The sequence below is a fragment of the Leopardus geoffroyi genome, chromosome C2, assembly GCF_018350155.1.
Source record: "Leopardus geoffroyi isolate Oge1 chromosome C2, O.geoffroyi_Oge1_pat1.0, whole genome shotgun sequence".
In the NCBI taxonomy this organism is placed as follows: Eukaryota; Metazoa; Chordata; class Mammalia; order Carnivora; family Felidae; genus Leopardus; species Leopardus geoffroyi.
In genome coordinates this window covers 22,501-132,866 of record NC_059333.1, presented here as the reverse complement: position 1 = coordinate 132,866, position 110,366 = coordinate 22,501, and the positions used below count along the sequence as shown (strand labels likewise).

General features: G+C 43.2%; 2 protein-coding genes, 1 long non-coding RNA gene and 1 pseudogene across 4 annotated transcripts; 1 reads left to right on the top strand and 3 right to left on the bottom strand.

The window, feature by feature from the left end:
* Positions 1 to 21,524: 21,524 nt before the first annotated feature.
* Positions 21,525 to 22,214, bottom strand: LOC123575980 (annotated as a pseudogene).
* Positions 22,215 to 24,091: 1,877 nt separating this feature from the next.
* LOC123610433 (aryl hydrocarbon receptor-like) lies at positions 24,092 to 91,021 on the bottom strand. 2 transcript variants are annotated; one of them, XM_045501019.1, is made up of 11 exons: positions 90,562 to 91,021; positions 80,136 to 80,323; positions 76,663 to 76,784; positions 47,216 to 47,305; positions 42,268 to 42,394; positions 39,202 to 39,344; positions 38,372 to 38,574; positions 37,364 to 37,473; positions 37,068 to 37,209; positions 26,124 to 27,867; positions 24,092 to 25,086 (listed from the first exon to the last, which is right to left on the bottom strand). In XM_045501019.1, the coding sequence occupies exons 1-11, from the start codon at positions 90,618 to 90,620 to the stop codon at positions 25,006 to 25,008; spliced, it is 3,009 nt and encodes a 1,002-aa protein (XP_045356975.1). In that variant the 5' UTR covers positions 90,621 to 91,021; the 3' UTR covers positions 24,092 to 25,005. The 2 variants fall into 2 exon arrangements, with proteins under 2 accessions (XP_045356975.1, XP_045356974.1); XM_045501018.1 differs by lacking the exon at positions 24,092 to 25,086 and having other exon boundaries at positions 25,190 to 27,867.
* A 37-nt stretch (positions 91,022 to 91,058) lies between these two features.
* LOC123610432 lies at positions 91,059 to 102,619 on the top strand. The gene is made up of 2 exons (XR_006718124.1): positions 91,059 to 91,328; positions 102,049 to 102,619. It is a non-coding gene; the product is annotated as an uncharacterized LOC123610432 (long non-coding RNA).
* Positions 102,620 to 107,132: 4,513 nt separating this feature from the next.
* LOC123610431 (microtubule-associated protein 1S-like) lies at positions 107,133 to 110,150 on the bottom strand. Its single transcript, XM_045501017.1, has 2 exons — positions 108,712 to 110,150; positions 107,133 to 107,629 (listed from the first exon to the last, which is right to left on the bottom strand). The coding sequence occupies exon 1, from the start codon at positions 110,022 to 110,024 to the stop codon at positions 109,371 to 109,373; it is 654 nt and encodes a 217-aa protein (XP_045356973.1). The 5' UTR covers positions 110,025 to 110,150; the 3' UTR covers positions 107,133 to 107,629; positions 108,712 to 109,370.
* Between the last annotated feature and the right edge of the window lie 216 nt (positions 110,151 to 110,366).

The following is a 110,366-nucleotide window of genomic DNA, read 5'->3' as shown; positions in this document are numbered from 1 at the left end:
CTCTCCCCATGGGCTGGAGACCAGAACAGGTCAGTTCAGGTCTGCAGGTGGTCTGCTGTCAGAAGCCTCTCTTTCTCCAGGGAGATCAGTCTTCGCTTTATTAAGACCTTCAACTGATTGGATGAGGCTCCTCAGACTAGAGAGGGTTAACTGCTTTACTCAAAGTCTAATGATTTAAGGGTTAATCACATCTAAAATATAACTTCATAGAAAAACCTAGAACAATGTTTGACTAAATAGGCTTAACCAAGTTGGCACAAAATTAACCATCACAAGTACCATTCATTTTTTAAAGAACATATTTAGTTACTTAAATATTCTTTTAAAAAAAGGGTCTTGGGGCGCCTGGGTGGCTCAGTCGGTTGAGCGTCCGACTTCAGCTCAGGTCACGATCTCGCGGTCCGTGAGTTCGAGCCCCGCGTCGGTTCTGGGCTGATGGCTCAGAGCCTGGAGCCTGCTTCCGATTCTGTGTCTCCCTCTCTCTCTGCCCCTCCCCCGTTCATGCTCTGTCTCTCTCTGTCTCAAAAATAAATAAGTGTTAAAAAAAAAAAAAAAGGGTCTTGCATCTAGTCAAACATTTAGAGCTAACTTCTACTCTACAGGAAACACAGATGGCAGAAGGACTAGTGAAATAGCATCTGCAGAAGCCAGGTCTGGATTTAGGAATTCTGGGGGATGCATGACTCAGCCACCTGACATGGCAGTGACAGGACAGATCCTGTCCGCACTCACACTAGGGGGTGGGGGTGGGGTGGGCTGGGAGGGAGCTGTGGCAGGAAGAGGGTTAGGAGACACAGGAACAAAATACAGTGTGCGTGCCACTGTCCTGATCATAATAAAGCCAATGAATAAAACCGAAAGAACGTTTTCTTTCTTGGACAATATGGGAAGTTTAAATGTGAAATAGGCACAAACTGACATTAAGAAATTATGGTGAGTTTTCATAGGTGTGAAAATGCCATTGTGGTCAGGTAAGAAAATGTCTTTTTTATTTGAGATGCAACTGATGGTTTTGCAGGTGGAACGACATGATGTTTGGGGTTTACTTTGAAATTACTCCAGCAAAAAGAAAGGTGAAGATTGGTGAAACAAGTATGGCAAAATGCTGGTGATTGTCTAAGCCGCTGATGTGTATGAGGCCCATTGCACTATTTTTGTGTATGTTTAGATATTTTCATCAACAAAAGTATAAAACAAGTAAACCTATTAAATATTAAAAACTTGCATGTTTACATATACGTATAAGTAGATATAAATAATTCTATTAACATATTGTACTGACTTTCCATATCAAAAATCTTACAGGGCGCCTGGGTGGCTCAGTCAATTAAGCATCTGACTTCGGCTCAGGTCGTGATCTCGTGGTTCCCCAGTTTGAGCCCCACATTGGGCTCTGTGCTGACAGCTCAGAGCCGGGAGCCTGCTTCAGATACTGTGTTTCCCTCTCTCTGTGCCCTTCCCTGCTTGTGCTCTGTCTCTCTCTCAAAAAGAAATACAAGTTTAAAAAAGTTTAAAAAAATCTTTTAACAGTTTGAATTTGTGTTGGTAAAATTGTATTTGTTGAAATTCTTTTAGGCATCTTTCAAGTGCACCTCATACTCCCTTTGTGTACAAGACAAAAGTCACACGCTTCCAAGTTTGTTCCTTAATAAACCCAACTATTCTTTCTACATTCCCATCTCTGCACTAGGACATAAATTTCATTAGGGCAAAATGTTTGTTCACTGATGTATCCTAGCTCTTGTAATACTTATATGTGTTGAATGAATAACTGTTTTTTTTTTTTTTCCAGAAAATACTTGGAATTGTGAATAAACATTCCACAAATTTGAACAGTGTTTCCATTCAATGCAAACTGATGAGCTAATCCAACTTTTCAGGAATTAGTGAATGCATATAGCATCAGTTCTGCATTTTCCTTTCAGAGTTTCTTTTTAAAAATAATTTATACTCTTTATTTTTTTTAAATTACTTATTTAACTATTTTTGAAAAAATTTTTAATGTTAATTTTTGAGAGAGAGAGACAAAGTGCAATCAGGGCAGGGGAAGAGAGAGAGGGAGACACAGAATCAAAACCATGTTCCAGGCTCTGACCCGTCAGCACAGAGCCTGACACTTGACTTGAACCCACGAACTGCCAGATCCTGGCCTGAGCTGAAGCCGGACACTCAACTGACTGAGCCACCCAGGCACCCCAAATGTTTGTTTATTTTTGAGAGAGAGAGAGAAAATGCGCAAGGAAGAGGGCAGAAAGAGAGGGAGTCAGAGGATCCAAATCCAGCTCCTTCGCTGACAGCAGATGGCCTGATATGGGGCTTGAACCCATGAACCGCCAGACCATGACCTGAGCCGAAGCTGGATGTCCAACCAATTGGGCCACCAATAAAATAAAAAATTTATTTTTTAAAAAACAGCCCAATATGAAGCTCTAACTCACAACCCCAAATCAAGAGTCACATGCTCCACCAACAGAGCCAGCCAGGTGACCTTGTAATCTAAACATTTTACAAACCTCATAATATAGTGTGATCACATATTGAGATCAATGGTAGATTACATAAGATTCACATTAAATTGTTCCAAAAGCATATTTATGAAACTCAGCAGAAAACATTTAAAAACATCTTACACTTTTCTCAGATGCAACCTGACAGACAAGACATCTCAATAAAGGGAAGCCAATTTGGTGACCAGGTGGGTTTCCTCCCAGGTTGTTCTTATAACATATTTCACGCTTCCTGGGTTTCATGTCTTGTCTGGAAACCCAGGAAGTGGGTTGGTTATATAGCACTGCAAAGCCCAAAGCAACATCAAACAAAAATAGGCTTAGGAGCAAATAAGAAATGTTTTTTGAAGGGCAAAATTCCTTATTGGTTGCTTCTTAAGGCCATGTAGCCAGCAAAAACAAACAAAACGACGGATCTTAGTGCCTTATGACACTGTTGACACTGTTAACTGCTGATTCAGTGTACGCCACCAAATAAACAGATGAGAGACAAAACTGAAGACCTCAAGCTGGCTTCTCTACTTTTCATGCAGGGCTGGATGATTCACAGCCTGGAAAGTGTTGGCCTTAAAAGATAATATAGTGGCTTATTTCACCAGCAAAATGGGTTTACCCGGGAGCAACAGGGGAACCGCAAAAGGGGGAAACGAAGCAGTGGAGAGGCACATGCAAATCTGGGCAACGACCCCGGGGAGGCTCTTTTATAGAGAAGGGGGTGGGCGGGGCTGCTTTGGAACGAAAGCCCATTGGAGGGTGGTGGCTGCTTCTCATTGGCTGCAGGCGAGGGCCGCTTGCTTTGGCCCCTGAGAGGAGATCTTCCCGCTTCTGCTGAGCTGCGCAGTGGTGAGGCTGTCTTTCCCCTTCAGGGGTTCCTGACTTTGTTTGAAGTGAGGTTTGTTTATTTTCGGAAAAGTAGTAGGGGGAGGGGAGGAGGAGGCCTGTCTACAGTCCCGGCCTCAAGGACCGCCACCCCATCCCGTCCTCCAGCAGCTCATGGGATTCACCGGCAGGGGCAGGCAGGCAGGAGCTGGGATGGATGGGTGCAGGCTCCGGGTCCGCCTGGTCCTCTGAGCTTTGTGGAGGAAGGTGGGCGGCTGCTGGGGAAACAGCCTCGGGGGCTTCTCTGCACAGTGGCCAGGCCTGCCATGGTCCCAGGGCACGTGGCCTGGTCAGTCAGGTGGCACCAGCTCCCTCCCACCTGTCCTCCTCACCGTGACCTTGTCGGGCCTGAACGTGGGCCCTAACCCTGCGACTGCTGCAGAAGTAAGGGGTCGCCTGACCCAGCCGCCAGCGGGCTGACTGGCTCTCCCTCTCCCAGCAACCTCTGCTCCCGCCTCCCGAAACCCCCCTGGGTGGGAGGGAGAGGCTGTGTGTCACCACTCACCCCCGGTGAGCCCCCAGGTGATGTAGTCCTAGTGACACTGACTCAGCTGCAGAGTGAACCCACCAAACAGCCAAGACCCAGCTGAGAACCACACAGGGCTGTTTTTAAAGGGACAGACCCATCCAGGCCACCCCAGCCTCTGCTCCCAAGTACACAGCGTGACAGAGCCCTTGGGGAGGCCTGCGAAGAAGGTGCGGCTGGCTCACAGTTCCAGGACGCGGGGCGGGGGTTGGGGGGGGGGGTGTCCAGGCACAATACTGCTTCTCACATACTCTTACTGGATTTGGTAGTGTAGAGAAGGTCCAGGAAGAATTTATAGCCCCCCGCCCCAAGTAAGAAAAAACCACTCAAAATGCTCAATGGCACACAGTCCTGTCACTCCTCGGTGACCAAGGACTTTCCCTGGGTTGATCCCTTAACTGCTGCAGTTTATTTGTTTGATGAATGTTGAGCTGCTTTGCCCTCGGTGCTGGGGACATAACTGTGAAGAAGATGGGAAGCATGCCTCCTCCTGGAGCCTGCAGTCTGGCAAGGGAGGCACTCAGATGCAGCGCAGCAAAGCTCGGATGAGGCCAGCCCAGCCAGTGGGGGGTTGTGGGTGCACAGGCACAGCCCCTGGATGGCCAGGGCTGCTTTTCCACAGGCACCATCTGAACACATGCAAGAATGACAGAGGCCGAGCCCTGGGAAGATCCAGGGGATGCTGAGATCAGAGGCATGGTATGAGCAAAGGTCCTGAGGTGGGAATGACTGTGGAATGTAGGGGCAGGGATAAGACCTCCATGGGGAGCAGGGGCATAGTTCCCAGAAGTTTTTGTTGTTTATAAACCATCCAGTCCATGCTATTTTGTTCCAGCAGCAAATGGATGAAGATAGAAATAGGTACAGAGGAGTGAGGGGCTGCTGTAACCAACACCTGAAAGATGAGGAAGTGGCTTTGGAATGGGGTGATGGGCAGAGGCTGCAAGTGTTCTGAGGAGCTAGAAAAAGCCACTGCTGTGCATGGACTTTTAGTGGTGATTCTGTTGAGGGCTCGGAAGGGAAAGAGGAGGGCTGTAGAGAGAGCTTTAATCCAGAGGAATTGCTGAGTAATCCTGACCAGAATGTTGGTGGCAATGTGGGGGGTGAGGGTTATTCTGATGAGGCCTGCAACAGAAACCAGGAGGAGCACGTAATGGGAAGCTTGGGGGAAAGGCCATCCTTGTTACAAAGTGGCAAGAACTAGGTTCAGTTGGGTTCATATCCTAGGGTTTTGTTGAAGGTGGGACTTGCGAGTGATGAAATTGGGTACTTGGCTCTTTCTAAGCAAAGTGTTGAAGGTGTGGGTTGGCTGCTCCTGACTGCTTATAACAAAATGTGAGAAGACAGAAATGACTTAAAGATGAAACTATTAAGCAAAAAGAAAGCAGAACTTAAAGATTTGGAAAAGTCTTAGCTTATCCACATTACAAAAAGTGAGAACACTAGAGTGTGGCCAAGTGACTGATGAGGTCAGTAAAGTCATCTGTCTCCGCAGAAGCCAGGAGCTACTCTCTGTGACGGTAGCAGAAACAGTTCAGAAATGGTCAGAGCTGCCATTCCCATCAAAGGAGGGGCCACTGTGCCTGTGGGACCTCGGTGTGTGCTGTCCGGCACCACCTTGCATCCCTGGCCCTGCTCCTCTGCCACCCCAGGTGTGGCTCTGTTGGGCCCTGGTGTGGTACAGGCTGTGGTGGCCACTACTCCAAAGATGCGGGCAGCAAACTTGGGTGATGTCTGCGTGGTGCCATCTCCACTGGGTGCAGAGCGAATGGGCTCAGGGAGCTGCCCGGAGCCCTGGGCACAGGACCCCAGCCCCAGAGAGCTGCCGTGGGCCATCCCGTGGAGCCGTAAGGGTGATGTTACCACCCCAGTGTGCTCATGAGCCAGAGCACTGCGCTCTGGAAAATTGTTCCAAGAAGGAGAAAGAGTCCCTGAGGGCACTGGAGGCACTGGAAGGTGGGACTGTAGTGTTGGAAGTCTGTTTGACTTGCTTTTGGAGACGAAGGAGCTGATATGTGGCAGATTTCAGAGCAGTTACCAATTCCACGCCCCCCCCCCCCCCCGCCCCCGTAAGTGTGCCCCTTTGCCATGTGACTTTGCCTCTGTAAAATCTGTTCCTCTCCAGCCATGGATTCTGGGCTGGTCCACAGGACTTCTCTGGCCAAGAAGACAGTGGCTTGAAAAGTGCTTTTACACTGGGCCTGCCATCCTCTGCTGCCCACCTCTGTGTGAATAAGCCCAGGCCATTTGCTGGAGACACCAGGCCCAGTGAGAGCTAGCATGAACTGCGAGTCAGAAGTGAGGTCCCTATGGCTGCTGTAACTAATTGCCACAAACTTGTTTGTTGAAAACCAGAAATGTATCCTCTTACGCTTCTAGAGGTCAGAAGTCCAAAATCAGTCACATTGGACTAACCCATCGTGTCGACAGGGCTATGCATCCTCTGTGGAGGCTCAGCTGGGGTACAGGTGGGGAGGGTGTGGAGTGGGGCTCAGCCTCCTGGCCTTTCCCGGCTTCTAGAGCAACATAGCATGGCTCTATTCCTCCTCCATCTTCAACTCCTCCTCTGCTCTGTCTGGAGCCTCTCTCCAGGACCCTCCCTATGAGGACCCTCATTTAGGGCCCACCTGGAAAATGCTTTCCAGGACAGTCCCCATCTGAAGACTCTCAATTTAATCATCCACAAAGATCACTTTTCCATATAGGGCAACATTTATAGGGATTAGGACTTGATATTTTGGGGGGTCATTCTTCAGCCTGCCAACCCTGTTGTGGAGTGCCAACTGACTGTTGATGTGGGAGTGAGCCTGATACTACTAGCCAGAGAATTTCAGCTGACTCAGAGGGATCGCTGACCACAGTCCTGAACTCATAAGTGATCCTTGTTTCAAACCATTAATTTTTGGTGGCACGTGGGTGGCTCAGTTGGCTGAGTGTCTGACTCTTGATTTCAACTCAGGTCATGATCCCAGGGTTGTGAGATCGTGCCCCACGTTGGGCTCCATGCTCTCAGCTCAGCTTAAGATTCTCTGTCTCCCTCTGCTGCTCTCCCTGGCTCTCCCTCTCAAATAAAAAACCCCACAAACCATTAATTTTTGGAGAAGTTTGTTGTGCAACAAGAACTAATGGAGACATGATGATTTTGGTTGACTGAGTACCCCACCCTACCCCTCTGGATTTGGCTTATTTTCTCAACATGCCTTGTGAAAATACTAGTATAGTAATTTCCTTAGTGGTTAGAAGGATCCCTTTCCACATTTGCCTTTGTTGCTCATCACTAAAACCATGAACCAAACTTTGTAAAATAAAAATCAGTCTCATACAGGTAAGATAAGAAAGCAGCAAACACCTTCAGACGTTATTTCTATAATTTATGTATTTACATGTGTAGGTATGTACGTACCTTTTTCTAGTCATTATTGTATAAATATGACTGTTTTGAGACACAGGTATACTATGACAGTAGGTAGCAACTTGGTTTTACAAAAGGTTACTTTCTAGATCTGTTCATACTAATACCATTGAGTGCACTGTCCAATCTGCACACATGTGTGTGAGTGTGTGCAGTCTGTGGTGTGAGTGTGTCTGCTCCTGAGATCCACGCTGATCATTCTGTCAGGTGCCCCAGCTCCCACCTTGTACCAGACACCTGCTGACTCGAACCTGGGCCACTTCACCTTTTGTTCCATTCTGTGTGCTCTCGGGCTATGGTTTTCCCTCCTTCAATGCAAGTTCCACTTACTTTTTGTGTTTTGGGTCTTTGGTTTGTGGAGGTGCTATGGACAACCTATTTAGTGAAAGCATGTCTTTTCTGCCACCTGCAGGGTTTGGGCAGGTGGGCAGCTCCATGCTGGCTCAGGAGGGCTTATGTTGAGCAGAGCATCATTTTAGTTACTAGGTTGCAAAATGCAGCACAGACAAGCCACTTTTTTGTAGTTTGGGAGCCTGGGTCCACCCTTGGGGTGCAGTTGGGGGCACAACAGTGGCAGCTTCTGGACCCCACTGCTCCTGCGGCTGAGCGCCCCCCCCCCGCCTCCCCTCCCCCTTAGCGCTTCATCATTCTGAGGGTCCCACATGTTTCATGGACACTGAACAGTCTGCTCGTCTGTCTTCCTGCTGAGACCCCTGCTGAAGCCTCTGCCTGGGAGTCCTGTGCTCTGGTGAGCAGCAGTGTCTAATGTCCATTCTGACCCCTCACCCTGTAAGATGCTGTGAGTCCCCCAAACATCTTCTGAAGCATAGACATGATATTGCATTGTTGGATGGGATAATTTTTAGGATATGAACAAAATGTAGCTTATGCAAAGTGGGCATAAGTAATTTTTCTGTTGGAATACAGATGGGAGCTGAAGCCACCCTATTCTTTGATATTTACATGGCTTTTACTCAGTGTGTGTGGTGGGCATCTCTGAGGTCGGCAGGGGGTGCTGTGAGAGCACCTGAGAGCAGTGTTTACAATACTTACAGTTGTGCCTCTGGCTACCATGTTTCTAGAAGCCCAAACCTCCACTGAACTCTTCGTGCTTTTCTCTTGGTCCTACCTGGTTCTGCCATGTGTCCTCTCCCACCTCAGGATTGTGTGTCTTTCTTAGACAAAGCCACTTGCATCTTTGTTTCTTTGATTCCCTCCAAGCCTTGGGAGCCATGCTTTTCACACCCAGAGCAGACTATCAAGGTTTGTTCATTTGTTCGTTTTCAACAGATAAGACCGTTTATTGCAGAGACATCAAGCCACCCTTCCAGGGGGAGTCACACATCACATTTTCTTCCTTCCTCGTACACACACACAGGGTTTCAGACAACATCCACACCCCAGTAGTTAAAGTTAACATTTGAGGCTGCACCTGCACAAACGTGCAGTAGTAATATGTATAAAGCTTTTCACTGAGGTAGTACTTGGTAATAGCAAAGGGCTGGAATATCCTTCACCCATAAGAGACTGGCTGAATTAATTCTCATATATCCGTAGAATGGAATACCATGTAGCTGTCAAGAAACGAAAGTTTCTATGGACTGATTTGGTTTGATTCCCAGGATATATTGTTAAGTGAAAATAACAAGGTACAAAAGAGTGTATTAGTATGCCACTTTTTGTATGAGAAAATATAAACACACACATACATATATTTATTTTTCCAAAAGACACCCATTAAAAGTAAACCAGAAATCAAGGAAAATGATTATCTCCAGGAGATGGTGGGGACAGGGTGCCCTTGGAGCTATGCCAACATAGCAGCTGGTGCAGCAGTGGGATCTGGTGACCTGTGGAACATGCAGCGTGGAGAAAAGGTGGCAGCTATATATCCTATTTATGCAAGAATGTACATGTGACCCTAATTAATAAATTTGCATCTTTGAAGACATTATCCTAAGCAGGCAAGCAAATCTGTTACCTGTAAGGATCAGGAAAATTGGAAGAGCTCCTTTAAATTTTGAAGTCTGCCACTGTTTTCTTCTCAACAGCTCCCCGGATCACCTGCTGAGTAACAAGAGTGTCACTTTATGTACAAGCAGAGGGAGGTAGATTGCACAGAATATACAACAACAACAACCATAAAAATGGACAGGGTTATCGGACCTCTTTCAGATTTCATTTTCTTCACTAGACTTCCCCTGAATGCAGCAACAAAATTTGAGTCATGGAGCTTAACGGGGAGCAGCAGGGGTGTGGAGCAATTCTCTGAGGGTTCCTATCGTGTGAAAACTCTTTGCCAAAAGCACATACGCTGCTGGAGCCGGAAGCTGGGCCGAGTGAGCCGGTGAAGGCGGGGACGGGAAGGTGGCCAGAGCTCTGCGGAGCACTACTTTATTATTTTGGCTTGTTTTGATTTAAAAAAAAATTTTTTTTCCATTGCACAATCAAGACATTCCTTGTACAGACCACTTGCAGTGATGTCAGAGAAGAAAGAAAATCCCCACTCTTGCCTCCTAGAGACAGTTGCTTTCCACTCAACCTTTCTCTAGAGGAATGGCCACCTCATTTTGGGACCCGTGGCCTTTCAGACATCTGCGTGCAGGTCTGCACCTTCACAGTGGGCTGGGTCCCCTCCCAACAAACCAGATGCTCTCAGGCTGCCCCCCTTCCTTCCTCCTGCCCTGTAGAGAATCTTGAGGTTTCTCCAAGTTCTGCCTGCCCACCAGCTCTCGCAGACTAACTCCACACTGACTGATGACCCCAAGGGCCTCAGGCCTCTCTCCTAAGCTCCAGACCAGTGAATCTGATGGTCCCAGGACTCACAACCCAAGTCCCTTCTTGATCACCCCAGACTTTATGGCTTCAAGACCTAACTCTGCCTCCACCTCACCATGCCTCAGATTCCCCATGTGTAAGGATAATAATGTATGTTCTTCAGAGGGTCATTAGGCAGATACAGTAAAATACCGAGAATATCCGCAATAATTGTCACCTCCATTGCTCCTGAGACAGATGCAAGCCTTCACTCACTGCCTGTCACTGTGAGCTTCCCTGGCCCTCATCCCCATGTCTGGCCAGCAGCACCTCTGGGGTCCCCACTCCATCCTTGCCCACTCCACCTTTCTCAGTGATGCTGGAACCCAAAGAGGAGGTGGCCACACAACGGCACCCTGTGGTAATGGAAATGTTTTGTACCTTGACTGGATGGGGCTGCAGGGAGGTGCGTAGGGCCAGATCCTGGAGGGCTGCTGAGGCTGGCTCAGAAATGCCACCTCCATCCTGAGGCCTGGGCGAGAAGCCTTGATGGCTCCAGGAAGTAGCTGTGGTTGCTGCTGGGTGGCAATCAGGTTCAGGATCTGGAGCACTGGGGGTGAGTCCTGAGCTCAGAGGCTGGCCGTACACCCGGTGCTGCTCTCACGTGCCGGTGCTTGGCCAAGCCAGCTCCGTCTGCTCTTGCCCACCCTCCCCTGTGTGGTGCAGGAAGGGTGACCCACTTGCACCTCTAGGCAAATCCTGACTGCTGAGGCCAACTTGGTGCCTCATCTGTTCCCAGTGATGGCTCAGGTTGGGCATGTGGCTCTGGCCTGTTGGGGGAGGTCCAGGGGGGAGGCCCACCCTTTTCTGCTGTTGTGAGGTGCACCCGGGTGGCTGTGCTTACCTTGCTAAGGGCACAGGTTGAAGTTTATATGAAAGAGAGAGGCTGAGGGAGCAGCAGGAGACAGAGCCTACAGCCATAAGCCCTCCTCTCCTTGGCCTTGAGCCTGACCCTGATAGCGCAGGAAGCCCTGTCATTTCCTCTTGTACTCTTCTGGGACCTGGTAAGAGCTGGGTTTATGGAATGGTGGGCAGATCTGTCTCCACAGGAGATGCAGCAACCCCCCTGGATGAACAGGATCATGGTCTATGCTCACTTGGGCCCACCAAGGCCAGTGGATGCCCAGCTGCCCATCACAGTCCCCCTCCCTGGGTGCAGCTCTCTGGGCTAGGTGACTCATTTTCCTACATCCTGAGCCCAGAGTTGTTGCGGCAGCATCTCAGGGTGGCTCTGAGAGCAGGGTGCACCAGTAGCCTGGCTGTGCTTTTGTTTCAGCAGATCAAGTGGGACTCAGATATTCCCTGCCCGTTTCAAAGCATTGTCTGGGAAATAAAGTGGCACGTGAGTGTTTTGTCAGGGGTCAGATGAAGGGCACACATGGTAGCCCACAGGCTTGGGCTGTGTTCCTGCTAGATAGACAAGGCTGTGGAGACAAGTGCCAGCCCCACAGGAAAACAAGGGGCCACGGGTTCCCAGGAAACCACTGGTGGGAGAGGTCGTGGGTTTGGGAGAAGGCATAGCCCTGGGTGGGGACGGGGCAGGTCACAGGCTGATTAGCACAGGCGCCCAGAAGCCTGCATCCTATCCCTGCTCTGAAGACAAGCCAGTGGGATCAGGGGCCCGTGGTGCTCTCTTCCCAGTGCAGGACAGGCTCCAGCCCCACTCCTCATCTCCTGCTGAGGAGACCTTCAAGAGGCAGCCTGGGACAGACCCCTTCCATGGGGGCATGCTGCACCCACTGATCATGGGGATCATGGTGCACAGGGTGCTTGGGGCCTGGGATGCGGGGCTTCCTTGCTCCATGTTTCCAGGTTTCTTGGTTGGAGCATCAGGAGAAGACAAGATCTGCAGAATGGAGTATGCTTGGTAGCCAGGAGTTTCCCAAGCTGGACCTAGCCCCTTGGAAGGCCTCTCTTTCATGCTGGGTGTAAACCTGCCCTTCAGATGTCAAAGCTAGCAAACCCCAGAACCCTTAAAAATTAGACCCCAATCTATGTACTTGTGTGTATGCACAAAACAGCAGTAACTAGTATGTACCTCTTTCCCATATGGTTGTAATTTTAAAATGAGTTCCTTTCTTGGTTTATATAAGATTCTCACTTCCAGCCCAAGATCGTTGGTTTCCACAAGTCAGTCAGCAAAGCTTTGGGATCACACAGGTCACCATGGGCCCCCCCAACCAAAACCTGAGGGGTTTCCAAGGACAATAAGGGAAACAGGATGGGGAGGTGGGCAGATGCCCTCCTGCAATGCACTTTGTGTTTTCCATCTTCCTTGGATGTACTCTGTGTGTGTGGGGGGGGGGGGGGAGGGAGAGTCATCCAGAGGGTGATGACGTAGCATCCCTTTCACACTTGAGTCCCTTCCCCAGACTGTCTCATGTGCTGCATGCAAAGTGTCCAAGTGTTTGGAGATTTTCCTGTTATCTTTCCTTTACTGATTTCTAGTTTGATTCTGCTGTGGAGGAGAACACCCTAGTCATGATTTCAATTATGTTAGATTCATGAGGTTTGTTTCATGACTCAGGATGTGGTCTATTTTACTCTATGTCCCCTGCACACTGGCAAAGAATGTGCATTCTGCCATTGTTGGGTGGAGCATTCTATGAATGTCAAGTAGCTGTTGTTGATTGATGGTGTTGCTGAGTTCTTTTATAGCCCTGCTGATTCCCTGTTTAATCAGTTCAGCAACCATCCGGAGAGGAGTGATAGAAACTCCAGCTATGTTTCTGAATTTGCCTAGCTCTCCTCTCAGCTCTATAAGGTTTTGCTTCTTGTATTTTGTAGCTCTGTTGTTTGGTGCACGAACATTTAGGATTACCATGTCTTGTTAGTGGATTGACCCTTTTGTCATGATATAATGTTTCTGAAGACAAGCCAGTGGGATCAGGGGTCCGTGGTGCTCTCTTCCCAGTGTAGGACAGGCTCCAGCCCCACTCCTCATCTCCTGCTGAGGAGACCTTAAAGAGGCAGCCTGGGACAGACCCCTTCCATGGGGGCATGCTGCACCCACTGACCGTGGGGACCATGATTTTCTTTGCTGCGAAGTCTACTTTATCTGATACTAATATGGCCACTCTTATTTTCTTATGTTGATATTTTCATGATGCATTTTTCTATCCTTTTACTTTCAACCTGCCTATATTATTATATTTGAAGTGAGTTTCCTGTAGACAGCACAGTTGAATCATGTTTTCTAATCCAGTCTACCAGTCTGTCTTTTCATTCATTTATTCGGACCATTTATATTTCGTGTAGTTATTTATATATTAGTGCTTATGTCTACTATTTTATTTTTGTTTTGTTTCCTCTGTTTTCATGCCTTCATGTGGATTACTTGAACAATTTTTAAAATTCCAGTTTGATTTACCTACAGTGTTCTTCATATAAACTTGACTGTGGGGTACTCAGATATTTAGTTCAACATTATTCTAGGTGTGTCTGTGAGGGTGATTCTGAATGATATTAACATTTGATTTGGTAGACAGAGTAAAGCAGATTGCTCTCCCCAATATGAGTAAGCCTCATCCAATTCATTGAAGACCAGAATAGAAGAAAAAGGCTGAGAAAGGGAAGGGAGAATCTGTTCTCTGCCTGCTTATGAGGCAGGGCATTGGTCCTCTCCTGCCTGCAGACTCAAATTCAGAATCAAGCTACACCATTGGTTCTCTTGGTTCTCAGGCCTTCAGGAAAGAACCATTTGTTCTTCTGGGTCTCTGGTTTTTCTCTCTGTCTTGTATATAATATTTATGTTAATATATCTTCTGTTTATAGGTATCCATATTTTACCAGGCTAGTAAAATGTGGAAAGCATACATTTTTTTAAATGTTTATTTATCTTTGAGAGAGAGAGAGAGAGAGAACAAGTCGGGGAGGGGCAGAGAGAGAGGGAGACACAGAATCCAAAGCAGACTCCAGGCTCCAAGCTGTCAGCACAGAGCCCAATGTGTGGCTTGAACCCATGAACTGTGAGATCATGACCTGAGCTGAAGTTGGACACTTAACTGCCTGAGCCACTCAGTCTCCCTGAAAACTTACATTTCTTTATGTTCTTTTATACTCCCTTATTTATAATATAGTTATCTTGAATATTTCCTCCACATTAATTAAGGTAGAAAGCATTTCAGATAGTGTTATACTTTTGCTTCAACTGTCAGACCTAATTTAGATGATTCATGATGAGAATATCTATTTAATTTACCCTTACTTTTTGCCATGTTCTTTCTTCCTTCTGGTGTTACAGTTTCCTTTGTTATTGTGTCCTTTCTCTTTAGAGCATGATTTTCAGCCAGTTAAATTTTTTTCTTCAGTTTTAAAATTTGTTATTATTTTAGAGAGAGAGAGAGTGAGAGCATGAGCAGGGGAGAGGGGTAGAGGGAAAGAGAGAATTTTTAATTTGTTTTTTTCACAAATTTATTGTTAAGTTAGCTAACATACAGTGTATACAATGTGCTCTTGGTCTTGGGGGTAGATTCCTGTGATTTATCGCTTGCATACAACACCCAGTGCTCATCCCAAGAAGTGCCCTCCTCAATGCCCGTCACCATCTCCCCCCAAACTGCCCCCATCAACCCTAAGTTTGTTCTGTGTATTTAAGGGTCTCCTATGGTTTGCTTCCTTCTCTGTTGGAAACTATTTTTACCCCTTCCCTTCCCCCATGGTCTTCTGTTAAGTTTCTCAATTCCACTTATGAGTGAAAACATGATATCTGTCTTTGACTGACTTATTTCACTTAGCATAATACCTTCCAGTTCCATCCATGTTGTTGCACATGGCAGGATTTCATTGGAAAGAAAGAGAATCTTAAGCAGGCTCTATGCTCAGCGTGGGGCTTGATCCCATGACCCTGGGATCATGAACTGAGCCAAAATCAAGAATCTGACGCTCAACTGACTGAACCACCCAGGTGCCCCTCAGCCAATTTTATAAAGGGTAGTTCTGTTGGTGACAAATTCTCTTAATTTCCCTTCATTTGAAAATGTCTTGATTTCTTCTTTATTTCTGAATGATATTTTTTGCTGGACAGGGATTTGGACTGACAATTCTTTTCTTTCCACCATTGGAAAGGCAGTGCTACCTTGTTCTTACCTCCATGATTTCTGACAAGAAATCACTGTCATTCATAGTGATCCCTCCCACAGGTAGGTGCCATCTCTCAGCTGATGCTTCGAGACTTCTTTTTTTTTTTAATTTTCAGAAATTTTGCCATGATGTATCTTGGTGGAGATTTCTTTGAGTTTATCACTTTTGGTTTTTCTCTGCTCTTGAGTCTACAGGTTTATGTGTTTTGCCAAATTTGGGCAGTTTTCAGCCAGTACTTTTTCAGCCTTCCCCTCCTCCTTTGTTGAACTCTGATGGCACACGTGCTAGAGCTTTTATTATAGTTCCCTAAGTCCCTGAGGTTCTGCTCCCCCCCCCTTTTTTTCCCAATCTATTTTCTCTCTGCTGTTTATTTTATTATTTTTTTATTTTATTTTATTTTTTTCAACGTTTATTTATTTTTGGGACAGAGAGAGACAGAGCATGAACGGGGGGAGGGGCAGAGAGAGAGGGAGACACAGAATTGGAAACAGGCTCCAGGCTCTGAGCCATCAGCCCAGAGCCTGACGCGGGGCTCGAACTCCTGGACCGCGAGATCGTGACCTGGCTGAAGTCGGACACTTAACCGACTGCGCCACCCAGGCGCCCCTCTCTCTGCTGTTTAGATTGGGTACTTTCTCTTGTTCTATCTTCCAGTTCATTGATGCTTGTTTTTTTCACTCCCTTGTTGTTGAGTCCATCCATGGAATTTATTGCAGTAATGTATTATATTTTCTTGTTCTAAAATTTTTTATTTTTCTTTATTTTTTGTTTCTTTGCTGAGACTTTCTATTTTTTTTATTTGTTTCATGTGTTTTGGTAATTGTTCACTGAAGCATTTTTTTTTTTTTTTTTTTTTTTTTTTTTGCTGGTTCCTGTAAAATCTTTGCAGGCAATTAATTCCGCCCCCCCCCCCCCCAAACTTAAAAAATATTTAGATTCAAGTTAGTTAACATATGGTGTAGTATTGGTTTCAGGAGTAGAATATAGTGATTCATCACTTACATATAACACCCTGTGCTCATCCCAACAAGTGCCTTCCTTAATGTCTTCACCCATTTAGCCCACCCCCTCACCAACCTCCCCTCCAGCAACCCTCAGTTTGTTCTCTATGTTTAAGAGTCTCTTACTGTTTAAGAGTCTCTTACAGGGGTGCCGCATGGCTCAGTTGGTTAAGCATCCAACTCTTGATTTTGGTGCAGGTCCCATTCTCACGGTTCATGAGTTCAAGTCCTGCATGCAGCTCTGTGCTGGCAGCATGGAGCCTCCTTGGGATTCTCTCTCTCCCTCTCTCTGCCCCTTCCCAGATAGCACAATCTCTCAAAATAAATAAACATTGTTTAAAAAGAGTCTCTTACGGTTTGCCTCTTTTTATCTTATTTTTCCTTCCATTCCCCTATGTTCATCTGTTTTGTTTTAAATTCCTCATAGGAGTGAAATCATATTACATTTGTCTTTCTCTGATTGACTTATTTGCTTAGCATAATATATTCTAGTTCCATCCATGTTGTTGCAGTGGCAAGATTTCATTCTTTTTGATTGCTGCATAATATTTCACTATATATATATATATATATATATATATATGCATGCCACTATATATATATATATATATATATATATATATATATATGCCACATCCTCTTTATCCATTCAGCAGTTGATGGACATTTGGACAATGTATTCAGCATTTTTGTATCCTTTGGATAAATACCCAGTAGTTCTTTGCAGGTGACTCTAACATGTCTGTCACCTTGTGTTGGCATCTATTGATCATCTTTTTTCATTCATGTTGGGCTCTCCTTGGTTCTTGGTATGACAATTTATTTTCAACTGAAACTTGGATATTTGGGGTATTATGTTATGAGACTCTGGATCTTAATTTAGATCTTCTATTTTAGCTGGCTTCTCCTGACACTGCTCTAGCAGGGGAAGTGGGAACACTGCCTTGTTACAGCCAGGTGGGTGTAGAGGTCTAGGTTCCACACTTGGCCACCATTGACACTGAGGAAGAGGCTCTTGCTGTCAGGGCAAGGATGAGAGTTCTGGCTCCCCTCAAAGCCTCTACTAATACCTCTGGCTGAGTGGGGTTGGAGTGGCTTGTCACTGCTCCCCATCTGGTCTCCACTGACACTGCTGGGTCTTGGGTCTTGTTAGTGCCCACTGGAGCAAAAGTCCTGGCTCCCTACTTGGAATTCTGTGACTGCACCCTGGCGGAGGGTTTGTACTGCCTGGAGACGGTGAAAGTCTTGTTCTTTGCTCATATGATTGACTACGGGTCACAGTATTTTCTGTGGTGTTTGGGTGGAGTACAGAAATCATATCTAAAGGTTTTCTGTTTTGCTAGGTGGTCCCCCTTCTGGTTACTTGATTAGAGAGAGCCAGTTTTTATTGGACCTCTCTTAGTCTGTGCTCATTGGTGTTTTCAGTTGGCTTCTTCAGCTCCAAGTCTGGGATACATTAAACAAGCAAGCAAACAAACAAACAAACAAAAACAACAAACCCAACCCAACCAACAACCAAACAAAACAGGTAACTCAGTGCTGTGTTATCCCTTGGGGTCTAATGTTTCTAGTTGTTCTATCTTATTCTCTCCACTTCAGCCTTTTTAAAAATGTGTGTCTTATACATAATGTTTAGGGCTTTCAGTTGTACTTAGTAAAAGAATAAGGGGAAAAGTCAACGTTTTCCTGGGGGTAGAATTCTTTTTTTTTTTTTTTCAACGTTTATTTATTTTTTTGGGGGACAGAGAGAGACAGAGCATGAACGGGGGAGGGGCAGAGAGAGAGGGAGACACAGAATCGGAAACAGGCTCCAGGCTCTGAGCCATCAGCCCAGAGCCCGACGCGGGGCTCGAACTCACGGACTGCGAGATCGTGACCTGGCTGAAGTCGGACGCTTAACCGACTGCGCCACCCAGGCGCCCCAGAATTGTTTTTTTAAAATGGAAAAAATATATGCCTTGCCATGAATAGATAAGCAAGACCTCCTAAATAATGTAAAAATAAAATAATGCTGTTCCATCTAGGTACTATTACTGGGAAAGTACCCAGCTGAGCCCTAGTTTCTGCTTAAAAGAATAGATGTTTATGGCATTATGGACTTCACAGAACCACACTGGGGGATTATCCTGGATATTAACAAGACCACCTACATCACATCCTGAGGATCCCACACTTTGGGAAGTGCCATTTTATGTAACTGGTCCCTTTCACAATAGAAGCATAGGGAGAATTTTAAAAAGTATTTTTAATGTTATGGAGCATCATACATACCCACTAATAATAAAAGGACACCCATGAGCCCACCACTGGTGAGAGAAACAGAACATTACCAATATTGGGAACACCCTGCTTGCCCCTCCCAATCGCATCCTATTTTTTGCTTTTTGTTTTCACCCCCTGCCCCCAGTTTTGATATTTAGGCTTTATCATTCTTTAATACATGTGTGTGTATTGTTAATAAAATAGTTTCATTTTAATTATTTTAAACTTTATATAAATGGTATCATGCTATGTGTATTCTTCTACAATTTACATCTTTTATCTGACATTATGTCTCTGAAATTCACCCATGTTAATGCATGCATTAGTTTCCATTGATGAATGCAGTATCCCATCATATGGCTATTACAGAATTTGCTTGCCTTGTTGGTGTCTCAAGGATTTTGCAGCCACCACAATATCTGTAAATATCTCACAATATATCTGTGCAATCATTAATCTTCTTTTGTGTATCTAGGAAGAGTAGTGTGCACTTGTTCAACTTCACTGATAATTATTTTCCAAATTTGAATTCTTTTCCAAATTTATAACAATGTAAACTCTCACCAGTAGAGTCTAATATATTCCACCCCTTTGGGTTCATCCTCTTTTCAGCTCTTTGTACTTCCTCGACCTGGGCAGTGGAATTACTGGATCATAGGGTAGATCTATTTTTAATTTTTTTTTAATTTTTTTTTAACATTTATTTATTATTGAGAGACAGAGACAGAGCATGAGCATGGGAGGGGCAGAGAGAGGAGGAGACACAGAATATAAAGCAGGCTCCAGGCTCTGAGCACAGAGCCCGACGCGGGGCTCAAACTCACGAACCGCGAGATCATGACCTGAGCCGAAGTCGGACGCCCAACCGACTGAGCCACCCAGGTGCCCCTATTTTTAATTTTTTTGAGGAATCTCCACACTGTTTTCCACAGTGGCTGCACCGGTTTGCATTCCCAGCTGCTGTTGGAAATCATAAACAGAAAACCCAACTCTGTTTACCAACAAGGGTTTCCTTTTCTCCATATCCTGGCCAACATCCTTATTTCTTGTCTTTTTGATTCTAGCCATTCTGACTGGTGTGAGGTGATATCTAGTTGTGGTTTTGATTTGCATTTCCCTGATGACGAGTGACGTTGATCATCTTTTCATGTGTCTGTTAGTCATCTGTATGTCTTCTTTGGAGAAAAGTCTGTCCAGGTCCTCTGCCCATTTCTTTTTTTTTTTTTTTTTTTTTTTTTTTAATTTTTTTTTCAACGTTTATTTATTTTTGGGACAGAGAGAGACAGAGCATGAACGGGGGAGGGGCAGAGAGAGAGGGAGACACAGAATCGGAAACAGGCTCCAGGCTCTGAGCCATCAGCCCAGAGCCCGACGCGGGGCTCGAACTCACGGACCGCGAGATCGTGACCTGGCTGAAGTCGGACGCTTAACCGACTGCGCCACCCAGGCGCCCCCCTCTGCCCATTTCTAAGTTGGATTTTTTTTGGTGGTGAATTGTATGGAGTTCTTTATATATTTTGGATATTAACCTCTTATTGGCGATATCATTTGCAACTATCTTCTTCCATTCAGTAGGTTGCCTTTTGTTGATAGTTTTTTCTTCTGTGCAAAAGCTTTTAATTTTGGTGTAGTCCCAATAGTTTGTTTTTATTTGTCTTTCCATTTCAAGTGGGATATTTTATGAATAAAAGTTACTAATTTTTAACGTATTTAAAAAGTATTTACCAATTCTTTCCTTTTTTTTTTTTTTTTTTGCTTTTGCTCTTTTTCTTTTTTTTTTTTTAATTTTTTTTTTTTTTTTTCAACGCTCATCCATCTTTGGGACAGAGAGAGAGACAGAGCATGAACAGGGGAGGGGCAGAGAGAGAGGGAGACACAGAATCGGAAACAGGCTCCAGGCTCTGAGCCATCAGCCCAGAGCCCGACGCGGGGCTCGAACTCACGGACCGCGAGATCGTGACCTGGCTGAAGTCGGACGCTTAACCGACTGCGCCACCCAGGCGCCCCCCTCTGCCCATTTCTAAGTTGGATTTTTTTTGGTGGTGAATTGTATGGAGTTCTTTATATATTTTGGATATTAACCTCTTATTGGCGATATCATTTGCAACTATCTTCTTCCATTCAGTAGGTTGCCTTTTGTTGATAGTTTTTTCTTCTGTGCAAAAGCTTTTAATTTTGGTGTAGTCCCAATAGTTTGTTTTTATTTGTCTTTCCATTTCAAGTGGGATATTTTATGAATAAAAGTTACTAATTTTTAACGTATTTAAAAAGTATTTACCAATTCTTTCCTTTTTTTTTTTTTTTTTTGCTTTTGCTCTTTTTCTTTTTTTTTTTTTTAATTTTTTTTTTTTTTTTCAACGCTCATCCATCTTTGGGACAGAGAGAGAGACAGAGCATGAACAGGGGAGGGGCAGAGAGAGAGGGAGACACAGAATCGGAAACAGGCTCCAGGCTCTGAGCTGTCAGCACAGAGCCCGATGCGGGGCTCGAACTCCCGGACCGCGAGATCGTGACCTGGCTGAAGTCGGACGCTTAACCGACTGCGCCACTCAGGCGCCCCTAGCTTTTGCTCTTTATGTCTTGTTTTAGAAATTCTTTCCTATCCTGAGGTCATAAATATAATCTCTTATAGTTTTTTCTAAAATGCTGAAACTTTTGGGTTGCCTGGGTGGCTCAAGTGGTTACGTGTCCAACTTCAGCTCAGGTCATGATCTCGTGGTTCGTGAGTTCAAGCCCTGCATCCGGCTCTGTGCTGACAGCTCGGAGCCTGGAGCCTGCTTTGGATTCAGTGTCTCCCTCTTTCTCTGTCCCTCCCCCCATATGTTAGTGCTCTCTTTCTCTCTCTCAAAAGTAAATGTCTAAAAAAATAAAATGCTGAAACTTTTGCTTTTCCTAATGATCTGCTCCATTTAGACTTTATTAATTATCTGCTCCATAAGACTAAGACCCGATTTTATTATCTTCCATATGGATAACCAATCATTTTAGCTTCATTGCTGAATGACCTATCTGTCCCCTATAGCTTTTTTTTTTTTTTTCCCCTGCAAAAAGCTTTATTGTTTTATTGCTTCCATTTGGTCTGTGACTTGGTAGAGCATTCCAGGGTGGTTAAAAAATTGACTAGTAGTTGCATAGAGAAGCTCAAGCAGAAGCCCTGGCACCAGAGGATTACCAGAGGGGCCCCTCAAAGGCGGTGGGGCTCCAGAGGCTGCTAGTCATGCTTGATGGTGAGGCTTTTGAAGAGATCCTTGCCCAACCCAGCCTGGGGCCAGCCAGCCTGCTAGAAGTGAGTCAGGTGGTCTCCATCCTCTTGATAAGTTTTACCTCCTCATTCAGGAAGTGGCTTTCCAGGAAGTCACAGAGACAGGGGTCTGCATGGGCAGAATCCAGGGGATGTAGACCCAAAAGGGTCTGGTTCAGGTTCTTCTCCAGAGCCAGGGCAGCTTCCATGGTATCCAGGGTTTTACTCCACTCATCTTGGGACAGCTCATATGTCCTAGAAGAGGATGCAGCTGCCATGCTGGTTTTGCATCTTCCAGAGATGCTCAGTATCTTTGGGCTTCTCCTCAGCCAACTTGCAGAAGTGGCCCATGCCCTCCAGAGCCATGTCTTCATAGTAGAAATAGAAGCCTAGAGAGAGATAGGTGCTGGAGGGCCACAGATGCATGTTGGTGAGGTGGTTGACACCCCACCATGGGGGAATAATTCTGACAAACCTAGGAGCTCATGGTTTACTGGTAATAAGGAGCTAGCTCAAAGTAGGGTGCTGACTGGTCCTGGAGGCAGAGAGTGCTGAGAAGATGGCTCTGAAGGTTGCCACTGGAAAAGAGTTTGGAGGGTGGGTGGAGACTGGAAGAAGGGAAGTTCCAGGGTCTGCTCCATCCAAATACTGTTGAAGCAGGAGTCAGATCTGTGAGACTTCCAGGTGCACTAGAATAAACCAGTTCTATTCAGAACCGTAGTTCTGATCCCTTCCGGCATATGAGTTCCTGGATGTGTGGTCTATTTCTGGGCTCTAATCTATTCCTCTGTTCTGTGTGACTGCACACCAATACCGTAGTCTCTTCATTGTTGTGCTTTATGAAAGCCTTGACAGGCAATATGGCAACTATAGCCTTTTGTTCTTCTTTATGACTAGATATCTTGATTAATCTTGGTCCTTCATCCGCCTTATACATTTTAAAGATTTTTAAAGTTTATTTTTATTTATTTTGAGAGAGAGCTAAAGAGCAAGCAGGGAAGGGGCAGAGAGAGAGAGAGAGAGACAGAGAGAGAGGGAATCCCAAGCAGGCTCGGCGGTGTCAATGCAGAGCCCAATGTGGGCCTTGAAGTCACAGACCATGAGATCATGACCTGAGCCGAAGTCAAGAGTCAGATGCTTAACCAACTGAGCCACCCAGGCACCCCTGCCTTATATATTTTTGAATCAATTTTTCAAGTTTTATGAGAAACCTGGCAAGTTTGACTGGAATTTCACTGAGTCCTTAGGCCAACTATAAATACCAATACTTTGTGATATTGGGTTTTCCAGTCAGAGCTGGGTGAGAGCTGCCCTGGACATTCGTAGGCCTTCATGCTTAGAGTTGGGTCTGTCTAGACTCCAGCCCCTGTGTTACTGTGTTTCCTGTGGCCACCTGTGGGCCTAGCTCAGCTGCAGGAATCAGAGATCATTAGATGGCAAAGACAGAGAGCCCACCAAGCCTTCAGAAGATTCATGAATTGCCTATGTACCGAAAGCCTCTCCACCCATGGTACAGTCACCTCTCCTCTACTGAGTAGCAACTCGGGAATGAGAGATGATCCCAGGTCCAGTGCTGTGCTCTGGGCCTCCCAAATCTACCTGGGAAATCCCAGAAACCCCAGGCATCCCCATCCTCCCTGTGTTCTTCTTCCATGATTAGTTCACACAAAGGCACATGATTCATCTTAGGTTAGTAAAGTTATTGCTGGGAACTTCTGGGGAAATTTCACCTGTTCTTGAAAGAGAGACACAGAAAGGAAGGACAGACTCCTGTGTGGCACATTGTGGCTGTGGTTTGGGCTCTGGAACTGCCACATGTCCAGAGTGAAGCAAACACACTACACAGGGAAGCACCAAGAACCAGAGAGAAACATCAGCAACACTGGAGTATCCCAAAGACTCTCTTCTGCACTGGGCTTCTATCTGGGGAGCAACCCCTGATCTGTTTAAATCAGACAGAATTGGATTTTCTGTTTATGGCTTCTATAGCATCTTCTCTGATAATCCCTGAAGAGAACCCTAAATTCCCTCTACGAAACTCCCTACCCCACTGTCAGCCCATGTGCTTGGTGGGACCCCTCCCCCAGCTCCAAGAGTGGTTTCCATGACCTTGGCTAATGAGGGGGCATATTCCTGATCCGTGAAGGTCCTGGACAGGAACCTAGTGCAGCCCCTCCCTGTCTGAACTTACAAACTCTGCAGCAGTGGAGGCCCCTCTGGTCATTTTTATGCCAGAGTCTCTGGGCCTTCCCTCGAGTTGTAATAGAAGAAGCTCCCTTGGTTCCTTGAGCTGGTTGGAGCCCTGTACCCTAGAGGGTAGTGTGTGCCACACCCCACAAAAGAGTGAACCAGTATAGCCAGCCCCTCTGGCCACTCCTGACTACTTGTTTATTACCATTCATTAAGCACCCACTGTGTGCCTGGTTCTGGGTGACAGTGGTGAACAAGTCCAATGGCGGTTGTACTTGATGATGTTTCATCCATTCAGCTCCTGAACAATGAGTTCTGTGGTTGAAGCCTCACAAGTCAGTGGAAGTGCTACTGTGAGTCTCGACCGTTCTGAGTCCTTTATGGCAGGAGAAGTAGTGGCTGCCAGTGTTTCTGTTTGCTCTGCTGGGAGACTGAGGTCCATGCACTCTGTGCCTCAAGGGTGCACCACTGTCTGGATCTTCCATCTACAGCATCCCCATGCCTTCCTCTCAGGCAGGACACGATTCTTTCTGCACATGGGCTCCACAGAGGACCCTCTTCTCCCGTGTCCTAGATACTGGGTGAAGGCCAAACCCTTTTCAGGGGTCTAGGCCAAAGGGCTCACATCCCTTCTCCACGTGTGGCTCTCAGCATGTCATTGTGCTGTAAGAACCATGTGTCTGGGTGGCCCTGATTGTAAATAGGTTGTCTGATGCTGAGCCTCAGCTCTGAGCTTGGAAATGTCATTGTGAAGGCAAATGTTGGAATGTGTCTAGGGGGTTGGATGCCCATTATGTCTCTTTCCTATGAACATTTTTGTGGATCAAAAGTTACTTTTCTAACAAGGATGAGGATTCTGTGTGTGTCTTGAGTATAAAGTGCACATAATGAAATGAGGAAAAAAAACCCACATATCTTTGGGATACAGAGAATAAGGTTTCAGATATGTGTAATTACACATAGAAAACAGTTAACTATTGACCCAGAAATATGAAAATTTAAGATACTTCAATTCAAGGGAAAATGTTAATAGTTAAGGCTCCAAATCACGTTCACAGACAGGGGCAAAGAGCACAATATGGCCTAAGTCAGAATTTGGAGGAAAACGTGCTTCCTTTGAGGCTTGCAATCCCAGGTGCTCTGGTGCTGTGCACTTTGTTTTGATAACACTGCCATGGGGAAATGAGAAACATTTAGAACAGTTAGAACAAAATTATAGAACACGAGGGTTAATCCAAGGACTCTAAAATTGATACTTGATTACAAAAGATGTAAATTTGAGGCTTTAATTAGGAATTATTTTGGTTTCAGATATAAGTCTAACAAATTTGGTCTTTTGATTTTCTAACTTATGGCAGATGGAAAATAAAAAATTGAAAAGGGGTGTGAGCTGAAGGAGCCTGAAGACCCCAGAAATGAGAGGTGGCAGAGTGACACGAGACTGGGCAGAATATCCAGAGAAGTGAGGGGAGCTCCTACTGAAGTCATATGGGGCTACCTGGGGTTCAGGGACACCACATTCCTTCTTAGCCCTAAGGGCCTCCCTGTGTCACCAGAAAGGCACATCTGCTCCTCTGTGTGAGGCGGAGGGGCCACAACACCGCTGGTGTGACTTCCATCCAAAGCTGCTTTGGGGGGTGTATGCTACAGTTATTTGAAGAATCTGTGTGTGGAGGTCCTGCTTCCCTGGTAGCACCAGACGATGAATAGCACTCCTGTGGTAACCTGCTTTTGGGTATTGGAAATGGTGCCAGGAGGGGAGCACAGCAGAAAAGGGCATCAAATTCAAAATTCTTACAACCAACCCAACTCTGGGTGTCCAAAACTGGGCTAAATTACATGCAGGTGTCCAGGTGGCTCAGTGATGGCCCAAGAGACACCAGAGTGGGAGCAGACTACAGCTGGAGGGCCTACCAGGTCATAACCAGGCTACTCCCAGGGGTAAAGCTGCTCCTGCCACCATCACTGGCCTCAGTTGACCAACACTGACAGTGACCTGCTATGTTTGCAGAATCCCTCCATGTGTGCCTGCTCTGCAGCCTCACAGCAATGCTGTGCCTAGGCCCAGCTGGGCTGGGGGATCTTCCAACAATACTGGCTAGCTGGGCTGATGCCTCCTCATATTCAGATCTGCCAGCAGCTCTGCACTTGGAGCACCCCTTCCTGCTACCCCCAAATTCCCATGGTCCTGCTTGCCAACACCTACCTGGAGCTGGAGGTCATGGCTGCCCTGCGTAGACGTAGATGGGCAGGCAGGGTCAGGATGGCAGGGAGGCAGAACAGGGCTGGACTGCACCTGGGATTTTACCACAGCACCTGGGGCTAGGATGACCGGTCTGTCCTTGCTCCGCCTTGTGGGTTCAGCTGGGCTCTTGCATTGGCTGCTGCCTATACCTGGGGAGCTGCTTTTGGAGGACAGGAAGGGGCTCGGCTGCAGGGCGGGGGGAACGGCATCTCTTGAGCAGCCACCCAGGTGCTGGACACTTGGAAATCCTTCTCTCACTGGCCCGTATGCCTCCTGGGTCTGCAGCCACTGCTGCTGCTTGGCAGCTGGGCAGGGGCAGTCCATGCTGTAAGAGTCCTGCATAGCCAAGGGTCTGTGCAGGAGCTCCTGGGAAGGACAGGCAGGGCTCCCCGAGAGCTGGCTCACCACCAAGGAGTGGGGTGGGTGCTCTTGACTCCCAAGTGTGTCCTTTGGGGTACCTAGTGCCCCCTGCACAGATGGGGGCAAACCACAGCACAATTCAGGAGGAATGTCACTGGCTGGCCCTGCCCATGGAGGGCATGAGTTGGCCATGGTTGACTTCAGGTGGTGGAAGGGGTCAGGCTGGGCCTGCCTTGCCTCCACTTCCACAGGGACCATTACTGGCTGGCCTTGGATGGGGGAATCCCAAATGCTCTCTGAGGGATGGGTGCCCCAGGAGGTAGGGTCTGAGGAGATGAAGGGCCCTTGACACTGACCACTGTGTGAGGCTGTCCAGAGCATAGGTTCTTTGCAAAAATCAAGAAAACCAGGGTCTGGCTGATCCAGGTGTCCAGGGACAACATTTTCTCCTAAAGGGAGCAAAGATGTGTGGTTTGGCTGAAACACCTGAGCAGGCTGTCTGGGGCTGGAGGCCTCGGGGAGGGGGCTGAAGTCAAATATTGTTGGTTTGTGGCATATCCCAAAATTTAAAGGTGCTGCCTGGGTGTGCTGAGGCTGCCACTGTGGAGGGCTCTGGAATGTAGGGCCAGTGGTGAAAAAATGCTGGGTGTGTGTGTGAAGGCAGCTGGGCACTGTGCCCATGTTCTGAGGTGGAGTTACTTCCCTAGTTAGCTGGCCCGAGCCCAGAGAAGGCTGTGGCTTTAGGGTCTGTGGAACAGTTGTGCTGGCTGGTGGGGGCAATGCCACATTTCCACTGTCATGAAAAAGTACTTCCTTTTCCCTGTGGGAGCCCCCTCCCTGACTGGAGGGCAGTGGGTGGAAGTTCTGAGACCCTGCAGGGCCTGAGTCAGCCCTGAGAAGGCTCTCTTCCCACAAACACTGCTTGAGGTCAGTGACCCCCAGGTGCTGGAGAGTGGAGCAGAGATCAGGCTGTTCTTCTGTGTCCTTCTCCAGCAGGGTCTCAATGAGGGACAGGAAGGAGTGGTCTTCCTCCTTCTCTTTCTCTTCCTCGTCCTCATGTCTGCCATTGGACCCCTGCCTCTCCAAGGGTGAGCCTTGGGTGGTTGGGACCATGCAGGACAAATACATGGATTCATCTTGCCGCATCATGGCTCCCAGAAGAGAGCCTGGGTGCACAGGGCCCTGACCAGTGGGGGTGCCCTTCCTTGCCCGGATCCTCTTCCTGGCTGGGAGGGAAGTCAGAGGGCTCAGGGGGCTGCTATCATACAGGATGGCTTCCCCTGTGGTGAAGGTGAACGGCAGTTGCAGGGCCCTCTTGCGCAGGTGATCTTCCCCCTCTGCATTCCTATGGTTAACGAAACAAAAGACCACATCTGAAAATTGATATGAGAATGAAAACGGGGCTCTCCTGGTCAGGGGACAATAGTGGCCAAGTAACTGAGCAAAGGGCAGGACATCATCTGTTCTGGCTTGTCCATACAAGGGAGAAGCCACAATATCGAACTTGCTCCTCTCTTACATTCTTGGTAAGCACTTTCTGTCTTGGATTCTGAAGTAGTCTGAGGAAACTGCTTATTTGTGGGAGTAGTCCAAAAATCCATGTAGAAATTCCCTAAACTTTAAGTTTACTTTGAAAAGAATAAGTTATTATGCAAATATGACATACACATCTGTTTTTCATTGGGAAGAATAGTTTTCTCTTCCTTCCTCCTCTCCCTTCCAAAAGACTCATGGGATATGGCTGCTATAGGGCTGCCCCAACAGTCATGTAACATCATGCTTAGCAAAGGGGAAAACCTTCAGCTGGGCTGACTCCATTTGATTTGTAGCTCTACAAAGGAAAACTGACCTAAAAGGAGTGCCTTTGGCAGAAGCTGACCAGGATGCTATGGGCATAGGAATCCCCATCACTGGAGGGGCCTTTAGAGAAGCCGGTATCTCACCTGAAGATCACTGGTCATAGCCTTTGTCTTTAAGTCTACTTTGCATGAATACAGCCATTCTTGCTTTCTTGTGCTTACTGTTTTTATCACATATGTTTTATTTTACATCTGATTCCTTCCAACTTATTTGTGACACTATTTAAAAACATATCTCTTGTAGAAGACATATAGTTGAGTGCACTTTTTAAAATGCATTTTGATAATCTTTGTGTTTTAATTGGAGTGTTTTATCCATTAACATTTAATGGAATTATTGACATATCTGGATTGGGGTCTTTTATATTACTATTTACTTTCTTTTTGTCCCTTTTTCCCCTACCCCCATCCACCCCTTTCCTGCCTAGATATATTACTTTTTTAAGAAATTAATTTTCATTTATATAATGGATTTTGGCTCTATCTTTTGCATTATATTTATAATGGCTGCTAGAATTTATGAAATACGCCTTCAACATTTCACTGTCTACTTACAATTAGTACTGTGTCACTTACATAAAACATGCACCTTTCCATGGTATAGTCCATGTGCTTCTAAAACCAATCTTTTATGCTAGTGATGTCACATATATGGCATCTACATATGTTATAAATCACATATTATATTCTATTTTTGGCTGTAAGCAGTCGTATGTATTCTTTAAAAAGTAAAAAAAAATAATATTTAATATTTATCCACATGTTTACCATTCTCATCCTCTCCACTCCTTTTTTTGAGGTTTAAGGTCTTAGTGGATATTATTTCCCTTCAGCCTGACATATTTCTTTTAGCATTTATTAAACTGTAGGTCTACTGGCAATAAATTGTTAGGGTTTTTTTTGGTGTTGTTTTTTAATAGAAATGTCTTTATTTGCTATTATTTTTGAAGGATATGTTCACTGGTCACAGAATACAGAGTTGACAAATTTTAAAAGGATTTCATAGATATTGTTCTAATGTCTTATGATCACCATTGTTTCTGATGAGAAGTCCACAATAATTGGAATCATTGTTTCTTATATGTTATGTCCTTTTTATCTTAAATTGCCTTTAAAGTTTTCTCTTTATCTTTGGTGTTCAACATCTGACAAGACTATGCCTTGGTGTGGTTTTCTTTGTATTTATCCTGATTGGAATTCACTGAGGTTCTTGAATCTGCAGTTACAATTTTCATCAAATTGGGGAAGTTTTTGGTCATTATTTCTTCAAACATATGGACACATGCTTGCACACACACACACACACACACACACACACAGATGGATGGACAGATAGACAGATAGATATAGATATATTGCCCACTCTGTTCTTTTTCAGCATTCCATTTACCTACATGTTAGACCTTTTGATACTGTCCCATAGATCCCTCAGGCTGTTTATTTCTTTTTTCAATCTTCTCTCCCCTCTTTGTTCTATTGATTGGATGATTCTATTCATTTAGCTTCAGGTCATAAACTCTCCTGTCATCTCCAATCTGTTGTTAAATCCACCCAGTGAGCTTTCTATTTTAGATACTATCTCAAATTTTCTGTTTCTTATAAAAAAAAAAAAATACATGGAAGCCCCAAAGAAAATGAAAACACAACAGTCCAAAACCTTTGGGATGCAGCAAAGGCAGGCCTAAGAGGGAAGTATATTGCAATACAGGTCTACCTCAAGATGCAAGAAAAGTCTCAAATACAAAACCTAACCTTACACCTTAAGGAGCTAGCAAAGGAACAGCAAATAAAGCCTAAAGTTATCAGAAAAAGGAAATTAATAAAGATTGGAGCAGAAATAAACAATATAGAAACAATAACAAGTAGTAGAAAAGATCAATGAAATGAAGAGCTGGATTTTTGAAAGAATTAATAAATTGATAACCTCCTAGCTAGACTTATCAAAAAGAAAAGAGAAAGGACCCAAATGAAGTCACAAATGAGGAGGAGAAATCACAAGGAACACCACAGAAATACAATTATAAGAGAATATTATGGGGACACCTGGGTGGTTCGGGCAGTTAAGCATCTGACTCTTGGTTTTAGCTCAGGTCATGATCTCACGGTTCGTGGGTTCAAGCCTCACACTAGGCTCTGTGCTGACAGTACAGAGCCTGCTTTGGAGTCTCTGTCTCCCTCTCTCTCTGCCCCTACCCTGCATGCTCTCTCTCTCTCTCAAAAAAATTTTAAGAAGAGAATATTATGAAAAATTATATGCCAACAAACTGAGCAATCTGGAAAGAATGGATAAATTCCTAGAAACGTGTGAACTACCAAAACTGAAATAAGAAGAAATAGAAAACTTGAACATACTCATAACCAGCAAAGAAATTGGATCAGTAATGAAAAAATCTCCCAACAAAAGTCCAGGGCCAGATGGTTTCAGAGGGGAATTCTACCAAACATTTAAAGAAGAATTAATACCTATTCTTCTCAAACTGTTCAAGAAAGAAAGAAAGAAAGAAAGAAAGAAAGAAAGAAAGAAAGAAAGAAAGAAAAATGGAAGGAAAACTTCCAGACTCATTCTACAAGGCCAGCATTACCTTGATTCCAAAACCAGACAAAGACCCCACTAAAAAAGAGAATTACAGGTCAATATTCCTGATGAACACGGATGCAAAAATTCTCAACAAGATACTAGCAAATTGAATCCAACAGTACATTAAAATAGTCATTCACCATGATCAAGTGGGATTTATTCCTGGGCTGCAGTGTGGTTCAATATTCACAAATCAATCAATGTGATATACCACATTAATAAAAGAAAGGATAAGAACCATATGATCCTCTCAATAGATGTGGCAAAAACATTTGACAAAATAAAGCATCCATTCTTGATAAAAACTCTCAACAAAGTAGGTATAGAAGGAACATACCTCAACATCATAAAGCCATATATGAAAGACTCACAGCTAATATAATCCTCAATGGGGAAAAAATGAGAGCTTTACCTCACGGAAAAACAGTCCTTTTTCCTCAGGAACAGGACAGCGATGTCCACTCTCACCATTAATATTTAACATATAGTACTGACGGTCTTGGCCTCAGTAACCAGACAATAAAAATAAATGAAAGGCACCCAAGTCAGCAAGGCAGAAATCAGACTTTCACTATTTTCAGACGACATGATACTCTATGTAGAAAACCCCAAAGACTCCACACAAAAAAATTGCTAGAACTGAAACATGCATCTAGCAAAGTCATAGGATATAAAATCAATGTACAGAAATCTGTTGCATTTCTATACACCAATAATGAAGCATCAGAAAAAGATATCAAGAAATTAATCCTATTTATAACTGTACCAAAACCAATAAGATATCTAGTAATAAAACTAACCAAAGAGGTAAAAGATCTGTACTCTGAAAACTATAGAACACTTATGAAAAAAAATTGAAGACACAAAGAAATAGGAAGACATTCCATGCTCATGGATTGGAAGAAGAAATATTGTTAAAATGTCTATACCACCCAAAGCAATCTACACATTTAATGCAATCCCTATTAAAATACCAACTGGGGCACGTGGGTGGCTCAGTCGGTTAAGCATCCGACTTCGCTCCGGGTCATGATCTCACAGTTTGTGGATTTGAGCCCTGCGTAGGGCTCTGTGCTGACAGCTCGGAGCCTGGAGCCTGCTTCAGATTCTGTGTCTCCCTCTCTCTCTCTCTGCCCTCCCCCACTTGCACCTTCTCTCTCTCTCAAAAAATAAACAAAACAAAATAAATAAAATAAAATAAAATAAAATAAAATAAAATAAAATGCCAACAGCATTTTTCACAGTGCTAGTACAGACAATTCTAAAATTGGTATGGAACCACAAAAGACTCTGAATAGCCAAAGCAATCCTGGAAAAGAAAAACAAATTTGGAGGCATCATGATTCCAGACTTCAAGCTATATTACAAAGTTTAGCCATCAAGACAGTATGGTACTGGCACAAAAACAGAACACATAGAACAGAATAGAAAACCCAGAAATGGATCCACAACTATATGGTAAAGTAATCTTTGATAAAGCTGGAAAGAATATCCAATGGAAAAAAGACAGTCTCTTCAACGAATGGTGTTGGGAATCCTGGACAGCAACGTGCAAAAGAATGAAACTGGACCACTTTCTTACACCAGACACAAAAAAGAAATTCAAAATGGATGAAAAATCTAAACGTTAGGATACCATCAAAATCCAAGAGAAGAGCACAGGGAGCAACCCCTTTGACCTCAGCCAGAGCAACTTCTTACTAGATATGGCTCTAGAAGCAAGGGAAACAAAAGCAAAAAATAACTATTGGGACTTCATCAAGATAACAAGCTTCTGCACAGTGAAGGAAACAATCAACAAAATGAAAAAGCAGCCTACAGAATGGGAGAAGATATTTGCACATGACATATCTGATAAAGGGTCAGCATCCAAAATCTATAAAGAGCTTATCATACTCAACACCCAAAAAACAAATAATCCAGTGAAGAAATGGGCAGAAGGCATGAATAGACATTTCTCCAAAGAAGACATCCAGATAGCTAACAGACACATGAAAGGATGCTCTACATCACTCATCAGGGAAATAGGAATCAAAACCATGATGAGATACTACCTCACATCTGTCAGAATGGCTAAATTAATAACACAGGAAACAACAAGTGTTGGTGATGATGTGGAGAAAGGGGAATTCTCTTACACTGGAATGCAAACAGATTCAGCCACTCTGGAAAACAGTATGGAGATTCCTCAGAATGTTAGAAATAGAACTTCCCTATACTCCAGAAATTGCACTGCTAGGTATTTACCCAAAGGACACAAAAATACTGATTTGAAGGGGCACATGCACCCCAATATTTATGGCAGCATTATCAACAATAGCCAAACTGTGAAAGGAGCCCAAGTGTGCACTGATTAACGGATGAAGAATACACACACACACACACACACACACACACACACACACGGAATATTACTCTGCCATCAAGAAGAAAGAAATCTTGCCATTGGCAACAACATGGATGGAGGTAGAATGTATTATGCCAAGCAAAATAAGTCCATCAGAGAAAGACAAATACCATATGACTTCACTCATATGTGTAATTTAGAAAACAAAATGGATGAATAAATGCAAAGGGGAAAAAAGAGAAAGAGGGAAACAAACCAAAGGAGATTCTTTACAATAGAGAACAAAGAGGGTTGATGGAGGGAGGTGGGTAGGAGATGGGCTAAATGGGTTATGGGCATTACTTGTTGGGATAAGCACTGGGTGTTATATGTAAGTGATGAATCACTAAATTCTACTCCTGAGAACAACATTACACTATATGTTAACTAATGAGAATTTAAATAAAACTTTGGAGATGAAAAAAATTTGTTTGTTATAGTTTCTATTTTTCTGTTCTGAATTCATCATAGCAGTCATCACAGGCATATTTTCTTTCATGTCCATAAGCATAATTATAATAGTTGCTATAAAATTCTTATCTAGTGTTTGGGCCTTCTTAGAGCTGGTCTCCAGGGACTGCCTTTAGTTTTGAAACTTTCTTTCCTGTTTCTTCATATATCTGGTAATTTTGGGTTGCATCCTTGACCAAACAACAAGTAAATTTGGATTTAATCCTGGACATTGTGATGATATACTGTAGATTCTTATTCTGTCACGTTCCTCCAAAGACCATTGACGTTTTTGCTTTGTTGAACTTGACCGAAAATGCAAATTCTGTTTCCCTTGTGATGGGCAACGGCTGGAATCTGTTTGGTTTCTTTAGGCCTCAGGTTGGCTATCCATCCCACACATACATGGTTCAGGGGTGAGCGGATTTGGGCTAAGTTTATTCACAGAATTTGAGGGCTCTTTCTCTTCAGCTCTCTCTCTAGAAGAGAGAAGTTAAAAACTAGAAATTATTATTTCATTTTGCAGCTGCTGCGGTCACTGCACTCTCTGTTGTCTAGTTCTCATGTCATTGAGACCATAAATTTTCTATTTGGGTGTTAACCTGCCCAGCCCCCAGGGCAATCTTCCTTCAGACTAAAAGCAGTAAAACCCAGGAAACTCACCCAGTGCCATTCCCTTCTTTCAAGTGTTGATTCTCCAGTGACTGGTTAGTTGTTGTTGTTTTATAATATTTTGTCCAGAAGTTTTAGTTATAGCGGTTACTATAGCTGTTACTTATGGGAGGGCTGATGCAAAAATTACCAGCAGCAGAACTGTTCCATGAAAGTTTCACAAAAAGAGAATCAAATGTGGATAAAGTTTCATTGTAAAAGGTATGAAGGTAAATACGTTTCATTGTAAAAAGGTATGATTTAACTTTCCCTATCCTTCAAATGGTTACTCTGTTGCCCCAACCTCACTTACTTTGTCCTGTTCTGTGGATTTAAAACACTTCTTATTTGAGCAATTAATTTTTCATATGTTAACGTAGTTTTGTTTCTTGACACCTTGCTTCTTCATTGCTCTATCTGGTGCTAGGACAATCTGTGCTAAAGTCGGTGTTGCAGTAAGACTGGCCAGAGAATAATTTGGTACAACCTTTCTTGAAAGCCATTTGATAATAGTATCAAGGGCCTTTGAAATGTTTTAACCCTTTGACCTAAATATTCCACTCCTGAGAATTCTCCTAAGGAAATCAGAATAGCAGCCAGATATTTATATACAAAAGTGTTCATCACAATGCCTTCATAATAATGGAAAAACCCCTCCCTAATTCCAATATTTAATAAAAGGGTATGATGTATCCAAAGAGGAGTATACTGTACTGTCATAAAGATATTTATGGATACTTTTGATATGAGAACTTGCTTTCAACTTATTCTTAGGTGGAAACACCAGAATATAACTATATATAGAATATAGTTTCAAGTATAAAACTTAAATATGAGCCAAAACATACCTGAAGGAAATACATCAATATATTGACAACAATTTCTCTGAGTAGTAGGATAACAGCTGATTCTCATTTCACTTTTGCAATGTTTTTCATTTTCTAAATTTTCAAGAATGGGAATGTATTACTTTTATACTTAATGAAATCAACATTACTCAACAAAACTACTGGGTTCTGAACATCTGGCTTAGTGACGCCAAGGAGTAATAGAGCTGCTAAGAGCCATAGAAAACGCATACTGAAGCTCTCTTATTTTTGCAAGGCAGCAAACTGAGGCACATTTACGAGGTGCTTTATCTGAGACCAGGGTGAAATCAAGCTCAGAATCCAAGTGATTTGATGCAGTTCTATAATTTCCTGTGATCTCAGCATTATTCAGGAAGGCTGTAGGCTCAGAAAGCAGGAACGTTTTGTTATGTGTGGCATATTTTGGCATTATTGGCTTTCTGGTCACTGTTCAAAATATGACACTAATTAGACCTGGGCCAGATAACTTATCTAGGCTCTTTCATCATTCCCTACATTTCCAATTGTGACCATCTATGTTATACATGTATGCCATAGACCCAAATGGGGTCTGGCCGTGTAAGTTCACATGCTGAAAGAGAACACTTCGTGGTCTTAACATGTTGGTAACAGTTAGACTCCTCTTGTTTGTATGCATATTACAGCTCACAAAGTATGCTGCAGATAGACGAGAAAGTGGCCATGAAACCCGGGTCTTCTGGACGTGAGTGGCAGATTTGTGTTACCCAGAACGTGTACCCTACTGAGGAGAGCCTACAGAGTGATAGCTTTGATTCTCTTCTTCCCTAAAAACCACGTTACCAATGCAGAAAAGTGGCAAAAAAGTGGGGAAGTCAGGCTGAAGGAATGGCATTTCTGAGGAGAGACACATGGTCAGATTTTTGCAGAGTGCAATGGGAAGCAGTGACTTCCTTTGAATATAGCTGACGAAAGATTCTATGTTCAGAATTTGAACTCTGGGTAAATAGGAACCTGGGAATTCTCTGTAAGCAGTTTTCAGGGCCTTGATATGAGCAGCCATTTTGGTATAGGCCCAAGGAGCCACGAATATGAGAATCGATGACCCAGGCAAATACGAGAATTTGACATAAAGCCCCGTCTGTGGTTCTTTTAGGGGAAAAAGGTGTGCATGTACATGCCTGCACTAATTGTTCAGCAGAAGCAGGCGAGTCCATTACAAAAGCCAAAGGCACACACGGATACTTGCGCGCGTCTCTTTCTCCTAGACTCCGCCAGCCTCGCTGGGACGAGGCCGACTGAATCCGTGGAACTGAACCCACGTGCTCACAAAGCGCCTCCCCTCCCCCTCGTGGAGTGCTCCGCCTACCCTACTGTTGGCCGAGATTGAGGCCCACGGGAATTGAGCGTCCTGTCTACGGCCAAACAACTATAGATGAGCTGCAGCTTTACTTGGCCCCTGAAAGCTGGGTGGCCTTCAGAGGCTGCCAACTCGAGGCTAGAGGAAACCTCGCTCCCAAGGCAGGGTTTCAGACCCTCCCTTCCGGTTCTCATTTGCATTGGGTCCTCTGCACAAGGATCTCGTTGTACCGTAGGGGCTTTTAGTTACGTCTTGTTGCACGATTACACTTACGTCGGGACCTTGCTTTTACGACAGGGTCCTCACAGGGGGACCTCAAGGACTTCATTTCTGTCGGGTTTCGCACTGCCGCTGGGCCCCAGCGGACGTCGCGCCCTCACTTACGACAGGTCCCTCCCCCCCCCGCGCCCGCCGTCCCCCGGGGCCGCACTTACGTCAGGGCCCGCTGCCGGGCGACGATGCAGTCGGGCTGGCCGCCACGGAACACCAGGCGGGCGTTGGACTGCACCCACAGCCAGCCGGCCTGCTTGGTGAGCAGCCGGAACACCGTGAGGCCGCTCTCGCCCGTCCTCATCACTGCAGAGAGAGCCTGCGCTCGCATGGGAGCTCGGACGCGCACCTGCCCTCCCTCGGAGCCCTCTGCAGGGGGGGGGGGGGCAGCAGGCGGGGGGAGGATTTGCCCCAGCCCCGCGGGGCGGGGTTGGGCCCTGAGGGCGCCTCCCGAACTCACTCCGCACGTGATTCTCGGCGCAGTGCATCATGTCGGCCGCGTGGATGAACTGGTAGCCAGATCCTTTCCTGCAGAGTTCGCTGTCTGTGTAACCCAGGACCACCTTGCCTCTGTGCAGAGGAGACACCGCACTTCCTTATGTTACGGCCTTGCTGTTCATCCCTCAAACTCCTAACAGTTCTCCGTTGCAGCCTTTTCTGCTTTGTGCCCACCCACCGAAGCGCCCAGGAGGGGTCTTCCCCAGGACACTCCAGGTCCGGCAAGGGTACCTCTCCTGCCACAGGGTTGGAGCAGGACCTTTAAGAGGCCTCCGCACTGACAGGATCGTCTCGGACACTTCTACCACACTTGTAATCCAAAACGCTGTTTAAGCCTGTGCTTACTTGCCTGCGCTGTGGAACAGGGGTCTGTCTGTACCTACAGTTACTCATGTGGGTGAACAAGTGAACTTTGGTTAAGGAGAAGTCCCACAGCTTTCATCAAAGGGCTCTGTGACTCCCCAGCATGCTAAGGAGCAGTCTTTGAGTAAGAAATAAAACGTGCATATTATAGTTGTAACAACACATTGAATCACTTGCTTTCTGGACTGTGTTCTAAGGGGCATGTTAGTTGATTTCCCCAAGAAAGGTTCAGTGGTCAAATAAAATTTGGGAAAAGTTGGGTCAAACCCAACTAAATTAGATTTTTTATAGTGGGACTTCTTGGGGGTTCACGATGATTAGTTAGTTACTAGAAGTCTTTAAGAGGGAGAAAAGTATCACTAAGGATTTGTTCTCTGCATCACACTAACCTAAACCCCATATTCCTACATGGAAGGTTTGCGACACCGCCCCCATAAGCAGCATCTTTTAAACTAACATTACAGGACCTGTTTGGACAGGATTGGCCAATTGTTCTTGCCTTGCCTTTGGTTCTAGATTCAGGATTTGGGCTAACTAGTAACTAGTAACTAGTGTCCAAGCACTCTTGGTTCCCTAGGAGTCACGATTTCTGGTCAGAGCGTTGTACCTGGAATCACAGGCTATAGGTGTGAAATCCAATTTGTGTTTTGTTTGGAAAATAAATGTTTTGTTTTGGAGCTCCAGGATGGTGAGTGGCTGGCGAGGTGTTGCAATGGCAAACAGGGTGAGTTGAGGAGACATGAGGATGCCATCTTCTGATGTATTGTTCTGCCCAGGGAGGAGTTTAAGATGGCCATGGAAATTCAGCTCCTAGAAAAAGCAGACCCCAAATGTAATGAGAAGACAAAGGAGAAGAGGATGTGAAGTAGCTAAAACAGTTGATACAACTTTCCCTTTATGGAACTCAGAGGGTCCAGTATCTTCCTTGTAGTTGAACAGGTAGGACTCCTCAGTATAGGTGTGTGCAGGCTTGGAGCCTTTTCATTCTGCTCTGCCCATCTGGCCCTGATCATTTTTCATGGCTTCTCCATCCTCCCTTAGGTCCTTGACCCACACAGCCTTTTTCATAGAGCCACAGAGTTGATTGAGCTGTGAGAGGGTGTACGATTCCAGGAATTGATAGGCACTTTTAGCTGATTTGGGGGATGGTGAAGAAGGTGTATATTAACATCCTGAGTTCACCAGGGATCTCCACTTAGGACTGTACTGTAGGTAACAGGTGTAACTAAATATCAAGTAAACATGTCCCATATCTTAACCAGGCAGAGGAAGGTTCAAAAGACAACCTGGGATTCTGAAATGGCAGTGAGCTGAAGGCCAGATGGCCCTTCCTGGGATGGTGAGGAAGCCTGGCTCACCCCTTGAGCAGTGTTCCATCTGAGCAGAGCCATGCTCTGTTGTAGGAAGTTCCTGAGCCTGTAAGGATAGCGTGATTACCAGAAACCCAGAAGAGTTGTCCAGCAGGCAGCGGAACCGACAGACAAAACTTCTTTCCAGATAGGAGGGGTCCTCCAAGGGCTGATGCTGAAGGCTGTCAGTGGGGGTGCCACTAAGTGAGAGACAGTTCTCTCCAGGCAGAGCTGGGAAGACAGAAAAGTGAGGAAGCTCTACTAGAACACTCTTCACCACAGAGCCAAAATATTTGTAGCTCTGAAAGAAGCTGGTGGGTGGAGAGAATGTGGGATCATAAGCCCTGTGGCCCAGTGAACCTTGGCCTTGCCTGACAGGATGACCTTGATTAGCCACTCAAGCTGGCTTTACAGTGTCATGAGGATCAAGTTAAAAATGAGATGATGTACATAACATACATATCCAGGAACCCTATTTGCTCTACTGTTGAGCTACACCTTGGAACTAACCACTTGTCATCACTTATACCTCTATTGTGCTGGCCAGTCTCTCATCAGCTGGGCAGACCGTCTAGGTCGAGAACAGCACAGACCCTGAACCCAGACCTGTTGTATGAATCTGGGCAAGTTATTTCACAACTCTATCGGCCCAAATTTTCTTCTCTCTCTTTAAAGAAAGTTATTATGAGAACTACATTTATATATGTAAAGCACTTGGAATAGTGCCTGGCACATTGTAACCTTTATACATTGACTGTTACTCTTGTCATTTTTTTCTTTTCTTGTTTTAACTTTGCCATAGCCTTCTAACTGGTGTCCCTGCTTCTCCCCCTGCCCCTATAGTCTGTTCTCCATTCAGTAGCCAGAGTAACTTTAAAATATAGGTCAGATCATGTCAACTATCTGTTTAGAACTCTCCAGTGGCTTCCTACCTCAAAGTCTATAGTGGCCTGCACCCCTGAACCCCTTTCCCACTCAGTCACCTGCCAGTTTCCCATTCACTCTCTGTGCCCTTCTCAGTGTCCTCCTTGCCATTCCTCATCTATGCCAAGTCCACTTCTGCCTCAGGGACTTTGCACCCATGCTATTTCTTGCACCTGCACTGCCCTCCTCCATTTATCCATAAAAAAGGATGCCACTTTGACTCGTTTTGGAGTGCTGGTTTAGCTTGCTCTCTTCCCTGTCCTAGGGGTTTGTATCCTTTGCAAAGGATAATAAAGGAAAAAACAAACTTTTGGGTTAAATACAAAAGTACCATTGAAGATTCATTAGAAAGTCAAAGAGGCAAAAACCAAATTTGTTATCTTTTGCTATAATTCTCAACCTGACAAGTATGATTATAGTTGTGCTAATGGTTTTGCCTTTGTCACATGAAAATTGATTTGTCTGGACTTTATTCTTCTGCAGAAGAATAAAGTGTAGCAGGCTAGGGAGGAACAAAGGCAGGTTTATGATCTGATAAATTTTACTACTTTTGTAATCTCCTTTAATAAAACCCCTAGCACATGGTAAACCATCAATAAATGTTAGAACATATACACACATGTGTAAAGCATGGCACATGGTACACCATCAATAAATGTTAGAACATATACACACATGTATAAAGCACACATCAACTTGAATTTGGATTAGTTGGGTGGTCTTCAGATATCTTTCTTCCATGTTTATAGCACTGCATTAAAATTTTGCTTGTATTTTGAAAAAATTATGCATATATTTATAAATACGTAGGTAGACTTCTGTATGGTTTCTGCTACTACAGAGGTATAAGGGTATAAAAAGTATTTAAAAACATGAAATTAGATGCAAAATTCCAGGCTATCCATTGTTAAGGAAATAATTCAAACTTGGCAGTGTCAGGCAGTGTACAAAAGTCTGAGCTTCACACTTATGTTCCCTTCTCTTTTGACCTTAGCCAGTCAACACGGACATGGGTGGAGACACGGAAACAGCCTGCACAGAGGTCCAAGCTCAGTGCTGAGGACAAAGTTCCTCCCTCCAATGAGCTGATAATCTTATGGGAAAGAAAAAAAGTGAAGTCCTATTTTGTGATAAGTAACTTTACTCTGCTGGATTTATGGCTAGTTAAGACAGAATCTTACGCCGAATGTCTGAGGTAGGAGCAGGCTTTGAAGAGAGATGGACTAAAATCACAGCAGCCAAAGCTGAATTGAGTTAAAGCTGTATCTTACGAATTTACACAACCATGTATTATAGTCAGCCTTGTAAGTTTATTCTTGCTTAATATTTTTGGTTATCTACCACAAAAAGGATGTCGTTAGTGTGCAAATATTGGCACATGGATTCACTTTTTTTTTCTAATTGAAGCCTCTGTTTGAGTATTTGATTTTTTTCTAACCATCCGTCACAACAAAGCACAGAAGAGCCTTTCTCTGCATCCTCTGTGGATGCATTAAGTGTACTCTAAATCCTTGGAGAGGGGTCCTGTATCTGGATTTACAAAATGGCATTTACTTGTAAAGGACAGTATTGCCTTTTGCCTATGGTATCCCACCAGTTGGCAGAATAACACGTTATGGCCATAATGGCCACCTAACTTGTATACTCACTAGATACACAAATATGAGTCCATGCCAGCTTGATCATTGTTCAGAGGATGCACCTCCCTGGGCAAGTAGGATATTTCCTCCAGCATGAGTCTTATCACTCACCAACTGGGTCCATCTGGGCAAGCATCACTCTCTTCATCTGAACATTCATTTGTTCAAGCAGCTAATGTTTACTTTGTCTCAGACACTGTTCCAGGCGCTGGGAATACATCAGTGAACAAGATCATCAAAAATCCCTCCCTGCATCCTACTGGTAGTAAAATCAACAGGTACTCATGCCTCATGCATAGTTTCCAGTTCCTAGGAGGACCAGATGAGGTCACAGATATGAGATGTAGAGTCCTGTGCCAACGCACACTACCTGATTCGTGATTGCAGTCCTTCCTCCTCTCTTTCCCTCATATTCGTGGGACTTAGTGAGTGCTCGATCAGTGCTTAATGAAATCTACATCTGAGTGAGAAAGCCTGACTTCCTCATCTGATTTCTTCCTCATGGAAGAAACAAATGTATACCGTGTTGAAACACATGTAGAGGATTGATTTTGTATTTGCCCTTTTCCCCCCAAGCCTTCCTGACTTACGGTGGTTGTCCTGCTCTCCCTCTCTGCTGATAGGTGCTGCATCTGGAGGCCAGAGAAATTGGCTCTGGAACATGGCTCTATCCTCCTTGTGGATCAGCTCGAACACACTCTGATAGATGACATCTGACTGCAAAGACCAAGGGGCAGTGTCACACTCCAGGGGATGCTTCTTTCCTTCCTGAGGCCAGGTATGACCTGTTCACCTCCAATGAACCTAAGTCATGTCTAGCACCTCTGATCCTTCCAGGCATCGTGTACTCACCTGTCTTTGTCCCTCCCCATCCTGGGTCTGGTTGGTGCACTGTGTCTGTTTTCCTTCTCTGGTTTTGTACAGCCATCTTATCAGGCTGCTGCTGTCCCCAGACCCAGAAAACATCCATGAGGTGGGCACTACCATGGTGTTGGAGGCCATGTCTGTATCCTCTCTTGAAAAGGGTGGCAGTGCTTGGGGCCAAGGGAAGAATGACTGTCTAGCAGACAAGTCACAGGTCATTAGCAGGGAGATGTCTGAGGTGGGGACACCCTTTGGAAGCTACTGAATAGCCCTGGAGAGTTGGCTTAAAGTTCTATGGAAGGAGAATGTTGAGCTCTTCTGGATAACAAAATTAAACTGGATTATAACAAAAATCTCATTTCCAGGGAGAGCCAAGTTTGTTCTGTCATTTGTTGAAGGAGATGAGTGAATATAAATGCTAATGTATTTATACATTATATAATGTATTCACTCTAAAGAAATGGGCTCAGGGGCACTGCGGGCAGGGGGCTCAGTCGGTTGAGTGTCTGACTCTTGATTTCAGCTCAGGGCATGATCTCATAGTCGTGGGTTGGAGCCCCGTGCTGGGCTGAATGTGAAGCCTGCTTGGGATTCTCTCTCTCTCTTTCTCTACCCCTCTGCTGCTTGTTCTCTATCTCAAAATAACTAAGTAAACATAAAAAAAAAAAAAAAAAGGAAATGGGTTTGGCAATGTAGTGACTTGAATGTGAACAAAATTTAAGGTATCCTATCCCCATACAGATTTTGCAAATATTTTACACATAAGGAGAATGTTAAATTGTTTTCAAGCCAGTTTGCCTTGAGAAGTCTTACTGTATTCCTTGTAAATCAAGCAGGTTTAATTTTAAAAATGTAGTAAGTCAGAGCGCCTGGGTGGCTCAGTCGGTTAAGCATCCAGCTTCAGCTTGGGTCATGATCTCATGGTTCATGGGTTTGAGCCCCATGTCGGGCTCTGTGCTGACAGCACTGAGCCTGGAGCCTGCTTCAGATTCTGTGTCGATGTCTCTCTCTGCCCCTGTCCCACTCATTTTCTCTCTGTCTCTCTCTCTCTCTGACAAAAATAAACATTAAAAAAGTAAGAAATGTAATGAGTGTCTCTACTGTTGCTTGTAGTGAATAACTTATTAAGTTATGTTTTATTTGAGTATAGTTTGGGATTATTCTTGATCTTCTGAGAGGAATTAAGTGCAGCTGAAAGTTTTCTGTCAGCAATAAAAAGTTTTTCTGGCCCAAATTCTACCTCAGATAAGTTATTCTTCTTCACTCTTCCCCTGCATCTCTGAACCCACACAAAGCATGATCTTTAGAAACCTGTTGTATATAACCATTTTCTGCACTAAATTCAGGGAAAATGAACTTTTCAGGAGCATATCCATCCCAGCACATGGCATGGTGATAAATATTTACAAGCGTCTGGCTTAGCTGATGAAAGGACAGAGACATTGTATGGGCCTCCAGGCTGGAAGGAGGTGAAAGGCCAATGGCATGAAGATTGGAGGGGAAATAACAGAGATGGCAGCATGGGGGCTGAGGCCAAGGGAGGTGGGCTTTCAGGGGACCACCAGGGCAAAACAGAACAGACAGCATGGAGGAATGCAACAGTGCTCTGACAGTGCCCAGCACCCGACACATCCGTGCTCCCTGCTTCTACCTGGTCGAACTCTAAAAGCCATACACAGCACTGGTGTGGGAGAGCTGTGCACAGAGGCAGAGGCCACAGGCAGTGACCCTGACTTCTCTCCTGTTCACCCACATTGCTGTCATTCTGTCTGCAGCTCTTTTCACTGCCCCTGGAGGTTCTGAACTGGAAAGGCATCACAGCAGGGCGGCCCTGCCTCCCCTAACCACACTGCACAGAGAAACCCATTGCATTTCTTGGATATGAAGGGCTTTAGCCAAGTTTATTTTTTTCTTTCTTTTGTAAAGTCTTCTTATAAGGGTCCCTATCTCTGAACCCTCCCTCACATCACGTTTGTCCTCAGCAAGGGCAAGGAGGCAGAAAGTTCGATGCTGACAGTGTGGGTGTGGCAAGCGCTCAGGCCTCAGGTCTGTCTTTGACAAATAAAACTCCTTCTCAGATTCTCAGCTGAAAACCAGATACAGCATAATGGTACTGACTGACATTTTTTCTAAAGGAAAGGTGAAAAGACCGTAAAACTTCTCAGCAAGTGTCTTTTCATCACAAGTGAGGCGTAAGTCCAGAGCTGGTGTGGGGTATGCTGCGCACATCCATGAGTGCAAGGTGGGCATGGGAATATGTGAGGAGTGGAGATGGAGGGATTTTGAGTCTTCCTATTGCCTTGATTTCAGAAAACCTTCTGTTGCTATGGCATTTTATGAACCCCTTACACTGCATGGTATTCTTGGTGAGCAATGCACTTGCACAAGCATTGCTGTTTTTCAGTCTGCACGGCAGTTGTGTGGAGCATGGAATGTCTTCCCTCAGCATCAGCAATGAAAATGCCCTTCAGGTCTCCAGCTGCAGGGAGTATAACTGAGACACGTCCCAGCTGCTGCCCACTAAAATCCACTGTGGCGGCAACTGTAAGGCAAGCCTGCTCCTGGGAGATGGGACTTCTCTGATGGGCAACTTGGCCATGAGGGCTCCCCTTTGGCCTGTTCAGCTTCCTGAGAGCTGTACAGTTGGCTAACTCTCCTTGCCAGGGTCAGGTCAGAATTTTTAGGACATACAATTTTTACACCCTTGCAGGAACTTCAGAAAATGGGACAAACTGAATGCTGGGATGGCTCTTAGAGGCTGGAAAAAGCCAGTGGTCAGTGAGAGGGTAATACCGGAGTTGTCCTGGCAGATGGCAGAGAAAGGGACAAAAAGGCTGAGTGAAATGGGTGTGGTGGAATGAATGCAATTCATCAGTTCAGAAGACCCACCAGAGATTGCATACCATGTGAGGGCCCAGGGACATACCACACACCAAGGCCTACAGGAGTGCACTACTGGAGGGGCCCCATCATAAGAAATTTGGTATTAAGGTGACTGTTCTTTTCAGGTCAGGGCTGATGGTAGGAGAGGAAGACACTGGGGTGGGCTCATGAATGTCCATTGGGATGATGGAGCCCTGAAGTAAGAGAGGTCAGATGGCAGCAATTACTGACCAAGCCTGTAGGCTTCAATTACAGTGGTGGCCAGCAAGGCAGAAGAAATAATCAAGGGGGCTTGGACCATAGGGAGTTGTGGAGATGGTTAATAGAGCATGGCATCCCAAGGGGCAAAAGGGATGGGCAGCCAACAACGATGCTGCTTAACATCTACAATTAAAGGCAACAAAGGAGGGTCAGTAGGCTGGGGGCTGTTACCTTGATGAAAAATGACAATCCTTTGCTCAGTTTCTGGACCTGAGACAAATTTCAGATCTGAAATCCACTGGCTGAAGAGGGGGCATGGTCCCTAGGAGGAAGGGCCCTACAATGCCATGGTAAGATATTGACCATACCTTCTATCCAACAGCACCACTGTCCATGACCTCCTTGAGATATGATATTGCATGTGATTTACTATCTTGACTGGAGTCAGTTTGGGGGTAGGTTCAGGTAGTTTCAGGTAGTTTCAGGGGTTTCCCCTTGGCCTTTTATGTTTTGATATATCTCACTCCATGGGCCAAGGACCCAGTCTGGGGGTTACACCAGCTGTCAACTAGATTGATTCCAATTACATGCTTATGGAATGGGTAAATGACCACTGGGTGGGTCCTGACACTTTGTGGGTTTTCTGTGAGCCAGACTTTAGCTGGCACTTCAGGTATTATCTGGCCCCCATGGGCCTTCACCCTGATGTGAGGACCATGACGGCACTGGATACCGGGACTCAGACCCTTCAGTAGTGAAGGTTTGCATCACACCTCTAGCTAAGCCATCAAGGTGTGCTGAGGTGATGGCTGAGGATGAGAAGAATTCAGAATGGAGAGCAGAGGAGTTCCAGGTGCTACCCTGAGACCAGCTGGAGTTTGTCCCACTCACCTCTCTTTTTTGAGGTTCCCCCAGGGAGAGAGGCTCATAGGAACCAAGGAGGATTTGCTCCGCAAACCCTGGTGGAGGAGTAGACTTGTGAAGCACAAGAAGTGAGTGTGATGGCCATGATAATGTGCCTCTTAGGTTTATGACTGAGGTTATTGTAAGGTTGCCTCTCTTTGATGTACTACTTGTTTGTGCTGGGGCCACAATTCCTATGGATTGCCCCCAGCCAGTGACTAAGCATGGTAGGGACACCAAGGCAGGCCTGTTCCTGGGAGAAGAGGAGCTTGCCTGCCGCATGACTTTGGATTGAGGATGTCCCACTGGCCCTGCACTGCAGTAGAAGACTCTTCCACCCACCCCCGTTCCTTCCTGGTCTCTTGCCCAAGGGACAGACCTGGTTTCCCCAACCCCTGCTCCCTCTTGGGTCCTCCCAGGATTTTCTCCTGAGAAATCTCTTGTTCATCTCATCCTACCTTGGCATCTGCTTCTCAGAGGATATGGGTTACCATGCCCTCCACTGGATGAAAGAAGCCAGTGCTCTAGGAAGGCTCAGTCAAAGACATATGACGTACATGTGTGGGACTGAGATGGAGACCCAGGTCTTCAAAATTCCATTACAGCCCCATGTAGACAAGCATTACATGGCCCTGCCTCACCCCCTAGATTTGCCAAACTCTTCAACTGAAAAATAAAACCACTCACTTGATGAAATCCCAAGTAGTCCTGGACCGTGGGAGAGACGTATAAAACATAGCCATCCTCTGTAACTGCCATGAGGAAGCCGTTGAGGGCCTGGGGAGAGGCAGAGAAGAGTTAGTTCAGATTTTTCCTCATTTCTGTCTTGTGGAGCTCCCGAGGGCTGGGATCAGGGTTGTTAGGTGTTTCTGTGAGCTTTCTTTTGGTGCCACTCATACCCTGAATGGTCACTTTTAAAGCAGGGCCTGGGATATCTGGTTACTCATATCTGCTGACTCATGCCAGCTCCCAAAAGAAGGCACAGTGTGTGTGTGTGTGTGTGTGTGTGTGTGTGTGTGGCATCAAAGTACAGCAAAATTCCAGCTTCAGTCTATTGAGAACACTGCAAACTGAGTTAAACAAATACACATGCACATGGGCTGTTTTCCCCTCTGCATCTCTGTTGTGGGTCCCACCCTTTGGTTACACAAATCCATTGAAGTCTTCTCATCTGTAGTGGACGACAAAACTGCTCCTTGTTGTCTATCAGCTGAAGCTGCATGTTGGTCTCACCCCAACAGGTGGCTAAAAAAAGTGCTTATTGATCCTCCAACCCCTTCTGGGAGCCACCCTATTAGAAACTTGCAAAGTATACATTTTTAACCATTTCCTCAGCAGATCCTAAGGAGGCATCCAATCTTAGGACATGGTTTTGGTTGTGACTGAGATGCATTTTAATTTTAAGCTTTCAGTTGGAAGCATTTTTCTATACTTATGTCAGGGAAACATATACCTGTAGTTTAAAGCCACTCCCCATTCCCAACATTTCCAGGTACAAATTACAAACAAATGCTCATTAGGAAAACTGTATTTATTCAGCGGTATTTATTGAACACACATGTTCCCAAATCTAAGCCCAAGCCAAATGTGACAAACAGCCATTGACCTCCAGGAGAAAGGAATTTACATGGGAGACAGGCTCAGTGGGGAGCACAGAGAACAAACAACACAATGCAGCCTGTTGTGCGTTTCACAGCAAGATGTAGGGGCTTTGGGGGTCTAGAGTTCACAGAGGAAGGTGGGATCTGGGCCCTGGCAAGAAGCCAGAGCTTGGCCTCAAGACTGCAGGTGGTTTAGCTTGAAGGAAAAGAGCATTCCTGGGATGGGGTGTTGGGGGGGGGGCGCGGCAGGACGTATGTGCCAAGTTTAAGGTGCTGAGTGACTTCCATGTACTGACCATAGAAGAAAGTGTAAGAAGGTGAGTATCAAAATTTTTTCAGAAGTTATTTATGGTGGTGTGATTTTTGCCTATCTTTATAATTTTCAAATATGAATAAGCTCATTTTTTTAAAGAATATGAACACATGAGCTTGTGGATGGGAAGAGATGTGCCTGGAAAAGGCACTAACCTTGTGTGGTGGGAATGGACAGGACTTCACAACATTTCATCTCAAAATATCCCATTTTTCCTGCTGTCTGGTCCCCATGGTGGGGACTCTGAGAACGCTGCATGCCTTGGGAAGAGGTGATTTAACCAAAAAATGGAGGACTCTTCCTGACATTTTTGTTTCAAAGGCCAAGTTCTCAGGCATCAACAAAGGAAAGACTTAATGGGTCAGTCAAGACAAGAGCCTGGCCAGTGCTGGATGACAGGACATCAGCACAGCTCCCTGCCCATGAGACTTGAGAGGGCCTCCAGTCTATGTGAGTAAAGATTCAAGAGAGAAGTGAAGAGAGCTTATATGCTGGGAGGTCCTGAGAAAGCTCAGGAGGGTGGGCATGAGGGCTGTTCTCCCCCATGGAGGATGGCAGAAACCCCAGATAGATTTGAGGTTTGAGGGGCTTTAGAGAAGATATTTTTTATGTTTCTGCTCACTTAGGGGTTCTGACGAAACCTTACTGAGACCTGGGAACATGGGGTCATCCTGGGTTGTAAAAACGTAGACAATGGTCTTATTGTTACCATAGAAAAGTGTATTTACATTGCAAATGGTTAGAGTAAGAACTCATGAGCCTTTCCAAGGCTTTTATCCTTCTTTTCAGGAGGGGAGGGTAACAGCTTGTGTTTAATTTTTTTTTCTATTTTTTAAAAATTTGATTTAATTAGTTTATATCCAAGTTAGTTAGCATATAGTGTAACAGTGATTTCAGGAGTATATTCCTTAATGCCCCTTACCCATTTAGTCCATATCCCCCTCCCACAACCCCTCCTGCAACCCTGTGTTCATTCTCCATATTTAAGAGTCTCTTATGTTTTGTCCCCCTCCCTGTTTTTATATTATTTTTGCTTCCCTTCCCTTCCCTTATAAAGTCCTCATATGAGTGAAATCATATGATATTTGTCTTTCTCTAACTGACTAATTTCATTTAGTATAATACCCTCCAGTTCCATCCATGTACTTGCAAATGGCAAGATTTCATTCTTTTTGATTGCTGAGTACTACTCCATTGTATATATATACCACATCTTCTTTATCCATTCATCCATTGATGGACATTTGGGCTCTTTCCGTACTTTGTCTATTGTTGATAGTGCTGCTATAAACATTGGGGTGCATGTGTCCCTTCGAAACAGCATACCTGTATCCCTTGGATAAATACCTAGTAGTGCAATTGCTGGGCTGTAGGGTAGTTCTATTTTTAATTTTTTGCATTCCCACAAGCAGTGCAAACATCTTTGCCAACATCTGTTGTTGCTGGAGTTAATGTTAGCCATTCTGACAGGTGTGAGGCAGTATCTCTTTGTGGTTTTGATTTTTATTTTCTTGGTGGTGAATGATGTTGATCATTTTTTCATCGTCGGTTGGCATTCTGGATGTCTTCTTTGGAGAAGTGTCTATTCATGCCTTTTGCCCATTTCTCCACTGGATTATTTGTTTTTTGGGTGTTGAGTTTGTTAAGTTCTTTATAGATTTTGGACACTAACCGTTTATCTGATATGTTGTTTGCAAATATCTTTTCCCATTCCGTCGGTTGCTTTTAGTTTTGTTGATTGTTTCCTTCACTGTGCAGAAGCTTTTTATTTTGATGAGGTCCCAATAGTTCATTTTTGCTTTTGTTTGCTTTTGTAAGAAGTTGCTGCGGCCAAGATAAAAGAGGTTTTTGCCTGCTTTCTCCTCAAGGATTGTGATGGCCTCCTGTCTTACATTTAGGTCTTTCATTCATTTTGAGTTTATTTCTGTGTATGGTATAAGAAAGTGGTTCAGGTTCATTTTTCTGCATGTCACAGTCCAGTTTCCCCAGCACCACTTGCTGAAGAGACTGTCTTTATTCCATTGGATATTCTGTCCTGCTTAGTCAAAGATTAGTTGGCCATATGTTTGTGGGTCCGTTTCTGGGCTCTCTATTCTGTTCCATTGATCTGAGTGTCTTTTGTGCCAGTACCATACTGTCTTGATGATTACAACTGTGTAGTATACGTCGAAGTCCAGTATTGTGATGCCTCCTGCTTTGGTTTTCTTTTTCAAGATTGCTTTGGCTATTTGGGGTCTTTTCTGGTTCCATACAAATTTTAGGATTGTTTGTTGTAGCTCTGTGAACAATGCTGGTGTTATTTTGATAGGGATTGCATTGAATATGTAGATTGCTTTGGGTAGTATTGACATTTTAACAATATTTGTTCTTCCTATCCAGGAGCATGGAATATTTTTCCATTTTTTTTGTGTCTTCTTCAATGTCTTTCATAAGTTTTCTATAGTTTTCAGTGTATAGGTTTTTCACCTCTTTGGTTAGATTTATTCCTAGATATTTTATGGTTTTTGGTACAATTGTAAATGGGATCGATTCCTTGATTTCTCTTTCTGTTGCTTCATTGTTGGTGTATAGGAATGCAACCGATTTGTGTACATTGATTTTATATCCTGAAACTTTGCTGAATTCATGGATCAGTTCTAGCAATTTTTTGGTGGAATCTTTTGGGTTTTCCATGCAGAGTATCATGTCATCTGTGAAGAGTGAAAGTTTTACCTCCTCCTGGCTGATTTGGATGCCTTTTATTTCTTTGTGTTGTCTGGTTGCAGAGGCTAAGACTTCCAATACTATGTTGAATAACAGTGGTGAGAATGGACATCCTTGTCTTGTTCCTGACCTTAGGGGGAAAGCTCTCGGTTTTTCCCCATTGAGGATGATATTAGTGTTGGGTCATTCATATATGGCTTTTATGATCTCCAGGTATGATCCTTCTATCCCTACTTTCTTGAGGGTTTTTATCAAGAAACGATGCTGTATTTTGTCAAATGCTTTCTCTGCATCTATTGAGAGGATCATGTGGTTCTTGTCCTTTCTTTATTGATGTGATGAATCACACTGATTGTTTTGTGGATATTGAACCAGCCCTGCATCCCAGGTATAAATCCCACTTGGTCATGGTGCATACTTTTTAAAATGTATTGTTGGATCTGGTTGGCTAATATCTTGTTGAGGATTTTTGCATCCATGTTCATCAGGGAAATTGGTCTGTAGTTGTCCTTTTAGTGGGGTCTCTGTCTGGTTTTGGAATCAAGGTAATGTTGGCTTTATAGAAAGAGTTTGGAAGTTTTCCTTCCATTTCTACTTTTTGGAACACCTTCAAGAGAATAGGTGTTAACTCTCCCTTAAATGTTTGGTAGAATTCCCCTTGAAAGCCATCTGGCCCTGGACTCTTGTTTTGGGGAGATTTTTGATTATTAATTCGATTTCCTTACTGGTTATGGGTCTGTTCAAATTTTCTATTTCTTCCTGTTTCAGTTTTGGTAGTGTATATGTTTCTAGAAATTTGTCCATTTCTTCCAGATTGCCCAACTTATTGGCGTATAATTGCTCTTAATATTCTCTTATTATTGTTTTTATTTCTGCTGTGTTGGTTGTGATCTCTCCTCTTTAATTCTTGATTCTATTTACTTGGGTCCTTTCCTTTGTCTTTTTGATCAAACTGGCTAGTGGTTTACCAATTTTGTTAATTCTTTCAAAGAACCAGCTTCTGGTTTCATTGATCTGTTCTTCTGTGTTTTTGGTTTTGATAGCATTAATTTCTGCTCTGATCTTTATTATTTCCTGTCTGCTGCTGGTTTTGGGTGTTATTTGCTGTTCATTTTCCAGCTCTTTAAGGTGTAAGGTTAGGTTGTGTATCTGAGGCCTTTCTTCCTTCTTTAGGAAGGTGTGGATTGCTATATAGTTTCCTCTTATGACTGCCTTTGCTGCATCCCAGAGGTTTTGGGCTGTGGTGTTATCATTTTCATCAGCTTCCATGTACTTTTTAATTTCCTCTTTAACTTCTTGGTTAGCCCATTCGTTCTTTAGTAGGATGTTCTTCAGTCTCCAAGTATTTGTTACCTTTCCAAATTTTTTCTTGTGGTTGATTTCGAGGTTCATAGCGTTGTGGTCTGAAAATATGCACGGTATGATCTCAATCTTTTTGTACTTACTTAGGGCTGATTTGTGTCCCAGTATGTGGTCTATTCTGGAGAATGTTCCATGTGCACTGGAGAAGAATGTATATTCTGCTGCTTTAGGATGAAATGTTCTGAATATATCTGTTAAGTCCATCTGGTCCAGTGTGTCACTCAAAGCCATTGTTTCCTTGTTGATTTTCTAATTAGATGATCTGTCCATTGCTGTTAGTGGGGTGTTGAAGTCCCCTAGTATTATGGTATTATTATCAATGAGTTTATGTTTGTGATTAATTGATTTATATATTTGAGGGCTTCCACATTATAGCATAAATGTTTATAATTGTTAGTTCTTCTTCGTGGATAAACCCCTAATTATGATATAATGCCCTTTTCATCTCTTGTTACAGTCTTTATCTTAAAGTCTAGATTGTCTGATATAAGTATGGCTACTCTGGCTTTCTTTTGTTGACAATTAGCGTGATAGATGGTTCTCCATCCCCTTACTTTCAATCTGAAGGTGTCTTTAGGTCTGAAGTGGGTCTCTTGTAAACAGTATATAGATGGATCTTGTTTTCTTATCCATTTGGTTACCATATGTAATGATTTTGATTAGAGAGTTAGTCCATTGATGTTTAGAGTGAGTACTGAAAGATTTGAATTTATTACCATTATGTTGTTTGTATGGTTGGAGTCTGGGGTGTTAGCTGGTCCTTTCTAGTGTTTGTTGTTTTCGGTATGTATGTATGTATGTATGTATGTATGTATGTATGTATTTTTTCCTCTTTTCTCCCCTCAGAGAGTCCCCCTTAAAATTTCTTGTAAGTCTCGTTTACTGGTTATAAACTCCTTAAATTTTGTTTGTCTGGGAAACTTTTAATCTCTCCTTCTATTTTGAATGACAGTCTTGCTGGATAAAGAATTCTTGGCTGCATATTTTTCTGATTCAGCATGTTGAATATATCCTGCCACTCCCTTCTGGCCTGCCAAGTGTCTGTGGATAGGTCTGCTGCAAACCTGATCTGTTTTCCCTTGTAGGTTAAGGGAAAAAAGAACTTTTTTTTTCCCTTGCTGCTTTCATGATTCTTTCCTTGCCTGAGTATTTTGTGAATTTGACTATGATATGCCTTGTTGATGGTCGGTTTTTGTTTAATCTCATAGGAGTCCCCTGTGCTTCCTGGATTTTGATGTCTGTGTCTTTTCCCAGGTTAGGAAAGTTTTCCACTGTGATTTGCCCACATAACACTTCTACCCCTTTTTCTCTCTCTTCATCTTCTGGAACCCTATGATTCTGATGTTGTTCCTTTTAAATGAGTCACTGATTTCTCTAATTCTTAAATCGTGCTCTTTTGCTCTAGTCTCCCTCTTTTATTCTGTGTCATTATTCTCCATAAGTTTGTCCTCTATATCGCTGATTCTCTGCTCTGCCTCATCTATCCTTGCCGCCATGGCATCCATTCGAGATTGCAGCTCAGTTATAGCATTTATTTCATCTTGACTAGCGTTTACTTCTTTTATCTCCTCAGAGAGGGATTCTAATCCATTTTCGACTCCAGCTAGTGTTCTTATTATGTGATTCTAAATTCTGGTTCAGGGGCAACTGCGTGGCTCAGTTGGTTAAGCATCTGACTTCAGTTCAGGTCATGATCTTGCCATCTGTGAGTTCGGGCCCCACGTCGGGCTCTGTGCTGACAGCTCAGAGCCTGGAGCCTGTTTCAGAATCTGTGTCTCCCTCTCTCTCTGCCCCTCTCCTGCTCATGCTCTGTCTCTCTGTTTGTGAAAAATGAATAAACCTTAAAAACAATTTAAATTCTGGTTTAGACATCTTGCTTGTATCTGTGTTAGTTAAGTCCCTGGCTGTCATTTCTTCCTGCTCTTTCTTTTGGGGTGAATTCCTTCATTTCATCATCTTGAAGGAAGAAAAGGAATTAATGAGGTAAAAAATAAAAAAAATTAAAATAAAAAAATTAACAACAACAACAACACACACACACAAATCAAATAAATGATCCTAGATCCTAGGTGTGTTTTGGTCTGGGTGTTGAAGGGGGCTTGATAGATTAGAGAAAAAAGGGGAAGAAAAAAAAAGGAAATTGTCTGAAAATTTGAAAAAATGAATACACTGAAATAGAATAAAATGAAATGATGGAAGTAAAATAGAATTTGAAAAATTTACATAAAATAAAGTTGGAAAACATTAAAAATATTTTAATAAAAATTGAAAATAAAGACAGATTATTTCTTTCTGTATTCAAGAAAAAGAAAAGAAACAAAAAAGAGAGGAAAAAAAAGAAAATTGAATAGGTGGACCAGCAAACAGACTGAAATACGATTGAAATTACTTGGTTTTCCATAGAAGTCAAACCATGAAGCGCATTATAGTCTGTAAACTAAGCAGGTGGAGAGACTTGTGTTCCTGAAGAGCAAGGTTGGCCCAGTTAGGCAGGGCTTAGTGTAATGGCTCCATCCTCCATTAGTTTTTGCTGCTTAGCTTACTGGGGTGGATTGTTGTGGTGTTTGTAGGTGGTGTATGCACATGTGCAGGAACGGTGAAAATGGCGTTACCCAGCTACCAGGTCTCTAGTATTGGAATTCTGTTCTCTCCGATCAGCAATTGTGCACCTGTCCTTTGTCTCCGGCTTCTGTCCACTCCCCACTTTTACACTGTCTGTGACCAAGCCCCAGGCAGCACCTCCCTCCTGGATTTTATCTCAAATGTAGCTATGTTTGCTGACCCCTCACTTCTGAGGGACTGTGGCTTTGACCTGTTCTGACCCTCTATGGAGTGTCTCACCAAGCAATGGCCGGGTGCTGGCTGCACCCAGGAATGTTCGCAGGACCATGCTGCTGCCGATGCCCAGAGACTGCGGCTGGGTGCCAGCCTGCCCCAGAAAAAGTTCACGCGATCATGTATCAGCAGCGTGTCAGGGATTATGGAAAATCACAACACACATCTGGCACCAGGCTTCACCCTTAATGACCTTGTTCCAGCACCAGCAAATGTGGTTGTTCTCCTGGGTCCACTTGGGTCTTTGCCTGTGTGGGGGCCACACAGCCTCTACCAGATGTCCTCCCCACAGGGGAACTGCCTTTCCCCTTGTGGCCTGAAGACCCCTGGACTCCACTCTGCTCCTGGGGGTTCGTCCTTCTCACCAGAGCACCTCCAGGTATTGAGCTATGGAGTTTCAGACTGCACCCTCCGTTTATAGAGTCTTAAAGGAATTTAAACACTCTCCTTTCTCCTTTCTCCTTCATTAGTTCAGTCCCTGCGGCTGTTTACACTTTTCCACTTTCTCTCCAACTGCTTTTGCATTGGGGGGGTGCTTTTCCCATATTCTCCCCCACTGTTTCCATTCTCTCTCCACAAGCAAAAATAGCTCCCTGCCTCTGTGGCTTCTCTCTTCCCCAGTTCACCTCTCCACACCATGTACCTGCTGAGTTCTGTGGTTCTGGTTGTGCAGATTGTTGTGTTAATCCTCAAATCAGTTTTCTAGTGTGCAGGATGGTTTAGTGTTGGTCTGGCTGTATTTCATGGATGCAAGATGCAAAAAAACCTTCCATGCTCTTCCGCCATCTTGGCTCCTCCCAACGGCTTGTGTTTAAATGCCTAAATTAGTATTTTTGCATTCCTTGCCCATAATACAGGCTCAAAAGAGTAGAGTAAACTCCACTTTTATCTCATTGCCTAAGAGCAAGGAATGGGGGCTCAGGAGAACCACATGATTATTGTTTGCTTGTAAGTAAATAATAGTTAATCTGTTCTGCTCTAGAAATCTCATGTATGCATTCAGGATTGTGGAAATAAAGGAACACCAACCAAATGAGAAAAGCAGAGGCTATTTATTCAGAGCTTGCTGCAGCAAGGGAGTCAGCCATGGTCACTTGAGTTTTAGCAGAGACTCAAAGGCAGAGAGAGGAGTAGGAAAGCTTCCTAGTGGAGAAAAGGGATGGCCTTAGATGGGGCTTGTTTGGAGGCTGTTCACATGGGGAAGCTGGAGATGCCTAACTAGAGGCAGGGCCTACTATGTGACTGGTCAGGGGAGCATGTTGGCTTTCTTTCATTGGTTGTAAGTTAGAAGGAGGGAGAACAATTAGGGAAGCTGTCAGTTATTCATCAAGTCCTGGCCATTCTGGGCTGATTGTTACAGAAATCATTGTCCTGCTTCCTGAATGCTACTAGAGATAGCAGTCTGATTTTCTATAAGTCTTACTGAAAGTAGGCTTGCTTCTGGGATAAATGTTTATTTTAGACAAGGGTTTGGTTTCCTGGGAAGGCTGCTGTAGGTTGTGAGTCAAAGTTCTATTTTTACATATGTCCTGAGCATTGTCTGTTTGTATATTCAGTCTCCTAGGATAAGTGTAATAGGGTTAATGAAAGAGTAATAGTCTCTCTTCCAGGGTAAGATCTAAGAAGTGATTATTTGGTGAGTCTAGCCAGAGGATTCCTGTGACCTGTCACAGTGTTTTCTCAGTCCAGAGAGGGTAGGAGAGCATAAATTATGCTGAACCTTGAGGAGACTAGTGGTCAGGAATAAGGAAGCCAGAAGGGACTGCATGGATGCATGTCCAGAGAACAGGAGGGAACAGGAGCCCCTCAGAAGTTGCCGGCATAGACAACTCTGATGAGATACCTTCTGCCCCTCAAACTTTAATGCTATGCATGTCCCCATGCACTTAGATCAACTTCAAGAAAGAGAATAGGGAATTCATGAACTGACAGAGGCTTCAAGTATTAAGTTTTAGAAAAACAGAGGGAGCTATGGTTCTTGCACACCTCAGTTTGTGACCTGAGATAGTCATTCACACTCATAATGATGATGATGATGATGATGATGATGATGACGACAATGGTAATAGCAATGCTGCTGGAGAACATCACATTCTCCTTTCTCCTTATTACAGTGTTACTATATAATTATATCTATCATTGTTTTGGTTACTTTCCATCTACTCTCAAACTCTTTACTCTTCTCACGATTCATGGAGTTCAAGTGGGCAAATTATAAACCTCTTAACAGTCAACTTTCTGCCTCCTCTATGTCTGTGCCCTCACTTTTTCCCACTTTACATTCATGACCATGGATCTTAAGTGACCTCTGATGCTACTTAAAAGTCCTGTTAGGTTCTCTATTCCATTCACTCTTTCATTCTCTTAGGTGACTATTTCACACCTTTCCTCTCTTCTCAAATCTCCAATACCTCTTTTCCTGTCTCACTCTCTGTCTTGCTTCCTGTTGCACTGAAAATAAAAAGCAATCAGAATAAAATGACAAGATTCCCCCCCCCCTTCCTGTCTACTTTTATTTGGGTCTATATTCTTTGCATTCCCCCTTGTTACAGTGGGAAAACTCTTCATCTTCCAAGCCAAGCCCAACCTTTCCACACACTGGTACACTAGATCCTACCCACACTTTCTCAGGCAGTTCTAAATAATACAAAAATATGTCTTAATACTCTGTTATTTCTATGGAATGGGAAAAGGGAAATTCAAACAATTGAGCAGTTCTTATATAGGAGATGTGAGAACAATGCAGATTATAAATGTGGTATTTAAAAATAACTCTAGACATTTTTCAAGTAAATAAAGGATGACAGTTTAGGAAAAATAAAATAACATACTTCTGTCCTGTCTTACAGGATCAAGATATAATATCCAGCAGAGGGCTGCCTTAATTTATGAACTTAAAAAATCTCTGACTATCCTATTTCTCCTTGGAAGTAGTATTAAGTGGCACCAATCTGCGTGCAACCCTTTTGTTTTTAAATTGATGTATAAACACACAGAGAAATGCACACACATTAAGTGTATAGTTTGATGAGTTTTTGGCAAATGCATTCATTTTCCTTACCCAGATATAGAATATTTCCACAATCCCAGAAAGTTCACTCGTGACTCTTTTCTAGTCAGTCTCTACCTCTCTTCATTCCTAATGAGGTGCCCACTATTGTGATTTCTATCAACATATATTAGTGTTGCATGTTTTCTAATTTCATATAAATGGGTATAGTATATGTTCTTATGCCTGCTTTTTTCATTCGACATAAGGTTTTTGGAGGCTTATGCATGTTGAATGTATCAGTGATTCCTTCTTATTGTTGAGTAGTATTCCATTACACACAAACATTCCATAATTTGTTTTTCCATTCTCCTGGTTTATAAGAATTTGATTATGATGATTTGATTATGATTGATTATAATTTGGGTTCTTTTGTATTTATCTTGCTTCAATTTAATTGTGTCCTTATGGCTCTGTGGGTTGATATTTTTCATCAAAGTTGGAAAAATTTCAACCATTATTTATTCAAATATTTTTTCTACACAATCTTTTCCTGTCTTCATTTCTTTTGTAACTCCAATTGCATGTATACTAGAAGGCTTGTTAGTGTTCCAGAAGTTACTGAGACAATTTTAATTTTCTTCTATATTTTTTATGATTCAATGAGGATGCTTGCCATTGACTTGTCTTAAAATTCACTTACCTTTCTTCTGCTGAATATAATCTGTTGTGAGTCCATCAACTCATTTTCTATTTAGATATGCTATGTTTTCAGTTCTAGAATTTCTATCTGGTTCTTTTTTATAGTTTCTATTTTTTTTTTTATTTTCTTATGTTAATTTTTATGTCCATCTTTCCTTTTAAATCACTGAGCATATTTACAATAGCTATTTCAAAGTGTTCATCTGTGAATTGCAGCTTTGGTGTCATATCTAGATTTGTGTCTTATTTTTTATTCTTAATTATGGGTCATATTTCTGTTTCCTTGTATGTCTAGCAGTTGTTGATTCCATGCTGGAAATTATGATGCTACTTTAAAAAATGTTGATTCCAGGGGCGCCTGGGTGGCGCAGTCGGTTAAGCGTCCGACTTCAGCTAGGTCACGATCTCACGGTCTGTGAGTTCGAGCCCCGCGTCGGGCTCTAGGCTGATGGCTCAGAGCCTGGAGCCTGTTTCCAATTCTGTGTCTCCCTCTCTCTCTGCCCCTCCCCCATTCATGCTGTCTCTCTCTGTCCCCCCCCAAAAAAAATAAATAAATAAACGTTGAAAAAAAAAATAAAAAATGTTGATTCCAGACCTTCTGAAAGGTGTGAAGTGATATCTCATGGTAGTTTTGATTTGTATTTCCTTGATTATGAGCGGTGTTGAATGTATCTGTTGGCCATCTGCTTGTCTTCTTTGGAAAAATGTCTATTCATGTCTTCTGTCCATTTCTTAAATGGATTAGTCATTTTTTGGGTCTTGACTTTGATAAATCTTTATATATTTTGGACACTTGCTAACCTTTTATCAGATAGGTCATTTGCAGTGATCTCATAACATTCCATAGGTTGCCTTTCAGTTTTGTTGGTTGTTTTTCTTCACTGTGCAGAAGCTTTTATATTGATGAACTCCCAATAGTTTATGTTTTCTTTTGTTTACCTTGCCTCAGGATACATATCTAGAAAAAAAATTGCCAAAGATGTCAAAGAAGTTACTGCCTGTGCTTTCTTCTAGGATTTTTATGGTTTCAGGTCTCAGGTCTCACATTTAGGTCTTTCATCCATTTTGAATTTATTTTTGTGTATGGCGTAAGAAAGTGGTCCTGTTTCATTCTTTTGCATGTTGCTATCCTGTTTTCCCAACATCATTTGTTGAAGAGCCTACCTCTTTTCCCATTGGATATTCTTTCGTGAACTGTCAAAGATTAATTGACTGTATAGTTGTGGGCTCATTTCTGGGTTTCTGTTCTGTTCTATTGATCTATGTGTCTATTTTTGTGCCAGTAACATACTGTTTCATACTATAACGTGAAGTCTAGAATTATACCTCCAGCTTTGCTTTTCTTTTTCAAGACTGCTTTGGCTATTCAAGGTCTTTTGTGGTTCCATACAAGTTTTTGGATTGCTTGTTCTAGCTTTGTGAAACATGCTGTTAGTATTTTGATAGGAATTGCATTAAATGTGTAGATTGCTTTGGGTAGTATAGACATTTTAGTGATAATTGTTCTTCCAATCCATGAGCATGGAGTGTCTTTCCATATCTTTGTGTCTTCTTCAATTTCTTTCATAAGTGTTTATAGTTTTCAGAGTACAGGTCCTTTACACCTTGGTTAGGTTTATTTGTAGGTATCTTATTACTTGGGGGTGGAATTGTAAATGGGATTGTTTTTTTAATTTCTTTCTGCTCTTTCATTATTGGTGTATAGAATTGCAACGGATTTCTTCACATTGATTTTGTATCCTATGACTTTACTGAATTTGTGTATCAGTTCTAGCAATGTTTTGTGGAATCTTTTGGGTTTTCTATATAGAATATCATGACATCTGCAAGAAGTGAAAGTTTGACTTCTTCCTTGCTGATTTGGATGCCTATTGTTTATTTTTATTGTCTGATTGCTGAGGCTAGGACCTCCAGTACTATGTTAAATAACAGTGGTGAGAGTGGATATCCCTATCTTGTTCCTGACTATAGAGGAAAATCTCTCAGTTTTTTCCTATTGAGGATGATATTAGCTGTGGGTTTTTCATACATGGCCTTTATGATGTTGAGGTATGTTCCATTTATTCCTACTTTGTTGAGGGATTTTATCATGAATGGATGTTGTATTTTATCAAATGCCTTTTCTGCATCTATTGAGAGGATCATATGATTCTTATCCTTTCTTTTATTAATGTGGTATATCACATTAATTGATTTGTGAATATTGAACCATACTTCAGCCCAGGAATAAATCCCACTTGATTATGGTGAATAATTATTTTAATGTACTGCTGGATTCAATTTTCTAGTATCTTGTTGAGAATTTTTGCATCCATGTTCATCAGGAATATTGGCTTATAGTTCTCTTTTTTAGTGTAGTCTTTGTCTGGTTTTGGGATCAGGTAATACTGGCCTCATAGAATGAGTTTGGAAGTTTTCCTTCCATTTCTTTTTTCTTTTTTTTTTTTTAGCATTTTGAGAAGAATAGGTATTAACTCTTCTTTAAATGTGTGGTAGAATTCCCCAGTGAAACCATCTGGCCCTGGACTTTTGTTGGAAGATTTTTGATTACTGATTCAATTTCTATGCTGGTTATCAGTCTGTTCAAGTTTTCGATTTCTTCTTGTTTCAGTTTTGGTAGCTTACATGTTTCTAGGAATTTATCCATTTCTTCCAGATTGCCCAGTTTGTTGGCATATAATGTTTCATAATATTCTCTTATAATTATTTGTATTTATGGTGGGAATTTTGTTATTTTTCCTCCCATGTTTGTAATTTTTAATCCTTTCTTCTTTTTGATCAGGCTAGCTAGGGTTTATCAATTTTATTTAATTTATCAAAGAACCAGCTGTTGGTTTCATTGATCTGTTCTATTTTTTTGTTTCTATATCAATTATTTCAGATCTAATCTTTACTATTTCCTCTGTTTTTCTGATTTTAGGCTTCATTTGTTGTTATTTTTCTAGCTCCTTCAGGTGTAAGGTTAGGTTGTTTATTTGAGATTTTTCTTGCTTCTTGAGATAAGCATGCATTGCTATATACTTCCTTCTTATGACTACCTTTGCTGCACTCTAAAGGTTTTGGACCATTTTGTTTTCATTTTCATTTGTTTCCATGTATTTTTTAAAAAATTTCTTCTTTAATGTCTGGTTGACCCATTCATTCTTTAATAGGATGATCTTTAGCCTCCATGTATTTGTGGTCTTTCTAAATTTTTTCTTGTGGTTGAACTCAAGTTTCATAGTGTTGTGGCCAGAAAATATGCATGGTAGGATCTGAATCTTTTTGTACTTGTTGAGGCCTGATTTGTAGCTTAGTATGTGATCTATTCTGGAGAATGTCTCATGTGCACTTGAAAAGAATATGTATTCTACTGCTTTAGGTTGAAATATTCTGAATATATCTGTTAAGTCCATCTGGTCCAGTATGTCATTCAAAGCCATTGAATCCTGGGGCGCCTGGGTGGCGCAGTCGGTTAAGCGTCCGACTTCAGCCAGGTCACGATCTCGCGGTCCGTGAGTTCGAGCCCCGCGTCGGGCTCTGGGCTGATGGCTCAGAGCCTGGAGCCTGTTTCCGATTCTGTGTCTCCCTCTCTCTCTGCCCCTCCCCCGTTCATGCTCTGTCTCTCTCTGTCCCAAAAATAAATAAACGTTGAAAACAAACAAAAAAACAAAACAAAACAAACAAACAAAAAAAGCCATTGAATCCTTGTTGATTTTCTGTTTAGATGATCTGTCCATTGCTGTACATGGGGTGTTAAACTCTCCTACTATTATTGTATTATTATAAACTAGTTCTTTATATTTGTTATTAATTGCTGTATATATTTGGGTTCCTTCAAGTTGGGGGCATAAATATTTAGAATTGTTACATCTTCTTGGATAGTTAGTTCCCCTGTATTATGATATAGTCGCCTTCTTCACTCTTGTTACAGTCTTTGGTTTAAAATCTAGTTTTCCTGATAAAAGTATTGTTACTCTGGATTCTTTTGATGTATATTTGTATGATAAATGTTTCTCCATCCGCTCACTTTCAATCTGTTGGTGTCTTTTTTTTTTTTTTTTTTTATAATATATGAAATTTATTGTCAAATTGGTTTCCATAAAACACCCAGTGCTCATCCCAAAAGGTGCCCTCCTCAATACCCATCACCCACCCTCTCCTCCCTCCCACCCCCCATCAACCCTCATTTTGTTCTCAGTTTTTTTTTTTTTAAATTTTTTTTTTTTTTCAACGTTTATTTATTTTTGGGACAGAGAGAGACAGAGCATGAACGGGGGAGGGGCAGAGAGAGAGGGAGACACAGAATCGGAAACAGGCTCCAGGCTCTGAGCCATCAGCCCAGAGCCCGACGCGGGGCTCGAACTCACGGACCGCGAGATCGTGACCTGGCTGAAGTCGGACGCTTAACCGACTGCGCCACCCAGGCGCCCCTGTTCTCAGTTTTTAACAGTCTCTTATGCTTTGGCTCTCTCCCACTCTAACCTCTTTTTTTTTTTTTTTTTTCTTTTTTCCTCCCCCTCCCCCATGGGTTCCTGTTAGGTTTCTCAGGATCCACATAAGAGTGAAACCATATGGTATCTGTCTTTCTCTGTATGGGTTATTTCACTTAGCATCACACTCTCCAGTTCCATCCACGTTGCTACAAAAGGCCATATTTCATTTTTTCTCATTGCCACGTAGTATTCCATTGTGTATATAAACCACAATTTCTTTATCCATTCATCAGTTGATGGACATTTAGGCTCTTTCCATAATTTGGCTATTGTTGAGAGTGCTGCTATGAACATTGGGGTACAAGTGCCCCTATGCATCAGTACTCCTGTATCCCTTGGATAAATTCCTAGCAGTGCTATTGCTGGGTCATAGGGTAGGTCTATTTTTAATTTTCTGAGGAACCTCCACACTGCTTTCCAGAGCGGCTGCACCAATTTGCATTCCCACCAACAGTGCAAGAGGGTTCCCATTTCTCCACATCCTCGCCAGCATCTATAGTCTCCTGATTTGTTCATTTTGGCCACTCTGACTGGCGTGAGGTGATACCTGAGTGTGGTTTTGATTTGTATTTCCCTGATAAGGAGCGTGTCGGTGTCTTTAGGTCTAAAATGCATCTCTTGTAAGCAGTATATAGATGGATCTTGATTTTTTTTATCCATCTGATACCCTATATCTTTTATTGGAGCATGTAGTCCATTTACATTCAGAGTGATTATTGAAAGGTATGGATTGAGTGCCATTGTGTTACCAGTAGAGTTGGTGTTTCTCTGATGCCCTCTGGTCCTTTCTAAGCTGTCAGCACACAGCCCTATGTGGGGCTCGAACACAAAAAACATGAGATCATGACCTGAACCAAAGTTGGACGTTCAACTGACTGAGCCACCAAAGCACCCCTGATTTTAGTCTTTCTTTCCCACTCCAAGAGTCCTCTATGATATTTCTTGCAGGGCTGGTTTAGTGGTCACAAACTCCTTTAGTTTTTGTTTGTGAAACTCTTTATCTCTCCTTCTATTCTGAATGGTAGCTTTGCTGGATAGAGTATTTTTGGCTGCATATTTTTCCCCTTCTGCACATTGAATATATCATGCCACCCCTCCTTGCCTGCCAAATTTCTGTGGAGCGATCTGTTGCGAACCTTATTGGTCTTCCCTTGTAAGTTATGGACTTCTTTTGTCTTGCTGCTCTTGGGATTTTTGATTTCTATATTTTGCAAATTTAACTACATTACGTCTTGGTGTTGGCCTGCTTTTGTTGATTTTGATAGAAGTTCTCTGTGTCTCCTGGATTTGGATGTCAGTTTCTTTTCCCAGATTAGGGAAGTTTTTAGCTGTCATTTTCTTGAATAAACCTTCTGCTCCCTTTTCCCTCTCTTCTTCTGGGACTCCTTGAAATGAATATTATCATGTTTGATGGAGTCACTGAGTTCCCTAAGTCTACTTTCATTTGAAGATTTTTCTTTACCTCATGTTCAGCTTTATTATTTTCCATAATTCTATCTCCTATATCACTTATTCATTTGTCTGCTTGCTTCTTTCATCTTTGTAGTCATTACATCCAGTGGTTTTGGATCTTGGTTATATCTTTCACTTCAGCCTGATTGGTTTTTAGCTCTTTTATCTCTGCAGTAAGGGTCTCCACGATGTTCTCTATGCTTTTCTCAAGCCCAGCTAGTGTTCTTATGATTTTTGCTTTAAATTCTGGATCAGGCATATTACTTATATCTGTTTTTATTAGATCCCTGGCTGTGACCATTTTTTCTTTCTTTTGGAATGAATTCCTCCATCTTGACATTTTGTCTAGGTCTCTGTCTTCTTCTTTGTGTTAGGAAAGTCTGTTATGTTTCCTGCTTCTGAGAGTAATGGCTTTATGAAGAAGAGGTCATATAGTTTCTGGGACGTGGTGTTTCAGGAAGTGTCTCTGGTGTGTGCTGGGTGCACTCTGGGAGCTGCTGTGTTTTGGCTGCTGTCAGTCATCTGCAGTTTCTCCTTGCCTACAGTGGACAGTGTTTGTATCTTAACCAGAGTGCCGTGAATCTTTACTAGGTGTGCTCTAGTCTGCTTGTTAAAAGAGACCTGATGCTATTTCCACTAGAACTGAAGTTCGCCTAACTCTCTGATTGATAGACATGGTGTATGTGAGGGTTTTTGCTGGTCTTCTAAGGGAGGGGCCTACTGCACTGGTCGCTAGGCACACTTGCCAGAGAAAAGCAGTACCAGCAGAGGTAAGGGCAGGTAGTACTTGGTGTAAGTAGGCTAGGCAGCAAGTGTTGGTGCTGTGCTGTTTACTGAAGTTGGTTTATGCTGATGTATGGGGGAAGGAAATGGTGCCAACCCATTCCTCTGTCTCTGGAGAGGGGAGTTTGTTCTCACTGCTGTCAGAGAAGCACGTTCAGATGAGCGAATAAATTCCCCTCAGGCGATCACAGGCATTTTTCAGATCACTGTATTCACACACTCTCTCGGTCACTTTCCTGCCTGGAGCAGTGCAGCATACCTTAGGCTCTATCCCAGCCAGGTCAGCTAACTTTTAAACTTCCAAGCTTCAGGGACCTAGTGTGGCTGGGACCTGTGCTGCTCCTTTGGGGGCTGAGCTTGCTGCGCTGAGACTGATGCAGGTTTGACCCAGAAAGGAAGTCGTGCCACGGTGCAGGGGTGTGGAGTTTGAAGCAAGCAGCCTAAACAGCCAGCCTCCTGGTTAGTTGCCCTTAGCAGGTGTCTCTGAGCCTATGCTGAGAGGTGGGGAGGGAAATGGCAACCACAGGTTCTTTTGTCCCCAGAGAGGCAATGGCACTTCTCACAGATGCACTCCAAAAAGAATGAACAGTCTCTTCCTATGCCACTTAGGTGATCCTCAGATTGGGCAGGCTGCCCCAGGGTTGCTTGCCTGCCTTCTCTCAGGAGTAGGGCAGCGGCCTCAGATCTCTATCCCAGCAAAGCCTGGGGACCTCTGAAACCCCAGTCTTTTGAGCCCCGCTGGTTGCAAAGACACAAAATGCATCCCCACTCATTTCCCCTTGCCAATGGCTTTGGGGAAGTGTTCTTGTGCTTATCCACGTGTGCTCCACTGTCTCTAGCTTTTCTCTGTGACCAGGGATCCTTTCCCTCTGCAGCAAACACTATCTGTTTCTCCCCCAAACCACATCTCCACACTTCCTACCTTCCTCAGAGTTGCCTCTTCTCTCCCTCTAGTTGTGCAGTTTGTTCTATCAATTCTAGGTTGATTTCTAGAGTATTCAGAATGATAGTTAGCATTCAAGGGAGGATGCAAGCCTAGGGTCCTCCTACTACACCACCATCTTAGCGCGCCCCCCCAATTCATTTTATATGATCTCTCCTGCAAACTTTCTGAACTTGTTTTTAGTTTTATTAGCTTTGTACTGGATTCCCTAGGTTTTTCTCATACAACATGATGTCATCTGCAAATTGAGGTAGCTTTACTTTTTCCTTTTCTGTAGGGATGACTTTAATTTCCTTTTCTTGCCTAATTTCCCTAGAACCTCCAGTACAATGTTGAGTAGAAATGGGAGAAAAAACATAACTTGTTTTTTCCCTGATCTTAGACAACATCTTTAATCTGCAACTTTATTTATTTTTAAATATTTGTTTATTTTTGAGAGAGAAAAAGCACGAGCAGGGGTAGGGGCAGGGGAGGGGCAGAGAGAGGAGCACAGGGGATCCAAAGCAGGCTCTGCACTGACAGCAGCTAGCCTGATGTGGGGCTTGATCTCATGAATCATGAGTTCATGACTGGAGCCGAAGTTGGTTGTTAAACCGATTGAGCCACCCAGGTACCTTTTAGTCTGCAACTTTAAGTGTGATGTTTACTTTGGCTTTTTTGTAGTTGTCCTATATTAGGTAGAGAAAGCACTGTTTTAATGAAAGAGTATCAGATTTTTGTTACATGAAAGAGTATCAGATTTTTCGTAATGCCTTTTCTCCATCAGCTGAGGTTATCATGTGGTTTTTGTCCTGTATTCTATTAATATGGTGTATTTTATTACTAGATTTGCACATGTTAAACCAACTTTGCAGTTCTTGGGCAAATCTCACTTGATTCGGGAGTATAATCTTTTTTTGTATGTTGGTTAGATTCACTTTACTAGTATTATGTTGAGGATTTTTGCATGCATATTCCCAAAACATATTGCCCTGTGGTTTTCTTTTCTTGTAAAGTCTTCTTTCTTGTAAAGAAATGCTCCTTCTATTTTTGCTTTTTTTTTTAGAAGAAGTTGTGAAAGAATAGTGTTAATTCTTCTTTAAATCTTTAGTAAAAATCACCATGATGCCACCTGAAACTGAGATGCTCTGTATGGGATATTTTAGATTTACTAATATGATCTCTTTACATGTTATAGTTTTATTCAGATTTTCTGTTTTGTTTAGTTTGTGACTCGCTAAGAACTTGTCCATTTCATATAAGTTTTCTAGTTTGTTGGAATACAGTTGCTCTAGTATTTCCTTATAATCCTTTGTATTTCTATACAATCTGTAATGAGGTCTCCTTTTGTATTTCCAATTTCAGTAAATTGAATTTTGTCCTTTTCCCCCCTTGATTTAAGTAAAGGTTTGTCAATTTTGTTTATCTTTTCAAATAACTGTTCCATGGGACTTTTGTATTGTTTTTCTATCCTCTATTTATTTCCATTCCAGTCTTTATTACTTCCTTCCACTGCATGCTTTCGTTGTAGTTTGCTCTTCTGTTTACAATTTCTGAAGGTGGAAAGTGAGATTATTCATTTGAGATCTTTATTTTTTTAATATAGGCATTTATAGCTATAAATGTTCCTCAAAGAACTGCCTTAAGAGCATTTGATTAAGTTTTGTTGTATTACTTTTGTTTTCATTCATCTGAAAGTATTTTCTAATTTCTCTTGTGATTTCTTCTTTGACTCATTGGTTGTTTAGGAAAGTGTGTACTTTGTAAATATTTTTAAATAGTCCTTTTGTTATTGATTTCTAATTTAAGTCCAATGTAGCAGGAGAACTTTTTCCCCCAGTGCTTTCAACTGCTAGAAATTAAAAAGATGTATCGATTATATAAAATTTTATTTTATTATATATGTATTTTTTCCTTATGATGTGCCTTTCATTCCTGTCAATTATTCATTCCATAGCTGAAAACCTATATTTCTCTCTCCCCTTTACCCATTTTGCCCAACTGCCCAACCCCCTCCACCCTGGCAACCCTCAATTTGTTGTACGTATGTATAGGTCTGATTCTTCTTTTTGTTTGTTTATTCATTTGTTTTTGTTTCCTTTTTCTTTTCTTAAATGTTTATTTATTTTGAGAGAAAGAGAGAGTGAGAGAGCAAGGGAGGGGGAGAGAGAGAGAGGGAGAGAAAGAATCCCAAGCAGGCTCTGTACTGTCAGTGCAGAGTGCAATGTGGAGCTCAATCCTATGAACCATGAGATCATGGCCTAAGCCGAAATCAAGAGTCGGACAGTTAACTGACTGAGCCACCCAGACACCCCTGTGCTTTTTAAGATTACACTTTTAAGTGGAATCATATGGTATTTGTCTTTCTTCATCTGACTTGTTTCACATAACATTACACATTCTAGGTCCATCCATGTTGATTCAGATGGCACAATCTCAACCTTTTTTATGGCTGTGTAATATTCCATTGTATGTATACACCACAATTTCCTTATCCATTTGTCTATTGGTAGACCCTTAGGTTGCTTCCATATCTTGGCTGTTGTAAATACTGCTGCAATAAACATAGGGATGAATATATCTTTTCGAGTTAGTGTTTTTGTTTTCTTTGGGAAAATATCCTATGGTGGAATTATTGGATGATATGGTATTTCTATTTTTAATTTTTTGAGGAAACTTCATATTGTTTTCTGCAGTGGCTAGACCAATATACCTTCCCACCAACAGTGCAGGAGGGGTACTTTTTTCCTCCACATCTTTGTCAACACTTGTTGTTTCTTTCTTTCTTTTTTTAAAAATTTTATCCATTCTGGCAGGTGATATCTCATTGTAGTTTTCCTTTGCATTCCCCTGATGGTTAGTGATATTTAGCATCTTTTCTTGTGTCTATTGGACATTTGTATGTCTTCTTTGGAAAAAGGTCTATTCAGATCCTCTGCCCATTTTTTAAATTGGATTGTTTGCTTTTTGGTGTTGTGTATGTTCTTTAGATATCAGAGACATCATTTGCAAATATCTTTTCCTATTCAGTAAGTTGTCTTTTTGTTGATGGCTTCCTTTAATGTGCCAAAGCTTTTTATTTTGTATAGTCCAAATAATTTATTTTTGTTTTTGCTTCCTTTGCCTTAGGAGACATTTCTTGAAAAATTTTACCATGAGGATACTTGGGTGGCTCAGTCAGTTGCATGTCTGACTCTTGATTTTTGCTCTAGTCATGATCCTAGGTTTGTGGTATTAGGCCCCATTTTGGGCTCTGTGCTGAGCCTGGAGCCTGCTTAAGATTCTCTCTCTCCCCCTCTGCCCCTGTCCCTTGCTCACTCTAAAATTAAAAAAAAAAAAAGACAAGAAAAATACTATAATGGCCAATGTCTGAGAAATTACTGCCTGTATTCTCTTCAAGGATTTTTATGGGTTATGGTCTCACATTTAGGCCTTTAATTAGTTTTCAGTTTATTATTGTGTATGGTGTTAGAAGTGGTCCAATTTCATTCTTCTACAGGTAGCTGTCCAATTTTCCCAGAACTGTTTATTGAAAAGATTGTCTTTCCCCCATTGTATATTCTTGCCTCCTTTTTCGTAGATTAATTGACCATATAATTGTGGGTTTTTTCCTGGGGTCTGAATTCTGTTCCATTGATCTATGTATCTATTTTTGTTCCAAATTAGAGAACATATTTTGTATGATTTTAACTCTTTTAAATTTATTGAGGCATATTTAATGGTGGAATATGGTCTAATCTGGAAAATATTCCATGTTTGAGTAGAATGTGTATTGTCCTGTTGTTTGGTTGAGTGTTCTATACTGTTTGTTACATCTAGTTGGTTTATAGTATGGCTTAAGTGTTCAACATCCTTGTTAGTCTTCTATCTAGTTGTTTGTGTTTATTATTGCAAGTTGGGTATTAAAGTCAGTAACTACTATTTTTGAATTATTTATCCCTTTGATTATACCAGTTTTTACTTTATGTATTTTGGGGCTCAATTGTTAGGTGCATATATATTAATAGTTGTTATATCTTTGGAATAGATTGGCCCTTTAATTATTATAAAATATCTATTTACCAGAGCAGCTGGGTGGCTCAGTTGGTTGAGCATCCAATTGACTCTTGACTTTGGCTCAGGTCATAATCCCAGGGTTGTGGGATTGAGCCACACATTAGACTCTATGCTAAGCATGTAGCCTGATTAAGATTCTCTCAGGTCGCCTGGTTCGGCTCAGGTCATGGTCTCACAGCTTGTGGGTTTGTGCCCCACATCAGGCTCTGCACTGACAGAGCCTGGAGCCTGCTTCAGATTCTGTGTCTCCCTCTCTCTCTGCCACTTCCCTGCTCATGCTCTGTCTCTGTCTTTCAAAAATAAATAAACATTAAGAAAAACCTTTAAAAAAGATTCTCTCTCTCTGACCCTCTCTTCTGTACTCTCTAAAATATAAAAGTAAGTAAGTAAATAAATAAATAAATAAATAAATAAATAAATAAAATATTTATTTCCAATAATTTTTCTTGTGTTAAAGTCTATTTTGTCTCATATTAATGTAGTCACACCAGGTCTCTTATGGTTGTTGTTTGTATAGTATATTCTTTTCCACCTTTGCTTTGTATCTATTTACATCTCTGAATCTAAAGTGTATCTCTTGAAGACATATGGGAGGGATTATAAGAAATACAGCCAGATAGTCAATAGACTTTTTATTGGATTGTTTAATCATTTACATTTAAGATTATCATTGATATTATGGGATTTACATTTGCTGTTTTGCTTTTTTTTTTTCTGTGTCTCATATTTCTTTTGTTCCTCTTTTACTATAAATTTTTATTCTAGTATAGCATTTCATTTATTTAATGTAATATTTTTGTATTTTTTGAGTTTGTTAAAAAATGGTTGCTCTGTGGCTTGCATATACATAACAAATTATCAGAATATACTTCATTTTATGCTAACTTAATTCCAATGAGATATAGAAATTTACTCCTATATATCTCTATTACCTTCCTCCCTTTTTGCTATATTTTAATGCATATTATAACTTTATATGATACAAATCTGTAATACAATGTTATTTTATTACTTTAACATTTAATGCATTTTATTTTTTAATGTTTATTTATTTTTGAGAGACAGGGAAAGAGAGAGAGAGAGACAGACAGGCAGAGAGAGAGAGAGAGACAGACAGAGACAGAGACAGAGCTGGGGAAGGGCAGAGAGGGAGACACAGAATCCAAGCTGGCTCCAGGCTCTGAGCTGTCAGCACTGTGCTCGACATGGGGCTCAAACCCATGAACACGGAGATCATGACCTGAGCTGAAGTTGGACACTTAACCAATTGAGCCACTCAGGCGCCCTAATTTAATGCATTTTTAATCAGCTGAAAGAAGAAAGGAGAGCACATATATGTTTAAGGAGAATCACTTTATTAAGCTTCTTGTTACCATTTCTGGTTCTTTTCAATTTTTGTGTATTTGAGTTCACATCTGATGTCATTTCCTTACTTCAGCACAAGTTTTCACGCATTTTCTCTCACTTGCCTTCTGTATTGTTGTTATTGTAAAGTATATTGCATTTCTGTGTGTTATAGGCTCAACACAATTTATATACTTGTTTGTTTCCCCAGGAAACTGCTTTTTAAAATAACTATATAGAAGAAAGAAGAAACATTATTTTGCCTTTTATAATTGCTGATAATTGCCTTATCAGTACTGTTGTTTCTCACGTGGATCAATTGCTGTTGGATATCACTTACCTTCAGGCTGAAAAAGATCCTTCAGTATTTATCAAAAGGTGAGTCTGCTAATAGCAAATTCCCTGAGTTTTGGTTTATCTGGGAATATTTAGTTCACCTTCATTTTGAAATATAGTTTTGCTGATATAGGATTCTTGGTGGAAATGTGTGGGGTTTTTTTCTTTTTCTCTTTCAGCACTTTATGTCACTGCACTGTCTTCTGGCCTTCATGGTTTCTGATCACAAGTCAGTTGTTAATCTTGTGGGGGGTTCTCTTGTACATGATGAATCATTTTTCTCTTGGTGTTTGATTTTCTCTTGTCTTCATTTCAATATTTTGACTATGATGTGTCCAGGTGTGTATCTCTTTGAATTTATTCTACTTAGATATTTTTGAGCTTCTTTGGTGTGTACAGTAATGTTTTTATAAAATTTGTGAAGTATTAGGTCATCATTTTGTTGAATATTCAATCAGCTCCTTTTCCTCTCTTCTTTCTGTCTGGTACCCCCAGTATATGTATATTGGTGTGCATTTAATGGTATCCCATATTTCTTAGAGTCTCTGTTCATATCGTGTGTGTGTGTGTGTGTGCGTGTGCATGTGTGTGCTGCAGACTGCATAATCTCTATCTATCTTCAAATCCCGCCATGATTCTTCTACCAGCTCAAGTATGCTATTGAGTCCCTCTAGTGAATTTTTCATTTCAGTTATTATATTTTTCAACTCTAGAATTTCCATGTAGTTCCTTTTATATCTCTCTTCATGGATATTTTGTATTTGATGAGACTTTGTCATCTTTAATTTTAAAAATTATTTCCTTTCATTCTTTGAACATATTTATAAAAACCACTTAGAAGTTTTATCTGGTATATTCAACATCTGTGTCACTCAAGGGCAGTTTCTATTCCCTCTTTTAGTTCTCTACATGAGTCACACTTTCCTGTTTCTTTACATGTCTCATGATTTATTGTTTAGAACTACATCTTTAGGTAATATACTAACTGGATAATGATCTCCACCTCTCTTGTTTGCTTGTTTATTTAATGATCTGGATGGATTAGTTCAGTGAAGTCTAATTCCCTCACCCCCTGCAGCCTCTAATCTCATTCCCTATAAGGCATAGCCTTGGGTATGTACATAGTCTTCCTGATCAGCAGATAGTGACAACAGTGTTTACCTTTGCGGTTTATTATCTCCTTCCCTGATCTCACCACTAAACTTCAAGCTGTTAGCCTTCACTAATTGTTAATGGGTTGCTCTATTGTTCTAGACGATGGTCCAGTTGCATTTGGACATTACAAGGGCAAGGTTTTGGTAGATTTTGAGACTTTTCTGACCCTGTGGCTCTTCCAAATTGTGTCTTTCCCTGATTTTCTCTGTTAAATTTTAGCTGGTCTACTATTTCACCCTCTTAATTGTGCGTTTTTAGAAAAATGGAATGATTTAAATTTGATTTGATCTTGAATGCCAAACATCTGAACGTGCTCCCACAAAATGAAGTCAAATATTTCTGTGAAAATAAAAGGAAACCTGTTTTTAAATCATGGAGCTGGGGGATCAGAGGGGGAGCTCTCATGTCTTACAACTCATCATCAATTGCAGAGCACAACAGGAAGAGATATATCTTGCAAGTTGATACTACTTTAGCTATTTTGCTACCAGCAGGAGGAAGAAGGATTTCCTCCCCCCCACCCCGAACCAGCCTAGCCAGTAAGAGATGTTCAAATCTCAGCCTAAGACTGTCACACCCCAGCCAATGAGAAGTCACTATACTTCCAGCTCCCAGTTTATTCTAATGGACTTTCTGTTTACAACATCCCCTTCCAATTTATCCTTCTCCTTTCCTATCTCTTTTACAGAAGAGTCTCTTCTCTTTTGTTCTATGGACTTGCCTATGGTTTTTCAATAGATTTGTTTGTCCCAAATTGCAATTCCCTATGGCTCCCAAGTAAACCTATGTTTTCTGGTAAAACAGCTGACAGTTTATTTTCAAGGTAAATGTTACTTGGTGTCAGAAGTGGGATCCAGAAAAGACCCTCCCCTCCCCCCCTCAACAATTCCTGGGGTGATGAGCAAAAGCCACTGGTATCCACAGAGCTACTTGAGCTCACTGTTTTCTTGGTGAACCTTGGAGTTTGAGGCTAAGTTTTCTTCTGGGTTTTGAGTTCTGCTCTCTCTCTGTTTTGATTTCTCCATGCTTTATTAAGGATCTGTGTTAAGGCCTTGCCCTCTGAGAGTACTCATTTGGACTTTGGCCCCACTCTTTTTTAGAACTAAACTTTTCCTGTTGAAACTGTGCCTGTTGGAAATATGCTGACTTTGGTCCGATACCTTTGAAACCAGGCTGTTTCTACTGGAACTGTGCTGTTTAGGAATTTTCTTTGGTTTTAGGAAAAAGACTCTAATAAAACAGATCATAATCATCAAAATGCTTTGAGGGTGCCCCCTCCATTCTGGGTCCTCTGTCGATTTTATGTTTTAAAATCATGGCCCCCCTCATGTGCATTTCTAACTAAATATACCAACTTAACTGAAAGTAATGTAGAACTTCAATGGCCAATATGGAAGAACATTTGAGCTTCCTAATTTTTTTCTTATAATTACATTAGAAACCTTTGTCTGCAAACAAAACAAAACTAAACAAAACAAAACAAAGTAAACAAACTGAATGGGATAACTACTTTAATTGGTGCCTTGAGGGTACCAATTTTCAGGATTCTAAGTTTGCATCTTTGAAAAATACTGTTTCAAAATTAACTGAGGAAAAGGCGGCAGAGGGGGTTATAATTCTAGAATTTGACAGTATTAATCAAATAGCCAATGAGGTGAATTAAATGACCCTTTGAAATCTATTTGCTCCATCTCTTGTGGTTTAGCTGAGTCTGGAGACACTGATCATTTGTTCCTATTGAATCAGCTACCATCGTTCTTATGGACAAAATCTTCATCTGCTACTGGCAGAATCTACAGTGCACCTCCCATCAAGATTCAAAGAGATCCCTCAAAACCTCTCCCCAGAATTAATCAATAGCCTATAAAGAAAGAAGTCCTATAAGGCATTATGACCATAATAGAAGATTACAAGGCTCAGAGCCTCATTATATGCTGCACTAGTCCCTGTAACACTCCTAATTTACCTGTGATGAAACCCAATGGCCAGGGATGGAGGTTTGTCCAGGACCTCTGAGCAATAAAGAACACTGTAATCCTTCATTACCCTGTTGTTCCTAACCCCCATGTGTTACCAATATCCATTCCTGATGATAGCAAATTTTTTTCACTGCAATTGATCTATGCAGTGCATTTCTTAGTATTCCAGTTGATTAAGGATAGCTAACATCTATTTGCTTTCACTTAGAAAGAATGGAAATACCTGGACAGTAATGCCCCAGGGCTTCACAGAGTGTCCTTCTTACTTTTCACAAAACTTAAAAGCTGACCTGCATGCTATAGTTTTCTTCAGGCTTTACTTTGCCACAATGTGTCGATGATTTGCTTCTTAAACTTCTTCACAGGAAGACAGTATTCACCTGTTAAACTTTTTGGCCTTAAAGAGATATAAAGTCTCCAAAAATTTTTTCAGTTTTCTCAAATTCAGGTTTGATACTTTTGGCATGTGATCTGGGAATAAGGACTACATGTTTTCACAGTGTGTTCCCAGGAGTGAAAGACCTTAAGCATCACATCGTGCAACCTGGAAATTTTGTCTTTTGGAAACGACACTTCCAGAAAAGCTCTTTAACCTCATGGAAAAGGCCCTTATCAGGAACTGCAAACCAATGCTTGTGCCGCCAAACTCCAGGGAACAGACTCTTTGATTCACATGACTCATCTGAAGACAGCACCAAACCCCGACTGCACCTACACACCCCCTAGTGTCCTGAAAGTAAAGATTTCCTGGATCTGAAGCACACAGCCTTTGGAAAGACAGCTTTCTGAGTCTTACAACCCCTGAGGCAGGCAGGGAAATGCAGCATCATCCTTGTGGGGAGAGTTGGCTGCTACTTGATTAGCAGGTGGCCATTAAGGACTGACATCCAGGGTTTCTGACTCTTCTCATGTGTGACTCCCACCCACATGGCACAATAGTTATAGAATTATCCAAAAAATGGGAAAAAGAGATATAGAATACTCTATTCAACCAGAAACTGTTCATGGCAATTAAAGATAAATTCAATAAGAGTTGAAACAAAATTTTTCTGGAAAACTCTGAGGCCTGATTCTGTTATAATTATAACCACTGACAGGGAATAGAGTTGGAAAATATCATACAGTACCTGAAGAAGCAAGTCCCCTTCAGAAAACAGTTCTGCATTGACTTGTGGAGAGGTATGCTCACTTCTTCCTGGATTCATGGGTGGGTCACCTGAGCAGTCTGCAATGCTGTCCTTTAGGATGGCTGAGGAAGACAAAGGTGGCATTGAAAACAAATATGTAATAATCTTGTTGGTATAGCTTGTGTTTGAGGAAACCATCTTAATAGGAAACAAACTGAGGGTTGATGGAGGGAGGTGGGTGGGGGGATGGGCTAAATGGGTGATGGGTATTAAGGAGGGCATTTCTTCTGATGAGCACTGGGTGTTTAAGGTCAGTGATACATCACTAAATTATACTCTGGAAACCAATATTACACTATATGTTAACAAACTAGAATCTAAATAAAAATTTGGAAGAAATAAAAAAAAATACATGATAGCTCTGAAATAAAGAGGGGGAAAAAAAGGAAAGCATCTTACAGCCTCAGAAGTGCCCATTAAGTGATCTGGTCATGATTCCTGGCAAGAAACCCAAGGGCTACTGGAGCTGCTCCTGCTTGTTCAAGCCAACATCTAAGACAGAGCAGCTGTGAAAAGTCGAGGCTGCTTGAAATCAGAGGAAAGTCATTTGTACAGAGAGGTCTGCAAGTTGTTTTAAAAACAAGCTCATCACAGGGTTCATCAGAGAACCCTGTGGAAACCAGGGCACTCCTGCCTCTGTCTCTGGCCCGGGACCACTGGAGTGGCCTGCATGCTAGAGACGTAGCTGGTTGTCTGGGGAAGATTAAGGTATGGGGCTGGTGCTGGGGAACGAATTCAACCCAAGAGCAGCCCCACATAGAGATAGCCTAGAAATAAGACATTCTTCTGTGACGAATGAGGCATTTGGGCCAGGCCCAGGCTGGTGGGGATCTAGAATGCCCTCACACCTCCAGTTCTGCACCACTCTACAGAGGCATTCCATGTCTTCTCAGGCTCCTGCACCTCCCTGCAAGCTGAGTGCTAATGTGCTCCTCCATCGGCAGAACCGTCCCAGCCAGGCTGTCCCCCAAGTTCCCACAGGAGTGTGAACAGTGGGTTCTCGTTCAGCCAGTTGTCTCTTTGGGACATGTGACTATGTGCTTCCCCCACGCCCCCCCCCCCCCGCCCCCGCCCCCATCTCCAGGTCTCCAGCAAAGTCTCTTTATCTTCTTACTCTACAGTGGGCCCCAGCTGGTCTAAGACCCAAGTGATGGGCCATCCAGTTCTCTCTAGCTTGAGTTTGTGATTTCAGATTACCTCATTTTCATGGCAACAGAGACTCTGCCTAGTGCAGTGAGAGCAGGTTCAGTCCTGGCTCTCTCTCTCTCTGCTGTGCCACCTTAAAAATCCTTGAGTTCTCTGAGCCTCACTTTTCTATCAGTACTGGCAGATGATGACAGTGCCTCACAGACTCAGATGAGATACCTGGACAAAAAGCCTGGCTCATAGAGGATGCTCAATAGATGACAATCCTTTCTTATGAATTACATAATATGAAAATTATATAATGCTGAGTCACAAAGAAAGGGAGAACCGGGTGTCTGGATTTGAAGAGCATATAGCAGATGAATGTGGGTTAACTGCTTAGTTATGAAACTTTTGACACATGGCACCTGTCCTGTTGAATGCGGAAGTAGGCAGGGATAGGGAAAGCCCTAGCCTCGGACTTAGGCCATGGCAAGAGGAAGCTGGGACCTTGATATGGCAGCTCAGTGGGTTCTATGGCTTGGGGAGGCTAGGATCCTGTGGACAGTAGTGGGTCCTCATCAAAGCCGTTGTGTGTGTGGATCCTGTGGGTCCAGCCTTCCTGCCTGTTTGAGGGTCCAAAAGGAATGGGGACTGTTTTCCTCAGGCTGGCTCTTGAGGTAGCTGTGCCTCTCACCCAGGCTGTCCCCACTCCTGCCTACATGAGAAACAGCCTTGGAAGTCATTCATCCATTCAGAGGAGAGACCCAGAGGAGGAGTGTACAAAAGTAGTGGGAGAGACAGGACTGAGATCCACAGCTCTGAACAGACCAGCTTTTAGACTGGCTGAGGATCAAGGTGTTTCCATGTGAAAGCAGTTCACAACACACAACTAGTAAAGACAGCAGCTCTCCAGAGCATCCCAGGGGCACATATATGCCTCTTTCCTTTGGGCCATCCTTGGGGGAAACCAGACCCAGGTCAGAGGGTCTAAGGTCTCCACCACTGTCAGTGGCCTGCAGCACAGTCCCTGTGCTCATGGCACAAACCAGAGACATCTGGAGGAGAGAAGGCCCAGGCACAGCTCTAGGCAGGCAGCCTGGAAACAGAGGCAAGGCTATTCAAGGCAAGGCTCTGGGTAATGAGAGGACTTTGAAGGGCCTATGCTTCCCTTCCCTCAAAGGATTTCAGCCCCTGTGGGATTCATAAAGTGTAAAATTAACCATTTTAAACTGAGCAGCCCTGTGGCATTGAGCACATTCACAATGTTGTGCAACCTCCACCTTCATCGAGATCCAAAATACTGTCAACACCCCAAAAGAAAACCCTGTATCTGTTCAGCAGTCATCCTGGCCCTCTGACCCCAGGCCTCTGGCCAGCACCTCAAATGTGTTTGACCATTACATGGCTATTCCACATTACTGTTATATGCGATTAAATAGCAGCTGCTCCTCTAAAGTTTTCACTGCATTTTGGGCAGTTTCATAATTCTCAATGTATTTTCAAGGTTGACTGGATCCAATTGATTTTTTAATTTCTATTTTGAGCTGCTGTAACAATTTGCCACATGTTATCCAGGCCCAGAGTCTTCCTGTCTGTCTTCCTGGACTGCATGTTACCAGTTAAGAAGGGACACACTTTCCTCCTCCAGGAGAAACTGGCGGCCACAAGCTCATCTGTGCTCAGTTGCATCTCTGGATTTACTGAGTAAAAGTTCCACTTGCAGGAATGGGTTAAAACTACCTTTCAGCAATGACACAGTGAATTAGGCAGGACATGGAAGAGTAGACTGTGCCCATTACATGGTAAAGAACTTTAGGAGAATAAGTGCTCCAGAAGATAATAAGAAATATCTCAATTCATATCGTAGTTTCATAAAAATGGTTGTTCTAAACCAAAGTTCTGCAAGGTGGAGGAGCACTTGGCTTATCACAAGAAATGACAAATCAACGGAAGGAAAGAATTCAGGCCATCAGCTAGGGACTTCTGCATATGCCAGTCTCTGAGCCTGGTGCAAAACACAGCCAGGCTGGGACCTGTGTCCATCTCCTTCCATGGACAGCCTGAGAGATGGTGTGGAGCCCAGAATTTACACATCAGGTTGGGCATCCACTTACACGCTTGCATTCTGGTTCACTTACTGCGCCTGTGCTGAGCATGCTGCCTTCTTCCTTTGCCTGAGACCAAACACCATGGTGCAGCCTTTGCCCGGACAGAAGGTTAACTCCAAGTGCTTGTGTGCACAGGCTCCTCTCATAGCTTATTTTGGAACCACGGCTGCCACTTACCTGCGAAGTAGCTCTTCACCTTTAGGTAGCCCACAATCAGCCTGAGGATGGAGAGCTTGTCAAGCCGGGCCCGCACATCCTCAGGGAAGGGCAGCAAGTTGGTCAGTTTGGTCAGCTCTTGATTCAGGCGGTCCCGGTGCCGTTTAGAAGGGTTGGACTTGGCTCCTTCTGGAGGCTGTGGTTTAGGACTTGGTGGGGGGAGAGAGAAGCCATTATTCTCTGCCTTTTCTGCACTGTCGCTTGTATCACCCACAGGGCCCCAATGGTGTGCCAGACACTATCTGGCCCACATTCCTGGTGTTTGGAGGCAGAAACCTTTGTTCTACAGTTTCAGGTTCTGCCCATGCATAAAACGCCACGGAGGCTCTGCCCTCCTGGCCAGTGGGCCCAGGGGATGGATGAGGCCACTTCATACTGTGCACATGTTAGACCTGGTGGCCCTCAAAGCACCAGGAGCCGGGGACTGGCCATTCCTCCCCACTTTCTGGTAGCCTGACATATTTGCATCCATATGCAATTTTTTAAATTAGGAAATCTATACCACAATTAACACTGAAATGGCTGAAACTCCATTTAGGAAATTATTAAGAATTGAGCCTACACACACACACACACACTCACAAACCTACATTAACACACATCTATGTGTATGCTCTCTCTCCTTTTCTGTATGCACACACAGACCAAGGTACATTGTAATTACATTGCTGAAAACCAGTGATGGAGAGAGCCAGAGAAAAAAGACCCATTTCATACAGATGAATTAAGATACAATGAATGCTCACTTCTCATCAGAAAAAATGCCAGCCAGGACGCAATGGGATGACATCTTTAATGTGCTGAAAGAAGGAATTGTTAACCCAGAATTCCATGACTGAGGAAAAGATCCTTTAAAAATGAAGGCAAAGTAAAGACATTTTCAGACAAACAAAAACTCAAAGAATGTTTACAGAAGATTTGAGCTACAATAAATATTAAAATTTGTTTAATGTTTATTTTTGAAGGAGAGACAGAGACAGACAGAGTGTGAGTGGGGGAGGGGCAGAGAGAGAGGGGCAGAGAGCTGGCAGCACAGAGCCCGACATGGGGCTCGAACTCATGAACTTTGAGATCATGACCTGAACTGAAGTGAGATGCTTAACCGACAGAGCCACCTAGGTGCCCCTGAGCTACAATAAATATTAAAAAAGGTTCTTCAAGCTGAAGAAAAGTGATATTAGACAGAAATATGGATCTTCATGAAAGAATAAACAATGCTGTAGATGATGAAAATTTAATGATTTTAATTTAGTTAAAACATGATTGACTACTTAAAGAAAAATAATAGTGTTGCACTGTGGTGTTTATGGCATATGTAGAATGTATGAAAACAATAGCACAAAGGATGGAAGGGACATGGAATTATATTATTCTGAGGTGATTACATTATCCATGCAGCAGTATAATATTATTTGAAAGTAGATAGTATCAGTTAAGATTTACATTGTAAGCCTTAGGGCAAACACTGAAAATGTAAAGCAAAGAGGTACAACTAATAAGTCACAAAAGGAGATATATGAGATACTAAAAAAGAATTAAATCCAAAGAAAGGAAGGAAAAATAACAAAGAATAGATGGAACAAATAGAAATAAAATGGCAGACTTAAACTCAACCACATTGAAATTACAAAAATGTAAACAAGCAGAGAATATCAGACTGGCTGAAAAAACAAAACCCGATATATGGTGTCTAAAGGAAACACATTTTGAATGTAAAGACACAGATAGGTTAAAGTAAAAGGATTGAAAAAGACATACCATGTGCACATTAGACATAAGAAAGCTGGAGTGCCTGAGTGGTTATATTATCAGACAGAGAAGACTTACCAAAGATAAAGAGAGAGATGTTTTCATAATTAAAAAAAAGTCATTATATATATATATATATATATATATATATATATATATATATATTCATTCACAGAGTTTCAAAATACGTGGATCAAGAACTGAGACAGCTGGTAGGAGGAACAGACAAATTCATAAGTAGAATTTGGGACTGCTGCAGTGTTCTCTCACTAAATGATAGGACAGATAGTTAGAAAATTATTAAGGATATACAAGACATGAACCCTCTCCTCTTAGTATGATTGATATTTGTAAAACACTACAACAAACAGCTGCAGAATAGAGATTCTTTTTATGCACAAGCAGAAATTCATCAAGGGAGACTATATTCTGGGCCATAAAACAAGTCTCAGTATGTTTAAATAGATTGAAATCATACGGAGTACATTCTCAGACACAATGATATTTAAGAAACAGTAACAAAGATATCTGAAAAATCCTCAGATAGTTGCAAATTAACACATTTTAAAATAACTCATGTGCCCAGGGTGCCTGGGTGGCTCAGTCAATTAGCATTCAACTCTTGATCTTGGTTCAAGTCATGATCTCATAGTTTGTGAGTTTCCAGCCCTGCGTCAGTCTCTATGCTGATGGCACAGAGCCTGCTTGGGATTCTGTGTCCTTTTCTCTGCCCCTCCCCTGCTTGTACTCTCTCTTTCTCTCTCTCAAAACAGATAAATGAACTTAGAAAAATAAAACAACTCATGGGCCAAAGGAGAAATCACAAAGGAAATAAGAAAAAATCTAATTGGTAATGAAGGACAAGATACCAAAATTTGTGGGGTGCAGTTAATGCAATGTGTAGAGGGAAGACTATCGCCTTACTTACATATGAAAAGGAGAAAGTTTTATAGTAAATGATCTGAAACACAAGAGTAAACTAAGCCCAAAGTATGTACAAGGAAGAAAATAATCAAGTAAAAGCAGAACAATGAAACAGAAAATGGAGGAAATAAATGAAAGTGAAAACTGAAAATATCAATGAAATTGATAATCATCTATCAAATCAATTCCCCCCAAAAGAAAATGCTAATTACCAATAGTAAGGAAGGAAGCGAAATAGTTATAGATCCTACAGACATGAACAGGAGAAAATCTTCAAGATCTTGTGATGTGCAAAGATTTCTTAGATGGGTCACAAAAAGCACAAACCATAACAGAAAAAGATTGGTAAGCTGGACTTCAACAAAATTAAGAAACTAAGTATGGAAAAAAGTATATGTAGTATATGTAGTTGAAAAAAAGTTATTGTATCCAGAATATATAAACGACTTTCACTAATCCATTAGAAATGGGTAAATAATTTGAATAGATACTTCACTAAAGAAAATATACTAATAGCCAAAAAGCATATGGGATCATAGGCAACATTATACTTCATCAGAAAACTGCAAATTAAAATAAATTACTTGTACATATATATTAAAATGGCTAAAATTAAAAAGATTGACAACATCAAGTGTTGGAGGGGATCTGGAGTAACTGGAACTCTCATTCATTGGAAAATGATTTCAGTTTTTTAAAATGTTAAACATGGCATAGAAATTCCAATCCTAGGTACTTACTGGGATGAAATGAAAGTATATGTCCACAAAAGACTATTTATAGCACCTTATTCATAATAGCCTGAACTGGGGGGACCAGCCAGCCAAATGAATGAGGAGGGGGCTCAACAGCTCAGCTCACTACCCCCTAAGGTTCCTTGGAACCTGCTCACCAGGTGACCCTGTCTCATGAGGTTTTCCCTCGTCTTCTCCAGCAGGATCCCAGCCTCTTTCAACAAGCCACAGAAAGAGGCCAGGTCCAAGTGAGGCAGCAGGTAAACTGGGAAGCCCCTTCACCACCCAGGCTCTATGCCTCAGCCCTAAGAGGGGGATGATAATAGAAGTCTCTACCTCCTAGGTTGCCTAAGGATCAATTACAAAACATAGACGCCATGGTGTAGAACATTGTGCCAGTTTTTTTTTTAAGTTTATTTTTAAAAATTGACATCCAAATTAGTTACAGTGCAACAATGATTTCAGGAGTAGATACCTTAGTGTCTCTTACCCACTTTGCCCATCCCCCCTTCCACACCCCCTCCATTAATCCTCTGTTTGTTCTCTATATTTAGGAGTCTCTTATGTTTTGTCCCCCTCCCTGTTTTCATATTATTTTTGTTTCCCTTCCCTTATGTTCATCTGTTTTGTCTCTTAAATTCCTCATATGAGTGAAGTTATATGATATTTGTCTTTCTCTGACTGACTAATTGCACTTAGCATAATACCCTCCAGTTCCAGCCATGTACTTGCAAATGACAAGATTTCATTCTTTTTGATTGCCGAGTACTACTCCATTGTACGTATATACCACATCTTCTTTATCCATTCATCCATTGATGGATGTTTGGGCTCTTTCCATACTTCGGCTGTTGTTGATAGTGCTGCTATAAACATTGGGGTGCATGTGTCCCTTCAAAACAGCACACCTGTATCCCCTGGATAAATACCTAGTAGGGCAATTGCTAGGTCATAGGGTAATTCTATTTTTAGGTTTTTGAGGAACCTCCATACTGTTTTCCAGAGTGGCTGGAAAGCCCACCAACAATGCAAAAGAGATCCTCTTTCTCCGCATTCTTGCCAACATCTGTTGTTGCCTGAGTTGTTAATGTTAGCCATACTGACATGTATGAGGTGGTATCTCACTGTGGTTTTGATTTTTATTTCCCTGATGATGAGTGATGTTGTGCATTTTTTCATGTGTCGGTTGGCCATCTGGATGTCTTCTTTGGAGAAGTGTCTATTCATGTCTTTTGCCCATTTCTTCACTGGATGATTTGTTTTTTGGGTGAGTTTGATAAGTTCTTTATAGATTTTGGGTAGTAACCTTTCATCTGATATGTCATTTCCAAATATCTTCTCCCATTCTGTAGGTTGCCTTTTAGTTTTGCTGATTGTTTCCTTCGCTGTGCAGAAGTTTTTGTTTTGATGAGGTCCCAATAGTTCATTTTTGCTCTTGTTTCCCTTGCCTCCGGAGACGTGTTGAGTAAGAAGTTGCTGCACACATATCAAAGAGGTTTTTGCCTGCTTTCTCCTCTAGGATTTTGATGGGTTCCTGTCTTACATTCAGATCTTTCATCCATTTTGAGTTCATTTTTCTGTATGGTGTAAGAAAGTGGTCCACGTTCATTCTTCTGAATGTCGTTGTCCAGTTTTTCCAGCACCACTTGCTGAAGAGACTGTCTTTATTCCATTGGATATTCTTTCCTGCTTTGTTAAAGATTAGTTGACCATACGTTTGTGGGTTGATTTCCAGGTTCTCTATTCTGTTCCGTTGATCTGAGTATCTGTTTTTGTGTTGGTACCATACTGTCTTGATGATTACAGCTTTGTAGTATAGCTTGAAGTCCGGGATTGTGATGCCTCCTGCTTTGGTTTTCTTTTTCAAGATTGCTTTGGCTATTTGGGGTCTTTTCTGGTTCCATACAAATTTTAGGATTGTTTGTTGTAGCTCTGTGAACAATGCTGGCATTATTTTGATAGGGATTGCACTGAATATGTAGATTGCTTTGGGTAGTATTGACATTTTAACAATATTTGTTCTTCCTATCCAGGAGCATGGAATATTTTTCCATTTTTTTTGTGTCTTCTTCAATTTCTTTCATAAGCTTCCTATAGTTTTCAGCATATAGGTTTTTCACCTCTTTGGTTAGATTTAGTCCTAGATATTTTATGGTTTTTGGTGCAATTGTAAATGGGACCAATTCCTTGATTTCTCTTTCTGTTGCTTCATTGTTGGTGTATAGGAATGCAACTGATTTGTGTACATTGATTTTATATCCTGCAACTTTGCTGAATTCATGGATCAGTTCTAGCAATTTTTTGGTGGAATCTTTTGGGTTTTCCATGCAGAGTATCATGTCATCTGTGAAGAGTGAAAGTTTTACCTCCTCCTGGCTGATTTGGATGCCTTTTATTTCTTTGTGTTGTCTGGTTGCAGAGGCTAAGACTTCCAATACTATGTTGAATAACAGTGGTGAGAATGGACATCCTTGTCTTGTTCCTGACCTTAGGGGGAAAGCTCTCGGTTTTTCCCCATTGAGGATGATATTAGTGTTGGGTCATTCATATATGGCTTTTATGATCTCCAGGTATGATCCTTCTATCCCTACTTTCTTGAGGGTTTTTATCAAGAAACGATGCTGTATTTTGTCAAATGCTTTCTCTGCATCTATTGAGAGGATCATGTGGTTCTTGTCCTTTCTTTATTGATGTGATGAATCACACTGATTGTTTTGTGGATATTGAACCAGCCCTGCATCCCAGGTATAAATCCCACTTGGTCATGGTGCATACTTTTTAAAATGTATTGTTGGATCTGGTTGGCTAATATCTTGTTGAGGATTTTTGCATCCATGTTCATCAGGGAAATTGGTCTGTAGTTGTCCTTTTAGTGGGGTCTCTGTCTGGTTTTGGAATCAAGGTAATGTTGGCTTTATAGAAAGAGTTTGGAAGTTTTCCTTCCATTTCTACTTTTTGGAACACCTTCAAGAGAATAGGTGTTAACTCTCCCTTAAATGTTTGGTAGAATTCCCCTTGAAAGCCATCTGGCCCTGGACTCTTGTTTTGGGGAGATTTTTGATTATTAATTCGATTTCCTTACTGGTTATGGGTCTGTTCAAATTTTCTATTTCTTCCTGTTTCAGTTTTGGTAGTGTATATGTTTCTAGGAATTTGTCAATTTCTTCTAGAATGCCCATCTTATTGGCATATAATTGCTCTAATATTCTCTTATTATTGTTTTTATTTCTGCTGCGTTGGTTGTGATCTCTCCTCTTTAATTCTTGATTCTATTTACTTGGATCCTTTCATTTTTCTTTTTGATCAAACTGGCTAGTGGTTTACCAATTTTGTTAATTCTTTCAAAGAACCAGCTTCTGGTTTCATTGATCTGTTCTTCTGTGTTTTTGGTTTTGATAGCATTAATTTCTGCTCTGATCTTTATTATTTCCTGTCTGCTGCTGGTTTTGGGTGATATTTGCTGTTCATTTTCCAGCTCTTTAAGGTGTAAGGTTAGGTTGTGTATCTGAGACCTTTCTTCCTTCTTTAGGAAGGTGTGGATTGCTATATAGTTTCCTCTTATGACTGCCTTTGCTGCATCCCAAAGGTTTTGAAAACTTGTGCCAGTTTTTTGTGGTTTGCTAAAGATGTTAGTCTGTGTGTAATCAGACTAACAAAAATTACTACAGTAATCAGACAACAAAAATGAATAAAAGGCATCCAAATCGGCAAGGAGGAAGTCAAACTTTCACTCTTTGAAGATGATATGATACTCTTTGTATGAACCCAAAAGACACCATCAAAACATTGCTAGAACTGATACATGAATTCAACAAAGTTTCAGGACATAAAATCAATGTACATAAATCTGTTTCATTTCTCTACACCAATCATGAAGCATTAGAAAAAGAAATCAAGGAACTGATCCAATTTATAATTGTACCAGAAACCATAAGATACTTGGGAATAAAACTAACCAAAGAGGTAAAAGATCTGTACTCTGAAAACTATAGAACACTTATGAAAGAAAATATTCTATGCTAATGGATTGGATGAACAAACATTGTTAAAATGTCTATACTATCCAAAGCAATCTACACATTTAAGGCAATCTCTGTTAAAATACCAACAGCATTTTTCACAGTGCTAGAACAAACAGTTCTAAAATTTGTATGGAACCAAAAAAGACCCTGAATAGCCAAAGTAATCCTGATAAAGAAAAGCAAAGCTGGAGGCATCATGACTCCAGACTTCAAGCTATATTACAAAGCTGTAGCCATCAAGACAATATGGTACCAGCACAAAAAAAAAAAAAAAAAAAAAAAAGACACATACATCAATGGAACAGAGTAGAAAACCCAGAAATAGATCTACAACTATATGGCCAACTAATCTTTGACAAAACAGGAAAGAATATCCAAAGGAAAAAAGACAGTGTCTTCAACAAATGGTGTTGGGAAAACTGGACAGCAACATACAGAATGGACCACTTTCTTACACCACACACACACAAAAATTTGTGAAATGAATGAAAGACCTAAATGTGAGACAGGAAACCACCAAAATCCTAGAGAAGAAATAGGCGGCAACTCTTTGACCTTGGTTGCAGCAACTTCATGCTAGACATGTCACTGAAGGCAAGGGAAACAACAGCAAAAATGAACTATTGGGACTTCATCAAGATAAAAATATTCTGCACAGCGAAGGAAACAACAAAAATAATAGGCAGCCTAGAGAATGGGAGAAGATATTTGCAAATGAAATATCTGATAAAGTCTTAGTATCCAAAATCTATAAAGAACTTATCAAACTCAGCACCCAAAAACAAAGAATCCAGTGAAGAAATGGGCAGAAGACATGAACAGACATTTTTCCAAAAGAAGACATTCAGATGGCTAACAGATACATGAAGAGCTTCTCAATATCACTCTTGATCAGGGAAATACAAATCGAAACCACAATGAGATACTACTTCACACCTGTCAGAATGGCTACAATTAACAACTCAGGAAAAAACAGATGTTGGCAAGGATGCGGAGAAAGGGGAACCCTCGTGCACTGCTGGTGGGAATGGAAACTGGTGCAGCCACTCGGGAAAACAGTATGGAGGTTCCTCAAAAAGTTAAAAATAGAACTACCCTCCATCCCATCCCAGCAATTGCACCCAAAGGATAAAAAAACAAACACACAAAAATACTGATTCAAAGGGGCACATGCACCCCAATGTTTTCAGCAGCATTATCAATAATAGCCACACTATAGAAAGAGCCCAAGTGTCCATCAACTGATGAATGGATAAAGCAGATGTGGTATACATACACAATGGAATATTACTCAGCCATCAAAAAGAATGAAATCTTGCCATTTGCAACATCGTGGATGGAGCTAGAGTGTATTATGCTAAGTGAAATAAGTCAGTTAGAGAAAGACAAATACCATATGATTTCACTCATATGTGGAATTTAAGAAACATAACAGATGAACACAGGGAAGGGAAAAGAGAGAGAGAGAGAGAGAGAGAGAAGGAAACCATAAGAGACTCTTGACGATAGAGAACAAACTGAGGGTTGATGGAGGGAGGTGAGTGGGGGATGGGCTAAATGGGTGATAGGTAGTTAGGAGGGTACTTGTGATGAACACTGGGTGTTATGTGTAAGTGATGAATTGCTAAATTCTACACTGGAAACCAAGCTTACCAAGTTAGTTTTAGTTAACTAGAATTTAAATAAAAATGTGAAATTAAAAAAATGTACAGTATATGTAATACATTTAGGGATGCCTCCCCCCATTTTAACATTTTTTTTTTTTTTTCAATTAACCAGTGATGGCTGGTTTCACTGCCCTGGACAAATAACTTATGATGAGCTTGTTTCTGAGCTATGCCCCTACTGAGAAGTTTCATGGTGTGTATATTTTTTATTGTGTAAAATGCAAACACCATAAATTTTTACCAATGTAACCATTTTTAAAGTGTACCGTTCAGTGGCATTAAGCACCTTCAGGATGTTGTATCGCCATCACCACTCCCCAGGTCCAGAACTTTTTCAGCACCTTGAGAGAAACCCCTAACCCTTAGCAGTCACTTCCCCTCTCCCACCCCCTTGCCACCTCCGATCTACTTTTGGATTTACCTGTTCTGAGCATTTCCTATCACTGGTATCAAGGGCTATTTGCCCTTTTGTACTTCACTTCTACCACGGTATTTTATGTATTTTAAAACGACATGGAATTAGAATTGATATTTTGAGAGGTTTTGGAAATTTCTCACAGACCCGCCTCCAGGAGCTGGTTCCCTTGCGCCAGTGGGGGTGGGGTGGGGGTGGGGGTGGAAGGAGGGTCTCTGCGTCTCTGGGGATGTGCTTTGAGGGCGGGTTGTCGCCAGGCCCTCGCTGCCAGGTGTGGTCCAGCCCCGGGGCCCCGCCCCAGCCGCTCCGGGACGCGCGCAGACCTTGGGGTATCTGGTCCAAGGACGCTGCCCAAGGAGTGTCCTCTCCACAGGCTTGTGATTTATTGTCCTCAGGAACGTCTGCCCAGCTCCAGGGGCCACACAGATCTCTCCCGCCAGGAACGTGGAAGGGACCCTGCCGCGTCGGGACCGTGCTCAGGGCCTTGGCATCCAGTCGGTAAATGGGGGTGAAGTGTGGAAGTCACCCATCCACGCAAGGTCTCTCCCTTCCAACCCCCCGCCGTGACTCCGGACCCCTTCCCTTGCCGGCGTGCGCGCCCTGGTCCCGGGATTGTGGACCCGGGAGACCCTTTCCCGGGCGCGCCCTGGTCCGGGAGACCCCGCGCGCCCTTCCCGAAGAGCTCGTTCAGTCAGCGCCCTCCGCACCCAGACCTGAGCAAGACCCCTAGAGACACTTCTGGGGTGGGACTGGGGGATCTTGACGTCGCATTCCACCCTCCCCAGGCCGGTACTCTCGGCGTCGGATCCCGCGGAGCTCCGGGTGCGGTTGGCATGGGACCCACACCCGCCGCCCGCGCCCCCTGTGCCCTAGTACCTCCTCCGCGCCGGCTTTTTCCTCTTCTTCCCCGCGTACCTGCCCCCGATGGACAGCATGGTGCCCGCCGGCGGCCGCACAAAGGGGCGCGGACCCGGGGCGTCGCCGCCCAGCGCCAGGGAAGAGGCGCCCCCGCCCGGAAGGCTGCCTGCTGGGTGCGTCCCGACCCGTTTCCAGGACTGGAGCGCGCGCCCCGGGGGTCGGGGGCGAGGGCTGTCCGCCTCCCGGTACGAGGGTCCGCGGCGCGCGATTGGCCGGTTTCCCCCTAGGGGCCCTCAGCGCAGACAAACGCGGGCTTCCTCGTCTGCAGGTGCGTATGGCACTCGCCAGTGGCAAGTCCGCGACACCAGCCGCAGGGAGAGTGCTCTCGTCTGCGAACGAGCCCCCGGCACGAGTCGGGAGAGGGCCTCGTCCCCACGCGCTGCGCCTCCGCTCTGCAGGTCTTCCGCTCGAGAAAGCAGGACCCCCTCTCGAGAAAGCAGGACCGCCTCTCGAGAAAGCAGGACCCCCGACGGGCTCCCTCGATGCGCGGTTGGGCGCCGGGGAACGCGCTCCCTGGGAGGGGGTTCTCCAAGGAGAGACGTGTCGCGGGGGCGCGAAAGACTCGGAACTGAACCAGGAGCCCCTTTGAACCTGTGGTCGCTGCGGACAGAGGAACCCTCCCGGCCGGGCCGCCCCGACGCTCATGCCGCGGCCAGAGGAGCCTGCCCAGGAAGGTTTATTCCAGAACAGCAGTGGCTACCGGCTGACATCCAACCTCTGCATAAGTCTGTGCCCAGGGGCCATTACACTTCATTCTACCGGCTGCGTGTGTGTGTGCGTGTGTGCGTGTGTGTGTGTGAGTGTGTGTGTGTGAGATGATTGCGTTGTTTTTGTGGGCCAGATATTAAGTAAGTAATGGAAATGCCTCCCAGCGTTCCCACATGCAGGGGTGACAGGTAACAGGTGACAGGTGAGGTGTGGCTATCCCAGGGGGAGCTTCCTTGCCTTCCTTTAGGTCATTACCGGGACCTCAGGACTTCAAACCACTCACTTCGGCATGGGGATGATGAACAAGAAGTGCTTTTGTTTTCTTTCAGTGTCCATAAAATGGCAACTAATCCAGGACACTTAAAAAAAAAAAAAAAACCCAGTAATTGGGGCGCCTGGGTGGCTCAGTCAGTTATGCGGCCGACTTCAGCTCAGGTCATGATTTCGCGGTCCGTGAGTTCGAGCCCCGCGGCGGGCTCTGCTGACAGCTCAGAGCCTGGAGCCTGTTTCAGAATCCGTATCTCCCTCTCTCTGACCCTCCCCCGTTCATGCTCTCTCTCTCTCTGTCTCAAAAATAAATAAACATTAAAAAAAAAAAAACAGTAATAAAACACATTAGTGACTCTGGATTCAAAGCATAATGAGAATCTAAGTATTTTCCTATCAGCATCAGATTCCTACTTTGAATTTTATGAAGTTGATTAGAGTAGTGGAGGCAGAAACACCGAGCCCCAGTCTTGAGAGCACCATGCAGCCAGGCTGTTGCAGACTTCAAAACAGCACTCAAGTTTTCCAAAACCACCTCAGCAAACTCTTAACTGCAGTGGGAGGCATTTGTGGAGGGGCTGGAGGAGATGAAGGTTGGCAGGAAGGGGGTCTCAGTCTCCTCAGGACCAGCCTTGCCCGTGCAGTCCCTCCACAGCCATAGCTGAAGACCCCCAAATAAATAAAGTCCTTCTTCCCTCTCCTCCCAGGTGAGAGGAAAGGCCAGTCCCAACAAAGTCTGGAAAGGTCCAGAGATCTGGCTGCAGGTCCAGAGATCAGCACATGGAACCCTCTTTACTTCTAATGTGCGGGGTGCTGAAAAAGTAGTCTCTAAGTCCTTTACAATCTTTCCTCAAAAAAGACTTTTAAAACATCTGCTTCCTGATTCAGTGGAATCTTCATTCTTAGAACCACTTGAGTTCAGATGCTCTTGCCTAATTTCCCTGTCTGGTGTTTCTTGAAAATAGATGACCAGATAATGTATCAAACCAGGCCCCTTTCTTTAGACTTTATAACAAGGAAAACTTAGTAATAATTAATTAGATAAGAGATGTTGGTAGGTTTCCTAAAAGAACCAGGATGTGTGTTTCATTTTATGATTGAATTATGCTGTGTTCATCACTCAGCAAGGGCACTGGGTCACTCAGCAAGGGCACTGGGTCTTGGGGCCTAGGACTCTTGGTGGAGGAGCCAATGTTGTTAGATATTAGTTAGATACCAGAATAGTGTTATTAGGTAAATAGTGTTGGCTATTTATCAAGACTGCTGGTGAGGCAGTACAAGGTCAACCCATTTGGTTTCAGTCCTGCTGATTTGACAGCAGAAAGCTGTCAAGTGGAAAAGCATCCTGAGATTTAAGAGATGGACTCTGCCTGGGGCCGGGGTACCAGGGCCACTTTACAATCCAGCAATTGCCTACTTTCTTGAATTGCAAAAGTTGAATTCTTTGTGCTAAGGCAGAGTTAGAGCGGGGACTGACAATCTGTGGTATTCTGGGAACTGGGATGTGATAGCCTGGGGGATGGGAAGGATCCTGGACCCTCCTAAACCACTCTTGCTGTGCCTGCTCCTGACAAAGGTTCTCACCTGCCTCTGTACCTCCGCATCTGCCATACATCTGGATGTGGTTGTGGTCTGGGGCCTGAGCAGGGTTCTGGACTGCGTTGGGGCTGCCTGGCTACCTCAGTTCTTTGTTCCCACTGCTTGGAGGCAGAGAGGAGGCTGGATCAGAAGCCACTGACTAGAGTCATAGAGACAGGGGCAGTCGTCATGGCAGGACTTAGAGGAAACAAATCAATTGGCATTAAAATAGTGTTTGAGATTGTGTCAGCAAAAAGTGCCCTGGCGCAGTGGCCTCTTACTGTTCCCCAAGGCCACCTCCAGGATGGTTACCTCCACCCTCAGAATGTTGTCCCCGGGCTATAACCCTTCCCAACACCCCTCTCAGGCTGGGCCATAGAGAACAGAAGGGAACAGAAACAAATCTTCCACCCAGGCAGAACACAGCCAGGCAAGGTGTCCACTGATCTGTCCCTAACTTCCTCCATACCCAAAGGGACATACTGTGTTACTCAGATCACTGACTACTGGATTTACATTCCCTTTTGTGAAAGAAAGTTTTTACTCTGATTATTCTATTTTCCCTCATTGATTAGGTTAGGTATCTGGTTAACTGTTAAGTCTTTGGAACCCAGAGGCTGCAAGATCAGGAAACTCCACATTTGTACCTTCCAGGATGCACAGACAGCGCCTCTAGGTCCTTGGCTTGCTGCAGAATCAACTGCTTGGGCCCAGTCCTGAGCCATCTCCCAAGGGGAGAGGAGGAGTGCTTTCATGATTGAAAGAAGGATTGTTGCATTATGTTAAGAGTGGTCATCTTTGGAATTACCAGTTAGGGCAATTACCAGTTACACACACATGCATGCACACTCAGGAGCCAAGGCATGGACTGTAGTTGGATATTTCATGTTTCCTGTTTGCTCTGTTGTATTAATTCTCAGTTGCTGTAGTGACAAATTACAAATTGCTTGGTGGGTTGGAACAACACAAATTCTCTTACAGTTCTGCAAGGGGTCAGCAGTTTCGCATAGGTCTTACCAGGATAAACTCAAGGTGTCAGCAGGACTGCATTTCTTTCTGGGGAAAGAACAACTCCAGGGGACAAGCTGTTTCCTGTTCATTTTGGTTTTTGGCAGGATTCAGCTCCTTGTAGTTATAGGACTGAGGTCCCCATTTTTATGCTGGTTATAAGCTGAGGGCCATTCCTAGCTTCTAGAGGCTACTCACATGCCTTGGTTTATGGCCTCTTCCTCCATATTCAGTGCCAGCAGTGGTGAGTCCAGTCCTTCTCACAGACTCTTTTGCCTGCCTTCTCCATGGATTTATCTCATTAGATTGGGGCCACTTGAATAATCCCAGATAATTTCTCTGTTTAAAGGTCAACTTATTAGGTAACTTTAATTCTATCTGTAACCTTAATTCTCTTTTGCATGTAGAGCAATATATGCTCAGATTGTGGGGATTGGCATGTGGCCATCTTTGGGGTGCCATCATTCCACCTGCCACAGTTACTTGCCCAGGAGAGGGAGGACTTATGGGGTGGTAGAATCTCCATATGATAAGTTTTACCTGATTCTGCTAAATAATTTTCCAAAGTGGTTGTGCTCACTGAACACTATTCTGTTTCATTGATCTCTTTGTTTATTCTTTTTTAAAAATTTCTTTTTAATGTTTATTTTGAGAGAGAGAGAGAGAGAGAGAGAGAATGAATATGAACAGGGGAGGGGCAGAGAGAGAGAGCCAGAGACACAGAATCTGAAGCAGGCTTCAGGCTCTGAGCTGTCAGCACAGAGCCTGATGTGGGGCTCAGACTCATGCACTGTGAGATCATGACCTGAGCTGAAGTCAGACCGTCAACTGACTGAGCCACTCTTGTGCCCGTGTATTCTTATGCCCATATCATCTGTCTGTGTTATTGTAGGTTTTATTAGTCTTAATATCTGGTAATGTAAATCTCCTTTTTACTCTTTTTTTAGATTGTATTTGCTATTTTAGTCTTGCATTTCCATATACATTTCAGAAATAACTTGTTGACTTCCACAATACCTGCTGGAATTTTGAATGGGATTGCTTAGATTCTATAGATAAATTGGGGGCAGAAGTAACATTTTGTAATAGAGTCTTCCAATCCATGGACAAGTAATATTTTTTTTTGGTCTGGGTCTTCTTTAAGTCTCTCAATAATGTTGTATGTTTTTTTTTCTTGCACATATTTCATTAGACTTTTTCCTAAGTGTTTGATTTTGCATTTTAAAATGTTTATTTATTTTTGAGAGAGAGAGAGAGCCAGCAGGGAAGGGGCAGAGAGAGAGGGAGACAGAAGATCAGAAGCAGGCTCCACGCTAAAAGTAGCGAGCCAGATGTGGGGCTTGATCTCATGAACTGTGAGATCATGACCTGAGCTGAAGTTGGATGCTTAACTGACAGCCACACAGGTGCTGCACTTTGATAATTAATCATAATAGTTACTTACAGACCTCTTTGGATTTTTTTAGTGTTCATATCATGTAATCAATAACTAATGACAATTTTATCTATTTCCTTTCTTTTTCTTGCCTTATTGTCTGGGTGGCATCTCCAGCACAACATTCAGTGCAAATGGCTATTTGTATTTTGCTTCCAGTCTCCAGGAGAAAGATTTTATGACTTCACCATGAAGCCTGATGTTTGGCATAACTGTTTTGAAGATACATTAAAAGATTAAATCATTTTCCTTCTATTCATATAGTTTGCCAAAAATTTTTTCTTTTTATTATGAATGGATTTTTAATTTTATATAATGATACTTTTGCCTCCACTGAAATGATCATATGGGTTATTTCTGTTTGTTCTGTTGATATGGTTAATTACTTAAGTTGATGAAAAAAAATTTTTTTAAGTTTATTTATTTTGAGAGAGAGAGAGCAAGCAGGGAAGGGACAGAGAGAGGGGAGAGAAATCCCAAGCAGGCTCTGCACCGTCAGTGCAGAGCCCAATGTGGGGCTGGAACTCATGAACTATGAGATCATGACCTGAACTTAAATCAAGAGTTGGACACTTAACTGACTGTGCCACCCAGCTGCCCCTACTTAAGTTGATTTTTGGATACTAAACCAATCTTGCTTTTCTAGAATAAGTCCATTTTATCACATTGTACTATCCTTTAATATTGTTTTATATTTTGATAGCATTTTACATTGTTAGGTTTAATTTTATAATATTGTGCTTGGCAATTATACACTAGGCTTTAATTTTCCTTTTATTTACTGTCTCTGTCCAGCTTTTGTATCAAGGTCATGCTAGCCTCAGATACTGAGTTGGGAGTGTTCCTCTTCTTCCCTTTTTTTGGAAAAATTGATGCAAGTTTGTGGCATTTGACCCTTGGTGCTTGGTAAAGCTACTCAACCTGGAGTTTTTGGCTAAAAGTGACCCAGGCAGGAGGAATGTAGAACCTGCCTGTAGTGGAGCCAAGGAGTAGAGATAGAATGAGGCATCTGAAGGAAACAAAGACAGAACTTGCAGCACTTTAGCTCCTTTGCTCCTCTCAACATGAAAAGGACATAGTGTCTGAGTCTGGAGAAATTTCCTAAACCTGTGCCCACAAGTGGCTGGCTTTCCTCTGATATGAACCATCATCAACTGTCAAACTATAAACTCCCTCATTTGCTCTTTTGTTGTACTTGTCATATTAATAGTTTAAATTAGAATGCTTTAGGAAACAAATAATTGGAGGATCTGAATCCCAAGGAGACTCCCTGAAGAGAGTCTGACTTCCTGCTGTTTCCTCTCAAAGTGCTCACTCTTTCAGGCACTGAGAAGTTGAGCAGAATGAAGCTGATCAGATGCAGATGATAAGCAGTGAGTTCCACCACCTGGGGAGACAGAAACCGGAAATCTAGGCCATGATTCTGTGGAGAAGTGAGCCACTCTGTGTGCTCTGGCCACAACAGTATTAAGGTAGAAATTAGTAATGGGGTGTACTGTTACAGTTAGGTATAATAAGGTGTATAATAAAGGATAGATAGATAGATAGATAGATAGATAGATAGTAGCTAGAAAGCACCTAACTATAACATCCAATAACAACGAGCCCAGATCCTAACTTCTAAAAACAGCTTTCATCCAAGAAACCAGAGCTCTCTGGAGAGGTGGATGATTCCAGGGCCATATTAGGGAAATTACAAGGTAAACCTTGGAACATCTAGTGCAAAAAGCAAGGAGGTGCTCACAGAGTGACTGGAGACATGTCACAGAGACACAGGAGCCAGCCTGGGTGGCATCCTATTGTTCAAGTCTGGAATAGTCTGAGCATCAAAATAAACAGTGAGATAACAGACTGTAATTCACTGAGTAAAATAGGAAGCTGTAACAGCATTCAGGTATAATTACATAAGTGATTACATTGACAATTCTCTGAGGAAGGGGATATTTACATAGTTTGAAAGTATCCCCCCAAAAAATGCTTAGTAATTTCAGAAGAGAAAGAGTATTATGATGGACACCCCCAGAGACCCCAGCTTCAGTGGGTGATTGTCAGTGGTACAAGGAGAAGCTGCATGCCTCCTGCTAGGACACAGGCACAGCACCACCTAAGGATGTTTGTCATGGAAGGAGAACCTTAACCTATCATGAGGACATGTCAGACGATCCAGATGAGGGACCTTCCACGTTCCACAAACAACTGGCCTGTGATCCTGGAAAGTCCCCAGGAACTGGTGACAAGACACTGAGTGCAGCAGGGATGTTGAGGGGCCCCTTTCACTTTGCAAGGTTCCTGGGATGTTGGATGAGACTCGAGTGTATTCCGAGGATTAGGTGTCAGCTCTACATCCATGGCAACTCCTGATTTTCATGGATGCACCACAGTTGTGTAGGAAAAAGTTCTTGTTTCTGGGAAATATGTGTCAAAATATTCAGGGGTGATGAGGTGTCAGTTTAGCAGCTTTCTCACAAATGCACGTCTAGATTTTCTCTAAGTTTGTGATTATTTCAAAATTACAATAAAAAAGTGGAATTTATAACTTTCCCACTAAGAAGACTCCAGGCATAACTGGTTTCATTTGGTAAAATCTATCAAAAACCGAAAGAATAATTGGGGCACGTGGGTAGCTCACTTGGTTGAGTGTCCAACTCTTGATTTCAGCTCAGGTCATGATCCCAGGGTCATAGGATTGAGCCCCATGTTGGGCTCAGTGCTGAGCATGGACCCTGCTTAGGATTCTCTCTTTACCTCTGCCCCCTCCCCCCTGCTCACATTCTCTCTCTTTCTCAAAATAAAATAAAGAAAAATTTAAAAACCTAAGGCAGATTTAAAATCAATGTTACACAAAATCTTTTAGAACATAAAGGAGGGAATACTTTTCAGATCATTTTATGAGCCCAGGATAACACTGATACCAAACTGAACAAGGATATCATAAGAACAGAAAATTGCAAATCAGTATCCCCCCATGAACATAGACAGAAAAATCCTCAAAAAAAATACCTGCAAATTGATTCAGTAATACATATAGGAATAATGTATCACCACTTCCTCATTGTGTGACCTTGGGCATTTTACCTAACTTCTCTGAACCTCATTTTCCTCACATACCCTTTCTGAGGATGGTGCCTGCAATGTTGGTTATAGTAATTTCCCCATCCTTGTCTCAGTGGTAGGCCTAGAGTTTGGGCCAGTATGAGGACCCCAGCCCACTGGTCACAGCTGTTGAATTAAGGAGCAGGCATGCTACCTAACCTAGACCAATCAGTTTCTCTCTTCCTGGAACTCAGATCTTGAGCAGACACACCCAGGGACCAAAGGCAGTGGTGAGAGGGTGTGATGGTGGCACCCACAATTCTTGAAGCAGCCTGGACTCCATCTTAACCAAGTGTCTATTTCTACCCTCAACACAGTGAGGAATGGCCCTCATTCCCTCACTAAATCCCCATTTGCTTTGGTAGAGTTAGTTCCTCTTGCTTCCAGCACTTGTCACTGCAGTCACAATGCTCCAGACCCTGTCGTTGGAGAGGAGGTGCCTGGACATTGGTGAGAAGGGCGGGACTTACGGAAGGGCACTGAGGGGTGAGTCCCTGACAGCAGGTCAGATGGTCAGACCTGAGGGGAGTGACCTCCTCAGGGTGGGCAGTGGAGGGAGCAATATTTATATGAATGTGGCTGAAACTTGCCAATTTTCAATGGCTGTCTGATCACATGGCATCCCTTTCTGTCCCCTAAACCAAGAGGTGATAAAAGATTCTGTAATTAAGAGTCTGACTCTTAATTGCAAAAGTTTTTGATGTTGGACTGCTGACAGTGTTCCAGTCTCACCTCCCTCTTTTCTTCTGTCCCATGTCTGGGCAAGCTGGTGAGACAGCTCAGTGTTCCCTCCTTTGGCAGGTGGAAGATCCAAACCAAGAAAGTCCCTGCCCACAGCAGGAACTCTCACCGTGGCTCATCCCTGGCCACAGTAAAAGGCCAGGCTAGTCTCCTTTCCCTGTGCTTTCAAGCCATTTTTGATACTGCTTGGGCTTTACACTCACTGAAGGCATCTAGAGGAGGGTTTGGGGATGTGAGTGGGGGTACAGGGTGATGCTCGTTCATCATGCCGTGTTGTAGAGATGGGCTGGGGAATCCCAAATGGGATGGATAGAGCTGAATGGGTGAGGATGCTCAGAAGGTTGTGTGGGACCAAGGTTTGGGGCAGAGAAAGGCCATGGCTGGAGGGGGGATTGTATCTGCCTGTAGTCCAATCTCCCAAGCTCTGGATGGGGTAGTTGAGTTGAGGAGCCCCTTCCAAACCTCATCTTCTCTTGGACTCTGTCTTTGTTGGATGCTGTGCCTTAATGCAAAGGAAAGGCTCCTATTGTCTGGGTCCACATGCAGGTAGGGGCAATGGGAGGTTATTCTGTAAGAGGTTGCAGGAAGCTGAGCCATGGGGGTGGCTCTCAAGCTCCTAGGACCTGTTATTCCACAAACACTTATCCAGGAAAATGTCCCAGGTCCTCCATTTTTCATTAAATAGATATTGCATGGGCAGTGTGCAGGTGCTAGGAGAGGGACAAACTTACATCCTGGGGCCACTCCACATGTGTGGGCTCCCCCAGAAAGTACCAGTGGCTTTGTGACTGCATAGGTTGGAGGGGCAGCACTGAAGGCCCACCAAAGGATCTGGGCCACCCTGGGTAGGCAGGAGCAGGAGTAACTTTCACTGGCTGTGAAGCCCTGGACTGGCAACATTGGCTGCAGATCCTTGGTGTCCCTTGTGCACATGTTCTCTTGAGCATCTCAGGGGAGGTGTCTGGGGAGGGCAGTCCCAAGTGTTGCAGCTGCAGCTTTGTGGCTGCTCTCTGCAGCACATGCCTCTCATATACACACATCTGGTCACAATGGATGCAGCTGAGTTTGAAGTCCCTGGAGGTTGGGACTCAGAGGGCTGGTCTGCATTGTAGAGGCACTTTTCCTCTTTTGGGGCCCTCTGGTGGACCTCACAGACAGGAGTGGCTGACCAGGGTTGCAGGAACCAGAGGTCTGTCCTGGGGCTGTGGCTCTTTGGGGCCAAGAGAGTGGAGAGGATGTGACATCTTAGGCTGTATAAAGGGGTGCACCAAAGACTTTCCAGTTAAGGGTCTAACCAGGATTTTGTGAAGACTATAAGAGTGAGGGGCCCCTCCATGGCTTGGGCTAAGGGTGGAGGAACCAGAGCATTGATCTCCAGAGGCTAGAATTGACAAGGAGGAGGTCATTGTGACTTTGACAGGGACAGCTCCAGGAACACTGCAGTTTGTTGGTTGTGGACAGAATGGGTGGAGATGTCTCCAGCGATGGGCCCAAATCTATGGATAGCACAGGAGGTAGGGCAGAGGTGGAGAGCCGAGAGGCCAGAGGGTTGGAGTTTGAATGCTAGGGGTCTTGGAGTTCCATGATTGAAACTAAATGATGGAGGGCAGTCATTGGTTAAGGCAAGGTGTAGAGTACCTCAGAGGTATTGGGGGCTGAGAAGGGTTGATCAGCAAGATGGTTGGGGCTGAGCAAATCCAAGCCCCCTGAAGCCAGGGTGTAGGAAGGAGCAGCTTGTGGATACTGAAATTACCAACAATGAGGGAGGGAAAGAGAGACAGACACAGGCAGAGACACACAGAGAGAGCCAGAGAAGGGGAGGAGAAAGACAGAGAGACAGACAGAGACAGAGAGAGATAATCAGAGAGACAGAGACAGAGAGAGATGGAGATAGAGATGGAAAGAGAGAGAGAGAGAGAGAGAGAGTTGGAGAGAAAGACAGAGAGTCTGGAAAACCATGTTCCCTTGGAACTGCTTCTTAGTAGGCTTGGTACATTGACATTTTGCAGTTTAACAAATTTTGAGTTTTGAAAATTCTATGGCTATACGGCTGATACTCTGATATTCTCACCAGTGCTGTTGATTCCTTAGAACTTGGGGAAAATGGGCACTTGAGCACATTAGAGTAGCAACCCCAACTCTGGAAGCACTGGAGGAGCAACATCAGGTTCTGGGATGATGGTCTTGTCTTGGGGGATCCTGCCTAGAGGATGAAGGGTTTTGCAGTGAGGAGATTTTGCCATTTATTGATGGAGCAGCACTTCATTTTCTGGGCTGTGGTGCCATCTAGCGCTTTGCTACTCAGAGTGTGTTCCACAGACCAGCAGCTTCAGCAACAACAGGGAGCAGTCAGGAATGCAGATTTCTGGGCTCTGCTCCAGAAGCTGACTCAGAATGCTGGGGTGGGGGTAGGGCATCCCTAACCCAGCACTAGGCGGGAAGCATTCTTCTGTCTGGAGACCTTTGTTGAATTCAGAAGAGTGAGCATGAAGTGGAAAACAACAGAGGCTTCCTTCCCCAGGAGAAAAGCAGGGCAAACCCACATTCCATTTGTTAAAATACTCTTTTTTAATTTTATGGATTTTAGATTTTATCATACCTGTTCTTTTCTACAGATAATAACTGCTGAATCCCTTACTTCACTGTAAGAATGTATGAGGGGGCATTCTGTCTTCAGCTGCACATCAGTATCACCTGGGGGGGGGAACTTTTACTACATAGTGACCTCTGGCTCCCATCCCAGAGACCCTAATGTGCAGCTAGGGCTGAGGCTGCGGAGAGACCGTGTGGGCTGGCAGCTGACCAGGAAGGAAAGATGAAGAAGCACCTGCCTGCTGTCCTCACAGGCAGGCAAAGTCTGAGCATTAAGGGAGAGTCCAAGGGCGCCACTGATGCAGCACCTGTCGTGCTCCCAGACAACAGTATTTTTCTTCTTAGTCCAGATGCATGAAGTTTTTAACTACATATAATCCGTTCTGTTTTCTGTAACCACTGAAGTATCATCTGTAACAAAAGAATCTTCTAAGGAATCCAGATTTAAAAAGTATATGTAATTTTCAGAAAGTCATTTTTAATTTGTATAATGCCTTATCTTGTAAAGTAGATTGTATTGCTTGAGGTTAGTTGCCCTGGATGGTAATATTTCAAATGACAACCTTCGGAATAGATTTTGTGTGATTTCTTTGATTGAATGGAGAGCTCTTTTGAAGAATTTGCCAGTTTTCTGGAGTCTTTGTCTCATGACCTGCCAGAAGCCCAGATCCTCATGCGGCCTCTGGAAGAAATGGGAAGAGGGAAGGTTCTGGCCTCATGCTGAGGCTGGGGAGCAGCACAACAGGAAGCGTGTGGATTGAACCACCACCATGGAAACCAGGACACTGTGGGCAGCAGGTAACTGTGCTGGGAGGAGGCAGCTGGCCTGTGTCAAACAGAGAGGTCCTGAGGCCGACCTTGTCTAGGTCAGAAGGAGCCCAACCATGAGCCTTTCCTGCCCCGACAACTGCACAGACCCCTTTACTACCCAGGACAGAGAAGCAGTAGTGCCTCCCAGTGTCCATGGAAGGTGGGCCATTTCGAGTCATCTTGATGCCCAGTGGAGGTGGCACACAGGCAACAAACAATGTGGATGGAGCAGGTGGTCTGTGCCCACACTCCTGCCCTGCCTCTTGTCCTACACTGAAGCTCATGGAAGGGAGCAAGGCTCAGGGGGAGGTCCACAGAGGCCCAGTCTAGGTTGTGCCCAGGGGCACTCCATGCCCTACTGAAGCCCTACTCCCAATAAATGGTATTTGGAGATGGGGCCACTGGGAGATAATTAGATTTACAGAAGGCCATGAGAGTAAGGCCATTGAGATGGGGTTAGTGCCATCATAAATAGAGACACCTGAGAGTCCCCCTCCTCTCTCCCTCCTTCCCACCTCCATGTGAGGACACAGTGAAAGGGTGGCCATCTGTAAGCCAGGAAGAGAGCTCTCCCCAGCACTCCACCATGCCAGCCCTCAGTCTCAGACTTCCATCCTCCAGGACCTTGAGAAAATAAATTTCTGCTGTTTTAAGCCAGGTGGTCTGGTATTCTGTTATGGCAACCTGAGCAGACTGAGACATCTGCAAACAGAGTCATGAGCTAGAGCAGTGCAGGCTGCCAGCCCCCCGCAGCTCGGGAGGAAAGTACCTGAGCATCTGGAGAACAGAGCTGTGTAAAGAAGGCACATAAAGACTCAGGTAGTTCAGGTTCTAAGTATGTGTAATAACATCTGAAAAAAGATAAAGGAGGACATGGCAACATAAAGCAAACATAAAATTTATAAAGAAGAACCAAGTAGATATAGCAGATACAAAAATACAATTCTGTAAAAAACAAAACAAAACAGAAACAAACCTCAACAGATGGGATAAACAACAAATAAGAAAATAACAAAATAGGGGCATCTGGATGGCTCAGTTGGTTGAGAGTCTGACTCTTGATTTTAGTTCAGGTCATGATCCAGGGGTCTGGGATCGAGCTCCACATAGGGCTCTGCACGGGGCATGGAGCTTGCTTGGGATTCTCTCTCTCTCTCTCTCTCTCTCTCTCTCTCTCTCTCTCCTTCTCTCCCTCTCCCTCTCCCTCTCTCCCTTTCCCTCTCCCTCTGTCTGCCCCTCTCCCCTACTTGCTCACTCCCTCTAAAAAAAAAAAGAAAAGACAAAAAAAAGAACAAAATATCTCGACTATGGTGGCATTTAATGACACCCAAAATAAGGACAAATTTCTATGAGTTTACAGAAAGAAAAAGATTACAAAAGAAAGAATGAATGAATGAACAAATGAAAGAAAGAAAGAGAAAAGGAAAGAAGAGAAAAGAAAAAAATCAAAAGGACCAAATAATTATTACCACTTTGCTGACCCCTGACCCAGGGTCAGGGCATGAATTGTGAAGAAAGAGCTAACACAGCAGGTCTGATTGCTCAGTCTTTGCACATCTCCAAGGGAGCCTGAAATCATGACTGGCTCAATTCCTGGGAATGTGACCTTGGGAAAGTTCTTCATGCTAACTGTTGATGATTTTGTTTTGTACATCTGGAGCAGTGGGCCATGACACATCAGCTTGTCAGAATTGCTTTGCACAAACATCAAGATTGATGATGTGCACTTGATTTCATTGTTGGGGTCCTGAGTTACATTTACCATGACTGATTGGAGCCGATGTGCCTATGTGACCAGCCCTCCTCCATAAAATCCCTGGACCCTGAGACTCAGATGGATTTCCCTGGGAAATCCATTTCACATATGTTTCTGTAGTTTATTGTTAGAGACAAAACACATCTTGAGTGTCCCTGAACAGGGAAGAGCTTAGAAGCTTGTGCCTGGTCTCTCTGGGCCCCGCCAGATGCATAAATTCTTCCTGTTGCTTTGCACTCATCCCCTTGCTGTAATATACCCGAACCCCCCATATAACTTGAAAGTGAGTCTTGTGAATCCTAGCAAAGCAGCAAACTTGATGGTTTATCTTATTAAAGATGATCTTATTAAAGATGGTTTATCTTATTAAACATATCTTAGAATCTCCAAGATAGGAATGAAGCTCCCTTCTGCTCTTAGAACCTTGGAGCATGAGAGCTAAACATTCTTTTTCTAAAAGAGTGAACCCTCCAGAATCCAATAGTCACAACTCAGTAAAATCCCTAGTGTGTGTAAGGATCAGCACTACTCACTAACAAAAGTAAATTAGGTACAATTTTGCAGGAATATTTCCACCAACAAAGCAGATACGTGTGAATATTTTATTTTACTTTTTAATTAATTAAAAAATTATTTTTGCTACTTCTAATTTTGTTTTTTATTTGAGAGAGAGAGAGAGAGAGAGAGAGGTGCACAGGGGAGAGGGGCAGAATAAAAGAGAGAGAATCTAAGCACAGAACTCAGCCCTGGGATGGTGAGCTGTAATTAAATCAAGAGTCTCACACTCAAGTCACTGAGCCACCCAGGCACCCAAAGTATGTATATTTTAAACCTCTTTTTATCAAAACATAAACAGTAGAGTTTGGGGAATTAATAAGCTTTTATTTGGAAACCTGCCTCTAATCCCACCCTGCGTACCAGGGAAGGTGCTGTTTATAGAACCAGTTGCATATTTAGAGGCACATAAGTGTCAGCAGGGGATTCGAATTAGGCCTCTTATCTAGAGAAAAACCATCTGCTTCCAGAAAAATGTTCAGGAATTTTACCTATGTATATCTTCTCTTTCCAGATGTGGGTGGTTTGCTCTTGATTTATTCACTTGGGGAATCACCTAGTTGGTCCTTCTTACCCTCTCCTGCCATCTTATGAGATACCAGGTCCAGCTGACCATACTGCTTGGGGCCTCCATTCTGTTCCCTTAACCACAACCCTACCAATACTGCCTTCATTCAGAGGCTTAGATATTTCTCCTTGTGCTAGATAGACATTTGTTTCCTGTGGCAGCTACCCACCTGTGGATTCCCTTCCTATACCTTGGTCATTTTCCACAGTAGGAGACCAAGCCAGAGGTCAGAAAACTCAGCTCTCCCTACTCCTTGGTGCTAGCTCAGGTATGTGGCCGGGTAGCCCACAGAGGCATCTGCAGGCCTGGGGCTCAGAAGGCACTATGTGAACAGGTGGCAGAGAGCAATGAAACTAGCTGCTCCCTGCAGCTAGTAATTGGTAATCGGTTAGCCAAATAATGATGTATTCTGACTTGCTAAAATCCATATAAGCCCACTGCTGCCTTTGTGCGGGGCCATTCTTTGCACTTTTCTCCTTAAGATCAGGAGATCAGGTTTGGCCCGGCCGTGAATAAAATCTTGCCTCGCTTCTATTCGGCATCTGATGTTTTTTTTTTTTTTTTTTCGATATCACCCTGTTTCAAGGGTGAGCCTTGAGTCATTGGAGATAATGGTTAAAGTGTTTGGGCTAGGGCGGTGGAAAATCCAAGGAGAACCCAGTTGTCCAGAGGACTCATTAGGGAGAGCACTAGACTTAATAACTAGAGTTTGTGGGTTCCAACCTAGAACTAGAAGACCTTGAGAGCTAGGATTTAGGATCAGGTTACATTCTGAATACAGATTCCTTATCAGATACGTGGTTTGCAAATATTTTCTCCCAGTCTGTGTGGCTTGTCTTTTGGTTCTTTGAACAAGATTTATCAGAATACAAGTTTTAATTTTATAAAGTCCATGTTATCATTTTTTCTTTTTTGGATTGGTCTTTGTGTGTTTTATTATTATTATTTTTTGATGTTTATTTATTTTGAGAGATTGGTGCTATCTGCACAGAGCCCAATGTGGGACCAATCTCACAGATCACAACTTGAGCGGAAATCAAGAGTTAGACGTTTAACCCGCTGAGCCACCCAGGCGCCCCTTGTGTTTGCATTTAACTTAATTTAATTCAATTTATTTATTTATGCAAAAAGGTGATTTTATTAAAGCATGCGGACAGAACCCGTGGACAGGGAGAGCTGCCCTGGGACCATGAGGAAAGACTGGTCATATATACTATGGAGTCAGGGGAGATAAAGTCCAGGGGGAGTCTCCAGTGAGATTTTCTTTTCTGTTTTTCTTAACGTTTATTTATTATTAAGACACAGATGGAGACAGAGCATGAGCATGGGAGGGGCAGAGAGAGGGGGGAGATACAGAATCTGAAGGGGGCTCCAGGCTCTGAGCTGTCAGGGCCTGAGCCTGACCCACCCAGGTGCCCCTCTAGTGAGATTTTCATATGCTAAAGAAGACTCACTGGATATTGGAAGACTAGCTATTGTCAAGCTAATATTGTCTTTCCCCCTAAGCAAATCATTAGCATTGAGACTGTAGTGAGTTCCTGGAGAAACCTTCCTCAAGTATTTGCCAATGGGCTGCAGGTTATAGCGAAATTTACTTTTATCTGCCATTTCCTTCTGCCTTTGTTTCCCACATCATTCCCCCCTGGACAATTTTGGCCCTTAAAATCTTTGAGGTTGCTGAGGGTGGAAGTTCTCATCTTCTGTAACTTCTTCCTGCTGAGTAGGGGCACAGAGATGTCCCTACCTATGGGCCAATATTGGTCAATTGGGGAAGGTATTTATACATAGGAGTTACCACTGGCAGAGGCAGCCAATCCAAGGTAGACAACATATATGAACCTCCTTGAGTAGAAAGGATCAGCTATCTTCTAGAAGTTATGGTTGTGAAGGAGTGTTGGCACCAGGCAGGGAGACACTGGAAAAGACAACAAAAGAGCGTTCATATTATGAGAAAGAGAAGCCAAAAAAAAAAAAAAAAAAACAAACCTTTGGTAATTTTCTTTCAGTCCATTACTGTCATTTGAAGAGAGATTTGAGGCCTTCCACTAGTTCACAGGAATACAAAAGCATGTCAGCTTGCATACTAGATTCCTGTGAGGAAGGTCCAGGTTTAATTCTTGATATGTGAATCCATTAAGAATGACCTAATTTTACTATAGTGGGAGTCCATAATACAACCCAGTAAGGGGACCTTCCATTTTGGAGTTAAAACCTCTGCTGTATTAGACTTCCAAGCCTTTAAATACATCATGTCTTTTGGGTTTATATGGGGTGGGCTTCTGGTAACTGTCAGATCAGGGTCAGGAAGGCTATGACTTGCATATTCATTTAGAGATGTATCAATTAACCTGGCCTCAAGTGAATAATTAAACATAACACTATAGTCTATCTATTGATAGGTCTACAGTGAGAAAAGACTTTCCATATGCAGTTATTGGAGGAGTTCATCCCATTTTTAGTTGTTTAAGCAATCATATGCCCATTGGGTCCTGTTACTATCTGCAAAGAATAATAAGCAAGAAGATTGTCCATACCTGTGCTATTGTGACAAATTTTTTTTCAAGTTTATCTCAAGTTGTCCAGCTTAGGCAAACAATATTTGTAGACTATCAGAAATAGAATTTTACATCCATGAAGGTGCATTATTGAAACATAGGTTTTTTTCTCTAAAAACCCTCATTTCCAGAGGAAGCCAAATCAACACTAACTGATTTGTAAAACAAGTCCAGTTTTCACAAACTTGGCCTAATTAATTACATAAGCTCAGCAAGACTACTGATTGATCCTATAGATCTTTGAAAGTTTGCTTTGCTGGAACCTTTCATAAGGAACCTCTAGATTGAAATTTTAGTAGCCTGTCTAGGCCAGAAGTCAAGCCAAGTACTTGCCGTCAGACCTGCCTGCAAAACCTGAAGCTTTGGGCAGATTCTTCTTCATGATTTCCCAAAAGTATCCTAAAGTTCCTGCACCTGCCAGGAAGTGACATTCTTTACTCACCTTGTAAGGATTCTGGGAACTCTGTAAGCAAGGTATCAGGCCAACATTTCCAAGGGGCTTTATTGGCGTCATGCTTCATAGTCATTCTTAGTTCCTTAAAAATGTTACCGTTCTGGCCAGGGTACTAACTTCCAGCCATAAGGCAGGCTTTTTCTCCCCGTAGAGTAGCCACGGTTGAGGGGATTGCAGCGTGCGTGATTGACATGAAAGTGTTCCAATAAGAGCATTCTTCTCAAAAGGCCCTGAAATGAGGGCAAAGGAAGGAAAGAGTACTCATCAAGTTTGCACTAGCTCAGAGTACAGATGAAAAGACTCATTGCCCCACATGATGGGCGCCATATAAATGATGAGGTTTTTGGGGGTGATAGTGGGGTTCGCGGGGTCCTGAGTCCATGCCAAGAAAGAATTCTTGAAAACGTCTTTGGTGCACAAAGGTGATTTTATTGAAGCACAGGGACAGGACCTGTGGGCAGGAAGAGCTGCTCTTTCTGTTTGCATTTTGAATTTACTGCGGGTCCAGTGAATTTTGGTGTAGGTTGTAAAGTTTGTGTGTACATTTCATTTCATATGGTTTCCAATTAATTGTTCCTTAACTATTTTTGGCGAAGTTGGGGGACAGTGAGCTCCGCTTCAGTTTCAATTTCCAAAATGTCATGGATTTAGCGGGCGGCCAGGAGGGGGCGCTGCCTCCACGGACCTGTGAGCCCAGTGTTGTCCCGCACTACCGCCACTGCCTGCAGGGGGCGCCCGAGCCCCGCTCCCTGACGCGGGCGCGCGCACGCGCATTCAGCGCGCCTCTTGAGTGACAGGAGCTCCGCTTCTTCAGGACCCGCGCTGTGGCGGCTTCTGGAGGACGTGGGGCCGCGTCCACGCCGACAAGAACCCGTCTCCTCAGGACCCGCCGCGGGAGGAGCAGGTGAGGAGAAAGCGAGGCCCGGGGAGGAGGAGCTTCCGGAACGGGGATGCTGAGGGGGTCGGTGTTCAGGGGACCGGGCGGAGCAAGGGCCCGGCGCGGCTTCGTGCGCGGTAACACTGTGTCCCCCGCGGGGCTGTGCGCGCGGCCGTCGGGTCATCCCGCTCCGGGCCCTGGGCCTGCGGGGCCGCGCGTCCGTCTTCCTGCTCCGCGCCGACTCGGTTCCCGCCGCGTCTTTACGCGGTTCGCGGTCCGGGAGCAAGTGCCCCGGCGGTGCTTGCGCTCCCGCCGCTCTGGCAGCGCGGGGTCCGTCCCGTCTCCGCGCGCGGGTCGGGGTGTCCGTCCCGTGTCCGTGACGGCGTCGTGGGGAGTTCGATGCGATGGCCCCGGATCTGCACATCGCTCTGGGCAGGACGGACGTGGTCACAGGATCGATTCCTCCACCTCCAGGAGCACAGAGTAGCTTTCCGTCCCTGTGCGTCTTCCTCCGTTTCTGTCCCCAGTGCCCTGTCCTCAGAGAGCAGGCCTGTCACCTCCTGCTTAGATTTCCTCCCGGGCCCTTCTTTCCTTCTGAGGCAGTTGTAAATGGGATCGTGTCTTCACTTCTCTTTCCAATGGGTCGTCGGGAGTGTGTAGATGTGCACGTGGTGTTTGTGTGTTGATCTCGTATCCTGCGGGCGTGCTTAGTTATTAGTTCTGTTTACCTTAAATATAACACTGCCGGTTTCTACCAGCAAAAATG

Excerpts from the sequence above, each read along its gene's own strand:
- LOC123610433 (XM_045501018.1), bottom strand. The coding sequence starts at position 90,620 with ATGCTGTCCATCGGGGGCAGGTACGCGGGGAAGAAGAGGAAAAAGCCG. Across the intron at positions 76,785-80,135 it reads GGTGAAGAGCTACTTCGCAG|CCATCCTAAAGGACAGCATT; the intron begins GTAAGTGGCAGC and ends TGTCTTCCTCAG. Across the intron at positions 47,306-76,662 it reads AAGGGGACTTGCTTCTTCAG|GCCCTCAACGGCTTCCTCAT; the intron begins GTACTGTATGAT and ends GCCTCTCCCCAG.
- LOC123610431 (XM_045501017.1), bottom strand. The coding sequence starts at position 110,024 with ATGTGCAGATCCGGGGCCATCGCATCGAACTCCCCACGACGCCGTCAC.